At 34.8% G+C, this 144,179-nt stretch overlaps 10 protein-coding genes, 1 non-coding gene and 3 pseudogenes across 19 annotated transcripts; 6 read left to right on the top strand and 8 right to left on the bottom strand.

Moving 5' to 3' along the window:
- Positions 1 to 4,859: 4,859 nt before the first annotated feature.
- On the top strand, positions 4,860 to 10,837 carry LOC120142015 (annotated as a pseudogene).
- Positions 10,838 to 13,975: 3,138 nt separating this feature from the next.
- On the top strand, positions 13,976 to 16,629 carry LOC120142049 (transcription factor LUX-like). 2 transcript variants are annotated; one of them, XM_039156806.1, is made up of 2 exons: positions 13,976 to 15,291; positions 16,363 to 16,629. In XM_039156806.1, exon 1 carries the CDS (start codon positions 14,218 to 14,220, stop codon positions 15,271 to 15,273), a length of 1,056 nt encoding a protein of 351 aa, XP_039012737.1. In that variant the 5' UTR covers positions 13,976 to 14,217; the 3' UTR covers positions 15,274 to 15,291; positions 16,363 to 16,629. The 2 variants fall into 2 exon arrangements, with proteins under 2 accessions (XP_039012737.1, XP_039012738.1); XM_039156807.1 differs by lacking the exon at positions 16,363 to 16,629 and adding an exon at positions 16,156 to 16,332.
- An 18,452-nt stretch (positions 16,630 to 35,081) lies between these two features.
- LOC120142205 (serine/arginine repetitive matrix protein 1-like) lies at positions 35,082 to 39,917 on the top strand. Of its 4 annotated transcripts, XM_039156952.1 has the most exons (14): positions 35,082 to 35,282; positions 35,378 to 35,467; positions 35,584 to 35,706; positions 35,997 to 36,164; positions 36,252 to 36,338; positions 36,477 to 36,610; positions 37,101 to 37,145; positions 37,221 to 37,277; positions 37,459 to 37,863; positions 37,945 to 38,340; positions 38,430 to 38,504; positions 38,617 to 38,766; positions 38,863 to 38,973; positions 39,060 to 39,917. In XM_039156952.1, the coding sequence occupies exons 1-14, from the start codon at positions 35,262 to 35,264 to the stop codon at positions 39,688 to 39,690; spliced, it is 2,493 nt and encodes an 830-aa protein (XP_039012883.1). In that variant the 5' UTR covers positions 35,082 to 35,261; the 3' UTR covers positions 39,691 to 39,917. The 4 variants fall into 4 exon arrangements, with proteins under 4 accessions (XP_039012883.1, XP_039012881.1, XP_039012880.1 ...); XM_039156950.1 differs by having other exon boundaries at positions 37,224 to 37,277; positions 37,459 to 38,340; positions 39,060 to 39,901; XM_039156949.1 differs by having other exon boundaries at positions 37,459 to 38,340; positions 39,060 to 39,900.
- A 28,811-nt stretch (positions 39,918 to 68,728) lies between these two features.
- LOC120142123 lies at positions 68,729 to 77,169 on the top strand (annotated as a pseudogene).
- Positions 77,170 to 77,513: 344 nt separating this feature from the next.
- LOC120142165 (methylsterol monooxygenase 2-2-like) lies at positions 77,514 to 80,796 on the bottom strand. 2 transcript variants are annotated; one of them, XM_039156898.1, is made up of 8 exons: positions 80,660 to 80,796; positions 80,559 to 80,612; positions 79,545 to 79,682; positions 79,236 to 79,381; positions 78,937 to 79,056; positions 78,614 to 78,826; positions 78,425 to 78,505; positions 77,514 to 77,789 (listed from the first exon to the last, which is right to left on the bottom strand). In XM_039156898.1, the coding sequence occupies exons 1-8, from the start codon at positions 80,768 to 80,770 to the stop codon at positions 77,708 to 77,710; spliced, it is 945 nt and encodes a 314-aa protein (XP_039012829.1). In that variant the 5' UTR covers positions 80,771 to 80,796; the 3' UTR covers positions 77,514 to 77,707. The 2 variants fall into 2 exon arrangements, with proteins under 2 accessions (XP_039012829.1, XP_039012830.1); XM_039156899.1 differs by having other exon boundaries at positions 80,559 to 80,784.
- A 495-nt stretch (positions 80,797 to 81,291) lies between these two features.
- Positions 81,292 to 83,068, bottom strand: LOC120142122 (eukaryotic translation initiation factor 3 subunit G-like). The gene is made up of 3 exons (XM_039156869.1): positions 83,052 to 83,068; positions 81,970 to 82,133; positions 81,292 to 81,869 (listed from the first exon to the last, which is right to left on the bottom strand). The coding sequence occupies exons 1-3, from the start codon at positions 83,066 to 83,068 to the stop codon at positions 81,355 to 81,357; spliced, it is 696 nt and encodes a 231-aa protein (XP_039012800.1). The 3' UTR covers positions 81,292 to 81,354.
- Positions 82,972 to 85,134, bottom strand: LOC120142164 (pentatricopeptide repeat-containing protein At3g46790, chloroplastic-like). Its single transcript, XM_039156897.1, has one exon. The coding sequence runs from the start codon at positions 85,090 to 85,092 to the stop codon at positions 83,137 to 83,139; it is 1,956 nt and encodes a 651-aa protein (XP_039012828.1). The 5' UTR covers positions 85,093 to 85,134; the 3' UTR covers positions 82,972 to 83,136.
- A 1,854-nt stretch (positions 85,135 to 86,988) lies between these two features.
- On the top strand, positions 86,989 to 103,070 carry LOC120142163 (protein FAM91A1-like). 4 transcript variants are annotated; one of them, XM_039156895.1, is made up of 13 exons: positions 86,989 to 87,205; positions 87,289 to 87,445; positions 88,044 to 88,161; positions 88,571 to 88,667; positions 96,738 to 96,844; positions 97,491 to 97,613; positions 97,750 to 97,903; positions 99,075 to 99,135; positions 99,225 to 99,607; positions 100,040 to 101,657; positions 101,762 to 102,152; positions 102,633 to 102,696; positions 102,834 to 103,070. In XM_039156895.1, the coding sequence occupies exons 2-11, from the start codon at positions 87,318 to 87,320 to the stop codon at positions 102,006 to 102,008; spliced, it is 3,036 nt and encodes a 1,011-aa protein (XP_039012826.1). In that variant the 5' UTR covers positions 86,989 to 87,205; positions 87,289 to 87,317; the 3' UTR covers positions 102,009 to 102,152; positions 102,633 to 102,696; positions 102,834 to 103,070. The 4 variants fall into 4 exon arrangements, with proteins under 4 accessions (XP_039012826.1, XP_039012825.1, XP_039012824.1 ...); XM_039156894.1 differs by lacking the exon at positions 102,633 to 102,696 and having other exon boundaries at positions 86,989 to 87,200; positions 87,278 to 87,445; XM_039156893.1 differs by lacking the exon at positions 102,633 to 102,696.
- A 1,510-nt stretch (positions 103,071 to 104,580) lies between these two features.
- On the bottom strand, positions 104,581 to 111,849 carry LOC120142168 (ras-related protein Rab11C-like). The gene is made up of 3 exons (XM_039156900.1): positions 111,806 to 111,849; positions 106,796 to 106,978; positions 104,581 to 105,202 (listed from the first exon to the last, which is right to left on the bottom strand). Exons 2-3 carry the CDS (start codon positions 106,958 to 106,960, stop codon positions 104,717 to 104,719), a joined length of 651 nt encoding a protein of 216 aa, XP_039012831.1. The 5' UTR covers positions 106,961 to 106,978; positions 111,806 to 111,849; the 3' UTR covers positions 104,581 to 104,716.
- A 4,789-nt stretch (positions 111,850 to 116,638) lies between these two features.
- Positions 116,639 to 118,087, bottom strand: LOC120142121. Its single transcript, XM_039156868.1, has one exon. The coding sequence runs from the start codon at positions 118,085 to 118,087 to the stop codon at positions 116,639 to 116,641; it is 1,449 nt and encodes a 482-aa protein (XP_039012799.1).
- Positions 118,088 to 120,758: 2,671 nt separating this feature from the next.
- On the bottom strand, positions 120,759 to 120,830 carry TRNAD-GUC. The gene has a single exon. It is a non-coding gene; the product is annotated as a tRNA-Asp (tRNA).
- A 5,847-nt stretch (positions 120,831 to 126,677) lies between these two features.
- LOC120142176 (universal stress protein PHOS32-like) lies at positions 126,678 to 128,003 on the bottom strand. The gene is made up of 4 exons (XM_039156917.1): positions 127,693 to 128,003; positions 127,483 to 127,592; positions 127,278 to 127,396; positions 126,678 to 126,927 (listed from the first exon to the last, which is right to left on the bottom strand). Exons 1-4 carry the CDS (start codon positions 127,865 to 127,867, stop codon positions 126,843 to 126,845), a joined length of 489 nt encoding a protein of 162 aa, XP_039012848.1. The 5' UTR covers positions 127,868 to 128,003; the 3' UTR covers positions 126,678 to 126,842.
- Positions 128,004 to 130,608: 2,605 nt separating this feature from the next.
- On the bottom strand, positions 130,609 to 131,284 carry LOC120142120 (copper transporter 6-like). Its single transcript, XM_039156867.1, has 2 exons — positions 131,277 to 131,284; positions 130,609 to 131,195 (listed from the first exon to the last, which is right to left on the bottom strand). The coding sequence occupies exons 1-2, from the start codon at positions 131,282 to 131,284 to the stop codon at positions 130,613 to 130,615; spliced, it is 591 nt and encodes a 196-aa protein (XP_039012798.1). The 3' UTR covers positions 130,609 to 130,612.
- A 3,029-nt stretch (positions 131,285 to 134,313) lies between these two features.
- Positions 134,314 to 142,836, top strand: LOC120142179 (annotated as a pseudogene).
- The last annotated feature ends 1,343 nt before the right edge of the window (positions 142,837 to 144,179 follow it).

Here is a 144,179-nt window from a genome sequence, read left to right as displayed (position 1 = left end):
GCGGCTACCTCACCGCGTAATGTAGACACCTCAACACGCCATGCACCATCGTCTTTGCGTAAAGTACCGACCTCCTCACGCAAGGCATTGACCTCATCACGTAACTCCCCTAACTCATCCCGTTGAGGTGGAGGTGGAGAACAGGGAGATAAACATCGTGGCATCTTTGTCGGTCGCCTATCTTGCGGTGATGGTGGAGAAGAGGCTCGATGATGTGACAGAATAGGTGATGGCTGTCGTTGTGGATGTGTATAGTCGGGTCGATCAGATGATGGCTCTGGGTGAGGTGATAGCTCTGGGCGAGGTGATGGCTCCCGAAGTGGAGGCTGCTCATCAGCCGTTCCATCAAAAAAACGCTTACTAGCTTGCCACCAATCAGTGGCAAGCTCAGCTTCCGTGGGTGTCAGCCTCTGTAGAGGAGTGTTGGCCTCCTAACAATATAAAAGCTCAAACAAAGTTAAACGTGTACTAGTAATAACTTGTTTATAAACATATGGTAGTATTTATGTTAACTTACATTATTTATTGTCGTATACCGTAGTAAATCTTCCCATTGCAAGGTCTGTTTCCTCTTCCAGGAAATAGCCCTGGGAATATCATTTGAAGTTTTTATTGCATATGTCTTCATGGCGGGAAAGGCCCCAAATATCCAAATCTACAAACAATATAATAACAAACATTAGTAATTGTTAAATAATTACTTATAATTTTGGAAACATTATATAAAAATTCTTACCTTAAAGGCCCAAATAAAGCCTGTCAAAGTGTATTTGGAACCATCGCCATGCAAACTTTTTCGATCATCCAAGGCAGACGATAACTTATTCCATGTAGTTTTCCATAAATACGAGCCCCACGGAAACAGGTTCCACGCATTTAGGTCTTCTACCAATTTGATTAGATCATTTGGAATAGGTTGTCTGGCCTCTCTGCCTAAAAAGCCGGCATGCAAAAGAATTAGAAGGCATACTCGGACAACGTCGACGTCATCCATCCGAGTAAAACCATCTTTCTTATTCAACAATCTTGTCAGGTCTTCTACGTGTATATTCGGCCTCTCCAGCTCAAGAAAAACCTGGGATAGCTATGATGGGCGGGTAATGTGTCTAGTGTACCGACCTACATCATCGTGTCCGAAGCATAGACCGGTGATTAAGCAAAACTCCTCCCGCCCAAAACACGTATACGCCGGTGGAAAATCAAACAATATCTCTTCATCACGACGTTGTATAGTCTCTGGTAGATCGCTAGTCATGGTTTGAAGAAACAGGTGTGTCAACATCGCATCTCCACCGGGATGTTGTACTTTCAGCCATGGCCCGAAGCATGTATCCTCAAACATTTTTCTTTGTGCAGGTGAAAGCTTCGACGTAATTGTTTTGGCCAAGCTGACTTTATTTCTTAAGGTCAATTGAGCCGAATAAAAGTTCTACAAAAACAATAAACATACTAAGTTAGATATACCAAAAACTACACTGTGAAGATATATCAAAAACAATAATAAACATAAAGAGTAGTAGTTTATTCTTCAAACTTAAATTTGCAACGCTGTGAATTTCGTATTTGTCTTTGTTTTTTGGTTGAAGTAATGCAATTCATTCAAGTTTCAATTTGCAGAAGAAGAATAGTTTCTAAAAATGAAAATCGCAACACGAAAATGACTATCGCAACGCAAATTTGACTATCGCAACGAGAGAATCGCAACGCGAAACTAAAATCGCGTTGCGATTTGCATTTCGCGTTACGATTCTCGGTTGATTTAATAAGAAATCTAAGTGAAATGGTTAATCTATTATTGAAATTACCAGTAAACTTATCATCAATTTCAATATGAAAAACCTAATAATAATGCAAAAATTTCAAAAAGAAAATAATTAAAAAAACTAACCCTCGTTGGTTGATTTGGTTGATTTTTCATTTCTGATTGTGAGGGTGGCTCTGAGAGATGGAGATAGACGGATTTCGCCGGAGATGGGGACGGATTTCGTCAGAGATGGGTGAGAGAGTGAGAGATGGAGATGTGACTGAGTTGTGATTTTAGGTTTTAGGTTATGAGTTGCGATTACAGGATATACTGTGGACGGTTCAATGTTCCAATATATTAATATTCGTATTTGGAATTTAAAAATAAAATACTTGGCCAGGATACTAATGGCGCTTTGAAAATCGCATTGCGATTATGTATTATCGCGTTGCGAAAGTCAGAATCGCGTTGCGAAAGTCAGTATCTCGTTGCGAATTTGTATTATCGCATTGCGATAGTGAGTATCGCATTGCGATAGTCAGTATCGCATTGCGATTTTCCCAATTCGCGTTGCGATTTACTTATTCGCATTGCGAATTGGGAAAATCGCAACGACACTGTAGACCATCGCAACGCGAATTTGCGATAATGGAGATCGCGTTGCGAATTAGCGATCGCATTGCGATTTTGTTGGTCATTTTGGCAAATCCGAAAAAAATTAGTTAAAATCGTATATTATATGGAAATTTTGGTCACTGAGACGATTTTCTCTAAAATTTATTATCATTTTTTATTTATGTATCAAATGTTTATATGCTGAGATCCGAACCGTACACGTGTTGGAGTTTCATTAATAAGCTTTTTGTCAGATAAGTGGAAGGGAAAAACTAAAATTGAACTGTACCGCTCACGTGTTTAACCATTAAAGAAGAATGGTGATGGATGGATGAGCACATGAAAAATCCACCTAAATTATTAATTTCCCCACTAAGTACATTAAGTATGTTTCATAGGGGAAAAGTATTATTTTTATATTTTTAATAAAAAAATAATTGGATTAACCAATATACTTAGACTTAATGTAAAAATATGTGTCCAAATTATAGTTAAAGATAACTTTAGGTGCCTAAAGATTTTTTCATTAAAAATATGTCTAACGCTTCCAATGTTTAATTTTTAGGTGTCTGGACCATAATCGTTATTAAATTTGACCGTTATCTGATATGTAACATACATATAAAAAATTTAATTTTTCTATTTAAAAAACACTTAAACTTATTATTTTAAAAACTCATTTTTTTTAAATAAAAAATCCTAAAATTCCAAAAACACCTAATTTCAAACCCCTCGCCACCCCTGGCCACTACAATTGTCACCAATCGGTTGAAAACTTGACAGCGCTTGATATCCCGAACACCTAATGGTCGAACCCCCATGATTCAAGCGACGGTTGCAGCAAGGATGGGCGATTGCAGTGATTTATTGATTCTGACTAAGTGTAATGATTTCAACGATTAAAACGACGATTCCTCCCATCGTGCGTTAAATCTGGTCCGATAAAGTGGCCAACAACAAAAGGCGACGACAAAGGCAACATCGATGGCGACACGCGTGAGTAAAAAGTTTGGAATTAGGGTTTTTATAGTTTTGACTTTTTTTGGATTTAAGAAAAACTTAAGGATTTTTATAAACAAATTATATATTTTTTATTTTGAATTAAAAATATTTAATTTTTTATAAACCTGACATGTGTCTATTAACGACTAAATTTAACGATAGATATTTAAAAGTATAACATCAGAAATGTTAGACACGTAATTTTAACGAAAAAATCTTCAGGCACTTTAAGTTGACTTTAAATATACTTTAGATACTTATTTTTGCATTAAATCATATAATTAAGATATCTTAATCTGAGGTTAATGAAGGTTGTGTTTGTGATTGACAAAAGTCCAAGAAAATAAAAGATAAAATGTTTCATTAATTAATTAAATTTATTGTTTATTGAACCCATTGATAAAAAAAATTAATATTTATTAGATAAACTTTTGAGCTTAAATTTCAGGATAAAATAGATCATATTAAATCAATTTCACTTTTCATTTAAAATTTTTGATTTAATTCAATTGATATTTTTTTTTATTTTACCAAAAGTAACAAAGTGCACTGAAATCTGCAGGGTTTTGAACTCAGTGAGAAGAAGATCCCAAGTTTTCTCTTTTATTAAAAACGGTTTATATAATAAATTAGCACTTATTGAATTAGATGATAATTAAGTAAATTTTCATCTAAAATATTAATTTAATGGACATGTTTTTTAATTTTAAAGACCTAAATTTTGAATAAGGGCTCAATTAAAACAACATTTTACTTATGAATTCATTTAATCATTGTCTAATTTAGCAGGGATCAAATTGTTATATAAAGCCAAAGAAAACAAAAAAAAAGTGAAAATGAAAGTAACCAGGAGAATTAAACTAGATTTCCACTCCACCTAAGCTGCGCATGCCTTGTTTTACAGAGGTAATGGCAAATTGGCAATGACAATTGCCTTGAAGGCAGCATCGAATCTAAAGTGCTAACGTGTCAGTTACATATTCCTATTTCTGGAACACGAGGTAAACAAACATCATTATATATTTGCTTAAGATATGCGGGTAGTTGTACAATACGGCAGGCTAAAAAAAAAATTAAAATAAAGTGTTATCGATTTTATTATTGTTTAAATAATAAAATCGATAAAAATTATTTAAATTTTTTCGATAATTACTAAAAATATTATGTTAATCTGGTTATTTTTAAGCTTAATAATATTTCTGGTATTTTTTTTCAAAAATCCGGTAAAAAACATATAATAATAATAAAATCAATAACGCCTAATAATATTTTTAATAATTTTTACTAATTTTATTATTTAATACAATAACAAAATTGATAACACATTATTTTAATCATTTTTTAACCTGTCAGATCGTAGAACTACCCAAGAAATGCTCTTTTTTTCCCTCTACATCAGTCGGATATCACTTGGTCAATCGCCCCTGGTTTTTAGGACTAAAATAAACTAATCAATGACCTCATTCATTAAGGAATCCCAAAGACAAAAAAGAAAAAAAGAAAAGAAAAAGGAAAACAGTTTTTTTTCCCTTCACTCTGTCACTGTATTAGTTTGTATTTAATCACAACCTTCCTGAATTGTGTAACAAAACCCTAGAATAATTCTTGTAAGAACCAATTACCGCCCCACTAACCTTCTTTTTCAACTCTCTTTCTTTGATCTCACCTTCAAAAAATAAAGATTCCTCTTTTCCTAGCCATTCTACTTTGTTTTTAGCTTTTTATTTTTGATGTTGCTGGTTTTAGTTAGAAAACATAGTGCTCTTATCCGTTCTTTTGTATGATGTTATCATGTCAAAACTTTAAGAGTACATAAATATGGCTATTTCTCAATTTTTGATAATCTGTAGGACATGGATATTTGCTGTTTTATATTTTTTTTGTGATTAAAGTTACGGTCTTTGGCTATTTTGGTAGCCTAAAGTTAGCATCTTGATGCTTGTGAATATGGGTGTTAGGTGGTATTAGTTTCCCATAAATTTTGGTTTTCTTGGAGTTAAGAGTCTGATTATTGGTTTTGGGTAGGGATCATTTTTGAGAGGGTAATGATCAATTAGGGTTTTAAGAATGTTATCCGAGTTAGGTAGGAGACCAATGATAGGAAGTGATGAAGGATCCTTTGGGGATGATATGGAGAAGGAAATAGGTTTATTGCTCCGTGAACAGCGTAGTAGGCAAGATGCCGATGATCTCGAACGCGAGCTTAACTTGTATAGAAGTGGCTCTGCACCTCCTACTGTGGAGGGTTCACCGAGTGCTGTTGGTGGGTTGTTCGGGGGTGGAGCTGCTACTGCCGCTGCTGGTAGTGCGGCTAGCGCGTTTTCTGCTTTTGCTCATGCTAAGAATGGAAATGGTTTTGCATCTGAGGAAGAGCTTAGGTCTGATCCAGCTTATCATTCATACTATTATTCAAACGTGAATCTCAATCCGAGGCTCCCACCTCCTTTGCTTTCGAAGGAGGATTGGAAGTTCGCGCAGAGGTTGAAGGGAGGGAGTTCAGTGGTAGGTGGAATTGGAGATAGGAGGAACTTGAATGGAACCGATAATGGTAGCAATAGGTCATTGTTTTCGGTGACACCAGGGTTTAATTCCAGCAAACAAGAGAGTGAAGTAGAGGCAGAGAAAGTGCATAGCACAGGGGACTGGGGTGGTGATGGACTGATTGGTTTGCCTGGTATAGGTCTTGGAAGGAAACAGAAAAGCCTTGCCGAAATTCTTCAGGTGATAACCAATTGTAGTTTAACATTTTGTAATAGTTACCACATGTTCTAAATGATTTTAATTTTGGACAGTTTGCTTACCAGGGGATTCCCGCTTTTATGGATTATTTGTAGTGCCTTTTCATCCATTCATTTTTATGTTTTGACATGTAGTATGCTTCATATCCTCAGGGTTCATGTTGTTCGTTATTGGAATACACTTAGTCACACCAGTTTTCTGGTTTGTCTTTGGCCTGCTATAAATGACATAAGTATGAAGCACTATTTGTTAGACTTAGTAAGGCATATCACCAATAGCTAGCTTGTTTGTAGTATATCCAAGGTTTTGGAATCATTTAAATAGTTTAGTTTTTTTTCTCTTCCCTGAATTTTCTATGTAGCTACCACACCTAATTCTTATTGTTCGTCTATGAAGAACTTCTGGAGCTTCGCACTTTTGTTGTTGTTTGTACTGATTTAATAATATCTAATATCTTTGCAGAATGATTTAGGACACCCTGCACCTGTGACAAGGATACCATCTCGTCCTGCTAGTCGTAATGCTTTTGATGAGAACTTTGAGAATGTAGGCTCTGCTGAAATGGAGCTAGCTCATTTGCAACAAGAACTGAATTCTGCAGATACTTTAAGGTCAAGTGCGAGTGTTCAAGGATTATCCGCTGTCCACACCATTGGGCAACCTTCTTCATACAGTTATGCTGGTGCTGTAGGTGCTTCCTTGTCTAGGAGTACAACGCCAGATCCACAACTCGGTGTTAGGACTCCTAGTCCTCACCTAACACAAACCGTAGGAGGCAGAGTTGGCAACTATGATAAAAGAAGCATAATTAGCCCAAGCACATTTGGTGGTGTTGCATCTGGTGTCAATGAGTCTGCTAATCTGGCATCTGCTTTATCAGGCATGCACCTGACATCAAATGGTGAGATAGATGATGGCAATCAATTATCACCACAGATTGAACAAGATGCCGAAAATCACCAGAACTATTTGTTTGGTCTGAGAGATAGTCAGAATCATATCAAACAGCAGCTTTACTTGAAGAAATCTGAATCTGGGCATATGCCTTAAAGCAAGAGTAATGGGGGCAGGTCAGACTTAAAAAACCCATCCTTGCTTTCTGATAGGCAAACTGAGTTCCAGAAATCTGCTGCCTCCTCAAACAATTCTTACTTGAAAAGATCACCTACTTCCGCTCTCAACGGCACAGTCGGTTTACATGCTCAGTTCCAGCATGGTGATGGTGCAAATTCATCATTTCCTAACTATGGATTAAGTGGTAACTCTTTAAATCCTTCTTTGGTCTCTATGATGGCTAGCCAACTTGGAACTAGTAATCTGCCACAATTTTTTGGAAATGCTACTGCTACATCAGCTGCACCAGTCCTTGGGATGGACTCCAGAGTGATCGGGGGAGGTTTTGGTTCTGGACAGAATATTTCAAATGCTGCTTCCGAGTCGCATAATCTTGGCAGAGTAGGAAGCCAAATAGCTGGGAATGCTGTACAGGCTTCTTTTGTTGATCCTATGTGTCTACAGTATCTGAGGACATCTGATTACACTACAGCACAGCTTGCAGCTCTTAATGATCCCTCTATGGATAGGAATTTCCTAGGTAGTTCATACATGAACTTGCTTGAGCTGCAAAAAGCTTATCTCGGAGCTCTGTTATCTCCTCAAAAATATCAGTACGGTGTTCCATTGGGTGCTAAATCTGCTAGTTCTAACCTTCATGGTTTTTATGGAAGTCCCACCTTTGGAGCTGGTATGTCTTATCCAGGAAGCCCCTTAGCAAGTCCTGTTATTCCAAACTCTCTGGTTGGACCAGGTAGTCCAATCAGACACTCTGACCTAAGTATGCATTTCCCTTCTGGGATGAGGAATCTTGCTGGGGCTGTCATGGGACCCTGTCATATGGATGTTGGATATAACATGGATGAACGCTTTGCCTCCTCTCTACTTGACGAGTTTAAGAGCAATAAAACCAGGTCTTTTGAGCTTTCTGATATCTCTGGTCATGTTGTTGAATTTAGGTATGTCATTATCTTAAATCATGTTTTATGTTTGCCATACACATATTGTCTCCATGACGTTTCTATACTTTTTGTGAGCAGCGCGGATCAGTATGGAAGTCGTTTTATTCAGCAAAAACTTGAAACAGCTACAACTGAAGAGAAGAATATGGTTTACGAGGAAATCATGCCTCAAGCTCTTGCTTTGATGACAGATGTGTTTTGTAACTATGTTGTTCAAAAGGTACCTGCTTCTTAATCTGTTGTATATCTTCACAGTTGTTTAGTTTTATGTTCTATTGTATTTTTACCTATCAAAATCTGTCTCTGCATACAGTTTTTTGAGCACGGACTTCCAGCTCAGAGAAGGGAACTTGCTGGCAAGCTTTTTGGTCATATTCTAACACTTAGTCTTGAAGTGTATGGTTGTCGGGTGATCCAGAAGGTATTAGTATATGGTTTCTATTCTTCTATACTTTATTTTTCGGTTTTCTTTATGATATTTTGTATTTTCGTTTCCATATAAAGTTTGTTCAAGTCTTTGTTTATGTTATTTTGTAAACATATGCTATTCATTTCATGGTAATAGACTAATAGTGCTTACCTTCGTCATCTCCGTATCATTCTTTTTATGTAGATTTCCTGTAACTACTCATGCATATGCTTTGTTTAACATTCAAGGCCATAGAAGTTGTTGATCTGGATCAAAAGATTAAAATGGTTCAAGAGCTTGATGGTAGCATTATGCGATGTGTCCGTGATCAGAATGGCAACCATGTTATCCAGAAGTGCATTGAATGTGTCCCTGAGGAAAACATTCAATTTATAGTCGCAACATTTTTTGATCAAGTTGTGACACTTTCTACTCATCCATATGGATGCCGAGTGATACAGGTTCTGACCTTGTCCGTTTGGTTATTTTTTTTTACCTTTGGAATTGTTCTATATAAGAACGAGTAGTATCTTATATTGTGATTATTATTATTATTTCTCAACATTGCCGAGAATATTGGAGCACTGCAAGGACTCAAAAACACAAAGTAAGGTTATGGATGAGATTTTAGGATCTATTAGCATGTTGGCCCAAGACCAGTATGGAAATTATGTCGTCCAGGTTTGCCATTCTTTCCGGGAACTTATATACATATTATACCAAATATTCTTGAGGGTCTTTTAATGTTTTGCCCTAATGTTCATTAGTTTTAGAGTTTATCTCTGAAATATGTTCATTTTTATCTATAGGCATTTCTATGATATTTCTCATACTGCTTGATGCATGAACTAACCTCAGCCATTTACTTAACAGCATGTGCTGGAGCATGGAAAGCCTGGCGAGCGTTCGGTTATAATTAAGGAATTAGCTGGAAAAATCGTCCAGATGAGTCAGCAGAAGTTTGCCTCTAATGTTGTTGAGAAGTGCTTAACTGTCGGTGGTCCTGATGAACATCAATTGTTGGTGAATGAAATGCTTGGTTCTACTGATGAGAATGAGCCTCTTCAGGTTTTTCCATTTCTTGTGCTGTTTATTTATTCTTTTAAACTTCAAATAGAAATATTTTCTGATTCAATCCTCGTGTTCGAGGAAAAAATGCCTTAGGCAACTTCACTTGGCTTGAAAACAATTTGAGAAAAGCCATGAATGATTACCACCTCAATTTGTACCTGTTTTGGCTGAATATGTAGGTCTTGTTTATCAGAACTATGCATACATTCATATTTGTAATTCGAGTGCTTATATTGCTTGAGGGATGAACCTCAACGCCAAGTATTGAAACTCTAGACAAATGCATATTACACTGATGTCTTGAGATGTCATGTCCTGAGACTGTAACCAGATACTGTCATTTTAAAATCGACTGGATGGTGTTAAGGATTTACCTTCGGCTTGTCTCGAGAAATAGTTTCTCTGAATTTCACGTTATCCATGTAATTTTTACTGACAATTGTTTGTCCGTCCCGGGCAATGATGAAAGATCAGTTTGCAAACTACGTTGTACAGAAAGTGCTGCAGACTTGTGATGACCAGCAACGTGAGCTGATCCTTTCTCGAATTAAGGTCCATTTAAATGCATTGAAGAAGTACACTTACGGAAAACACATTGTTGCGCGTGTAGAGAAGCTTGTTGCTGCTGGGGGTACTGATTCTTTATCATCTTTCACTATTCTCTCGAGAAACCTTCAATCAAATAACATAATCATGACTATGAAACCCGAATTCACAGCACCGAAAATTCACTTATCTTCAAATGATTGATTTGGATTTCATCCCTTTAACCATCATATGCTTTTCATAACTCGTGATTTTACATTGTTTTCAGAGAGAAGAATTGCTGCTCAGTCTCCCAACCCGGCTTAGTTGGTGTATGGAAGAACATGTTTTGTACAGCTAACAGAAGCTATGCGATCTTCTCGTCTTCCTTTTGTCGCCGTATCTTTTGACCCCATCTTTTTATAGACAGGTGCCCTATGGAAATAAAAAGGCTGTTTGTGCTGGAAAAATGTACATTGTGTAGCTTAAGCGTTTATACATAGAATGGAGAAAAGGTGAGGTTTAATAGTTCGAATACATATAACCGGTTGAGCCTGCGGATGAGTTAAAATGATTATTCCCAAGGGTGTAAAAATCTAAACGGTGAGGTAATTTTATATCATAACGTGACTGTACAAAATGTTGGCATGTAGAGCTGTTGAGGCCCGAGTTTTTTACGCCATCAGTTTATGCTTAATGACATTTTCTTCCCTTGAATGCGCAGTTTTCTTTCTTTTTTTAATAGTCGGGTGATTATAAAATAATATTTGTTTATATTATTTCGTAGACGTTAATAATACGTATATATTTTACAGATGTAATTGTTTAGACTTAGACTTTCTAAAGAAAATAATATTATCCTTAGTTATTAAGGTCGATGGATAGGTTTGGATGCATAGTTTTCTTTCTGCAACCTCCCTGTTTATATTTATGGTTATATCAATGAACGTATCCTTTTAGGATATTAGAATGTTGACATCTGCGTTTGTCCTGAATTCTAATTAAAGTATCCAAATATTTATGGGTTATGATCGTATGCCTTCTAATATTTTGCACATTAGCAACCAGATGGATAAAACAAATTGGTAAAATAGACAAAAACCAAAAAAAAATGACTGTTTAGATTATCACGGTTTTAAATTTTGGAAAATAATCATTAAAGTTTAATGTAACTATCTTTAATGTATTTTGTCTGTTTGAATATGATAAAGATAAATCATATGTTCATCATTCAATTATCTACATATTGTTATTTTAGTTATTAAAATATAATTTTTTAATTACTTCTGTTTTGATAACTCAACCTTTAAATAATTAATTATATTTATAATATCCTTGTAATTTACATTCAAATAATATCGTTTTTTATGTTTAAATAAAACCAAATTTAGTCACAGGTTCGTTTTAGTTTTTTTATTTATAAAAACTTATTTTTCTTCATTTCTTTTTTTGTCTCTCCATGTAAATCAATCTAAAATTGGATTACCGTTCTGTCACCGTCAGAGATCGTTGGTAAGTTTTAAAATATTCTATAAAATTCATTTTGTTCTGATCACGAATTTCGTATTCATTTAACAAAAAAAACCCCCATAAAATTGTAATTTCGTTATCGTACATCATCATGTTTGATAATCATTTACGTTAATATGAGTATCGAATGATGGTTTTTTTTTCTTTCTCTCGGTTTCATTCTTTTATTTTAGATCTCTATGAAAGTAGCTTAGAAGTCATGAAAATCAAATTAAAACTCGAACCAAAAGTATATTGATTTGTGTCTCTTTTAACGTTTGATTGTTATTCAATCGATGTATGTTACTCTTCATTGGACGTGTTGTATTTTGACTGTTGGATCTATGACTAGAGATTTGAATATTAAAAATAACAAATTTTAAGATTTGTGGTTTTTGATAAAAGATTTTAAGGTTTTATGATAATAATGTCAACGAGGGTTTTGGGATGGGGTGCTAAGATTTGTGGTGATTCACTAAGATTTTATGACTAGATAATGAAGCAAGTAGGGGTGTTCATTCGGTTAATTCGGTCACCGATCGAACCGAATTATCATTAACTGAATTAAACAATTTTTTCTTAAATTGTTAACCGAACTAAACTTTTTTTCAAAATATTTTTACCAAACTGAACTAGGTTTAGTTAATTTCGTCGGTTAACCGAGTTAACCGAAAATTATAAATAATATATATTATATATTAAAATAGTTAATGTTTTTGGTTAATTTGGCTACAAATGAAGTTTAAACACCCCTAAATAAATAATATATACAATATATTGAATATTTATTAATTTCAGTTAATTTGATAAATTAACAGATTTCGAACCGAATTAATCGATATGTTTTTGGTTAATTCTGTTAATTTGGCTACAAATGAAGTTTAAACACCCCTAAATAAATAATATATACAATATATTGAATATTTATTAATTTCAGTTAATTTGATAAATTAAAAGATTTCGAACCGAATTAATCGATAACCGAAATTTCAAAAAACTATTAACCTTTAATCTATTGAACATATAATTAACCGACCAATTAATTAAAAAAATTCGATTCAGTCGGGTAATTCGATGTTAATAGAATTATGAACACCCCTAGAAGTGAGGTCAGTGATGTTTTAAGGGTGGGAAGATTAGAGTTTAGGGTTGGGATAATGTGGGATTGTCGTAAGGGGTCTAAATTGGTTGATTGGGGTTTGTGATTTGAGGGACTAGAAATTTTAATTTTTGTTAATTTTAAACTTATTTGACGTTTAATATTAATAAAACACATGTTATAATGAAAATTAATAAAATAATTTATATTATAATAGATTTTATAATTTAAACAGTGAAAGTAATTAAAATGATTCATAAGTTCAATAATTAAATTAAAATTTTCTAAATTTCAATGGTCAAAATAAGAATAAGAAGTTAATTGAGTGAAAAACAGTGCAGTTTACCCATGATAATATTTAAACTATAACACATATATATAAACATAAATACTTTCAAGGGAAATAAATAAATGAGTGGGCGCAAATACTTTCAACGGTTAAGATAAGATAATATAAACACAAAAAGAAAATGTAGATTTATATTTATTATATTAAAGAACTGGAATACAAAATAAAAAGGCATTACAGTATTCTTTATAAAAACTAATTTTTTATTGGTAAACACGTAAATAATATTATTTAAGAAGCTGGGAGTTTGAAATTCAAATTATGCCGATTTAATTAATCTTATATCGCATTTGTTTAATTATGCTGAGTTAGGATCTGTCTTTTATATAATATTTTATTATATTTTTTTATTAGTTACAAGATTTTATATATCAAATGAATGTTTAAACAGATGTTATAGTCGAATTTAAAATATTAAGGATAAAAGTTATTTCTTTAATCATTTGATTTGTGTTTTGTTAATATTTTATTATGTTTTTTATGATAATAATAAAAAATAAAAAAGGAAAAAGAAACATTGATCTGAAGTGGATAAACCCATTGATGAATATCCATCTTACGGCCCAGAATATTCCACGCTGTCTATAAAATATTCATCCCAGCTGTTCACCAACATTGACTTCTCCTATTGGTTAGTCCGCTATAAAGAAAGAAACCCTCAAATATCAAAAATACCCTCAAAAGTTCACCTTCTCCACTTACTTGCCGCCTCCTCTCAACGGAAACATGTCCATTCCCGAAAATAAATCCCCCAACATCTATGATCCAGCGCGACCGGTTCCACCCGTACGACCCGCAAATTACTTACGTGTCGAAGAATTATTGGATAAACCCCTGTTTTTTTTTTAAAATTTAGGATGTTGAGATATTTAGCAGATCAAAAATATCTGGCTAAGTCGTCCACGTTGGCGGACCGATCTGGAATCTGGTGTTGCACTTTTTTCTTGCTTCTCTTCCCCCCCTTTAATTTTCCCTAAAAAAAAAGTTCTTTTTTTCTTTGGTCCCAAACAGCCGCCCGATTCTTATGCAAATATCTGAAAATCTCTTCAGACTTTACTCTTTTCTTTCCGATTCAAGCAACGAAATTTGAAGAACAGCTAAAAAAAAACTAATAAGATCCCTGATTTGGAGGCAAAAAAAATGGGAGAAGAAGTGAAGATGAGTGAATTTGAAGTTAACGGCGGAGACGACGAGGCCACCGCAACAGCCAACACCGCGTTTGTTGACGAAGAAGATGATGTTGACCAGAGAGTTCTCGAATGGGAGATTGGATTACCCGACTGCGATGATTTAACTCCGTTATCTCAATCCTTAATCCCACCGGAACTCGCCTCCGCTTTCAGTATCTCGCCAGAGCCTCGTCGGACAGCTCTAGATGTCAACCGTGCCTCTTACTATACTCTCTCCTCCCTCCGATCAAGCGGAGCCCACTTCTTCACTGACAATAACAATAAAAACAGCAATAATAACGATCTCCATTCTTTTAATAACCCGATTGTAGTGGAACCGGAAGGTGACGGATCGGGTTCTGGTTCTGGATCTGAACCAAAGAAGATGAGGAATACGGATGTTGGTATTGCAGAGGAAGCGGATTCAGCGGTTAGGACAACGGAGAATTCGGAGGATCCATCAGCGAGGGCATTGAAACGACCGCGTTTAGTGTGGACACCGCAGCTGCATAAGAGATTCGTTGATGTGGTGGCCCATTTAGGCATAAAAAACGCGGTTCCCAAAACAATCATGCAGCTAATGAACGTAGAAGGCTTGACCCGCGAGAACGTCGCAAGTCATTTACAGAAATACCGGATTTACTTGAAAAGAATGCAAGGGTTAAGCAACGAAGGACCATCAGCTTCCGATCAGCTGTTTGCGTCAACGCCGGTGCCGCAGAGTCTTCGTGAGAGTGGAAGCGGCGGCTGTGTAGGAGGAGGGGGAAGTGGTCTTGTTGGTGGTAGTGCGAATGGCAATGGGCATGTTGGGATGCCTATACCGATGCCTTACGGGGCACCTTTGGTGCCTGTAGCAATGCCGATGTACGGACACTTGGGTATGCATCAAGGAGGGTACCATCATCAGCAGAATGGGTATGAGACGAATTCGTACGGAATGCAACCGAGAGATTGGCCTGGTGGGAATAAATATGGATCGATGATGTCGTATCCGAATCATATGGCTCCCAATGATAAGTTAAATTAGCTGGATTTTTGTACAAAGGTTAGTTCCTTGCTTTCTTTTTTCAGTATTAGAATATGATTTTTCAGCTTTATTGTCTGGTTGGGTATTAGTTACAAACTTATAATTGTATATATCTTGCTAATTTGTTTGGAAATTTTGGTTCTTCTAAGTAAAGTAAGCTTGAGGTGTAGTGTGGTGTACAATATTGTAGGCTTTGGAACTTGCATAGGTGTTGATTGGAATGGCAAATTGAAATGCTATAATTGAGCTTAGCCTTAGATTATTTTGTTATTATCAAGAAAGGATGTGACAATGTGGTTTAGACAGGATTAAGAGGCATTAATTTCGTATTTTGCTTAGCTAGAAGAAAAGGAATCAGTTTGCTCTTATGTTACTTGATTATGGTTCATGCCTGCTCTGCATAAAGAATTAATGTATGATTGTCTAGACTTGTTGTGGCTTGTCAGTTGGTAAGCATGCAGAATTATGGTAAGAAAATTCGATTTAATGTACAGTTTGATATGTGAATTTGATTCGGTGTAATTATATACATGAAATCTTGATTTTGGCTTAGTTATATGCATTTTAAAAAATCAAATAAAACCAGGTATTTCATGTTAAGTAAATTTAGTTATACATGAAATCTATAAGTAATCATGCATTTTACATCACCGAACTTGATATCAATTTGCATGTATTTCACAATCCTCTAGTTTCATCAATTTATATCACTAAACTTTTATCTATATTTGCTTATACCATTATTTGTACTTTTGAATATAATGCTGTCTGCTTCATTTACCATTGCCTCCATTTTCCTTGTCTTTTCCCCGTTCTTTGCTCGCGCGTTATCAATTTATTGCCTGTGGTTCGATAACCGTTTGTGAAGTGGCTTTGCTCCAGGTTGGTTGCTCGTTGATTACTGGTGATGAAACCATGGTTATTCTTGTTCCTTAAAACGACCGTCATAGAAGGCATCGATTTTATGTTTCTTATGTTCAGTGATACTCTGAAATGGCTGGGAATTATTCTTTTGTAGATTAATTTTTGTATGAACTTGGTGTTCACTGTGACACTCTGAAATGGCTGGGTTCTAATGGTTTTTGGCAGACAGAGAAAAGACATGTTGGAGTATATCTAGGTGGAGACTTCGAGGTATGAATGAGAGTTGGCAAAGAGAGAACCAAACCTCTCACTCTCAGGGTATTATCGTATTATTGCTATCTTGAGTTAATTAGGCGCTAGGGAAAGTCCAGGAAACTTGTTATTCACTTGATAATTATCATTAACCTGTGTATTATTGAATATATTAACCCCTTTTTTATATTCTTTTGGCCATTGAACAAAAGCAAACGCTATAACGACTTTATGACCTTTTCCTTTTAGAGAACTTTTTTTTCCCAATTGGCTTGAGCATGAAGTAATAATATATATATATATATATATTTAAATATATATTTTAAATATATAAAAATAATTAAGAATTATTATATTATTGTGAAATAAAGAAAATAAAGTAACAAAAGATATGAAAATAGATAATTTTATATTATTTTTCAATATAAATTTAGTACAAAGTTTTCTTCAAATTATATATAGATATAAAGAATAGGTATTGTAATCACCATTTTTACCTCCCCATTCCAGCAGCTCCACGTTTCAGCTTTAACATTCCAGCAAGCCGGGACAGTAGCCCCCATTTGGCCAGTGACTCACCGGGTTATCCTCCTTTAACCAGTCCAAAGGGTGTACGTAAAAGCCCCCATCAATGAAGCAAAGAAAAAGGGGGCAGAGCAATCAAACAGAAAAAAATAATAAAATAGAGTGAAGATACCGAGCAACTTACCTTCGTTGGAGCATCCAAATCGCCAGAAAATCACCGAAAAACCGAAGGTAAAAATTTAGATTTACAGAGTTTGGGGAGTTTTTAGAACAAGAGGAAGCCGAAATCGGATTTAGAAATGAAAGAGGATTTTTTGGGGTAATTTTATAAAATTTCGGCCACCGTAGACGGTGGCCGACCGGTCACCGGTATCCCTCTGGTGAGGGAGCTCTAGAGAGAAGCAAATGAAGAGAAATGATAATTTAGGCCTATTTATACCCTCACCAAAACTACGTCGTTTTGGTGAGGGCCTCTGTGTAATTTCCCGCATGAGAAAACCATACGCATTATCCCCTGATTTTGTAGACTTCTATTTTAGTCACTAAATTAAGTTTTCGAGCATTTTAATTTTGTTCCCTAATTTTATTTTATTATATTTTAGTCCTTTCTCGTAATTATAGGTAAATAATATATTTATCCCCTATAATTTTATTAATTTTTAATTCAGTCCTGAATAATTAATATAAGATAAATCATACTGTTAGTACTTAGTTTTTAAAATATTTTGAATTAGAGCTTTTAATTTTAATATGTTATAATTTAGTCCTTAATTTTAATACTTCCATTTATTTTACAATTTTTATTACCTTTTATATTTTAATAATATAGTTTTAATTTTTTATTTTAGTCATTATTTGTTTATTTTTATATGTTTATATATTTAATTATTATTGTTATTATTATGTAGTTATGTAAATATATATAATAAATAATATTTATTTACTTATTTACTTATTTTTATATTTTATATTAAATAAAAATCCTATTTAAAAATTTAATTTTATATAAATTACTTTTAAGAAAAATAATTCGGAGGTCGTGGGATCGAGTCCCACGGAGGGCATTTCATAATTCGGAGGTATTCTACGGAAGCTGCTCTCATCCTAGTGTTGGGGGCAGCCTACTATCTTACCTCCCTCTTACCCCATTACATAGGGGAACAAGGGACAACCATTTATTTTTTTATATTAAGAAATTGGCTGTCTTAAAGCACCTAGAAGTCATTTTCTGATATTCTTAAATAAATAAATATCATATTTTTATAAATTATATATATTAATTTTAATATTAATTTATTTTTAAATATTAAGAAATTGATTATCTTAAAGCACCTAGAAGTCATTTTCTGATATTTCTAAGTAAATAAATATCTTATTTATAATATATATATATATATTAATATATATATATATATATATTAATATATTTTCTTAAAATTATATTAATAAATAACAGTATTATGAATTAAATATATTTTTGAATTTTTAAATTTCCAATAATAGAGACAATTTATAATTAATGAGTACCAATTTTGGGCGTTGTGGGGGTGCTAATCCTTCCCCAAACGTAATCGACTACGAATCCCTTTTTGTTATTAAAAAGAACGAATTTTTCGTTAAAATGCAGACCAGTTTATCTTTTAACCAATGTTTTCTTAAAAACTCTTTTAAAAGATAATTTTTAGGTATTCGACCTACATGACCCAAAAGGCCGATAGCGACTCCCAAAATATTTTAAAACCATGTATTCACATCACTTTTCCCGTCAAGTAAAATTTCGTGCCCGGGCAAAAACCGGTTACGACAGCTTAGCGACTCCACTGGGAACTGGTCAAGCTTTAAAATCAATTATAAATTGTCTCTATCAATTATAAATTAAAAATTCATATTTACTTAATTTATAATTCTTTTCTTTTAAATCTTTTATACTTATACTATTTATATATATATATATATATATATATATATATATATATTCTTCTTTATTAATATTTTTGCTTTATTTTCAGGTATTAAATTTTTATTTAATTGCTTGTTAAAGGTTTGAAAATTTCTCTTCACACACAACACTTGCATTGCATATCATAAGCTTTATAATCAAGCTTGTCCCTTTTAAGTGGGAGTGAAAGCGACGTCTTCGTGAGAATTTATTCTCCGTGTCAGACATAGCAAGTAGCTTTCGGGGTTCATATGCTCCATGTCTTCGTGAGAATTTATTCTCCGTGTTAGGCATAGATAAATGTGTCCCCTCGAATTGAACTCGATCTACTTTAGTCTGTGATGAACTAGGATTGAGGGTTAGCAGCCCAATAGGGCACCAACAAGGACAGTTCGAGTACCTTTACTCCTATAACTGAAACCCTGCATATAATAAACCCTAGAAACTCTCCCGATCTGAAACTATGCCGAAATTTTGTCCAAAATAGGTGTACACAAAGGATAAATAAGCTTTAGCTTTTAATTTATTTAATTTATTAGTATTTTTCCCTCTCTGATTAATTACATGCGAACTAGAAATCATGCGATTAGGTTAATTTTTCCCAACTAAGCATGGAACTAGAAAGCATGAGGTTAGGATTTATACCATAATAGATAGATTTTTTTTCTTTCCATTAGTTGGTACTAACATTTTATTTTTTTCTTATTTTTTCCCATGCCTGTTATTTTGCTCTAATTTATTTTATATTGATTTCTTTTGTTTACATTGCATGATCATGACATAACCAAAAGGTGTTGACTTAAAAGACTGTTCATCAAATTTGAAAGAATTCATAAATGGACAAAAAATTTTATGATCAAACAAAATATGACACAGCCAAGGAAAGACGTCATGAAGAAAATCCGAGGATATAAGCGAGCAATGCACACATAGATCCTGTTATATTAATACCAAAAGTATTCCACAAAGATCCTGTTAGATTGATACCAAAAGCATTCTACAGCAAGAGTATCAGTCAGGGCATTCAGAATAAAGGAGGTCTTTATGAAGCTCAAGCATGTTATTTGAAGAATCAAAACAATAAATTGAGCACAAAAGTGGAAACCATGCATTTACATTTCACATCTTTGCATTTTGCATTTATTGTTTGCTTTTGTATTGTACAATTTGCATTCTTATTTTTATTTCTTCATTCACACCTTTTCATACATGCATTTGCATTTACATATTTGTATTTTTATATGTGTATTTACATTTACATTTTTTGCATTTGCATATTTGCATAGTTACATCTATAGTTTCAAACTTACATCATGCATTAAAAAAATTCATTCGTTAAAATAAGGATTTCAACCAAAGTGATTTTGGTTCTTCCATGTAGAACGCTTAGCATGATATAAGAAAAATGTCTAAAGAAACTGAGGATAGGCTAGCCAAATTTAAGATAGAGCAAAAAAGAGAGGCAAGAAGAATTGAGGAGCAAGTTCGCACAAATTGAAACTAATATCGCAAATTCTCATATCGATCTACTGAACATATGAAAGAAATGATTGGGAAGTACCAGACTGATGGAAAGAGTCTTGTTGAAAACCCCACAAATCCTATGAGTGTTACACCTGTTCACATTCCTGAGCACACCACTGTACATCAGGAAATCCAATCACCAGTTCACTTCGCTGTTAAAAACTCACAATATCAAGCTGGAGCTTCGTTCCCCACTGATTGCCCTATTACTTCTGGAGAGACGATTGAGTCATTTGATGGGTTTGACGCCAAAAAGCTAAGTTTGGTCCCCGACTTAGTTCTCCCACCAAAGTTCAAAGTTCCAGATTTTGAGAAGTATAATGGAACCACATGCCCTTCATATCATATCACTATGTACTGTCGTCGTATGGCTGGCTATGTGGAGAATGAAAAGTTGTTAATCTACTATTTCCAATACAGTTTATCTGGGTCTGCATCCAAATGGTATAATCAGCTAAAACATACTCCAATACGTTCTTGGAAAGACTTAGCTCAAGCTTTTTTGGGTCAATACAAGCACATGGTTGATATGGATCCTGATCGATCAATGTTGCAAAACATGATTATGAAGTGCAATGAAAGCTTTCGACAATATTCACAATGATGGAAGGACGTTGCTTCTCAAGTACATCGACCATTGACTGAAAGAGAGTTCACTACTTTGTTCATCAGCACATTCAAATTTCCCTATATTAATCACATGATAGAAGTTGTCCCTAATAATTTCTCTGACATCATCATGAGTGGAGAAATGATCGAAATAGCTATCAAGAATGGCAAGATAAGAGGCTCTGACAATACTGATGTCGAGAAAGAAGCTGGGGTTAATACATTGAGGCCTTATTCAGTTAAACATGGTGCCAAACCTTATAGAGTGGTCAAAAAGAAAAAAAATGTGTAGGGTCTTCAATTTCCTTCATTCTATTGTTCGAGTGAAAAAATGCATCCAAAAATGCTCTCAACCAGATTAATTACTCCACGACTTATTCAAGCACAGTGGCCTCCAAATGAGAATTGGACCTATAAGGAGGTTCCTTGGATAAATCAGACTGGAATTCCAAATTGTTCAGCTAAGGTTCCTGGTGACCTTGAGGGAAATTTCCAAGATCCTTTGGAGCAAGCAATTCAAAAATGCAAGGTAAAAGAAGGGGTTAAGGTTCAATGCTTAGAAATTGTTGTTTCAACATAGACTAATGTGACCAAATCCTGCGAAGAATATAGGGCGCAAGAAAATAGGAAAAGAAATCAAAAGGCTCCTATTTAGGTAATTTGAGATTGGCCCATAGGTATGAGAAATAATGGGGCAAATATAACCCATAAGACACCTCAGATACCTATATCAGATTTTTCGAAACCCAGTAAAACAAGGGGCAACTTAAGGAGTATGGTTAATACTACCCCAATTGTAGCTGAAATGAACATCCAGAACCCCCTCAATCACATGAGAGCATTTAGTCATTCAAAGCGATCAAAGAAAGTGATAATCTCTCGAGCGAGAAAAACTCTGAAGGTGTTTCAAGAATCTATCTCAGATCTGTACCCTCATTTGGTTAAAGGCCAATACATTACACCAAGATTAGTGAAAGTATCACCAAAGCCTTATGGCCATTGCTATGATCAAAATAGTTTTTGTAATTTTCACTTGGGAGTATATGGGCATTCAACAGGGAATTGTTGGTCACTGTTAAAAGAAATAAAGACGCTCATTGACAAGTGAGTCTTGACACAATGAATGATCAAGAAATGGGGGGCAAATAAAGATGAAAATCCTGGGCCAAGTACACACCCAACATTCGAGGAATGACAGATGCAAGCTAAATAAACAAGTGGAAGTTGTTATCTACCACCGTAGTACTTTCTATTTTAAGCATCTTGTTTGAACATGTTTTTTGTTCCTTTCTCCACCTTTTGTGCAATAAATAAACTTGTGTTTCTTTTATGGTTATGAGCAAAGAATTAAATTTTAATCTTGAAATTTTTGAGTATCAAGTAGATTAAATATTCATTTTCAAGAATTATAGATATTTGGCAAGTGATAAAATTATACCTTCCATATCTCATCCAATGCCAATTACTTTATCCTCACCAAAATCAAATCTTGACCATACATTATTCGAGACTCAAGAATAATGCCTCTACCTGCTTTTGAGACACCAAATCCAGATGTTTACCTTCTCAGGTAGAGTTAATTGGTTCATTACCCTCCATTATATATAAGACTTCAAAAGTCACACATTTGTCCTTCTAAATACAAAACCATCACGAACCAAAAGACCTCAAAAGAACCAAACTTTCAAATTATTCGTGAATATTCCTGCAAGAAGAGACGAGATGAGGCATCATGGATCAACTTATCAAAGATAATTTCGAGTGATTGGGGCATACTCAAAGAAGAAGAAAAAATATTGATTTACATAAATATATCATGCATTAATTATATTGTTTTCATGTAAATAAAGATTAATATTGAATATTCATCCCCCTGGGGATAACTCTTTTTCAAATGCTTCTGTGTATGAGATGACGAATGACATTGTTTCATTTATCCTTTCAAATATATGTATATATATACCTTGTTGTCCCCTTTTGAGCCTGGATTATTTTTCTTCTGATTCAACCCTAACCAAGGATCACCCTCCATATCGGGGGCAAGAAAAAGGGTATCTGCTCACAGGAATAAATATTGTCAATTTGAAGGTAAATCTTCATGAAATGAAGAGAGTTTTGAACTACAAGTTGGTCAAATACAAAGTGCTTGAAGATCAATCCAGTCAAGAATAACGAAATAATTTTCGAAACGCAAGAGGAAAAAGAGGTTCTCAAAGCAATTGAAGTCCTATATTCATTCATCATCAAAAAAAAAGGAAAAAGGAAAAATTGAATCAAGATGGGTTACTCATTGAGCCTCAAGCTACAAGTTGATCAAGTGCAATAAGTTCAAAAATTCATATTCAACAAGAAGTACAAGAAATGCTGAGATGAATGAATCTTATGGAAAAATCCCCAGCAAAGCAGATCCAAGTCAAGCAAGACAAGATTGCATCAAAATGAATTGATCATTGGTTCAATTACCCTTAAACACTTGTTTGAGCATTTTTATCCCTTTCTTTCATAACCCTGAGCCATGGCCTACGTTACGTACCTAAAAAGTCCATTCTAATCATACATGAATTTTTATGTGAAAGAGACTATCTTCAAATTTCATTCCGCTTCTCAGGATTGATTTTTATTTGCAATTTTTTTTTAAATCTTTAATGCATGATATGAAAAATGATAAAATGGGGGTTCAAGATGTAAATTTTTAAATAACATCTTGAAACTAAATGAGGATTTGAGTTGAAAACCTGAAAAGGCGGCTCGAATATCGAATGGTGCAACAACGACATAAGAGACAATCTTAAGCTCTTGATGAAGCACTGCACATCCCAAAGATGTTCATGAGATTCTGGAACCAAGAAGTATCTCTATAAGATGAGCATAACAACCATTCATTCAAGATAGTGAAAGCTCAAAAAGACATATATGCTGGACTAACCTGAGAGACCTTACTTTACCATAATCAACCTACACCTTAAATCAGTCAATAATTTTGACACTTGCCATAAGACTATGATTTTTGATTTAAAAATGTAGTTGATTTATTTGATACTCATTAAATTCATGCTTATGATTTGATCCTATTTTGAATCTGTGATAGGCAACATTTTACAAAATTCTTTCATTATTCGATAAAGAAATGAAGAAAAAATATTTTCAAACATGACAGTCTCAAATGAGGAAGGTCATTGAATCAAGTTATTGCATATTCTACCTCTATTGAATAAAAAGAATAAACAAGGCCAGAATGATGAATCAGTCTTGAAAGCCAATGGTCCAAGAAGCCAGAAAGTCTGGAGAATTGAACTTGTAACACTCTCTTATGACATTATTAACAACTCATCAAGAATGATTACCTTGTTCTAAAGGGACATGCTGAAATCCCATTTCAACTAAACCTTTCCATAGATCGGGAAGAGTGGGATATGGATGTGTCTACCTTGAAGCAGCAGAAGAGCCAGTTATTGTAGCAGTCATTGCAAGAAAATGCACTAACAAAAATCTTCTAGTTCATCCCGGTGATGTTTATTTCTTCCGGTAAGGTTGTTACACTGGATGCCACCAATAACAAGGTCGAATTCACCAAATCTACTCATTAATTGCTCCAACTGATCACCATTCAGTTCTTGCGCATCTGTTTTCAAAGGTATTCCAAGACAATAGAAGGCAACCTCTGCATCACTGATCCTAGAGAAAAAGAGACAGGACATTGATACCACCAGGGAATATGTCTCTAGCAGATCATTCTCCTCGTGTATGGTTTTTAGGGAAACCTAGAAGCATTTCCACCTCATCAAGTTAAAGTGGAACAACTTTATTCCTTCCAACCCATATCATTCCATTTTCGGCACTCATTAAGAACACACTTCTGGACACTAGAAGGTGGCTCATCGTCATAAGCTTCAATAACCTTACGGATCTTTTCTGTCAATATGACACTTCCTGTACATGTTTATAAATAGTTCAACTTTGTTTTTGGATCCCAAGAAGGCCACCATTTTGTTGTCAATGGAAAAGCATCATGTATGGTGCATGGAGGAAGCGAAATAAGAGGAAATCTGTTCTCAATTGGCAGATTATGAATGTAGCCCCTTTTCCGTACAGTAGTATAAAAATACTTCGAATCTACAAATTCTAACTTTACATCGTATAAGTACTGTGACATTTCGGTCCAAACACCAACTGGAGCAAGTGCCACGTTCTCGTAATAGAAATAAGGAGGCCCAATAACATCTTCTGGAAGTGTTATTTGAGTTATCTAATCTGGCTCGGTAGAAACCCCAAAACCAATCATTGGATTTAGAAGATGAATTGCATAATTGTCTTCATTAAGAAGCTTCTTTTCAAGCTTCCTCTACTTCTTCCTTTTCCAAAAATCATAGCCCGATTTTTGCATTTTCTTGTAATTGGGGTCATTGCATAATGGCTTCATATCTTCTACCGGAAGAAGTGCGTCAGCAGCCTTAGCCATTTGAGCAACACATATAAAATCTATCAACTCTGTAATTGATGAATCCGGACCATATCTCTCCATGGCTATTGAAGCCTCAGCCTCTGAGTACCCCATTTTCGTCAAGTATAATAACTTATTCTTCTCATCAGAATAAGAATTCAGGATTTTCTCGGTATCAGAAAAACTATCAATATCTGTGAAATCATCCTGAAAGATCGCTTCATAATCAGACGAGTAGTTATCAGAATCAACATGTTGCATGGGTGCGGATTTTTCAAGAGCCTGTACCACTGTATATATAGTCTTGTTATTACATCAGATTACTGTTCACATAAATTGGTTTCTCTCCCACAGAAAAGTATATTCCAGAAATCGCCTTCACTGAAAACAATGTTCACTGTGTCAGCTTGGAATGAATTACCAAGCGATTTATACCACTCTGTCCGACTAGATCCATCCAGATCCATGTGAGACATCTTGAAAGCCCATTTCAGACATAAATGATTCATGTGGGCATTCTGAGGGCCCAATACAGTATGAATATTTAGGCATTTTGAAAGGTCACATCAACAAGAAGAAAATACTGGGTATACTGAAAACCCATTTCAATCATAATCAGGAATATTGACGCATTTTGAACATCTGTATTAGCAAATGCTGGGGCATGCTGAAAGCCCATTTCAATTAAAAATTGGAATAACATTTTGAACGTTTATATCAGTAAATGTTGGGGCATGCTGAAGGCCAACATCATTATGTGCTAAAGATCATTGCTTTGACCAAAAATTTCCAATGACAGCGTAAGGTATAAAGAATGAAAATGATGAAGCAATAACAGTAGAGCTGACTATACATAATTGCTTCATTCATCAGGCATTTACATTGGGATCATGTTGTTGAACAAATATCTACTCAGTAAGAATGGTTTCAAATACTCAATCTTATTAACATATGTCACATGACAGCGTGTTCTTTGTTAAGATACATCATGGTTGTATGAATAAAGATGATCCCCATGTAGGCCATTCGATCCAGGGTTCATTTCCTTAAAATCTCGGCTTTGAATTTTATATTCTGTGTGTCGGTGATGATTGGAAATATTTATTTGAGATTCCTGGCAGTTAGTTTCAATCATGCTGTTGAGGCTACGAAGTCGCTTTTCACATCAGTTTTCGCTTACTTGATGACATTGAAGAAAGAGGCTCATCTTATGTATGTTACTCTTATTCCCGAAGTTATCATTGCCAGTCGGGGTGAACTGAGTTTTCATCTATTTGGTTTATCAGCAAGAATTCCATGAACCTCCTTCCGTACATGGCTCCTATAACTGATATGTATAAACTTCCTATAACGCTCATTATGGAAGAAAACGTGATCGGTATCACACTTTGCCCTTGCCCGAGATGATATTAAGATCAGTTAGTGTCTCTTATTTAATTCGACACTAGCATATTTTGTGAATTTGACCTAGTTTTGGTCATGAAACACATCAGCATCCCATTTGTATTCCCACTGAGTTTTGTTCTTAAGTGGTCTTGTGACATTATACAAAAGTTTTGAACACAATGAAAAATCTTCACTGGCAAGAAATATGGGCAGAAGCCATAGGAAATGATGAATGTGTTGTCAAATATTTTACGAACCAGTTATGGTGCTGAACCAATGTTGCGATCATATGGTGATTTCATTTATTGACCCAAGATAAAGTTTGACTTCTTCAACCCCAAGGTTAGAAGTGAGATATGATGAAGATTTTTTCCATAGAAGGGAAGCTGAAATTTTAACAACAAGAAACTAGTGGAGCCAACTAAGATTGAACAATAGGTTGTTGTTAAACATCTCAACATGATATGGTCCAAGTTGCCTTGTTTAAAGATCTGATTAGATATAGAGACAGGAAAGAAATTAGGATAAATCCTCCTTGTGATGTGTTTCAAAAGTCAAATCAGAATAGACATTGCTCTCCTAATTAATCCCTGCTGAGTTGGGCATATCTACATCTACATTCTTCAAAGATGATAGATTCATTCTTCAAAGATGATAGATTATCTTTTCAAAGATGAAAGCTTTATTGGATTTCTACACAAGTTCAGATGAAGAAAACCAATTTTATCCACGACAAAATGGGGTATCAAGGTCATAATTCTGATTACGGTAAGAGTTCCATACATGAAACATTGCTTTTAAGACTTTAATGAAACAAAGAATACAAAGATACAAGTGGATCAGATGGTTCATCAGAAATGCAACTTGAAATGGCATTTTGATTAAGTGAAGGAAGATCGAGTTCGACACTTTGAAGTCACATGAAGATTGCATCAACATTTATGCATTCATAAGAACATCATTTGTATAAAAGAAAATGCATTACAATGATACATTTGATTAAATTCAAACATGAAGTTTTACAGGTTTTCGTATGAAAAAGAAAATTCATGATGAAAAATACTTTACAAGAAGAAGGTAGAATTCAAGCCTCAAGTACAGGAGTCATGTAAACATCTGAATGGATGCAACCCATAAATGAAGCATTATTTTGAAGTTGAGACATGTTACCCAACTAAAAAGTTATTTCGAAAAATGAGAAAACAATTTCCAAAGTTTCTCATTCAATCTTTTCTGAAAATGAAATTGTTGAATAGTTAGAAAACGATTTCCAAAGTTTCTTACTTAGTAAACTATTTCCCAAATTTATAAGTCCTACGGGCCATCCATAAGACCTTCAATGTATGATGTTTTCAAATAACAATTTATCTCACTTGAGATTGTTTTTCTTAAAACAAACTGCGTCTCGCTTGAGACAGTTTCACTCGAAATAACAATTTATCTCACTTGAGATTGTTTTTCTTAAAACAAACTGCGTTTCGCTTGAGACAGTTTCACTTGAAACAACAATTTATCTCACTTGAGATTGTTTTTCTTAAAACAAGATTCGTCTCGCTTAAGACAGTTTCAATAAAAAGAAAAATTCGAATTCATCACTCGATTGATCAACATTTCCAGAAGAGTTCATAATGAGAAGAACTCATCTGGAGAAGGAGAAAAAGTTCATAATGAGAAGAACTTGTACAACTTTTTGCATGACTCTATCACAGAAGGAGATATATCAGCATCAACTTTTCCAGAAAAAGTTCATAATGAGAAGAACTTGTTTAACTTTTTGCATGACTCTATCACAGAAGGAGATAGATCAGCATCAACTTTTCCAGAGAAAGTTTATAATGAGAATAATTTATCTGAAGAGGAAGAAGAAGTTCATAATGAGAAGAATTTGTTCAACCTTTTTGCATGACTCTATCACAGAAGGAGATAGATCAACATCAACTTTTCCAGAGAAAGTTCATGATGAGAAGAACTTATCTGAAGAGGAAGAATAAGTTCATAATGAGAAGAATTTGTTCAACTTTTTGCATGACTCTATCACTGAAGGAGATAGATCAACATCAACTTTTCTAGAGAAAGTTCATAATGAGAAGAACTAATCTGAAGAGGAAGAAGAAGTTCATAATGAGATGAACTTGTTCAACCTTATCTTAATTCATCACATATGAAGTTGAATCAACGATACCTCTTTTGAGGATCAACATTTCCAGAAGAAGTTCATAATGAAAAAAACTCATTTGAAGATGAAGAAGAAATTCATAATGAGAAGAACTTATTCAACTTTTTGATAGATTACACCACAGAAAGAAAGAGATTGTCATTATAGTAGAAGAGTTAATAATGAGAAGAATTCATCTGAAGAGGAAGAAAATGTTCATAATCTGAAGAACTTATTCAATATTTTACTCGACTCTATCGCAGAATGAGATAGAGCAGCATCAACATTTCCAGAAGGAGTTCGTAATAAGAAGAACTTATCTGAAGAGGAATAAGAAGTTCATAATCTGAAGAACTTATTCAACCTTTTGCTTGACTCATCACAGAGGGAAATATATCAACATCAACATTGTTCAACCTTTTATCAAATCCATCACATAAGGAGATAGATCATCATTCTCAGTGGAAAAATTCATAATAAGAAGAACTCATCTGAAGCGAGAGAAAAATTCATAATGAGAAGAACTTATAGCTTAGAAGTTTGAACAATTCAAGCTAAAAATGGTGATTTATGTCTTTGCTCCATTCCTGTTCCAAAACAACGAGCAAAGAAGGGCAATTGTAATCACCATTTTTACCCCCCATTCCAGCAGCCCCTCCATGTTGCAGCTACAGGCAACCTCCAACAAGCTGGGACAGCAGCCCCTGCACGTCCCAGTTCCATTGGCTTCCATCACCTCATTTGGCCAGTGACTCACCGGTTTATCCTCTTTTAACCGGTCCAAAGGGTGTACGAAAAAACCTATAAAAAGCCCCCATCAATAAAGCAAAGAAAAAGGGGGGCAAAGCAATCAAACAGAAAAAAATAATAAAATAGAGTGAAGATACCGAGCAACTTACCTTCGTCGGAGCATCCAAATCGTCGGAAAACCACTGAAAAACTGAAGGTAAAAACTTAGATTTAAGGAGTTTAGGGGTTTTTAGAACAAGAGGAAGTCGGAATCAGATTTAGAAATGAAAGAGGATTTTTTTAGGTAATTTTGTAAAATTTCGGCCACTGTGGACGGTGGCCGGCGACGGTGGCTGGCCGGTCACCGGTATCCCTCCGGTGAGGGAGCTCTAGAAGAGAAATGAGAATTTAGGCCTATTTGGCCTATTTATACCCTTACCAAAACTACATCATTTTGGTGAGGGCCTCTATGTAATTTCCCGCATGAGAAAACCATACGCATTATCCCCCTGATTTTGTAGACTTCTATTTTAGTCACTAAATTAAGTTTTCGAGCATTTTAATTTTGTTCCCAGTTTTATTTTATTATATTTTAGTCCTTTCCCGTAATTATAGGTAAATAATATATTTAGCCCCTATAATTTTATTAATTTTTAATTCAGTCTCGAATAATTAATATAAGATAAATCATACTGTTAATACTTAGTTTTTATAATATTTTGAATTAGAGATTTTAATTTTAATATGTTATAATTTAGTCCTTAATTTTAATACTTTCATTTATTTTACAAGTTTTATTACCTTTTATATTTTAATAATATAGTTTTATTTATTTTTTATTTTAGTCATTGTTTATTTATTTTTATATGTTTATATATATTTAATTTTTATTGTTATTATTATGTATTCATATAAATATATATAATAAATAATATTTATTTACTTATTTTTATATTTTATATTAAATAAAAATCCTATTTAAAAAATTAATTTTATATAAATTACGTTTAAGAAAAATAATCATATTTTAATATTTATTTATTTATTTATATTAAGAAATGGATTGTCTTAAAGCTCCTAGAAGTCATTTTCTGATATTTCTAAGTAAATAAATATCTTATTTATAAATAAATATATATATATATATATATATATATATATATATATATATTCTTAAAATTATATTAATAAATAACAAGATTATGAATTAAATATATTTTTAAATTTTTAAATTTTCAATAATAGAGACAATTTATAATTAATGAGTACCAATTTTGGGCGTTGTGGGGGTGTTAATCCTTCCCCAAACGTAATCGACTACGAATCCCTTTTTATTATTAAAAAGAACGAATTTTTGGTTAAAAAGCAGACCAGTTTATCTTTTAACTGATGTTTTCTTAAAAACTCTTTTAAAAGATAATTTTTAGGTATTCGACCTACTTGACCCAAAAGGCCGATGGCGACTCCCAAAATATTTTAAAACCATTTATTCACATCACTTTTCCCGCCAAGTAAAATTTCGTGTCCGGACGAAAATCGGTTACGACAAGTATCATATGAAATTATAATCTTAATGGACATTAAAGTCCTTTTAATAATAAAATACATTAAAATCATTCTTAAAACAAAAAGTTCTACTTATAAGGGGCATTTGTAAATAATAATTATTCATAATATCTTGCGTTGCTCTTATTAGAAAAAACTCGTGTGGGACAAAAGCTAATTGAAATGAGAAAGAGTATATCATATTTTAATATATATAATTATCGCATACATTTGCTATACCTTATGTATACATCACTTAAGATGAAACGATATGATCTAACATCGAAAATAGCAGTTTTGAACCCAACTCTTATTCAATAGCACCTTAATCGTTATACTAAAAAAACCATCTTTTAACATCTTTTGCTTCAACTCTTATTCAATTAAGTTCAATCTTGGAACAATAGTCCTACTTAAGCCCCTAAGATGTTCTACTTAAACTTTCAACTCGATTATCTCAATCCGAATCAACATACAAATATTCACTTAGGGTCTGTTTGGAACGGGGAAAACATTTTACGGAAAATGTTTTCCCCGTTTTCAGGTGTTTGGTTCGCGTAAAACTCCCAGTCAACGAAAATCATTTTACGATCAATGGAAAACTGAGGTAAATCCACGGTATTTTAACTTACCGTTTTTAAAAGGGTAAGTTGTTTTCCAAGCTTTCCTTGCTCCACACAGAGATTAGACCAAGATTGATTTCTCCCGTTGCTTGCTCCACACCGGCGACCATTTGAAATCCTTCTCACTGGCGAGGCGGACTGTACGATTTCTCAAGTATGTCTCGTTTCTTCATCTCTCTTTTCTTTTTCCTTATTTCACTTCTTTGATTTCTGATTTTGTTTATAGTTTCTGTGAAATTTCAATATGGGTTTGTTTATAGTTTTTTCGATTTCTGATTTTGTTTATAATTTCTATGAAAATTCAATTTGGGTTTGTTTAATCTCAACTGAGAAATCATCATTTTTACCTTGACTTTTTGGTACTCAATATGGTTTGGGTTCTTGATTTTATATTTTCTGTTCACGATGTTCTTGAAAGCAGTTTTCTTACTAAACGAAATCATTTTTGTTTCAGTTTAAGATGGATTAGAGATTAGACCCATCTTGATTTCATACCAGAATAAATAGGAAGTAGTTTAGGGATACAAGTTGATAGGTATGGCTCGTAAATAGAGATGTAACCTAAACCTACGAGACATTTAATAAAATTTCTAGCGCCGTCTAGACACCGAGGACGTAAGCACATTGCCGAATCTCGTTAAAATTGTTGTGTTCTTTCGTTTACTTTTCCCGATTCTTCAACACAAGTATTTGTATATCAGATGAATCCTGATGTTGGCTGGTCCAAAATATTTAGAATCCTGGACCATTGATCGGACAAACATGCTGTCTGTCACTGTCAGTATAACCTGGTTTGTCAAAATCTTAAACATCAAGTTTTGGGTTAGCCAGTCACCTTATGGCTTAAGATTTAATCATAAATTGGTCTCCAGTTTAGCTAGAATCATTGCATGATCGAACATGTTTGCTTTTTTCAGTAAAATCTGCAACTTCAAGCCAGAAAGTCTTGTTACAATGCAGGCCACCATGGATTATAATTATATTTCCATTAGTATTTTAGTGTTATGATATAATAAAACCTGTTGGGTAAGTAAAACTCTTCATTCATAAAAAAAGCATCTTTATTACAAAATTTCAACTATATATATATATATAATTAAAACTCTATACAATCATTTATTCCTCAGTATAATTTAATTAATTGTGTTGCGTAGGATGCCAAAACTTGAACAATGAAGAAAATTGCATTAAGCCAAAAGCATTTGATTGCGGCCATATTGAAAAATATGGTTTGGGTTCTTGATTTTATCTTTGAAGGTCGCTTCATTTTTCCTCACTTCTATTCATTATGTTCTTGAAAACATGTTATATTAAACATTCTTAGTATTTGGTGTACTATTAATTAAACATTCTTAGTATTTATAAACTTTTATAATATATTTTTAATCAATTATTAATATTATCTAAAATACATATTTTTATAAAATATAATTATATATAAAAATTAACCTTTAAAAAATAATAAATAATAAAACATATTCAATATGTACAGTTTTTTCATTAAAAATAGATTTTAAAAACAGTTTTCAGGAAAATTACTCAAACAGTGTAAAATATTTTACAATGAACCATCCAAACTACCTAAATTTTTTCCGTAAAATTTTTTCAGTGAAACAAATAGACCCTTAATTTTTTTATCATTACAAACTACCTAAATTGTCACCCAGTTTTATGGACACTGTGAATCTAATCATCGTTGTTAGCAAAGACTTTTATTTCTAGTTAACGTTATTCAATATTTTAACGACACATACTTTCAATAAGACAGCTATATGTTTCAAAGATAAAAATTATCAGTACATTATTAATTGTACGAAAATATATGCTACCACCTAGTGATTGGTCACAAAATAACGTTTTTGTCATATATGAGATTTAGACCTAAAAAATTCTAATATAAACCTACAATGCATAACCATTAAATCCAATTAAGATTTTTCTTGATAAATGCGTATATAATAACCAAAATCCAGTCAAACCCAGTTAAGATATTTATTAAAATGTTGAGAATAAAATATTTTAAGGCTTAACCAACGTAACTATCTGTTGTTACCATTCATTTCCCTTGCAACATAAGAGGCAAAGTATTAGAGTGTTCCCAGTCTTGTCTCGAAACTTAGTTTAAAATTTACTTTTTTTTTCTAATTTTTTTACTCTCTCTTTTTATTTTATTTTTTCACTCAATTAAACAAAGTCGTTGGTTGTTCATGATAGTACGGAAAAATTTATTTGGATTATGACAAATTTAAGGGGGGAAAAGAGCAGGACAAATTTAGAAATATTCTTTTTTTTAATTAACACACATAAATTAATAACATAAAATTTTTTAATGAGGTAAAAATAAATAATTTTTTAGAATAAATATCATTAATAAAATAAATAAATAATTAAAAAAAATTAAATTTTAGAGTGAATACGTGTATACCCTCAAATACACTTGGATCTATCACGGTAAAAAGATTAGATAGATAAAAAAATATAATATTTATTTTTATTGGAGCGCTTAGTAAAAAACATAAACAATAATAAAAGAAAGTATAATTATTCTTTCTTTCATTACTTTATATAGTTAAAATAAAATAAAGGTTTTTAATATTACATAATTTTAAATTAACCGACGTTTCTCATATTTTCTCTAATATTGTTTTTCTAAAATTGAAATGGTATATTTTAAATTCTATACAGTGCTCTGTAGTTTATTCTTAGGAGTTTAGGACCAAAGTTTCATTCAGCTAAGCTGAGAATAATATCCGATCTTTTATATCTATAATCAGCCATAGTTTTATAATTTTGTTTTTCCTTTGCTTTTTTTCCACGGATTAGATTGTTTTTTATCTTTAAGGAATTTTATGATTTTAGAAATTTATTAAAACTTATAAATTTTAATTTTTTATAATTTTAAAAAAAATCATAAGTTTTTTAAAAAATCAACTTATTATTTAGAAATATTAAAACATAAAGTAAATTTTAAATTATAATTAAACAATCAAATAAAATATTATTTATCAAATCAATTAGTATATCCCGTTATCTCTAACAATATTTAACGACAGTTAATTTAATAATAATCATTTTATAATAAAATTAAAATATAATAATTATTTTAGTAATTTTTAAAATTTTAATAATAAAAAGAATTTATTTTAACATAATTAAATAATCAATTTTCTATTATAACCTTGTTCTTTTTCCCGAAAGTTGCAAGGATTGAGGCACCATTACGCCTTCCTATGTTTTTTTTTTCTCTGCCTTCACCTTAGACTCCATTAAATACACAAACCCTAGAATTTTATTTTTTCATGGCGTGAAATTGGAGTATTGATCTCTCATTTTCTCGAACACATATTTCTATCACTCGTCATTTTAAACAAGGACTCGCTCTTCAAACCCTAGAAAATGTCGGGCGGATTTTTCCGGGTAATTTTTTAAAATATTTTCCCCTCGCGTGTACTGTATTCTTTAGATCTTCGTTATCGAATCGGTTTCCGACTTCTTATTTTTTCTTAAATTAGGGTACATCGGCTGATCAAGATACTCGGTTCTCGAATAAGCAGGCAAAGCTACTGAAATCGCAGAAATTCGCTCCCGAATTGGAGCATCTGGTTCACTTTTTTAGATGCATCATTTTCTGCCATAATTTCTTTTCCATATCTGCGTTAATGGTCTATGTAAGGGTTTAGTTTCTTGAAAAAAGAAACATTGTTACTTTTCTTTTCAGGTTGATATCACGAAGGTTAAGATGGACGTTTTTAGACCTTGGATTGCGACTCGGGTAACTGAGCTTCTTGGTTTTGAAGATGAAGTTCTTATTAACTTCATCTATGGTCTTCTTGATGGAAAGGTATTATTGTGTATTGCCCTAAAGATTTTGTTTTCTATAGTAATAATTGTATAGCTTTATAGTTTGATGTGGCTTGAAAGTTCTATTGCTAGCAATGACCAGAACTTTGAAGACGTACTTAGTATTAGCTAGAAATTGCACACAGATGGATGGTCACTCCTTTAATCTTTTGCTGAGCTGTGAGCTGTATCTTTTATCATATGGTTTTCGTGCTAAGTGTATGTTAGTTTGGGCTTTTGGTGATCACACAATGTTATTTATACTTCATCTTGTTGTTTATTCTTATGCAGGAGGTTAATGGCAAGGAAGTCCAGATATCCCTCACTGGATTCATGGAAAAGAATACTGGAAAGTTTATGAAAGAGCTTTGGATTCTATTGCTTAGTGCTCAGAAAAATGCAAGTGGTGTTCCTCAACAATTCTTGGATGCCAAAGCAGAAGAAACTAGGAAGAAAAAGGTTAGAATTATCTCTAGGATTCTGGTTTGCATCTGTGTTAGTACCCATCTTTTCTCTTGCTTAACAATGTTAGCTTGTGTGGTGTAGGCAGAGTCAGATCGGATAGCAATTGAGATTCAGAAGAAGAAAGATAAGGAAAGTAGAGAACTTGAACAAGAGAGATTGAGGAAGATGGTAATACTATTTTTTTCATGCTGGAGTTGCAACTTTGAAGCTGGGTTTTTGGTTTTAACTTCCATTTGTGTTTTTTATGCCACTCAGCTAGCTTCTGCAATTATTTGGGTTCATGTCCTTTACCTCAAACTACTGTAGGACAATGGGGATGAAAGAAAGGCTGGTGACGCGGGGTTGGATTCATCATCAAAGAATATGCTGCCAAAGGGTTTGAATGTATGCCCCAAGGAAGAGAGAGATGCTGACCGAAGGAATGGTGTCGGAAGGAAGAGGTGAGGACCTTAGCTTCTTTATGTTTAATTTGGTGCAGTTTTCTCGCTCTTCTATGTGTCATACATGCGGACTGTGGCTTTTGTACAGACCAGGTAGTATCGTATCACCAAAAAGTTAAAGAGTCTGTTGTTAGTTTGGGGCTTTCTTTTGAGAGGTGGGGGATTTAAATTTCTCTTTTTTCTTTATGTGAAACCATTGAGTTTTGGGCTATGCAATTTAGGTAGCATTTCCCTCCTAATTCTATAGGCTTCTCCCTATTTCCAACTTGGAAATTCCCCATTGTAAACAACTTCAATTTGTGGTGTTCTCAGTTCCTTTGCTCATCCCTAGAATTGGTAACCTTATCATCTGAATGGTAGTTCTTTGAGAGATGATGGTGGACTGGTTTTTGAAAATAAAATATATTTATTTGAAGTAAATGGATGCAAATTGTTTAAAACTTTGTATTTTAAACTTTTAGAGCAATTCTAATGTATTAATCACTTTCAGCGTTTCCCGATCTCCATGTTCAACTGGTCGTCCTCCATCCCCTCGGTAATTTAATCACCACTAGGTTTTCGGTTGTAATCATGAAACCTGTTTATTAAATATCATGGGTTTCATGTGCAGGAGACCACATTCTCGTTCAGTCAGCAGATCATTTTCTAATTCAAGAAGCTATTCGGAGTACGTCCTCTCGATCTAGAACTAACGGCATAAATGCATTCCGATCATTGAACCAGGAGGAAATTTTATGTTAAACTTTCTATACTTTACATGGTTGATTACTAGTTTAATTTTTATGTTTCTGATTGCTTCATAAGTATCGGTAGATTTTGTGAGATTTCAGCTTCTGAGTTTCATGCAGTGGCAAAAAGAAATCTAGGAGTGTATCTAGATCACCTCTACCTCGACGGGGCTCCATTTCCTTCGATAAGATGTATCTTTCCCCTAGAAGATCTCCAAGTCCTCGATCTAGATATTCACCTCGATCGTCACGCTCTCCAGCAAGAAGAAGATCATCTTATTCTAGTCAAACGTCTCGATCTCTCTCATCTCGAGGATCACCATCTCCTGTTAGGCCTAGATTGCATTCTCCTTATCGATACAGATCACCATCACCCATCCGGCGTCGCAGGTCACCATCACCCATCCGGCGTCGCAGGTCACCATCACCCATCCAGCGTCGCAGGTCACCATCACCCATCCGGCGTCGCAGGTCACCATCACCCATCCGACGTCGCAGGTCACCATCACCCATCCGACGTCGCAGGTCACCATCACCCATCCGACGTCGCAGGTCACCATCACCCATCCGACGTCGCAGGTCACCATCACCCATCCGGCGACGTAGATCACCCTCTCCTATACGACGTCATAGATCACCAGTATCAATGCGACATCGCAGGTCTCCATCTCTTGTCCATCATCATAGATCTCCATCAGATATGCATCATATATCTCATTCACCTGTGAGCCACAAATCTCCTCCATCACTCTTCCGACACAGGTCACCCTCCCTTGTGCAACAGCACCGTTGTAGATCTTCATCAACACCAAGACATAGGTCGTCATCCCCTGCACGACGTAGATCACCGGCTTCCAGCCTTAGGTCAATAACTCCTTCCCAGGGTAAGTCTCCACTTCATCAATCAAGTTCTGCCTCTCCTGTGCAATGTAGATCTTCACCAGTTAGGAGGCTTCAGAAGGATCGAAGGTCATCTTTGCTTTTTCCTGGAGAAAGACAACGGTATGTTGAATCGCTGACATTCTGTTCCTACAGATTTTGTTAATTTTAAACATCTTAGATTTATTAAGGGGCTGAAGTGTATGGCGCAGAATGTCTGGGAAGTTGTCTCCTGTCTCTGGATTTCCCTCACATCTGAGGAAGCAGTCTACCAGTAAAGATAGGAGGTGAGTTTTTAAACTTTGTTTTAAGATGTTTTATTTGTATTGGAATCTGTTAATTATTTTTAGTGTCAATGCTTATACAACTTATTTATTTTCCACATTGTTGGTTCTGAAGGTCATCAAGTCCGCATGACAGTCCTATGAGACATTGTAGGGAGCGAATTGCTTGTGATGATAGCTTCAGTCCTGAACAGAAATCGAGAGAACTGAAAGGTCAGCTGGACAGTAAAGTCAGCGGGAGTAAAAATGGAGCCAGCAGAAGCAGGTTTGATTTCAAATTAATCGATTTTCTTGCTATAGTGCTCTTTTTGGATCTTTTATGATGAATGTTCAATTTTGCTTGGTCTAATTTTTCCCATAGGCATTCACCACCATTGAGTAAGCAGAGGGTTTCTCCTACGAAGGTTCATACCCCTGAACGATTGACAGGCATTCAGTCTACTGAAATGAGGAATGACCTTGAAATGGAGAGGTATCTCACTTTGTTGCTACAGTAACTTAATTCTTCATCTTTGTTTAATATTAGTTAGACTGACTGTTCTAGTTCATTCCTCACAGCGAGAGGTCTTCTGGAAAAAGGGTTTATCTGGGAACTTCAGATCAACATAGATCACCTGCATTATCTCAGGACTCATATCAAGGTGAGAAGCAAAGTTCACCACACCTTGGAGCAGGAAAAAGATCTGATGAGAAGAGTCATTCTCGTCAAAATAATATGAAGGATGGTGATAAACATTGCAAAGTGGAAACCTCACCGATGGCTCTTGAAAAGGTTGATCATAATAACAATGGTCTGGAAGGAAGTGATAAGCACAAAACGAAGCATAAGGAGAGGAGAAAGCATAAAAGGTCTAAGAGGCGTGAAGTTACATCAGATGATGATTCTAGCTATGATTCTGAAATTGAGGATAGGAAAGATGCTAAGAGGAGGAGGAAGGAAGAAAAGAGATTAAGAAAGGAGGAGAAGCGTCGACGTCGCAATGAACGGCGTCGCAGAAGAGAAGAGAGACATGCGGAGAAGCTTAAAATGAAAGGTCGGGATAAGGATGATGAGGATGAGGATGCAGAGAAGAGAAAGTCTCATCCAAGTTTTGATGAAGAGGCAGAGACTGAGCAGAAGAAGCTTGAAATTGAGCTAAGGAATCGGGCACTTGAGTCACTCAAAGCAAAGAAGGGCATCACTGGCTGAAACTTGTGTTTTTGGCACGAAGATGTTGTTTCATCTTTGTTCTTATTGAACGAATATTCATATTCAAGTTGCAGTGTCCTTATATTGGTCACAGGTTAATGTAGTTTGTGTTGACTGGACTGGATTTCTTGAGCTTTTCAATTGAGTACAACTTTCTGCTGCTAGATTTCTGGTAATGACCGTCTTCCCACAATGAGGAATTGTTTTCCCGCTTTTCATAAATTTAAAGTCGCATGAGTGTCAACTTTGTAAGTATGGTGTTTGCCTCGATTGATTTTTGTGTTCCATTTATTTGACTTAGGGTGATGTTGACAACATTTTTTATTATTTTTGAAAAGTTTGGTGTAAGATTTAACCGTCTAGAATTAGGTTTTTGTTAAAAAGGTGTATTCATTTCAACTTCATACTTATGGAAACTTCGCCAAACTTCATTGTGCACATAAATTTGTTTCTTATTCTATTTGGCACTTCAGCTGTGTTTCATCCATTGGTCCTAACAATACTTTAATTCAATTGCATTACTCCTACGTTACTTGATCTGTGTCAAATATTAAAGTCCATCACTAGTTAATTCCATAATTCGTTTGAAGAATTGTTATTCTTTTTAAATTATTAAAAATAATCATTTTTATTAAATAAAAAATATAGCAAAATTGCAGTAGTAAAAGGAATTTATAAAAATAAAAAAGACTAAAATCATCAAAGACTATCAACTATTTATTAAATAATAAACCAAGTGGCCTTAGTAATTAAAGGATTTGTTATTTTCTCTTGAGGTCATAGGTTCGAGCATCGCGTATGCAAGGGTACGAGCGATAATTGTTAAAGGGTTAAGAGTCTTTGAAATATACTACACATTGTTTTCACCCTAAATTTATCAATAACAAAAAAAGAAATATGACCATACGTGAAAAATGCTACGCTTAAGAACAAATATCATCAACACTAACATAAAAATAAATATAACGATAATGATAAAAATGTTAGCAACTTATTTTGTTACAACTCAAGTGTGACCTATTTAAAATAATTATGAGTGTTTATCAATATAAAAAAATGGATGTCCATTGTTCTCATATGTAATGGGATAAGGGGAGGTAAGATAGTAAACTGCCCCCAACACTAGGTTGAGAGATCTTCCGTAGGAGACCTCCAAATTATGAAATACCCTCCATGTGACTCGATCCCACGACCTCAAGATTAAGAACCTTGTGCTCTACCCACTGAGCTGGATGATCATTTTATAAGAGAACTAATTTTAGGGTACAAATCATAGGAAGATTGGTAAGATAAATAAATATCAACATGAGAATAACATTAAATTCAACCTTGAAAAAATAAAAAAAAATTATGTTATTAGAACTATAAAAATGTGATGCAAGAGTGAAAAATATTTATTATTTTCCTTTTTAAAAATAAAAATAAATGATTAAATGATTCAAAGATGTAAAAAAATAAAGAGATAAAAAAAAGGAAAAGATGAATGAGAATGAATTGTGATAAAATATAGAGACGATTATTTATTAAAGATCTGTTACACTATCCTACTAAATAATTAAGGATACTTATTTTAGGAATATCAAATAAACTTTATTTTTATCTTTTAATATATTTATATGAACTTTAAATAAAATATTAACTAAAAACTACCCTTTTAAATTTAAGCACACGACTAATAAATTTATATATAAATCTTTTATCATTTTACTTATAATAATTTTTTTAATTGAAACTTTTGAAATATATATATATATATATTCATTAATCTTATAAAATTTAGTGCTCTTTCATTTTAAAATCTATAACTAACCTTAGAAATTAATAACATTAACCACATCAAATGCATCCAAACAGTTTTGTTATAATAAACCAAACACTTGTGCCCCTCACCTGCGCCTCCCCCCAACCGACGCATCAGTCTCATCTTTCTTTCCACGTACCCATCTCCCACTTACCTTCCTTGTCTTCATCTACTTACCCATTTCTTGTCATTGAAATGATTTTATACTTTTATATTATTAAAAATTAATATTATTAATAAAAATATCAAAATAATAAATAAAACTAAATCTATGTATTAATTTGAGAAAAAAATATTTAATTTATATTTTAGTTTAAGAATATTTTCTAAATACTAACTTAAAATATATATATTTAATATTAAATATATGGTTAAGTCTTAATTTTTTCCGATCATAATGCAAAATTAAAGTTAAATTAGCATTTTAGTCTTTCTTAAATGATAAAAAAAAGTGTGAATAGTCTCCGATGACTATAAGATAACATATGTTTAAAAAAATTAATCATTAACAATTTATACACATTCTATAGATACAACTCTTATAATTCGAGAACTCTAGAGAAAAATATATTTTCTTTTATATTATAATAATAAATTACTTATGTTTTAAACTATTTAATTTAAAATTAAAGATTTAAAAAGATGATTAAAACTAAAAGGGTGATTAAAATGAATGCGATGTAGTGGACCCTCATATTTTTCCTTTTCCCTAAATATCGCGTGGCGAACTTACCTTGTTTTGTTGTCGACCCCATGCGATGCAACCTTCCTCTAATACTGTCTTTTCTCTCAATTGAAAATATAAAAAATATTTAAAATAAATATTAATTTAAAATTTTCAAAAGATAATGTATCGTCCACCTTTTTTTTTTTATTCATCCCTATGTATAAACACATAAAGGAATGGATTCACCTCAATTCCAAGCTTAACAAAACATGAACGCCTTTCATGGCTTCAACCTTCTAGTTTTTCATTTCCCTTGAAGATTCTCGCGTTAACCTCGTTCTTGAAAGCATCATATGACAACATGAATACAAGAATTACTATATATTATAACATTGCTTTCAAATTCATCGAAATTCATAAGAAAATAAACATTAATGTTAAAATCCTCACTCTTCCTTCTTGAATTAAATCCTAAACCTCTTTATTTGGCATTCTTAAATTAAATCACTAAATTACCACTTGGGATACTTGAAAAATGAAAGTTCTCTCTTATTTTCTTCAATTCTCAATTTGGAAGAAATATAGGAAATTATGAACTCTATCCTTTCTCTTTGTTGGGATAAAGAATAATGTCACGCCCTTGGAACTTCGACACCTTGGAACGTGCGGCCTTAATCGCATTCTTAGTGATTACGGCTAAGTAAGCCTGAAAATATCCCAAGCAAGGGTGCATAGAATCTCGACGGAAGCTAGACAAGAGAACTAGCACAAAAAGGAAGATAAGAAAGCTTCGAGATAAGAATGGTCTTATGATTTCTCAAAGTGAAGGAGTGAGTACAAATGAAGAGGGGAGGCCTCTATTTATAGCTCAAGCTCCCCTCAATTAACGTCTAAGATCTAATTACATCGACGGTCTAGATTGAATCCTACCTACCAAAAACAAGTGGGCATTATCTATACAAATTTAAATGCCACCAAAGTCTTTGTGGCTTCTAGAAGGTCCAAAACACCACTTGGGCTGCTCTTCATGGGCTAACCTCGGTTGTGGGCTCGTGGTATGTGACATTCTCCCCCACTTATTCCGGTGACGCCCTCGTAACTCGTCTAGCATGTAATTGGTCTATTCGGGTTTTGAATTGCCAAAGTCCCTCGGCATGTTCCCAATTCCCTTCGCACTCGGGTTATCCCTTCCACAGGATAAAGTACTCATGCCTCGGGCGGTGTCCTGGCCGTCGAATAACTCTCTCCGCTTGTATGTCCTGGATCTCCTTGTCATATGAAATCGCTACTCCGACTGGCGCTCGGTGAGACTTGCCTCGATCCAGATCCTCTGTATCCTGATGGTACGTATTGAGTAGGCTAACATGGATAACAGGATACGCTCGGATGGTTGGAGGCAACTTCAATTTGTAGGTCATGGTGCCTACCCGCTTCACGACTCAGAACGAACCCTCGTATCTTCACACAAGCCCCTTGTGCACATCCGCATGGTGCAAAACATTGGCCACCTTTTTAAGGACAAAGTCGTTAACTTCAAAGTTCATGTCCCTACGCTTTCAATCGGCCCACTTCTTGGTCCGCTTTCCCGCCTTGTGCAAACAAGCTCGGGCTAAGTCATGTTGCTCGTGCCACTCCTTGGCAACATTGTGTGCTGATGGATTGGGCCCCTAATACTTGGTAATAATCGTGTTGGGTGTCAACGGTTGTTGCCCGATCATGATCTCGAACGGACTTTGGTTTGTCGCCTCGCTTCGTTGCAAGTTGTAGGAAAATTGTGTCACATCCAACAGCTTTGGCCAGTCTCGTTGGTTGGCACTCACATAGTGCCTCAGATAGATCTCTAATAGAGCATTCAAACGCTCAGTTTGCCCATCGGTTTGTGGATGAACTGTGGTGAAAAAGTTCAAGCTCGATCCCATCAGTTTGAACAACTTCGTCCAGAACCTCTGTAACACCCCAACCCGTATCCGACCCGGATACGAATCCGAGGTGTCACATTAACCTTTTAAAACATGTACTTGTATAAAATAGTGAGTAATTTAAAACTTGTATAACATATAAATGACTAATTTACATAAAAGACATTTTCATTATTACAAAACCAATCAAAGCGTGTATATTTCACTTATTTATTTACATATAACTATTCAAAACATTTATAAAACTGTTCATAGCTTAAACAATATATTCTTTTGAAAACATGCCAACTAGAACTTTATATACTAAAATACATATTATTCACATCTTTTCTGATCTGACCTTTAGTAAGGAGAACTGACCTGTCTTGCTCCACATTACTCTTTACTCTTCTCGAAACCTACGTGTAAATCACTTACACGCTAAGTCAAAGACTTAGTGAGGCAATAAACATATAAGGTAAACGGTAACTAATAATCATACATAAACAATTACTACTATCATTTCATACAACTCATACTTTTACATATAACAAATATATATACATACATATATGTCATTATCATTCATATCTCTTATCTCATGTTCCTATGATCTCTTATGTCCATATCATATATCTTATAAACTTATTATTATATCATCATTTCAATCAATTATACTCATTCACATATACCTTAACATGTACTCATGTATATCATATAACATATACCATATATACTATCATAAAACACGTACACCCAGGCAACTATAATATCATCTTCATTTTTATTAATATTATCTATTTAATAGCCCATGATACACATGTGAGAACTAAAGATATGCGAGTACATAGAGGTTGTGCACTAATGCTGTCACCACAGCTCATATAATTGCACCGAAGTGCCACATATAATTGCACCGAAGTACCGCGTAGAATTGCATCGTAGTGCCATATAATAATGTCCATAAGGACCACATATCATTCCTTAAGAATCATATACATATACTAGGGATCAAGTATGTGTCTCACCAGACTTCACACATGTTCCAAAGAATACATATATGTCCCGAAGGACCACATATCATTCCTTAAGAATCATATACATATGCCAAGGATCAATTATGTGTCTCACCAGACTTCACACATGTTCCAAAGAATACATATATGTCCTGAAGAACCACATAAACCCTCGACTCTTGGCATGCCAACTATACCCCTAGCTCTCATGACACATAACATGGGCATTATCTTTTATATCCTTTTTCTTATTCATGTAACCATATCATATATTCATATAAGCTCATGGTTTCATTCACATATACATGTAATCACGTAGTTCATGTCAATTCTCATATGAGTTCATATTCATATAAACATATGATTCACCTTCACGTATCACATATACTTTCTCTTTCATATAGCTCATAACATTTCTCATGTGTTCATATGATATGTAAATCATTGTCATCTCATCATGTTATCACATAAACATATAATCTTACAATACATACAAAAACACCTCAATACCTATATTCACATATACCTATCATTTCATTATCCTTATTATTATTCTTATCATCACCATTAATCCCTTTTACTTACCATATTCATATCAATAACACATATACTCATGCACACATATAAATCATAACAAATACATACTTCTATGAATTCATGTTTTTCACTATTGGAAATAGACTTATCACAAGTCTTATTTTCCCTTGAACCTCATATACTAGAGAATGTGCACTCACCTTAGCCTTGTTTGGTTTGAATCAATCTTAATCCTTAGATTGTTTCGGAACAAGCTTCATTCTATATCTACATCATAATAATACATTGATACATATCAATATACTAATTGATATCTTCTAAATTGTCACTTCTTAGGCTAAAAGAAAAGCCCATTTCATTTTTTAATGAAGGTATGCATCGATGCACTGCACAGTGTATCGATGCATTCCCTACCGATGAATCGATGCACTACTTGTGCATCGGTGTAAAAAATACATTTGATGTTTGTTTATTACTGGGATGCATCGATGCATGGCTTATGCATCGATGCACTAATTGCATTCGATGTTTTTAGATTAAAAGAGTGCATCGATGCACTACCTGTGCATTGATACACCTTCAAACAATTTTTGGGTTTTAACCTTGATGCATCGGTGCACTATGAATATGCATCGATGCACTCTGCCCAGAATCCTCTTTTTGAACTCGAAAATTCATTCTTTTTGGATTAAATCCTTCATATTTCAACCCCTTTCATATTCCTAACTTACATATACATACTTAAACTCATTAATATTCATTTATCTCATCTTTAACCTCAAGATTTCATCTTTCATATGGAAATCAATAATCATACCCAATTTTTCATGTTATCCAAACTTAATTCTAACACTTCTAACTTCTTATTCTTATAGATGACAAGTCAAATTCATCCTCTAAATTCATTTAAACCTTCTTATTCAAAATTTCACTTAAAAACCCATTTCTTTAATCTCTTCTAACCTCTTCATCTTTGAGTTTTCACTTATCTTTAGACTTCTTTAAGCTTTCTTACTTTCCAAAGAATCAAAACCAACTTAGAATTCAAATAATAATCAACTAATAAAAATTCTCACCTTTGCTCTTGGCTTCCACGCGTGAAGAAGAAAGGAGAAGAAGAAAACTCTGGAAACTCATTTCCCTCATTTCCTACGTTTTTATATCCCCTAAAAGAGAAATAAAAAAATCTTCTCTTAGAAAAGACCATAATACCCTTATTACTTTCAAACTTTACTATTAAATTCAACCTCAAAATTCTCCAATTAAAATTCTAAACTTTTAACTTATTTCGAAATTGAACACAATGCTTTCAAAATTCATCTTTAGGTCACTAGCCTGATATTGAGGATGTTACAACCTCCTTGTAAATTGCGTGTCCCGATCGCTAATGATGGTTTTCGGCATTCCCCAATATTTCACCACATGCTTGAGGAAAAGTCGAGCTGCCTCCACGGCTGTACACACCTTGGATGCTGGTATGAACGTCGCATGCTTCGAAAACCTATCAACCACAACCATTATGCTAGAAAGTCCATCAGTCTTGGGCAAACCTATGATAAAATCCATGGAAATACTCTCTTATGGGCGCTCGGGAATGGGCAAAGGTTGAAGTAGTCCCGTTGGTTTCTTTTCCTCGATTTTATCTTGCTGGCACACAAGACAAGTCTTCACGTAGGCCTGCACATCTTCGGACACGTATGGCCAATAATATTGCTCCGAGAGTAGGGCCAAAGTCTGATTAACTCCCGGATGTCTAGCCCATTTGGAATCATGGCATTCCTTCATGAGTTCTTTTTGCAATTTCTCGTATCGAGGCACAAAGAGACGATGGCCTCGGGGGTAAAGCAATTCTCATTCGAGCCAAAACTCCCTGGTTCGCTTCTCCTTGGCTCCCTCAATGATCCGTTCGGCCATGGGATCATGGGGTAATCCTTCTTTGATCCTCTCGAGTAGAGTACCTTCCACAATTTCGATGGCATACCTCCGGCTTAAGCCATCTGCAACAGAGTTCACATTCCCTGGCTTGTATTCCAAGGAAAAGTCAAACTCGACAAGAAACTCTTGCCAACAAGCTTGCTTGGGAGAAAGCTTATTCTGGGTGAGGAAGTAAATATTGGTAACATTGTCCGTGAAAACCACGAACTTAGACCCAAGCAAGTAATGTCGCTATGTGCGCAAGCAGTATACAATCGCTGTCATCTCCTTCTCATGAACCGAATACCTCCTATCGGTCTCATTGAGCTTCTGACTCTCGTATGCAACCGAATGTCCCTCTTGCACGAGGACTCCACCAATAGCAACATCGGACGCATCGGTGAAAACTACAAAAGACTTGGTGTAGTCTGGCAGCACCAATACGGGCTCATTCACCATGACCTCCTTGATCTTTTCGAATACGTCCTGGCATTTCATGCTCCATTCCCACACCTTATCCTTCTTGAGCAGCTCAGTCAAAGGTATAGCAATCTTGGAATAGCCCTTCACGAATCGTCTGTAATAGTTGGCTAATCCTAAGAATGCTCGCAATTCGGTCACCTTGGTGGGTGGCTTCCACTCGTCAATTGCCCGAATCTTATCCTTGTCCATCTGGAACTTGCCTCCTTCAACAACATGGCCTAGGAACGACACTTCCTTTTGAGTGAACGAACACTTTTCCTTTTTAACATAGAGCTCATTCTCTCGTAAGACTTGGAACACCCTTCTCAAGTGCTCGACTTGTTCATCTAAGGTCTTACTGTACACCACAATATCATCAAGGTAAACTACAACAAATTGATCTAGAAATGGTTGTAGTATCTTGTTCATCAATGTGCAGAAGGTGGCCGGAGCATTCGTGAGGCCAAAGGCATCACAAGGTACTTATAAGAACCGTACTTGGTCACACAGTCTATCTTCGATTCATCTCCCTCGGCTATCCTGACTTGGTAATAGCCCGATCGTAAATCTAACTTGGTAAACCACCTTGCATCACCAAGATGATCGAACAAGTCCACAATGAGGCGAATGGGATACTTGTTCTTTACTGTGAGCTTATTTAAAGCTCGGTAATCTATGCACATCCGTAGAGAACCATCGTGCTTCTTTTGAAATAGCACCGGTGCACCATTGGGGGACTTGGATGGTCAGATGTATCCGACATCGAGGAGATCCTTCAATTATCTGTGCATCTCCTCTAACTCGGGCATAGCCATTAAGTAAGGGGCCCGAGCGGGTGGCTTCGCATTCACCATAAGCTCAATCTTGTTATCCACCTCCCACTTTGGAGGCAACTTCTTGGGCAATTCGACAGGCATCACATCTTTGAATTCTGCCAAGACATGACTTACTATATCGGGAACTTCCTTGGTTGTGGTTTATTTGTCACACACCAAGGTAGCTAATAAGGTCGGTTCCTCCTTGTGCACTACCTTCGAGAATTGAATTACGGATAAAATTTTGGCCCCTACTCCGGGCCCTCGGCTAACTGGAACAATGCATTGTTGCTTTAAATCCAGGATGTACAAGCAATCGGCAAAAGGCATTGGGAAAACATTTATTCGATCCAAGAAAATTAACCCAAGAACAAAGTCAAAGTCATTGAGAGGGATTACCTTGATGGCTTCCTTTCCGGACCAACCTCCAACGGTTAGCTCGATTCCCTTTGCGACCCCCGCAATCGGAACTTCTTCGGCATTCACGATTTTGATGGAACCACTTGCCTTCTCCACATAAAGGCCAAGTCTCTTGGTAATTTGTTTAGACATGAACAACTCTGAGGCACCGGTGTCCACTAGTGCGCTCAATTTCTGGCCAGCAATGTTAACGTCAACGAATATCAACCCCTTTTTCTTACGACCCTTCTTAACCTCCATGGTGCTAAGAATAGAGCCAAGTTTGAGAGTCTCACTCTCATCCCCATCATTTTCCTTGATGGCAGTAACTTTCACAAGTTGAGGACAATCTCGTTTCATGTGATTTCCTCCACAATTGAAGCAGGATAAGTCGTCATTCTTTTCCTATGGATTAGAGAGCTTTTTGGGTCGATCATTCGGCTTTCCATTACCATCTGTTGGCTTGTGGAGACTTCCTTTGGCCTTCTCTCCCCCACTATTACCTTTGGGTTTTAACTTTAATTTGAAAGAGTCGGTCTTCTTTACTTCAAACGGGGCGATGACCTCGGCTGCATCTAGCGCCTTGGAGAGTTCAATTACTCCCCTTCTTTGGATCTCCATGTTTGCCCATCGTTGTAAACCGTCCATGAATGCAAAGAATCCTTCTGACTCCCCCAAGTCTGGGATTTGCATCTTTATCTCCGTGAAGCTCTTGACATACTCCAAGATTGAACGATCATGCTTCAACTATTTTAGTTCTGCTCGAGCCTCGAGTTGAGCATTCTTTGGATAGAAATGCTATTTGAGTTCTCCCACGAACTCCTCCCACGTCCCAACTAGATCTGCCCTTTCGAAACACCTACGTCGCCACCATAACATAGCAGCATTAGTAAGATAATTGGATGCAACATTTACCTTGGTGGTATCATCCCCGATACCCATGCCTCGGAAGAATTGCTCCATGCCCCAAATGAAATTCTCCACATATTGGGCAGTTCGACTCCCCTTGAACTCTTTCGGCTTAGGGATGTTGATCATGGGTCTTGGTGCTTGTGCCTCCCCAATCACTCCATTCAACACGGTAGCTTTGTAGACAAGCAACTCGCTCTTGAGCTCCTTTACCTCCTGCATTATTTCGGCCCTCATGGCCAAGTACATGTTCTCGAGGCCTCTGGTACACTCATCCATATTCTCCGTCAACTCGTTGATGAGTACTTGGGTTTCTTCTCAATGTACATCCTCCACAGACTTCACTTTCTCCAAGCGAGATTCAACTGAGTCTTGAGTCTCTTGGACTTCATTATATCGATCTTCTAACCTGTCAACCCTTTGTTCGAACGAGGCCACGATATCCTTCAAGCTTCCCCGCTTCTTTGTCACGGCAGCGTGAGTCTCCATTACTTCGCTTGTTGGGATCTCGTCTTGGTTGTGTTATGTCAATTCTCGTAGAACTAGCTCTGATACTACTTGTCACGCCCTTGGAACTTCGATACCTCGGAACGTGCGATCTTAGTCATATTCTTAGTGATTGCGATTAAGTAAGCCTGAAAATATCCCAAGCAATGATGCTTAGAATCTCGACGGAAGCTAGACAAGAGAACTAGCACAAAAAGGAAGATAAGAAAGCTTTGAGAGAAGAATGCTCTTATGATTTCTCAAAGTGAAGGAGTAAATACAAATGAGGAGGAGATGTCTCTATTTATAGCTAAAGCTCCCCTCAATGAACGACTAAGATCTAATTACATCGACGGTCTAGATTGAATCCTACCTACCACAAACAAGTGGGCATTATCTATACAAATTTAAATGCCACCAAAGTCTTTGTGGCTTCTAGAAGGTCCAAAACATCACTTAGGCTGCTCTTCTTGGGCTAACCTCGATCGTGGGCTCGTAGTCTGTGACAATAAGAAGGAAAAATGTTGAAAATATAATAAAAATGATAAAGACGATAATATTAGGGTTAATAATATAACATTCTAAAAACTTTAATTTAGAATTTTTCCGAGTCTAGTAATCAACAACATTTTTGAGGATTAAGTTATTAATTTTAAAATTTGAAATAAGTATTTAAAGGATTGATTTTAGTTTAAATAAAATCTAATTTAATTTGGGATTCAATTAGTGTTAATTAGAAATTCAGGGACTAAAATGAAATGATTATAAAAATAAAAGTATTGTTCAAGAGTTGTAAGTCAAATTCTTATTTAAAAAATTGAATTCAATACATATTATAAAAAAATTCTACAATGCTTGTCGAGCGTGCGTGGATGAGCACCATTAAATTAATTTATAAAACGTTAAATTATAAATTAGTTAAAAATCTAAATGTAATTTAATTAAAATATAATATTTATAAAACATTAGTTTTTAGGTTAAACTATATCTTGACCACCTAACTATTTACCCTTTTTACTTTATCCGCTGATTTTTCAATTTTGTCAATCGAGTCACCTAATTATTTAAATCTTGTCAATCAAGTCACCTCCCGTTAAATATTAACTGAAGAGATGACGTTACAGTTAATAAAATTTGTATAATTATACATTTAGTCCCCATTACTAACACATTCTATTAATTTGGTCATAACTTTTAATTAATTCAATAAATTTAATCCTCAATCAGATGGTGACATGTGTCACTATGTGATTGGTTTTTTTCTTAATATTTTATTTAATTTAATAAAATTTTCATCAAATCAAAATGATGCCAAGTGTCACCAATTGAATGAATAGAAAATAAATTGAATCAATAACTGCTGCTGGTGAGGTTTAAACCCAAGACGTGAGGAGATGAAACAAACACCCCAACCACTGGACTGCACCATTCAAATGACAAATTTATCACGACATAATATATATATAATTAATGGAAATAAAAAATTGAAAATTATCTAATAAGAACTCTAACATGGAATAATTAAATAATACGATATGTATATATATATATATATATATATATATATATATATATTATAAATGATTAATATATGAATGTATTTTATTTATATTTTAAATTATTTTAATAAAAAATAAAAAAAATGTTAAACTATGTTTTGATATAACAATTTATGGCAAAATGTTTTTGGATTTGAATTGAATTTATTCAAAGTTTTCAAAAATAATTCAAAGTCCATTTAATTTGGAATTGAGCACAAAAATATTTTTATGAATAGTATTGTACTGTATGAATAGTACCAATATTGTATGAATAGTATCAATATTGTATGAATAGTACTGATACTGTGTGAACAATAATAAATAGCACCGATGCTCAAAAACATCGAATCTAAAATGTGTATCGATACTACTACAGGGGTACCGATATACTGCTACAGTAATTTCAGCCCAACGATCATAAAATTCAAATTTTATGAAAGGGTATCGATACTCATTGAAGGGGTATCGATACTCATTGAAGGGGTACCGATACTACTTGTTCTGAGCAGTTTTATTTTGCAGAAAATAAATCCCCAACGGCTCCAAAATATCCCCAACGGCTATATACGACTTCAAACTCATTCCAACTTATAAATACATGTTCAAGACACTTGAAGAACATATAGAACACCTATCCAAGCAATCAAACACAAGAGAAGAGTTTTTCAATCTTATTTTACTTTCTCTTGTAAATATTTTGTTCTTGTGAGCTTAATTCTCGTAAATACCTACCTTAGAGAGGTTTATTTGTTTACTTCTTTTATCCTTTTGTAAAGGGGAAAGGTTCTAGTTTATCCCGTGAAAAATTAGGGAGTTTGTAAAGGTTATCTCTTTGTCTTTGAAAAAGAAAAAACAAATTAGTGAATTTGTTGAAAAATCATTGGTGAGGAGTTAAGATAGTGGATGTAGACTTGGTTAAGAAGTTGAACCACTATAAATCGCTGTGCAATTTTCTATCTTTCAATCTCCTTACTCCCTAAACACAAAAACATTCTGACCTCTCTTTGAAAACCGTTTTAGTTATCGATTCGAGCTTCTGCAAAATCCCAACAAATAAAAATAAATTTAAAAAATTATAATTGAAATATAACAAAGAGCTTCATGGACTTAGAATTTAAATATGTAAAATGATACATTTCAATTATAACATATTAAATTCACTTTTATTTTAATTTTTACATTAAATGTGATTTTAAATATAAATAAAGCATATACCTTTATTAATCAATTATAATATTCCTTTATATATATTTTATATTTTCTTACTATTCAATTATTTTATGTTTGAGTCCTTATAAGGTCATTTATTATCATTAATTATATTATAAATTATATGGATTATGTTATGTGTACTAGATAAATTTACTGGTCTAACTTTGTGGTTAGGGCACTTAGTTTTTTTGCTTGCGTCCCAGGTTCAAACCCCACCAGTAGCAGTTATTGATTTAATTTATTTTCTATTCATTCAATTGGTGACACGTGACACCACATAATTAGATGGAAAATTTATTAAATAAAAAATATTAAAAAACATCCAATCATACAGTGACATATGTCACCATCGAATTGAAGATTAAATTTATTGAATTAAATAAAAGTTAGGACCAAATTAATAGAATGTGTAAGTAATGAGGACTAAATTTATAATTATACAAAATTTATTAACTACCACGTCATCTCCTTCTTTAATATTTAACGCCAGGTGGCTTGATTGATACGATTTAAATAATTAGGTGACCCGATTGACAAAATTAAAAAGCATGTCGTTAAAGTAAAAGGGGAAATAGTTAGGTGATCAATATTATAATTTATCATCAAAACTAATATTTTATAAATATTATATTTTAATTAAATTACGTTTATATTTTTAACTAATTTATAATTATACATTGAATACTTTATAATTTAACATTTTATAAATTAATTTAATGATGCTTGTCATTAATTATCTCGTCAAGCGTAACAACATCATCCTATATCATATGTTACCTGTCACTCCTAAAGTGTAATATGAATTTTCTTATAATAAATGTAACCCCCAGACCCGGTCTGTAATTTAGACCCAAACCTAATTGGTCACATATCCCATTCAGAGATTTTTTTAAAACTTCATATAATACATTAAATATAATACAAAACAAAATGTTAATAATACAGATATATCCAAAACGATAGCAAATACATCTCACCAAACATAACTGAAAAACATATAGAGATATAAGTTCGTACAAAATAAGTAGTTGATCTCTCTTGATGCCAAATCTGATAGTTTACGGTATGTTGTTATCTGAAAAGAGGTAAAACTACAGAATGAGCTAAAAAGCCCAGTGTGTTCCATACAGTGTATATAAAAACATACTGATAAAATATTCCAGTAAAATTAGTTTATGCAATTATGTCGTTAAAAAAAATATGAACACTACCCCCAGCCCATCACAACAGAATGTGTAGGTTCCCCAGAACCATACACCCAGCCCACACAACAAATAAGGCCATGAGCACAAAGCCGAGGAACCTGCGGATATACTTCCTTCAACAATACCCCCCAATGATAGAGATGTTCATGAATGTATTGGAATGAAAACCATGATTAATTCTTTAAAACATAAAAGTGTTCATGTTTGGAAATCATATACAAAAAATACGGAAATCAGAAGACAAATTAGTAGTATATGGAAATTCAAATATCAGATAATCAGTATACAGAGAATCGGTATAAAATACCGTAACCAGAAATTATATCAGAAATATGCGATAAATCAGATATCAGATACACAATATTCATATATATATATTTTAAAACAATAATAATGTAACACTGTCAGGAAACACACCTGTAACAGTCTGAGAAATCAGATAGGGAAGCCTATTACTGGGTTTGTCGATCACGCTCTGTTGCAGTGCTAGATCCTACGAATTAGAAAAAAAAACTATATTGGAATCCTAGTATAAATAATCTTAATCTTTATTTAATAATATACGGAACCTACGGGTATTTCTTGTAGTACGCGGTTCGGACTGATCTGACGAACGAACAACTCCAGACCTAACTGATCCTCGCTCAGGTGAAACACGAGTACCTTTATAAAATATTTTATTGAATCAATTCCTTAACCAAATCTCAAATAAATAATTAAAATATTAAAATACTAAGCCTTTTGGGTTCACATGCTCGATTCAGGGATTTCGAGATAAAATTTGGCAAAACGGACTTCGGAATCAGATTCAGAACGTCGAAAAACATAAAATATGACCTTATGAAATTCTGAATTTGGTCCAAATCAAAGTCAACGGGTTTGACTGACTATTTGGAGACTTTCATATTCGAATTTCAGGATAGGTATTCGGGACGTCAAAAATGTCAGGATAGGTGTTCTCGGAAAAGATTAACGGCCGTTTAATAGCCGGTCAAAGCCGATCAAAGTTCTGGTCAAATAAGGTCAACAAACTGTCAACCATTTTACAGAAATAGCACCCTATTTTGAATTAATTACTAAAATAGCACCTATTTCGAATTAATTACTAAAATAGCATCGGTCAACGGTCAACAGCCGGGTCGGGTCAACGGTCGGGTCGAAACTGGTCAAACCGGTTATTTTTGCCTTCCCCACGCGTAGTGGCGGTGCGTGCGACGTCTATAAGTGTCTTATCCTGACAACATCTCAAAATATTAAATTCTATACCTTTTCCATCACATAATCTGGTTAGCCAACGCTAACTCTTTCCATCCAAAATATAAACCCTTATTCTATCCACATTCTTGCTTATACACAGTACTATTCCTTTATTTCAAACTCATTAACTCTGATTGTATATATCTTATACGCTTTTCACTGATGCACTTATTCTCGAACTCTCCACAAATTCTAACCACATCCTTAGATCTTTTAACGTCCTTATGGTGACACTTGCTCACCATATTATATCTTATTCACTTTATAACAAAACTTCTCTGTATCACTTTTTCGATTCAAAACAGTGAGAACCTTTTATCATTATTCGAATATGATTTCAATTTCTAAAATCAACCTTTAATCTTATAAGACACTTTTTGAGGTTTCTGCTCTTCATCCTGCCTGGCTAGGACAGGTGAATTGCTATCACCATCAGATTTGTCAGCTATGAATTCACTTTGTCATTTCTTATAATCACATTTCTATTGCATTCTATTAAACTTATTCTATCAGCAAGACAACATATTCCTTACAATTTCAGATCAGAAATTTTTTCTATTTTATTGGCATGTATACATTATACGACACTCTAGACTCTGGTTTATGCCGAGAATCGACTAAACCGTAGCTCTGATACCATTAAATGTAACACCCCCAACCCGTATCCGACCCGGATCCGAGTCCGAAGTGTCACATCGACTTTTCAAACTTTGACTCTTGACAAAATTCAAAGAAAATTTAAAACTTCTATTAAAATAAAAGTGGTTTATTTTCATAAATAGACCAAAATAACCAAAATCGATCAGAGCATATTCAACTCAATCATTTAGTACATGCCAATTATATTCCAATTAACTAAACACATTTAAATCATCTATTTTCTGATCTGAAATTTTGGTAAGAGATATGCTAACCTGTCTCGCTCTTCTTCGCTTCTCTTCTCGCTTCTGTAACCTACGTGTGAAACCATCACACGCTAAGTCTATGACTTAGTAAGGCACTAAACTTATAAAGAAAATGCTAAATGCTTAAACGTGTATGAACATATCGTCTTATCATGCCACATCAAAACAATATAACATTATATATAACATATTATACACATATACATATTATGCATTATTTTAAATCTCTAATCTTATTTCACTATCAATATTCTTATCTTTTATATTTTATAATTTTATCCTCTTATATTTATTCTTTTACTCAACATATTATTCAATTAACCAAGCAATAAAAACATCATATAAATCATATACTCTACCAATACCTCCTCATGTCCTTGCTATAGAATTTATCATATCACAATATATATATTTGTTATTATCTCTTGATTAGCCCATGTACATATGTGAGAACTACTGATATGTGAGTCTCTAGAGGTTGTGCACTAATGCTGTCACCACAGCTCGTATAAATGCACCGAAGTGCCACGTAGAATTGCACCGAAGTGCCGCGTAGAATTGCACCGAAGTGCCATAGAAAATATCCCTAAGGACCACGTAGAAAATTCCTTAAGAATCATATACATATACAAAGGATCAAGTATGTGTCTCAAAAGACATCACAAATGTTCCAAAGAATACGTATATGTCCCGAAGGACCGCGTAGACCCTCGACTCTTGGCATGGCAACTATACCCCTAGCTCTCAAGACACATAACATGGGCATTTTATTTTATACTTATCATTTCACACAGTCATAACACTTATCTCTTATCTCATGTATGATCTCTTATAATCATGTAATCACATATCTCATGTCATTTCTTGTGAAATCATACATATCATGTAAAACATATCAGATATGTTCATACAAATCACTTCCATGTAATTCACATGATTTATTATCTCGTAGCTCATATCACAGTTTCATACAATTCCACAAATCATTGTCATATATGGATATCATATTTGTATTTAATCACATAGATAATGTTATATAGCACTAAAATCCCACAGTTCCAATTTTGTAGCTTATATATTGTTCTTATATCTTTTTATAGACATATAAACACTTAGATCATAATTCCCTAATTTATTGTACATAATCATATCATCATTTATATTCATAATACCTAGCTCATATTTTGTTCTCTTATGCTTATATACATCCTATAACATATACTGTAGCAAACTAACATATATCACTTAAATAAATTCATTTACATATAAATTTCTTATATTCTCTTAATTCAAGTTTACATTACTCTTATAACCTTTTCCTATGACTTCATAGATCTTTACCATGTAATTTCTATATCATAGCTCATCTAAGCACATTAATCTTTCTCATACAACTTATCTCTCATATGATTATCTTTATTTATGTACAGATCTTCTAATTGATATTCTATTTTCATATTGTCCTATAAATCAATGATAGTTAGTTTATCTCACTTTTTATTGAATACTATAAATAAATTATCATAGTTTCCATAAACTTGACTCGTGTAATTTATGTTTTGCTATTATACCTTCATCTAAACATATATTTACATGTTCATAATCACTTAGCTTAATTTCTTTCTATGGTTATCACATACATCATTTACTATTATACATGATTCGTGCCCTTATAACTTATTTCACATATTCACACAGCTCATAAAGTTCACATATAGTTATATATTTTGTTCCCATATAACCCATATCATATAAATTTACACCTCATAACATATAATATGAACAAAGCATATACACATAATACAAACTTAATCATGCTTTTATTCATGCAAACATAAAATATTGGAAACAGACTTATCACAAGTCTAATTTCCATATAATAATATGCACAATCTAATGATATGCACTCACCTTGGCCTCACTAAGTTCCAATCCACTTTTATGATTTCCTCTCTTTCGATCGAATCTTAAATTGATAATCGTTCTGGAACTTGTTCATGTTCGATATCTACATAATTATACATTTTTAAGACAATTATTAGATACCTACATCTTGTAATTCGATACTAACAACTTAAACGAACTTAATAAACCAATATTCATTTCTTCCTTTAGGGGGGAATCGGTTCCCCCTTGACATTCTGTGAATTCTGGTTCGTTTGAGGGGGTATCAGTTCCCCTTGAATGGGTACCGATTCCCCTTGCCCAGAAATCACATTTTGAGCTCGAAAATCACTTCATTTTCAGCTCAACACTTCATACTTCACTCCCTTTAATATTCCTAACTTTCATACACATACTTAAACCAATAAATTTTCATTCAATATCTCTTCAACTTAAAAATCCACTTTTCCACATAGCATTCAAGAATCATACCAATTTTTCCATGTTATCCAAAATTAATTCTAACACTTATAACTTCTTACTCTTCCATATGACAAGTCAAATTCAACTTCAAAATCTATTAACTCCTTCTATTTCACTAATTCACTTTAAAACTCTTCATATTTAATCCTTCATAACTCATCCATTTTGAAGTTTCAACCTATTTTAATCTCTAAATAATCTTTCTTAGCACCCCAAGAATCAAAACTAAGCTTAAAACTCAAGAATTAACCAACTGAAATTAAACTTACCTTTGCCATGGAGCTTACGGGAAGAGAGGAGGAAGGAGATAACCCAAGCTCCAGATCTTTCTTTTCTTCTCACCCTTTCCACGTATTTTATAACCTTAAAAGAAAGATAAAAATCTTTATGGTCAAATGACCATTTTACCCTTTATTTCCTTTAATAATTACTAAATAACCTTCATCATATATTTCCAATAATCATTGAATTATTTCATTCTTCTACTTTAGTCACCAAATTCTAAAACTTTTCAATTTAGTCACTAACCCGGTATTGCGGATGTTACAAATCTCCCCTCCTTTTTAAGAAAATTCGTCCTCGAATTTTCACTGAATATCTTGATAAAACATATCTTCTAATGTTCTCATGTTGCTTCATTTACTTACTCTTTCTTGTCATCATCAGGAAACTTACTTTTCAATCCTTTAACTTTTCAATTACCTTTTTTCCTTTATACATTCATATCATGTCACTTATCACTTCAACAACAACCAGTAACTTCAATCCATTTTCATCAATCAACATAATAAATCCATCTCTAACTACCTTATAATAATAACCAATTTCGCTTTCCATCATCATTTAACCAAGAACACGACCTTAAATCTTCTTTAAATATGATTCAACATACACTTTATAAAATCTTTTCACCTCACCAATCACGCTTTTCTCACTTGTATATCCAAAAATTATCACCTACACTTCCATATAACCTTTATTGTTTCTGATCCTTTAACTCAATCCCATTTCATTTCTTTATTCCATTCTTCCTTTATTTATTCCTTATACACAAATCATATATTTCCTTTCATGTTCACATACTCTTGTCTTATCACCTATATTCATCGCTATATATCAATCTTCATTGCATCCTCATAACTTTGATAACCCATTTCTTATACAGAACTTTGTTCTTTATCGTTTCTTATACATGTATTTTCATTTCTTAAAATTCCATGCAAATGCTTATCTCTTTTTCTACATCATAGCTATCTGATCAGAATACACAACTATATTCAGATTCACATCATAATTGATTAACTCAACTTTACCTTTTCTTCCAATCTTATAACTCTTATCACTTTTACTCTGACAGATAATCAATAACATCTGTCCAATCTAGAACACAAACCCTAATCAACCAATCACATACATCCTTTCCAATCGAAATTGCATACATCCTTTCTAATCGAAATTATCTCAAAATTTGTTTACTTAACTTGTCAATTTCACCTCTATTCTCATACATCCTATAATTTCCGTTGTTCAACTAAACTTTCTGACTTACTTTGTCTTATAAACTGATCATCGATATACCCATTCCTAAACTCTTCTTATCAATCCTCAGCTTTACTCAAATATACAAATCCTTATTCCCTTTACTATACCACAATACTATGATCCAAATATACAATTGTATCCAGATCCATTTCATATTTGGTTGTCTTATCCTTACAACATCTCAAAATATTAAATTATATACCTTTTCCATCACATAATCTGGTTAGCCAACGCTAACTCTTTCCATCCAAAATGCAAACCCTTATTCTATCCACATTCTTGCTTATACACAGTACTATTCCTTTATTTCAAACTCATTAACTCTGACTGTATATATCTTATACGCTTGTCATTGATGCACTTATTCTTGAACTCTCCACAAATTCTAACCACTTCCTTAGATCTTTTAACGTCCTTATGGTGACATTTGCTCACCATATTCTATCTTATTCACTTTATGACAACTTCTCCGTATCACTTTTTCAATTCGAAACAGTGAGAACCTTTTATCATTATTTGAATAAGATTTCAATTTCTGAAATCAACCTTTAATCTTATAAGACACTTTCTGAGGTTTCTGCTCTTCATCCTGCCTAGCTAGGGCAGGTGAATTGCTATCACCATCAGATTTGTCAGCTATCGATTCACTTTGTCATTTCTTATAATCACATTTCTATTGTATTCTATTAAACTTATTCTATCAGCAAGACAACATATTCCTTACAATTTCATATCAGAAATTTTTTCTATTTTGTTGGCATGTATACATTACACGACACTCTAGACTCCGGTTTATGCCGAGAATCGACTAAACCGTAGCTCTGATACCATTAAATGTAACACCCCTAACCCGTATCCGAGTCCGAAGTGTCACATCGACTTTTCAAATTTTGACTCTTGACAAAATTCAAAGAAAATTTAAAACTTCTATTAAAATAAAAGCGGTTTATTTTTATAAATATACCAAAATAACCAAAATCGATCAGAGCATATTCAACTCAATCACGTAGTACATGCCAACTATATTCCAATTAACCAAACACATTTAAATCATCTATTTTCTGATCTGAAATTTTGGTAAGAGATATGCTAACCTGTCTCGCTCTTCTTCGCTTCTCTTCTCGCTTCTGTAACCTACGTGTGAAACCATCACACGCTAAGTCTATGACTTAGTGAGGCACTAAACTTATAAAGGAAATGCTAAATGCTTAAACATGTATGAACATATCGTCTTATCATGCCACATCAAAACAATATAACATTATATATAACATACTATACACATATACATATTATGTATTATTTTAAATCTCTAATCTTATTTCACTATCAATATTCTTATCACTTATATCTTATAATTTTATCCTCTTATATCTATTCTTTTACTCAACATATTATTCAATTAACCAAGCAATACAAACATCATATAAATCATATACTCTACCAATACCTTCTCATGTCCTTGCTATAGAATTTATCATATCACAATATATATATTTGTTATTATCTCTTGATTAACCCATGTACATATGTGAGAACTACTGATATGCGAGTCTCTAGAGGTTGTGAACTAATGTTGTCACCACAGCTCGCATAAATGCACCGAAGTGCCACGTAGAATTGCACCGAAGTGCCGCGTAGAATTGCACCGAAGTGCCGCGTAGAATTACACCGAAGTGCCATATAAAATGTCCCTAAGGACCACGTAGAAAATTCCTTAAGAATCATATACATATACAAAGGATCAAGTATGTGTCTCAAAAGACATCACAAATGTTCCAAAGAATACGTATATGTCCCGAAGGACCGCGTAGACCCTCGACTCTTGGCATGCCAACTATAGCCCTAGCTCTCAAGACACATAACATGAGCATTTTCTTTTATACTTATGATTTCACACATTCATTACATTTATCTCTTATCGCATGTCTGATCTCTTATAATCATGTAATCACATAGCTCATGTCATTTCTTGTGAAATCATACATATCATGTAAAACATATCAGACATGTTCACACAAATCACTTCCATGTAATTCACATGATTTATTATCTCGTAGCTCATATCACAGTTTCATACAATTCCACAAATCATTGTCATATATGGATATCACATTTGTACTTAATCACATAGATAATGTTATATAGCACTAAAATCCCACAGTTCCGATTTTATAGCTTATATATTGTTCTTATATCTTTTTATAGACATATAAACACTTAGATCATAATTCCCTAATTTATTGTACATAATCATATCATTATTTATATTCATAATACCTAGCTCATATTTTGTTATCTTATGCTTACATACATCCTATAACATATATTGTAGCATACTAACATATATCACTTAAATAAATTCATTTACATATAAATTTCTTATATTCTCTTAATTCAAGTTTACATTACTCTTATAACCTTTTCCTATGACTTCATAGATCTTTACCATGTAATTTCTATATCATAGCTCATCTAAGCACATTAATCTTTCTCATACAACTTATCTCTCATATGATTATCTTTATTTATGTACAGATCTTCTAATTGATATTCTATTTTCATATTGTCCTATAAATCAATGCTAGTTAGTTTATCTCACTTTTTATTGAATACTATAAATAAATTATCATAGTTTCCATAAACTTGACTCGTGTAATTTATGTTTTGCTATTATACCTTCATCTAAACATATATTTACATGTTCATAATCACTTAGCTTAATTTCTTTCTATGGTTATCACATACAACACTTATTATTATACATGATTCGTGCCCTTATAACTTATTTCACATATTCACACAGCTCATAAAGTTCACATATAGTTACATATTTTGTTCCCATATAACCCATATCATATAAATTTACACCTCATAACATATAATATAAACAAAGCATATATACATAATACAAACTTAATCATGCTTCTATTCATGCAAACATAAAATATTGGAAACAGACTTATCACAAGTCTAATTTCCATATAATAATATGCACAATCTAATGATATGCACTCACCTTGACCTCACTAAGTTCCAATCCACTTTTATGATTTCCTCTCTTTTGATCGAATCTTAAATTGATAATCGTTCTGGAACTTGTTCATGTTCGATATCTAAATAATTATACATTTTTAAGACAATTATTAGATACCTACATCTTGTAATTCGATACTAACAACTTAAACGAACTTAATAAACCAATATTCATTTCTTCCTTTAGGGGGAATCGGTTCCCTCCTGTGGGGGTATCAGTTCCCCCTTGACATTCTGTAAATTCTGGTTCGTTTGAGGGGGTATCGGTTCCCCTTGAATGGGTACCGATTCCCCTTGCCCAGAAATCACATTTTGAGCTTGAAAATCACTTCATTTTCAGGTCAACACTTCATACTTCACTCCCTTTAATATTCCTAACTTTCATACACATACTTAAACCAATAAATTTTCATTCAATATCTCTTCAACTTAAAAATCCACTCTTCCACATAGCATTCAAGAATCATACCAATTTTTCCATGTTATCCAAGATTAATTCTAACACTTATAACTTCTTACTCTTACATATGACAAGTCAAATTCAACTTCAAAATCTATTAACTCCTTCTATTTCACAAATTCACTTTAAAACTCTTCATAACTCATCCATTTTGAAGTTTCAACCTACTTTAATCTCTAAATAATCTTTCTTAGCACCCTAATAATCAAAACTAAGCTTAAAACTCAAGAATTAACCAACTAAAATTAAACTTACCTTTGCCATGGAGCTTACGGGAAGAGAGGAGGAAGGAGATAACCCAAGCTCCAGATCTTTCTTTTCTTCTCACCCTTTCCACGTGTTTTATAACCTTAAAAGAAAGATAAAAATCTTTCTGGTCAAATGACCATTTTACCCTTTATTTCCTTTAATAATTACTAAATAACCTTCATCATATATTTCCAATAATCATTGAATTATTTCATTCTTCTACTTTAGTCACCAAATTCTGAAACTTTTCAATTTAGTCACTAACCCGGTATTGCAGATGTTACAGTTTACCCTTACGTCCAAATCTGAATACCTTCTTCCAAGGGGATACCTTGAGAAAAACCTGATCCCCAACCTCGAACTCGATATCCTTACGTCGCTTATCTGCGTATGATCTCTGCCTATCAAATGCCTCTTTAAAACGATCACTGATCAATCTGACAGTATCTTTAGTCTCTCAAACCAAGTCTGGACCCAAAGTTTTTCTATCAAGCAACTCTGTCCAACATATAGGAGTACGACATCTACGTCCATACAGAGCCTCGTACGGTGCCAAGCGAATACTCGCCTGATAACTATTATTGTAAGCGAACTCAGCTAGTGGCAAGAAATCTTCCCAACTACCACGGAAATCAATCACACAATCCCGTAACATATCCTCCAACACCTGAATAACTCGCTCAGACTGTCCATCAGTCTGAGGATGAAAAGCTGTATTGAAATTCAAATGAGTACCCAGAGCCTTGTGCAAAGCCTTCCAGAACCTGGAAGTAAACCTTGGATCTCGATCAGTTATGATAGACAACGGTACACCATGAAGTTTAACAATCTCCGAAATATACAACTTAGCCAGTTTGTCCAGAGAATAGTTAACTCGGATAGGAATAAAGTGCGCTGACTTGGTGAGTCTATCAACAATCACCCAAATAGTTTCCTTTTTGGAAGGAGTCAGGGGAAGACCAGTAACGAAGTCCATTATAATGCACTCCAATTTTCACTCAGGAATCTTATTTGACTGTAACAATCCAGATGGATGTTGGTGTTCTGCCTTAACCTGCTGACAAGTCAAACACCTCGTCACAAAATCTGAAATATTCTTTTTCATACCAGTCCAGAAGTAGCGCTCTTTGAGATTATTGTACAATTTTCCCCCGCCAGGATGTATAGCATAAGGACTACTATGAGCCTCCTGAAGAATAACCCGTCTCAACTCATCATCTTTAGGTACGCAGTAACGACCGTGAAAACACAAAATACCATCGTGATTCATAGTATACTCTGAACCCGTTCACTGCTTAACTTGTTCAATAATGGGAAGCAATGAGCTATCCAGAAGTTGTTTGGCCTTAATCTCCTTGGCCAAAGTGCGTTTAACCTGCAACTCTGCTAACAGTCTGTTATCATCAAATAAACTCAAGTTAGCGAATAAGGCTCTGAGATCTGATATCGTCTTACGGCTCAAGGCGCCTGCCACTACATTAGTTTTTCCTGGATGATATTCTATCTCTAAATCATAGTCCTTTAAAAGCTCTAACCAGCGACGCTGTCTCAAAATTAATTCTTTCTGAGTAAGCAGATACTTCAGACTCTTATGATCAGTATACATATAACACTTTTCTCCGTATAGATAGTGTCTCCATATCTTTAAAGCAAAAATCACGGCAGCTAACTCCATATTGTGAATAGGATAGTTACGTTCATGCGGCTTTAACTGACGCGAAGCATAAGCGACAACTTTCCCATCTTGCATCAAAACACATCCTAATCCAGAGTGACAAGCATCACTGTAGACAGAAATTTTTTCCCCAGATTCAGGCTGAATCAGCACTGGGGCTTGAGTTAGAACAGTCTTCAATTTCTCAAAGCTAGCTTGTTGGTTCTCAGACCAGACAAATGGAACATCTTTCCTCTATAGTTTCGTCAGAGGAGTTGCAATAAGAGAGAACCCCTCAACGAAACGACGGTAGTAACCAGCTAAGCCCAAGAAACTACGGATCTCAGAAACGTTCATGGGTTGCTTCCAGTTCAGAATAACCTCCACTTTGCTTGGATCCACCCGAATACCATCAGCAGAAACGATATGTCCAAGAAAAGTCACTTCGCTGAGCCAAAACTCACACTTGCTCAACTTAGCGTATAGCTTATTCTCCCTTAGAGTCTGTAGAACAATCCTTAAATGTTCCTCATGCTCTGCTTCACTTCTAGAATACACCAGTATGTCATCAATGAACACAACTACAAACTGGTCCAAATAAGGTCGAAACACCCTATGCATCAAATTCATAAAAATAGCATGGGCATTTGTTAACCCGAATGACATCACTAAAAACTCATAATGCCCATACCGAGTACGAAAATCAGTCTTCGGAATATCCGAGTCTTTCACTTTGAGTTGATAATAACCATACCTCAAGTCTATTTTTGAAAAGATAGAAGCCCCTCGAAATTGGTCAAATAGATCATCGATCCTGGGCAGAGGATATTTGTTTTTAACCGTGAGCTTGTTCAATTTCTTATAATCAATACAAAGTCTCAATGTCCCATCTTTCTTCTTGACAAAGAGAACTGGGGCTCCCCACGGTGATACACTGGGTCGGATAAATCCCCTATCCAATAACTCCTGAAGTTGGACTTTCAGTTCTTTAAGCTCCTTTGGGGCCATACGATAAGGGGCCATTGAAACCGGAGTGTAACCATAATAGACTTCAATCTCAAACTCAACTTCTCTATCCGGAGGTAATCCAGACAACTCCTCGGGAAAAACATCGGGAAATTCCTTAACAATTCGGATGCCTTCAATATCAGATTGAGGACTCCTAGTATCCAATATATAATCAAGAAACGCCTCGGAACCTTTCCTAATCGTCTTCTCAGCTACTAAAGCAGACACAACATTCGTCAGAAATCCACGGCGTTCCCCGATCATTATAATTTTTCGATTATCTGGGGTCTTCAGAACATCTCTCTTGGTCTCAAAATCAATATTTACTCGATGTTTGTCCAACCAATCTACGCCGAGAATCAAATCAAACTCTTCCAAAGGTAACTCCATCAGGTCGGCCGGAAAAATTTCCCCATTGATCTCTATAAGGAACTGTCTAAAAATACGATCCAACATAATGGACTTGCCTAAGGGACTTTGAATTATCACTGAATGCTCAGTATTCTCAACAGGAATATTTAGACCCTCAAAAACAGAATGCGATACATAGGAAATGATAGAGCCACTATCAAACAATGCAAAGTAGGGAACTGAATAAATAGTAAAAGTACCTGCAGTCACATTAGGCCCATCACGATCTTGTCGAAGTCTGGAATTGTAAACCAATGCAGGTTGTCTGGCCTCACATCTGACTGGACCCCTACTTTGAGACGATCGGCCTCTACTAGCCGATCCAGGTGCTCTCTCCTAAGTATAACCCCCTGCTGGAGTCTGAACAGTACTCTGAGTACGAGTGGGAATACGAGCTGGTGTCTGAACTGTAGTAACTGATACTGGACAATCCCTTATAAAATGGTAACCAGAACCATATTTAAAATAGGTACCAATTTTTTTTTTGCATTCTCCAGGATGAGGTTTTCCACAATAATTACATGGCTGCAACCCAGAAGAATCAACAGATCTAGAAGACTGAACAGCTAAAGAACCGGATGCTACAGGCCTGGCACTCGCACTAACTCTCTGAAAAGATTCACCCATGCCTCTCTTGCTAGGATATGCAGAAGAATCAACAGAACCAGAAGGCCTCCTAAATCGGTTTGAGCTCGATCACTATCTCTCTTGTGCTCCATACCCAGTCATTCTATTTCCTCAGCAGTCTTGGCTATCTCAACCAATGCATCAAAATTCCTCTCTCGGTGGGTAGCGAATCGAATCCTGATCTCATACTTGAGTCCATTCTCGAACCTCAAGCATCGATCTATCTACGTGTCGACAAGTCCATGAGCATAACGACTCAATCTAATGAACTCAACCTCGTAGTCCATAACAGACATATTACCCTGCTCCAGATTCTGAAACTCCTGACGTCGCTCCTGCAAGTATCTCTCTCCGATGTAGCGACTCCGGAAACGAGTCTTAAAAAGATCCCATGTTAACTGGTTTCTCGGAATACTACCAGAAATTGATTGCCACCATCTAAAGGTCTCTTTCTTCAACATAGTTAGGGCCCCCTTCAACTTCTTCTCAGGTCCGAGGTCAATCTCATCCATAATCCTCTCTGTGTCCTCCAGCCAATACTCAGCGTCTGTCGGGGGTCCACTCGTAATACCCTCGAATGGAACTACACCAGCAGCGACCAAAGAATTTGAAATATCAACCGCAATCATATTACTAGGGGCTCTGGCAGCTCTCTGAAACATGCGGAATATAGCTCTATTAATGACGTCTTCATTCACGTCAGCATCCTCATCTCCAGTGATGGGAGGGTCTCTCACAGGAGTAAATTGATCATCATGAGAAAGGGTCGAATCTACTTGCGGAACAGGAGGATCACGTGGAGACATTGGATCGTCAATCGTAACAGAAGGTCAAGCAACTCGCCCTCGTCCATGTCCACGTCTTGTCCTACGACCTCTAGCAGTACTCATCGTTGGATCTATAAGACTCTACAGAAAGAATTTGAAACATATGTCAGATTATCATCAGAGATCTCGAGAAAATTTTAAATCATAAAATAAGGTGACATTTTTTTTATTTCTTAAAAATCCAAAAATTAGGACCCATATACAGTCCGAGTATTTAAAACCAAAAGCTCTGATACCACCAAATGTAACCCCCAGACCCGGTCTGTAATTTAGACCCAAACCTAAGTGGTCACATATCCCATTCAGAGATTTTTTTAAAACATCTTATAATACATTAAATATAATACATAACAAAATGTTAATAATACAAATATATCCAAAACGATAGCAAATACATGTCACCAAACATAACTGAAAACATATAGAGATATAAGTTCGTACAAAATAAGTAGTTGATCTCTCCTGATGCCAAATCTGATAGTTTACGGTCTGCTGTTATCTGAAAAGGGGTAAAACTACAAAATGAGCTAAAAAGCCCAGTGTGTTCCATACAGTGTATATAAAAACATACTGATAAAAATATTCCAGTAAAATTAGTTTATGCAATTATGTCGTTAAAAAATATGAACACTACCCCCAGCCCATCACAACAGAATGTGTAGGTTCCCCAGAACCATACACCCAGCCCACACAACAAATAATGCCCTGAGCACAAAGCCGAGGAACCTGTGGATATACTTCCTTCAACAATACCCCCCAATGATAGAGATGTTCATGAATGTATTTGAATGAAAACCATTATTAATTCTTTAAAACATAAAAGTGTTCATGTTTGGAAATCATATACAGAAATACAGAAATCAAAAGACAAATCAGTAGTATACGGAAATTCAAATATCAGATAATCAGTATTCAGAGAATCGGTATAAAATACCGTAACCAGAAATCATATCAGAAATATGCGGTAAATCATATATCAGATACACAATATTCAGATATATATTTTAAAACAGTAATAATGTAACACTGTCGGGAAACACACCTGTAACAGTCTGAGAAATCAGATAGGGAAGCCTATTACTGGGTTTGTCGATCACGCTCTGTTGCAGCGCTAAATCCTATGAATTAGAAAAAAAACTATATTGGAATCCTAGTATAAATAATATTAATCTTTATTTAATAATATACGGAACCTACGGGTATTTCTTGCAGTACGCGGTTCAGACTGATCTGACGAACGAACAACTCCAGACCTAATTGATCCTCGCTCAGGTGAAACACGAGTACCTTTATAAAATATTTTATTAAATCATTTCCTTAACCAAATCTCAAATAAATAATTAAAATATTAAAATACTAAGCCTTTTGGGTTCACATGCTCGATTCAGGGATTTTGGGTCAAAATTTGGTAAAACGGACTTTGGAATCAGATTCAGAACGTCGAAAAACATAAAGTATGACCTTCCGAAATTCTGAATTCTTGGTCAAAATCAAAGTCAACGGGTTTGACTGACTATTTGGAGACTTTCAGATTCGAATTTGGTGAAACGGACCCTAAAAACGAATTCGGGACGTCGAAAAATATCATGATAGGTATTCTCGGAAAAGATTAACGGTCGTTTAATAGCCGGTCAAAGCCGGTCAAAGTTCTGGTCAAAGGAGGTCAACAAATTGTCAACCATTTTACAGAAATAACACCCTTTTTAAATTAATTACTAAAATATAACCTATTTCGAATTAATTACTAAAATAACACCGGTCAACGGTCGGGTCGGGTCAACGGTCGGGTCGGGTCGGAACAGGTCAAAACCTTTAAAAACCGATTAAACCGGTTATTTTTGCCTTCCCCACGCGCAGTGACGACGCGTGGGGGCACGTGCGGCGTCCATAAGTGTCGAAAAATTTACAGAAAAATTTCTAAAAATTATTTTGAACGATTTCGAGATACTTACAAAGCTCGGTTCAAATTTTTGAACGGCGAAGAGCTCGATTTCAACAAATCGAAAACTTTGACCGATTCACCTCCCCATGCGCCGCCGTCGACGGAGACCAAGGATGACACCGGCGGACTCGGAACGGCACAAGGAACACGATGGTACGGGAGGTGTCGTAAACGAAGCAACGATCGGCGATGAATTTAAGATTTTCTCGGCGATTGAGCTTAAAAAAACGTCGAGACTTTGACTTAAAATTCACGGCGTTTGGCAGCGTTTCACTTCAATTAATTTAAGGGGTTTGTTCCTCGCTCGATGATGAACACGATGGTGGTTTCAAAACGACGATCGAAATTCGAACGACACCGAAATCGGGTTTGGAAGGAGAGGTTGGTGGGGAGGAATTTTAGCAAATTATGCTTATGAATTCTCCCCGCAAATCTGATTCAAAACATTTAATAGAGTGTCTGTCGATACTTTTTTGGTTAAATTTAGGGTTTAGTCCCTGAATTTCCTTAAACTCTACAACAACCTATAAATTTTAAAAACTTTCAATTTAGTCCCCAATTTTTCATCAATTACACAATTAAATCCTCAAATTTCAATTAATTTTTTTTTTTAAATTTTCAGGTTGTTACAATAAAAGTAAATTGAAGTAACAGATGTCAGTTAAAAAATCTAAGACTCAAACTAAAAGGAACAATTCATTCATGTATCAAAATGCCAATGAGATATACTTTTAAGATTGAAATATCATTTAATGAAATTAATGATTAAATTTTTTGTTTAAAAGTATTATAATAAATATCAATATGTGTAGAGACCAAATTAGACGGTAAATAGGGGAGATTTTTTGTTTCTCTAATTTTTTTTATCTAATTCTCTACTAATTTAAATTCAAATTAAAATTAAAATTAAAATTAAATATTTTTTAAATTTAAAATATTATAAAAAATATTATTTTAAATTTATATAAATAATTTATCTTTCTTAATATTTAGTTTAATTTCATCCTTACATGTATGTATAATCAAAAACTATATATATCAATCTATCTTTCATTACAATTTTTAGGATAAATTGCATGTTTACTATTTATATTATTAATTTTGTTTTATTTTGGTACCTAAATTTTATTTTTTAAATCATACTTAATGTTTAGTTTATATTTTAATTTGGTATCCCATTGTTAAAAACTTGAGGGTGACGTTGATGTGTCACAATATAAGATAATACCACGTCATTATTGAAAAAAATAAAAAAAATATTATATTGACAATTTTATTAAATTTTTATGATGTATTAAATTAAAACATAAACTAAATATCAGGCATGATTTTGAAAAGAAATAAAATTTAGGTATCAAAATAAAATAAAAATTTAAATTTAAATACTAAACGTAGAATTTACCTTTTTATTAACATTCCACTTTAAATGTCGTTTTCGAGAATAAAACACGTGGGTGGCACCCAAAAATTAAATGAAAGAAACAATATGCGTGTAGGAAAGGAGTTCCTGTGACAGTGGTGTTGAGAGATAAATAGGGCACGTAAGAGGTGCCTGATTAGAGGAAACACGTGTAGGATTATGAAAGACAGAGATGAGATGAATGTTAGATATGAGTTTAGTCCGTGGAAAGGTGTCACCCTACAACTCGGGTTTTTATGAGCTACTGTACAAATATTTAGGGCCGTATTCCAGCGGCGACACATTCATCAATACTTCAATTTCAATTTTGTTACTTCTTCTGTTTGAACTCCTAGTTTTGGGGTGTGTTTGTTTAGGACGTTCATTACTCATCCAACTCAATTATATATAATCAATTATTAAAATTAATTTATATAAATAATTTTGGTTTATGATCATCTCTCGTAACTCGTGGAGGAAATTATAATTATCTGCCATTAAATAAAGAAGGAATTCACAAGCATTATCTCTTGAAATCATAGAGAAATTTCATAATAATCTCCCATCACCAACGGAGGAATTCACAACAAGATTTACAATGATAGTATTTCGATTATGAATGTGAGATCTATCTAACTGATTTACACGTATGATATACCTAACTAAATAGACAGTCTGAAGATTTCAACCTTGTGATAAGAGATTAACCTAACCTCTAATGAATACTCTATACTGATATATTATTTTATATACATTACAATATACTATGTTCATATTAATCACACAATACTCGTATTAATGACACGTGTTATGTTATTATCTACGAAGCTTTCTATGAGGCTAACTGAGGACCTGTCAATTTATATTTGAAGTTGCAGGTGTTTTGTCCTAAATGCTCTTGATGGGATGCTATGTTGCATGAGTTGCTTTTACATGTCTACGAGTTAGTACATTATTCAAATTATATTCTTTACTTGTATTTTCCCTTTGATGTACTTGAATGTCGGGGTCGTGTTTTTTCTCCTACAGCTTCACATCTTTCATCGATGCTTTATGTTCATCTCACGCCGTCCTAAAATAGACATGTAATCATATTCTTCTTTTTGAGTTAGAGTACTTTGTCAGATTTTGGAGTTGATTATGGATAGTTTTAATGTAGGGCAGTTTAATATAAAATTAAAGAAATGTATTATTCAAAATATTAATATTTTTTAATATTGTTGATAGAATGTTAATTAAAATATTATTTTTTTATTAGAAATGTTAATTTCATTATTTAAAATGAATATTTTTGATATTGAAATTTTCGGCAAAAATATAACATTTTAGATAGTTCCTGAAATTAACATTTTTGATAGGAAAAACATAACATTGTAGGTAGCGTTCTATCAAAAATATTAAAAAATATTAACATTTTTGGTATCATATTTTCTTAGCCTTATATTATGTTGTCTTTACCTAAACATCCCCGTTGAGGGTGTTATTTTAGATAATGCTCGAAATTAATATTTTCGATAGAAAAAATAATATTTTAGATAGTATTCTATTATAAATATTAACAAAATATTAATATTTTTGATGACATATTTTTTAGCCTTATATTAGGTTTCCTTTCTTTATACATCCATGTTGATTAGAACTTGTGATGGAGTTGTATATTTGGCCTTTTTGTTATTTAATTGATTTTTTTCCTTTTGTTGCAGGATAAAAATTTAAATTTATTGCATTAATATTGATGTACAAAAGGTGAAGTGATTTATAGTGGTTTAAACTGAGAAAGGATGTGGTTAAATTTATCTTCTGATTTAGATAAAAAGAAAACCTCCGATTGACTATCTTGTTGAAGTATTAGATATGATCTTTTCTCACTCTTTGTCCTCGATGAGTGTTTTATTATATACCTTGAGTATTTGATGTTCGCATTATTATCAATGATTAAGTTGGATATAGAACTATGTAGGTTGAACTTAATTATTACCAACCTAATCTATTTAGATCGTGACTCAATACGTAGATCTATTAAATCGTATAAACTATTTATTGTTGGACTTGGTGAATAATTTTATAGTAAAACTTTTTTAATGCGACGGAATATGATAGAAAGTATAATGTTATGATCTTAACAATATATCTTAATTTTAATATAAAATATATCAAATTTAAATTTATATATTATTTAAATTAAAAAAATTATTAATCAAATACTTAATACAGTAACAAATATTTTGATGGATATTAGATGTTAAGTTTAAGTTTAACCCATTATCTTTCATTCTTTATTAAAAAAATATTTTTTTATATTTTCAAAATGAAAAAAAAAACTATTTACAAAAGCTATTGTTTTACTATTGGAAAATGGGAGTCTAACTCTTAATTTAGTTTTCTTTTTATCAAAGGATCTAGTCAAAATTTGATATACAAAGTTTCAATTCACAAATTTGTTAATATAATTTGTGAGTGTGAGTTTATTATATAGAACATATATTTATGTGTATGCATAACAAATTTATTAGAGAATAATCACGTTTAATCGATTGATTAAATTAATTATTTCTAATCTTTTTTATTTTCTTAAATCATATATTTTAAACTCATTAAAAATACTTTAATTTCTTTCCTCTAACAAAAATAAAAAATTTATTAGAGAAATAGAAAATAAATTATGTATAAAATATTTTTGCTGTCTGCCAGCCGTCTCTTCATTTTAAAGGCCTCCCTCTGGAATGAACGAGCGATCTTTTTCTTTCCACTTTTGCGTAATTGAAAACATTATACTTTTACACATGTTTAAGAGCTTCACTTGTCACCGGTATTTTTCATGATAATAGTCGCCAATCGGGTGACTTTAGTGGTTGACGGCGGAGATCTGTTGCGGAGTGATGAGCGAAGGTGAAGGATCAACACCTTGAGGGGGCCGAGTTCACTTGCAACCAGAAGACGTTGGATGGATATCAGACGGCTCAAATTCATGGATGTGACTCCATCGGAAACTGAGAACGGGCGTAAACGGCAAAAGCTTCAGGTTTACGCTGCCTCATTTTCTCTAGACCGTGAAAACGCAGAGGATGAGTCCGTCTCAGATGAAGGGAAAAAACAAATGGTAAAACTTAAGAAGATCAGATCGAAAACGAAAGGAACCATAGTGAAAAATAACTCGATCCCCTCGCTGTTATTACCTGTGATCGTTTCAGAGATAAATCCGAAATTCGGCGTTGCTTCGGTTTGTGGAAGGAGAAGAGACATGGAAGACGCCGTCGCTATTCGTCCGTCGTTTCACCGCCAAGGCCAGGAGTCTTCCGCCGTTGGCTTCCACTATTTCGGCGTCTACGATGGCCACGGTTGCTCTCACGTACGAGTCCTAAAATTTTGAAAACAACTATCACTTAATGCTCTTCTGCTTTTTTCTAAGTTTTTTGGCGGTTTTGTTTGTTGCTGTTTGCTAGGTGGCGACGAGGTGCGGAGAGCGGTTACATGAGCTGGTGAAAGAAGAGTTAGAGTGTGAAGAGGAATGGAAAGGTGCGTTGGCGCGTAGCTTCACGCGCATGGATAAGGAAGTAAACAAGTGGAACGAGAGCGTGGTCGGAGCTAAATGCAGATGTGAGTTACAGTCGCCAGAGTCCGATGCCGTCGGTTCTACCGCTGTTGTAGCCATCGTAACGTTTGATAAAATCGTTGTTGCAAACTGTGGCGACTCTAGAGCCGTTTTGTGTCGTAAAGGCAAGCCTGTTCCGTTATCTTCTGATCACAAGGTTAACACTTCATAGCTAGCTCTCTTTTGTTTGATAAAAAAAACTACGATTGCTTATGGGCTGTTTGGCTTCTGAGAAAATCTTCGTTTTATTTTTCCATGATATCTATTAATCACGTGATTTAAGTCAGATTATGAAACGATAGTTTTATTACCACATTTTCACTGTTTATCATGAACCAATGTAAGAAACAAGTCCCGATTTTCTTCCAAAGCCACATTTCCTTTTTTTTTCAAGCTACTTTTCTTTTCTTGCTTTGCGTCTATAATTTCCAGGGAGCCAAACAGCTTGATCGTAGTTTAAGCGGTTACGTATATTGTCTTCATGCATATCATTCGGAACTGATGAGATAACCAAATCTGACTTAGTATAGTAACGAAGTTTTGGGATCAAAATTTTGAAATATCTCAATATATCTTTGACTTTACATTTGTTTCTTGTGAAACATGTTACAGCCGGATCGTCCGGATGAGCTAGACCGGATTCAAGAAGCCGGCGGTCGAGTTATATACTGGGACGGTCCTCGAGTCTCGGGAGTCCTCGCAACGTCCAGATCCATAGGTAAAACTTCAAAACACTGAAAATTAATCAATTTTAGACTCCTTTAACAGCCGGAGCACGGTAGCATCTTTGTCCTTATCCTACACCGTTTACTTGAAAAAAACAATTTCAACGCAACAGGTGATAACTACTTGAAGCCTTACGTGAGTTGTGAACCGGAGGTTACAGTGACTGATCGGACGGCGGAGGACGAATGCTTGATTATTGCGAGTGACGGATTATGGGATGTGGTGTCGAACGACACTGCGTGTAAGGTGGCGCGTATGTGTTTGAGGGGAAAGGCTGATGTGCACGCGCCGCCGTTGGTTCTAGGGATGGAAGAGGTCGTTGGGTCCACAATGGGAGGGGAAGGGGCAGAGATCTCGGACAAGGCATGCAGTGACGCGTCCATATTGCTGACAAAACTGGCATTAGGCAGGCATAGTACGGACAACGTAAGCGTAGTCGTGGTGGATCTAAGGATAGGCACGTAGGTACTTAAAGTTTGAAAATAAATTTTTGGGTCAAATATGCCATCTGTTCTGTACTTTAGTGAAAATTAGAGATTTAGTCCTTGTATTTAAAAATCAAATATTAAATCATCTCACTTTTTAGATATAAATTTAAAAATCATACTTGAATCATTGGTGCTATTAGTATTTTTCATCATCTTTTCTCATAGCTAAAATTTCAAAATATTGAGATATAAATTTAAAGAAAAATAATAAAGAGGACTAAAACCATTGGGGCTCAATAATTAAGCTAATTGAAGCCGAGACGGGATTAATAGGACTAAACCAATCAATAGTAATCAACTACATTATCAAATATCATAAAAATAAAATTTCAGAGAGATTGAAACCATAATTAAACCATTTTAAAAAAAGAATTACATAGATTTATACAAGTAAATTTCAGGGAGTATACTAAAGCGAGAGTCCAACATAACAAGAGAATTAAAGCGACTCTAAACATAGAAACAGGAGAGTTGAAAATAGGACAGCAACTTCATTCATGCAAGGTTACACAGAGAAATGTCAAATGTTGGAAGAAACCTTATCCTATGATGCTGCAAAAACATAAAAACAGCAATTAAACAACAAAAAACGTTGGATTGCAGAAAGCTCACAATGAGAAAACCCCTCTTTCTACAGGTCAGGCCCTCGAAACCAATCATCTCGATTATGTTTGCTTGCCTTCGTCGCCGACTCCATCGCGTTTTAGTGCTTTCAGTTTTCTGTAACCTTTGTCGGTACCAAATATCCTAAGGGACCACACAAATGGTAATCCATGGTCAGTATAACTGAAATGACTTGGACTTTGGAATGACCTAACCAAAAAACTGATACATAAACCAGAATGGTTCTAAAATTACTTACATATAATTAAAACTTGTCAATTGAGCTAGTTGGGTTGGTTTTGGGTCATGTGCAAAGTAGTTGATACCGTACCGGTATGTACCAGTACAAGAGGAAAAACGGTACTCCCACCATTACGATATTAAGTTATTAACTACTTCGCACATGGCCCAAAACCAAACCAACCCAACCGGCTCAATTGACATGTTTTAATCATAAACATTCTTCTCAGCAATATTGAAAGTCCAAACTCCAAAGTGACAAAATTTAGAAGCTGTAACCTCTGACAGACCTAGACAACATTTCATACCAAATATGAATTCGGAATGGTGCAATCGAATCCCCAAAGCAGATCTAGTACTTAAGTAGGCCTCTCTAAGATAAAATGGACAGAGCTTAATCCGCCAAAATGTCTTGAGCAGATCCATGTAAATTCATCTACTACTCAATGTAGAAATTTAGTGGAAAATATAAGTAACCTACAATCTAGCCACAGAAATAAGTTAAAAGATTTTAAAAATAAATGCCAAAAAACACTTACCAGTCCATGTAAACAAATGTAGATGAGTAGTTTCCAGATTTTGTATAAAGCAATCGGTGATGATAGTCGTGAAAATCAGCACTGGAAACGTGAAAACATGAACAATTACTTGCAGCTAAAGGATAAAAGATAATCATAGAACCATGTATAAACTAACGAAAAATAGCAGCAAGTGAATAGGGAACTCACCCCCCATATATAGGTAGAAAGTTTGAGAGGCTCCATGGAAAATGGTAACCACAATGTGCCTCAACTGTCTCTAGGACTCGAAGAACCATCCACAGCCAAAGAGTAATCAGATGCGGGCCAGTTATGGCAGGGCCAATTATTGTTGCAAAGCCGAGGAACAATATCTCAGCAGGGTGAGCATACTCGGATGTCAGTCCAAATGGTGTTGCATACCTGTATGGGGTATGTATACCAAATAACCAACAAGCATAAGCAAAATAAACAAGCGAGATCAATATTGTTCATAGTTTTAACTAGTAAAAGCACCTAATATTGACACTTACTCGTGATGGACACTATGCACATGCTTGTACAGCCATTTTGTATGTAAAATACGATGTCCCCAGTAAAAAACAAAATCCTCCAGGATGAAGTAGAATATTATCTGTGATAGAACCACTTTCCTGCCGACCAGATAAGGGGTCTAGCTAATTAGAGCTCCAATAGTAAGAATTAAACTGTGAGCAGGAACATGATTCCTCTACGGAGGCTATATTTCAGGACAAGTAATTGAGGATATTATGCCTGAATATTGTAAAAATGGAGGGGAAAAAGCTCTAGCATATAAAGAACCTGAGAATACCAGGATGGAAATGGTAGACTACTTCTCAAGCCCATGAATCTGAAGAAAGGATAAGATGCAATCATAAGCGGTAGGTTGACACCAACATGATATAGAAGCAGGCGGGTGATACATTTTTCTTGGGCAGCAAGGCTGTTGTTTTTTGTCTACATTGAAACATAAATTACAAATGGAACATGTTTATTATGAATTTAGCTGGACAAAATACAAATAAAGCATACTTTTCATCATTAACACTCCCCCTCAAATTTTATGTCAACGAAGTAAAATTCGTTGATAAAGATACCAGCAAAGAAGATAGGAGTTAACCTGAATCTTGTATTTGCTTAGCAATCCGGCTCTTTCAAGATATATAAATGGAAGTCCAGATAAGAAAAAAACACTTTCATGAAGAAAGAAACTTCCCAGACTTGCTAATTGGAAGTCGCTGAAATGTGTGATTAGATACTGCATGGCAAACAAAGAAAGATTTTCAGGGAGAATGTATTATATCTCATCACGTATACTGCAGTTATCGGCTTAAAAAGATAGTAGGTTTTATTCAAATTAATTCACAAGGTCACTGAAACATGTGAGATGTGACCAGGTACCACTATATATGCGATGTTAATCAATGTAATTAATAAAAAATGTATCTGGAAATGAAATCAATAATCAAAATTAGACAGATTAACATTTCACATCTGGGGAAAAAAAAGGTTGAGAAAACTAATCAATGCTTCCTTAGTCACTTTTGCTAGAGGCTACTAAGATAGATATAATATCAAAGGAATAACTTGCAAGAAACACATACTCAACATTAACAAACAGGCTGCTCTAATCTGGATTTCATTCTCAGGTACTTGTTATTGCACAGTAACATCCTTGATGAAAGAATTAATGAAGTATCCAATATAGCTAGAAATTATAGTGAAACAGTGACCTGAATTCAAAAGAATCAAAACCGTGGACAATCGCCATTCTGTAGCTACATAATCATTTGCAAATGTTAGGAAAAAGTAAAATTCTTCATACAATGCATGAAAATGCATCATTTCAAATTCTTTGAGATGAGAAAACCAAAGAGCATTATTCAATCAAATCCTGCCTTGTAAAAATCGAACACAAACCATCCAAAAGTACCTTAACGTCACCAGCTAAACAGAACTAAGACTTAAAAATGAAATATCAATAATCCAAAGGACACAAACTTCAGATTTACCGATCTTTTTTTTATATCCCAAAACCACAATAACCCAACAACGACAGATCCATAACAAGCAATGGAAAGTTCATAAAGAACACAGAAATCAACAAGAAAGATGGAAAAGGAAGGAACTTTACCAGCCACCCAGATTCAATAATGGCAGCCATTAGAGCTTGGCAGTGGAAAGAAGCTAGTGATCTCCACAGAGATGTTTTAACAATAATAAAATCTTTTGGGTAAAGAAAGAGGACAGAGAGTGAATATTGAGAGAAGCAAAGACCACGAGATGAGTACAGACTGTCAAAAGGAATCTGGGCTCTATTCGTGGGCCCCTTGATTTATTTTCCATATAAATTCATTCACAGTAAGAAACACTCGAAGCCACAACTTCGCATTATAAGAAACTCTAACAAGTGGATGGTGAAAGTTCTCAACTTTTAACTGATATCAACAAAAAGGAAAATGACTCTTTTCCCCCATCAATTATCCTTTCTTAGGGGATTATTACACAATGCATTATGCATCATACGTAGTCTGGATTTATTTTAATTTAGTGATAATTTATTGATAAATTCAGAATTATTGTAGAGTAATTTTTCAAATTAATTCTCTTAATTTTGACACTATCACTAATATTGCGTTTGGGCCGAATAAAAACATAAATATTATTAATAGTTATTAGATTTTTGAAAAAGATGAAGTATGTAATTAAGGGATGTATTTGATTTTATTTTTCTTCATGCCCTTTAAATTTTTATACTAAGATTAGTGTTGTTTTATTATACCTTTAATAAAAAATTAATTTTGTTTAAAACAACTAACTATATAGATTAAAATATCTTCATAAAACATCGATATATATTTATATAAGAATATATGAAGTAGCCTAAATTTTTTCTTTTTAAGTAATAAACCTAAATGAAGATACCTAATCTAATTCGTTGGCGTGGCACATGCAACTCTGAGGATGAGATTATCATAGCCATAGCCATTTAGTTTGTTTATTGCTCTCTGGGCATCTTCCTTGTTCACAAAGTTAACAAAACCGAACCCTCGACTCATCCCCATCTTCTTGTCAATAGCAAGATAAACTCGACTTATGGCATCGAATGGTCGGAAAAGCTCGGGCAAGTCGGGTTCCAGTGTATCCTCTGAAAGGTTAATAACCCGGACAGAGTTGTCATCGTGTCTGCGTCTCATATCGGTTCCACTTCTATCAGCTCCGTTTCTCATGCCTGGAGGAACATAAGTATTCTTACCCGATCCAGCAATGGATACTGCAGGCTTATCGATGAACGCTTCGGTTGGTTGTGCGAGGTCCTTGTATGGGCACCGAGATGTCCAGTGATCACCCTTCTTACCACATGTTCTGCACACCGTAAGAACACCTCCTTTTCCTAGTTGAGCCAAGGAATCTCCACCAGCCTTTGTTTTGTCTACTTTGCTGCCTGTAGGAACAAAACAGTTCATGAATTATGTTAAAATTTCAGTAAAAAAGAACAACCAGTATTTATGCAAAAAAAATCGAAAATTTAGAAAGAAACGAACCAAGGGCTCTAGGTCGTTCAAGGAAGATTTCTTCAGTGGAAACCATAGTGACTCCGCTACCAACATCTTCCCTTACAGCATCCCCGAAATTGGGCCAAGACCTTCCCTCAACGGCCTGTTTACTGAGCCGGGTATTACCGAGTTTCCTGACCCGGGTCGTTTTTCTTTAAAAAAAAAAAGGTGGCTCCTCTCTCTATTGCACAGGAAGACAAAAACTGGAGAGACAAGTACATGATATGGCTGTAGCAGTGGAGAGGCATGAAAATAGTAGATAAAAACTTGTAGCGGAGGTACAGTCATTCCACGAGTCCTACTTATCTTGTGTGTGATGGAAATGTAAACTAAAGTTGTCAATGTTAAGGGGAAGTCTCTTTTTGCATCGACAGATTGATAACCAATCTTCGGAGATTGAAAGGCTCTTTGAGCAAAATTCTAATCAAGAGGCAATGAACATAGCAAAGCAATGGGAGAATCAGGTAAAAACCAGTTGAAAGAATCTTCAGGATCTTTGCACACCGTTTCCACAAACTTTTCATTAGTTTTTATGAGACCGGTAGCGTATGTACCCTTTTATAGTGGAGCTAGGGCTATGGAATCAATCCTACCAAAATTACACATTATTTCACAATTAGGCAATAGGTCCAACCAGATGCCTCTTTTTAATTTTTCTTGTCCAAAACATTTAACCTTGATTTTATTCACTCGAGCAGATGATATTTTGGTTAGACATATAGAATTATCATTAAAATATTGGAGATTGTGAATCCGGGACATCTAGACTGAAATCACTTAATAAATTCATAATAGACATTCATTAATAATTGGTGACAATTTTATTAATACAGACTGTCTTAACTCGGTTAGCACCTCTTAAACACTGTGAATTTAGATTCGACCTGATTTAGGAATTTTGAAGGATAATTCGGATTCAACCTGATCGAGGAATTTGGAAGGATGATAGATAGTGTAAATATTGTATAAAATGTTAATTAAAACAAATTCAAACTTTAAACTTGTCTGATCCATAGTATTAAATTACGGGTTAAAAACAAACACAACGATGACAAACCAATTAGGCTTACTGGTCTGCTGTACACATCTATATGATCTCTCTGCTGTTTTATGACTTATTTAGAACTCAAAAATAAATAAAAGGGAAAGGTATGACTACCAATAATCCCCACATGAACAGACTCCATTCTGGAAATGGTGAAAGCGATTCACATCACGAACCAGAATCTCTTTATTTGTAAACTTGGAAATGAACTTTGTGAACGAGTGGCAGTCTTCACATAGCCTCAAATTCTTTGTTATCCTTATGGTTTCCCCTTTATTTGTATTGATGAGTCCAAATGCAACTGCGAGTTTTTCACTGTGACCTAATAGAATGCGTTCCTTTTCGCCTTCCTCGAGATCATACAGAACGACTTTGGTTTGCGGTTTATATCCCTTCTCCTTCATTTCTGCACACAGTTTAATCAACAAGGATTGGATCTGTTCAATCTGAGGATTGAACTCATCGACAGAAACAAATGAATACATTTTCCTTTTCACTTCAATCCAACTTCTGCCTGCAACTTTTTGCAGTGAGCGAGTTTTGAGCAGCTTCCTCACTCGCTTTACGTCATCCCACATCTCGGCTTCCACATAAATATCAGCTAGAAGTACATAATTCCCAGCACTTAGGGGTTCGAGTTGAAATAGTCTATGGCTAGCTCTCTCTGCTAGCTCTACGTTACAATGAATCCTACATGAGCCAAGAAGTGAACCCCAAACCTTAGCTCCAGGTTCGATCTGCATTTCATTTATAATCCTAGCTGCCTCTTCTAACCTATTGGCACGACCAAGAAGATCGACCATACAGGCATAGTGCTCAACACTAGGAATTATTCCATGTACTTTACACATCGAATCGAACAACCTTTTTCCCTCTTCAACAAGACCTGCATGGCTGCAAGCTCCCAAAACACCGACAAAAGTTATAGGACTTGGGGAAACACCTTGATAAATCATCTCTTGAAAAATTTGCATTGCTTTCTTCCCATATCCATGAATACCATAACTTGATATCAATGAATTCCATGACACAACATCCCTTTTCTCCATCCGGTCAAAAATCCGTTGCCCCAATTCAAGCTCACCACATCGAGAATACATTGTAATAAGTGCACTTATAACTGGCAAAACTGAATCAAGCCCTCTCCTGAGGATATAAGCATGAATCAACTTTCCTTGCTCCAAAGCTGACAGAGCTGCACAAGCTTGAAGAACACTGACCATAGTAACCGAATTTGGAATGGAGTCAAGAGTCTCGGTCATCATTTCCATAAAAAGCTCCAATGCCTCAAAAGGCCTTTCATTTTTAGCATAACACGCAATCATTGCACTCCAAGAAACCACATTCCTAACAGGCATCTTCTCAAAAACAAGACTCGCATGTGCAACGCAACCAAACCTCGCATACATATCAACCAAAGTAGTCATAACATGAACATGTGCTTCGAACCCATGTCTTAAAATATGAGCATGAATCTCCTTCCCTTTCTTTAATAGCGAAACCATACATCCAGAAGCGACACAAGCTTTAAGCACATAAGTATAAGTAAACCTATCCGATGGGAGTCCAATCCTATTCATTTTTCTATACAAACCCAAAACTTCTTCCCCAAAACCAGCCAAAGTAAGCGCTCGAAAAAGCGCATTCCAAACGAAAATTGTTCTCTTACGCGTTTTATCGAACACCTTGCGAGCGTCATCGAGTGAATCCAAATCAGCATACATATTTATAAGTTTGGTAACCAAGAAAGGATCTTGGTCGAACCCATTCTCGGAAATATGGGAATGAAGGGATTGGGCAAGGGAAAGTGAATTTTGGTGGGCGCATGAGAGGATAAGGAGCTCGTAGGTTCTTTGAGAAGGACTGGGTTCATGGGAAAGGAGCTTGAAGGCTTGTTTAAGGTTACCTTGTTTGCACAATGATTGGATTAGGTGATTGTTGCTAGGCGTTGAGGTGGAGATTGAGGGGTTTAAGGTAACAGATGAAAAATGAAGTTTTGGAGGAGCACGAGGTGGGTTGAACACTGACGGTGGTTGCTTTGGCTGGGGAGTGTTAAACGCCCACATCAGTCACGAACTAAAAAAATCAGGACCTTCTCTTTTGTTTGTACCGATCTCACATTTTTATTCATCTTCGCACAACTTAAGGTTTGTACTTTTTTTCTTCTTTCCTGGGCTCACATTTTTTGTCTCACGTGGATATCACGTGCAATGGTTGAAAATACCTATATATATATGGTAGAGTATATAAAAGGTTAATCAATTCTGTTTAAATGATTATTTTGATAACTGATTTTTAAAAATGATTAATAAATATATCAAACTATGAAACGATGGTTAAAATATTATAATAATTGTAAAATATTAATAAATTAAATGACTATTGTATATCAACTTAATAAAATTTAATAATCATTCTTTAATGATTTAATATATTTAATAAAAAAAATTATAATTTTTTAAAAATTTAATAATTAAAATAATTTTTTAAATATATTTTAATTATTTCTAATATATTTTGTCCACACATATATACTCAATATTCATTTTGATTACTAAATTATTTTCATCTCCTTTTACATAAGAAAATTGACATTCACTAAAATGTAAGTCACATTCTCATTAACTTTTATAGGTAAAATAGGATAAAAGTAACATTTTTTTTGTTTTTTTAATAGTATATGATGATTATAAGATAATATTTGTTCATAATCTTTATTAGTCATTGATAACGAATACATCCATAAAATATAATCTTTTTAATCATTGAATTCATTTGATGAGTTTATTTAATACATAAGATAATACTATCGCTCAACAATGACGTGGTTGCACAAGGAAATGCTGTATAGACTAAAAATAAGTAATTAAAAAATTCATATACAAAAGTTTTATAAGTTAAAAATAAAAAAATATAATGTTTCTATGTAAAAAATCTTTAATCCATATGATTACCCTTCAAAATTTAAATTATGTTTTAACAAAACTAAATCAAATTTATGTTTAAAATAATTTAGAAATCATGTTGTTTGACATATTGATTAGTTAACATTAATCCATGTTATGAGTTCGAACCGCATGAACTTGTAGGTAGTGATTTGCTTTTGTCAGGAAAAGTTACCTCACTGATCGGTTCTGTCTACGAAGTGGTTTTTGTCTACAAATATAATTCCACCTCATGGCTAACAAGGTTGAAGAGGATTGAAGCCAAATATTGTTGGGAATCTTTGTCATGACACTATATAACTATGGATAGAAATTTAATCCGAAAATCGATTGATTTTCATTAGATTTGATGTTATAGGATTGATTTTTGTTTTAATTTTAAAAAATAAATTTGAATGGGATATAATCAATTTTATTTAGGATGAAATCGGTTAGATTTAGGTAGATGGTGAAAAATATCAGACTTGATTCGACTCGTAATAATAAAATAATTTTTTCTTATAAATATAAGGATAATTGTTATAATACCATATCTCTTTATACTTTTTAATTAAGTTTATATTTTATCAAATAGAAATAACATTTTATATATTTATGTTGAGTCGAGTTAGATTAGATAAAGTTTATACTCTAAAAATTTGATTTAGATCAAGTTTGAGTAAATGAAATATTTTCTTCGGATTGGACGAAAAATATATATATTTTAAGTTGGACCAAATTAAATTAAAAAATATATATATTTTTAGATCGAATCAGATTAAAAAAAACTCAATCCGTTACTATATATATATATATGTATGTATGTATATCCTGCCTTGCGATGCGAGCATGGACTAAGGCACAACAAGGCCCATCTTACATTGTGGGCAAGCTTTCTCACATGAGCGAAACCAAATACTAACCAATATTATCATGCCCGTCTCGACTTGCCTTAATATGGACCAAAATAGTAAGCCTAGCCATATATATATATATATATATTTATATATGGGTTTTCCCTTTTTGATGATACTGTACTATTTATTTGACTATTTATAATTCCAACTTCCCAGTTCTGGACATTTATAGCGCGTTCCGCAATCCAAATCCTCGGAAGAAGAAACAAATTCCAACATTTCGCGTTCCTGAATTGTCAATTCTTTTGATTTTGAGATCTCCGTTTACCACGATTTATCAAAACCCTAGCTCGATCCGCCACCGCCACCAAAGCTCCCTCTTATTCTCTCTCTTCCAGGTTCGATCCACCTAAATGCTCATTTATCCTGTGAATTTTGTTTTGCTAATTATTTACCATTACATTGATTTATTTACATTCAGAGAGGGAGGAGATCGAGTGATCTATAAAAATGCAACACATTCCGTCTACGGTTGAGGAACAGTTGTTTTTGAAAGCGATTAAGGAAGAAAGCCCCTGGGAGAATTTACCTAAACGGCTTCAGGTCAATCTTAATTCTAAAGAAGAATGGCACCGAAGGTTAGTTTGGGTTCTGATGCTCCCTCTTTGTTTTGCTTTTTTTCCCTTCAAATTTTAGGATCTTTTAGCTTTTAGCTTTTAGCTTTGAAGAACTTCATTGTTTTGTTTTGTTTTGTTTTGTTTTAGGGAGTGATTTAGGATCAGCTAGTTTTAGTTTGAATTTGAAGGTCATTGCTCCTTTTATGGTTATTGCATTGTTCATCTGTGGTTTGGTTAATTGGTTTTGATCTTAACGTGTTAGTAAAGAATCGTTTTGTAATTCTCATCTGTAATTTGGATTCTTTTTGGTATATTTAAATAGAATTAAATTGGTTTGGGATGCTCACATGATTGTAGCTCCACAGACTATTTTATATATTGTTGTTTTCTCAGTTTTCACTTACCATTGCGAACTTTTCATTTTCTTTGTTAAGCACGCACATTATGGTTTTGGATTGATTCTAAAATCATTTTTAGTTTAGGCCCAGGTTGAAATTTATTTTATCCTAAATAGTCATTAGACCTAAATGCTCATTTATTTATGTGCTCTTGGGATTTATTTTCCATTGCTTGACCTTACCCCCCATTTTTATTTTCTCATTTTTGTAACTCCATTTAGGATTGTCAATCATTGTATCAAGAAAAGACTCCAATGGAACACTTCTTTTGCTCGCAAAGTATGCAAAGAAAGTGAATATTACGAAGAGATGATGCGTTACTTGCGAAGGAATCTAGCGGTTTGTGTTAAAGATAGTTTATTTTAACTTTCACTTTATCTCATTTAGTGCATTTGTTCTTTACTAAGTTTTCAGAAAAACTTTATTCCTCAAATGATCTATATCTTTTTTTTAAAAAAAAAGGAATAATTTTTTAACTCTCGATTTCATTTTTGAATAAAATTTACCCTTTCGAAGTAGAACCAGAGCTATCATAATAAGAAACTGCCTTAAAGAGCATTAGAGCAACACCAGCTACATATCTGGTCATGTAGGATGACTTTCATGGTTTGATTGCTTGAATACATAATAAATCTATTCTCATCAGTTGCAATTTGTAAAAGATGTTGAGCGACTCTGCGGTTCAGTTTTCACCAATACATTTGTAGTGGTTCTTTACTGCTCATTTTTTTGAACTTCTTATTTGTAGTTATTCCCTTACCATCTTGCGGAGTATGTTTGCCGTGTAATGAGGGTCTCTCCTTTCCGATATTACTGTGATATGATATTTGAGGTTATGAAAAATGGTAATTGCTCTCTCCTATTTGGTTTCCTCTCGCATCCTCCTTTTTTTGCTATGTATGACTGATGATGGAATTTTTTTGGCTGAAGATAATTCTTTGATCTGATGAGAAGTCTCATATACTGCGTCTTGCTAGATATATGATTTTTATCTCTTTGTATTTCAAAGATTTCCATTCATACTAAGCATATCATTAAATTGTTGAATCCTATTATTGAAGTGATAATTCCAACTTACTATATTGTTATTGTTTACTATATCTTTTATGCAATCTTTCTAGTTATAGAAGAATAAATAAATTAGTATTGATTGGCAGGGGCTGTTAGGCGATTAAGTATTTCTAGGTATATGAATGCGTCTATTTCCATTAGCATAAAAGTATGAATTATATGCAAAAAAGACTGATCTCCCGGGTGCTAAGGAGGCAAGGGGACAAGATGCAGCTGTAAAACTATCCTCCATGGTTTTGTAATTGACCTTTATTTACTTGGTAGATGCTAATTTACCAATAGCATGAATTGTTTGGTACATATATTTTATGGGCAGTTGAAACTTAAAGCCATATGCTGGTGGTGAGACAATAGCGGCTGAATTCTAAACATGCGTTAATTGCTAGACAAAAACTTTACACGTGATAAAGTGATTGCTTGAAGAATATAGCAGTTCAAGATGATTTTTTTTTTATAAGAATGACAGGCCTCCTTAAAAACCTCCTTCTTGATTAAAGAAGGAGGAAAAGAGTGCCTTAGAAACTTTATTACTCCTCCGAAATTACATAAGATTTAACATAAACACCATACTGAAAAAACACAACAGACTAAGCTACTCAACAGACAACCAAAAACCTAAACTCAAAACGATACAACGCACTGGAAACGACTAAACATCAACCAATTCCCATCTTTGCTAAACTATCAGCCTCCCCATTACACACCCTTGGAATCAGTCTAATTGAGTGCACCCTGTCCGAGATAAAAGATGAAATCTCTTTAACTAATGGGAGGATAAAAACAGGGGCCAAAGTTGGGGTATGGACCCATTCCACAGCCGACTTACAGTCACTTTCCACAATCAACCTTCCAACCTTAACCCAACAAGAAGACATATAGATTTCAATGCCTCTCTTAATAGCCTTTAACTCAGCAACCGGCAGGGGACCCTGACCTACATTTTCTGAAAAAGTCAGAAGGGAGTTGCTATTCCAGTCTCTCAAAACACCTCCTATACCTCCATTTGAGCCATCAAGTCTAACAGCTCCATCGACATTCATCTTCAAAAAATCCATAGGGGGTGGAATCCAGCGAGAAACCTGAAAATTGTTAATGTTGAGAGCTTTAATACCATCTGCAAGAGATGGATCACCAATCAGCACATCCTCCTGAATAGGAAACTTAGGATACTTGGTTAGAAACCATTTAGATAACCTGAATCTAGCAATAAAAAACAGAGACATCCTATCCAAGGGGGAACCTTCGAACACCATTGCATTCCTAGCTTTCCAAATCGACCAAAATACTACTCCCGGGATAAATTTCCAAATCAACGATTTCCCCCTCAGCTCACCCCAAGAACATAGCAAAGAAGGTGGATCCTTTGGAAGGACTAAGGCTATATCCCAAAAGCTTGCTATCTTGTTCCAAAGTTCCCAAACAACATCACACGAAATAAATAAATGATGAACTGATTCCACCTGTTTTTTACAAAACGGACATAGAATTTCATCCCCTAGCTGCAAACCTCTTTTCACCAACTCCTCTCTCACTGCCACTTTCTGATGAGCTAGCTGCCACAGGAAGACTTCAACACGAGGAGGAGATAAACCCTGCCACACCCCTTTTACCCATAAATCGGACCCCCCAGACACCTTGCCGAGTTCCTTTCTACAAGATTTCACTGAAAACAGTCCATCCCCGCTTGCAGACCAAGAAAGAAAGTCTTCAACTGAATCAGTCAGTTTAAAGTCCTTCAGTTTTGTCATTAAATCCAGCCACTGATCCAACTCCCAGTCACACAAATTCCTTCTGGTATCGATGTTCCACACCCAACCGTTCGAATCTGAACTTCCAAACTCAGCGACCATACCCCATTTATTTGTTGACAACGTATACAATCTAGGGAAAAGATTTTTTAAAGGAGACTCATCAGCCCATGAATCCGTCCAAAATGCAATAGACTTTCCATTTCCCAGTTTCAACTTGGAGTTTGATCTGATACGTTCACCCTCCGAGTCGTTCTTCAGGAAATTGTTGGCAATCCCTCTCCAAATCCAAGAAGATTTGGGCAAAAAAACCTTGCAAATAGACATGGAATTACTACTTACCTTGTGCCTGCAACATAACACACTTTTCCACAAAGTATTTTTTTCATTGGCGAACTTCCACACCCATTTTCCCAAAAGAGCCCGATTAGATAGGTTCACATCAAGAACACCAAGGCCACCAGAATTTAGAGGCGTGCAGACTGATTTGCAATTAACCCAGTGTATCTTCCTTTTGTCCTCATTATCCCCCCATAGGAAACTGGCCATTAAAGAATTAAGCTTCTTACCAATTTTACAAGGCATTCTAAAAAGAGATAAGAAGAATATTGGTAGGGATGTTAACACCGACTTTAATAAAACTGTCCTGCCCGCCAATGAGAGACAATTAGCTTTCCAGCCGGCTAGTTTGGAACTAAAATTCTTGAAAACTGGATCCCATAAGGCTTCTGAGTTTTTCTTAGCACCTAGAGGAAGTCCCAAGTAATCTGTTGGAAGGGAATCAATAGAACAACCCACCGAAGATGCCCATTCTGATAAAACTTCCTCTTCCACATTAATACCAAATAGCTTACTCTTAGCTAGATTAAGATGCAACCCTGTCATAACACTAAAAATCCTCAATACTCTCTTGACATTTTTAATCTGGGAGAGAGATGCTTGACAGAAGATGATCAAGTCATCTGCAAATTGTAGATGTGACAATCGAACAGAATTTTCACATTCCCCAATAACAAAGCCTTGAAACAGACCCCTGTCCACTGCTTTAGATATCATCAAATTAAGCAGCTCACCTACAATGTTAAATAGTAGCGGAGATAAACTGCACCCTTGCCTAAGTCCTTTGGCCATGGGGAACTCTTCCGATGGAGACCCGTTTACGAGAACCGAGATTGAAGCTGTTGAAATACACTGAGATATCCACGACAACCATCTCTTACCAAAACCCATCTCTGACATTTCTCTGATTAAAATTGGCCATTCCACGGAATCATAAGCCCTACGAAAATCTACTTTGAAGGCAACCCCTTTTAACCCTTTTTTCCTCCAGTAATCAATCCCTTCGTTTGCTATAAAAGCACAATCCAACAACTATCTCCCCGGTATTAAAGCAAACTGAGAGTGACTAATAATATCACCAACACAACAACTCAGTCTCTTCGATAGAACTTTAGAAAGGATCTTGTATAAGCTGCCTACAAGGCTGATTGGTCTAAATTCCTCTACACTGTCCGGATTAAGCTTCTTCGGAATAAGTGTGATAAAAGCATGGTTTATACCGTGCTCCCATTTCCTTCCAAAATAGAAATCTTTAAAAAATTTCAACACGTGCTCCTTTAAAATCGGCCAGCAGTTTTTAAAGAAACCCATGGTGAAACCATCTGGTCCTGGAGCTTTAGAGCTGTCTGATGAAACTATAGCTTGCCAAATTTCCTGTTCTAAGAAGTTCTCTTCAAGCTTCTTAGACTGATCCCCTGATAGCTTAGCAAAATCCAGTAGTAAATCCTCTGTTTCCAATGTTGAATTGGAATTATAGGCTGCCTTGAAAAATTCTGAAATATGTACCTTTAATTGTTGAGGATCTGAAACCACACTCCCATTTATCTTCAAGCTTAAGATTTCATTTCTTTTGCTTCTGTTCAGAGCAGACAGATGAAAAAACCTTGTGTTCCTATCCCCCTCCTTGATCCATCTCGCCCTTGACTTCTGAAACCATATGCTTTCTTCTGTCCTATACAACCTCCATAGATTTGTCCTACACAGCCTCAACTGATCCCACTCCTGCTTCGAAAGAATTCCACCTTGAGCTTTAAGATCCAATTCATTAATATTCCTCTCTAAATCAGAAATCGACTCAGGAATCCCAATAAATTTACTGCTGGACCAATTTATGATTGAATTTTTAGTTCCTTTTAAGATACTGAATATACCCCTTCTATTATTTCTCCCCCTCATAGCAACCATTGAAGATTTAACCAATTCCTCAAATCCTTCCTCCTCTAGTAAATAATTAAAAAACCTGAATGGTTTCGGTCCCCAATTAACAGCTTTGTCCTCTAATGAGACTGGATTATGATCAGATAGGGATTTAGGCAAGAGACTTTGCACTACATTTGGAAAACATGACAGAAACGTCCCAGAGATTAAGAACCTGTCTAGTCTTTCCCAAGTCGAGTCTTCTCTATTATTGCACCAAGTATACCTTCCTCCCACCAAAGGTAGATCAATTAAATGTGATTGCTGTAAGAAGTTTCTAAATAAATCAATAGAATGCCAGTTTTGTGATTTTCCCAACTTCTCGTCCGGATCAAGATACACATTAAAATCTCCCCCAATACACACTAACATATTTTGAGCCGAAACAAACTCCAACAATTCCCTGAAAAAATCTTCCTTTTCTACTTCAATTGATGAACCGTATACATTGATAATCACACACTCTTCACTTGAATTTCTGAACTTCCCAAAGACTGCTATGAATCTGCCATTAAGATGGCTGTTCGAGACTTCAAAATCATTTTCATTCCACATAATCATCAATCCACCAGCAGATCCCACTGCTGGCGCAACAATCCCTCCTCTAAGGAATCTCCCCCCTATCCTTCTTCTAAGAGCCAAAGAAACAGTTTCTAGTTTTGTTTCTTGAATTAGAATCAAGTTCGGCTTATTCTTCTTCACCAAATTAGCTACAACTCTTGACTTTTCCTTTTTTCCAAGACCCCTTACATTTCAAGAAATAATGTTGACATTTATCATATCAAGAAGATCTACACCAAATCCTTATAGCTAGTCAACAGAGAAATAGAGACTAAACCCCTGACTTCCCCTGTTCCCTACTCTCAGCCGAACCCTCTTTAAGGTTGATAATTTTGTCCAAAAAAGCCTTCTTCCCATCTTTGAATGAAATTCCTAGAACTTTACATACTTCCCATGTAACCATCGCTTCCTCAACCGCCTTCGAGAACTGAGGAGTAAAAACAAAAGGAGAATTAACCATATCAACTGCTTCCCTTGTTAAAACTCTTCTCTCCCTTCTTTTAGACCTTCCTGACCCTACAGCAGAGAAAGGAACTACTGCCAAGACCTCCGAAGAACTATTACAATTAGTTGGTGCCACATAAGGGTTCTGATCATCAGCTGCACCATTTAAAATCACTTCCCTTCCACCTTCCATATTTATTGAAGGAGGCTGCAAATCCTTTCTCACCGGAATACCTTTGTGTTTATTCTCAAACCAGTTAATTCTCACCCTCGACCTGGTATAATGTCTTTTATAGCTGGCCATTCTCCTCCTCTCTATGGGCAAACTTTTGGGACAAAGTGTTCTTCTACACTGGAACAGCGATCTGCCTCTTTCCCTAATCAGTTCAGTTCCAACCCCCCCTACAAACGTCCTTTTCCAAGACTACTACTTCCTCTAACAGATCCTTATTTGGCTTATTTGAGATCCCTTCAGATTGAGACTGTACTCTATCCGTGAACCCACCCTCAATCGAAATATGTTTGTAACCTGACAAATCAGTATTCGAATTCTGCAGTTTTGAGTCTACCAAAACAGTATGCTGAAACTCTCCTTGAACCTCCACCCTACTTAATTTAACATCATGCCCCGCTGGAATTAGATTATTAGCTGGTGAATCATACTCCCTGTTAGATTGTGAAGACCCAGCAGGCAACAAATTTGGATTTAAGTCTGCCGAGACATTAGCCCAATTCTGCACCTTTAGTTTATCCGAATCAGATTGCTGCTGAGAACCTGCCAATTCCACCCGAGACTCCAAACGGTTACCATATCCCAGTTTTAATAAATTAACAGCTGGCCCAGAAGGTACTATTCTGTAGATATTTGTATTAGACTCACTCGAGCCCTCTAAATGGGCTTCTTCAGATTCATTAATAGAGACATTCCTTAGACCAAGGCCCCTATAGTCCTCTTTAAAATTCAAATCTTCTGCAGAAAAACCTGACACCTTAGCACCACTAGGTTGACTTTCTCCTTCCTGCAGCATTAAATGTTTACTTCCACTGCCGTCTGCCACTGTTGTGCAGGCATCACCTACCAACCATCTGTTTACTGTGTCCCTAGAATTCTCAGCTGGCAATTGTGGGCTGCCTACTCCACCTGAACTCCGAACTTCTTTCTCTTCCGATGAAGAATCAACTCTAGACACACCATCTCCGGCCACCTGAAGAATTTCTGCAAAAAAACTTTCCTCTTTAGAACTGACCGATCCCACACTAATCTTAACCTTATACGATCTCCCATATGCACCCAAGGTAACAGAATCCTGTATATCATAAGGACTTGCCACCCTCAACAAAGCTCTTGCCACCGCCAAATCCTCTCTTCTTATCGTGGACTCATGAATACACACCAATTTCCCCCACCTTGAGACCAGCTTTTCCAAAAAAGATACATTACAACATAGTAAAGGGATTCCATACAACTCCACTGAACAGAAAGCCATCGGGACTCCATCTACACTCATAAGTGGATCAAGCCAGTCGAACCAAAGTGACACTTCATCCCTTCTGTTTTTCCACGCCTCCTCGAACTCTTCCTTCGACCCAAAGGTTATAATGCAAGAGTTCCAGGTATAACCCCATTTAGTTCCCTTGACCTTGATCCCTTCACTAGCCAACCCCTTCACTACTGTCCCCAGATCAAAATGGGATTTAATGATCCCAGTTATTGATCTTTTCACCCAATCATATTCGTCTGGGGGAATATGCATTTCCCACAAATTCCTCACCCCTACTTCCTTGTCTTTATGGCCTTCCCAAATCACTTTAGACACCGGACCTTCTCTCCTTCCATCCAAAGATGCTAACGCATCCTTGTAAGATCTCTCATCTCTCAGTTGGCTATAAGATTCTGATCCAGCTCTTCTACTCCGATACGTATCCTTTTTCCACTTATCTACTTCCTTACTGTCGTTACTTCTAACAGCCTGCTTTAGTCTCTTCTTCTGGTACTTAGCAACTCCTACTGAGATTTTCTTACCATCAATCCAGATACCATTAATATTTGCTATCGCCTTCAACAACCCATCCTCCTTTGCAAACTGGACGAAAGCAAACGTATAATTTCTATAATTCGGCTTGTTGGAATTATTCGGGATGTAGACACAAACAACACTCCCCTGTTGATGAAAAATTTCCTTAAGAGTTTTCCTAGTTACCCTTTTACTCAGATTGTCAACGAAAACCGTCCACTCCTCACCGGAAGACTGACCAACTGAAAACCTCTCTCTCTCTCCCACTTTCTCCCTGACACTCTCTCTCATGTTTTACTCAGATGGTTGCTGAAAAGTGATGTTCAAGATGATTTATATACATTACAAATGTAGTTTTCTCTGTTCTGCTCCCTGCCTCCGATTTTTATTGGTCGAGAGTAGCACTAATTAAGAATGACGGATGCTGTTCATTTGATTGCATGTTTGTGAGGGCTCTTGAAAAATTCCTTATAATCTCAGAGAAGAACATACTCATATATGGCAATTTGCAGTGTAGATTTATGGAATCCGTGTATATGTTTCTTTTTATTTTGAAATTAAAGTATGTACTATAGATTCCATCTGTAACATCTCAATCTTGATTTATAGTGTATATATTTACTATTTACAATACATTTGACTTGTTCTTTTTGAAGTTTTATTGGACTGGTTGACTTTTTCTTTGCAGACATATATGTGTGCCTTTATGAGATTTTGTGCAGCATTGACCTTTCAGCAATGGCTACTGCTTTATGAATTGGTGTTGGCCTCATATTTAGATAGCTACTGACCATTTACAGACATTTCTTATTGTTGACAGAGCATCCTTATGACAGTATCCCAAATTTTAGTGCTGCTGATGCCTTGAGACTTACGGGAATCGGAAGAAATGAATTTATTGATATCATGAACAAATGCAAGTCTAAGGTAATGGATCAAATTTTTGTTTTCAAATTCATGTAAGTGTAAATATGTGTTGGTAGCACCATTGTGGTTGCTGCTGTGTGTCCTTGCTCCTTTCTTATATCTCTGCAGTAGTGATCCAAGTCAAATCTATGCACTCATACACTGATACTCATCCTCAGGCCATGGTATTGTGGTAGATATAACTTGAATCATTCTTTTATTCTTCTTTTTGTAGGCAAATTTGCGAACAGTATTTATTTTGTTTGCATTGTGTCATGGCCATGATGTTTAAACCAATACTATACTAGAGAACATAATTTGATAATCATGTTCTTAACTCATTACTCGAAAGCAACTGAGGCTATACTAACATTATTTTAGGCATAGACTTTCTGCCTGATCGAGTACACAAGAACTTTTTTTTGCAAACCGCCTAACCTCTAATAATCCCCCCTTGTGCCGTTGGTTGTAGATATGTTTGATGAACTCTTCATTATTTCAGTCGTTTCAAGAGAAACTATTCTAATGGACAAAATAAGTTGCTTGTGTTTACGTTGTATATTTTTTATGGTAACATTTTCCCTACATCATGCAAGTTAGACATATATCCCTGTTAAGTACCTTTGTTATCATCTTACCTATTGTTTACTTATCTGGAGCTATCCAGAAAATTATGTGGAAGCTCAACAAGTCAATTGCAAAAGAGTTATTACCTACCCAACCTGTGGATTTTCCAATTGAACCTTGGTGGGGAATTTGTCTCGTTAACTTTACTCTAGAAGAGTTTAAGGTAAGTTCTCTGATGGCCCTTTGTCTTATTATCTAAGGAGTTTCATTAGAGTGGCTTGCATGCCCTGTTCAGATGCATATTCTAGTTTTTTAGTTGGTATAATTTGCACCCTCACAGTTCTTTGTTTCTTTTATAGAAACTTTCAGAAGAAGAAATGGCAACCATAGATAAAATCTGCAAAGAAGAAGCTAATGCATTTATCCTATTTGATCCTGACATTGTAAAAGGTCTGTATCGACGGGGGCTGATCTATTTTGATGTTCCTGTCTATCCAGATGACCGGTTTAAAGGTTAGTGGTTTGCTTTAAGACTTTCTTCCAAACTAGGATCTCTACATTTATTGATCCTTGCCACTTCATTAAACTAATAAATAGTTTCCAGGGCTAAAAATAGACTCCTTCCATTAATTACTCAAAAATTATCTTTTTTGCATGTACATTCGGAACATACATGAGTATTTTCTTATTTTCTTTGTGAATTAATATTCTCAGAAGCATGGAGTAGGTGAGTGACTGTTGAAGTTGTTTTTCAACAATCACAAACAATTTATGTCAAGAAGGTGTACTTAATGCTGTTACTCCTTGTCGTTTATGGTCTAGGATTGCTTTGATGAGTCCATTTGACATTTTCCCCCTTATTTACTTTTGACATCAAAATCTCTTCATGTTGGGTTTTCATACTGGTATCTTCTTTAGTTTTAGCTGGTGCTAATTTTAAAAGTGAAGTATACATTGTTTTGGGCCAGAAAAACTGAAGAACACTCAGCCTTTTGATCAGTTCCTTGTGGAAATGAAATTCCCTCTTAACTTTCAGGTTAATAAATTCTTCACCTTTTCCTTTGTGACCTTGTACTTGATAATTGCACCAACAGTCTGACTGGTTAGGAGAGAGAGAATCAACAGGTTCTTACTTTGGAATGAGTGCATGTACCATTGTACAGAACAGGCCTACCATGCTTGGTCCCCCTTCTTCCTTAATCCTTACCATGGTAAGTATTTTTGAGATAAGAAAAGAATTCTATAGGAGAAAAGGAAAAAGAAGAAAGATACCCTTTCGGCCTACCCTGATCACTTGAAAATATTTTTCTGTAGTTGCTTCCATTCCGAGTAGAGTGATAAATACAAAGACACATACTATTGCATGATCAGGGGTGTTTATAGTGACTGAGGGATTCAAAGATCTAGAAGTGAAGTATTTATCAACCAAGCATTCTTCCGTGGTCCTATGAATTCCCCCCTAAAAAATCACATTGTGCGGATAAAATTTTTTATGATCTCTTTTGCTTTAGGATGCTTTGTCTAGCTGTTTACTTAGCAAGTTATCTAGAGTTTATTTTTTGTGGATCTTTCTGTCACTTAAGTGTGTTCTGAATTTGGTGATGGAATGATAAGGTACTTGATTACCTCTGTTTGAGTCCTTTCTGGGTTTGTGAATTGAGTTATTAGTACTATTTTGCTCCAGTTTCTAGACTTGAAGGGTTCATTTCAAACAAGGAGCAGTCCTATGAGGATCCTATTGAGGAGTAAGTTATTATTTCATCCCTGGGTCATTTCAATGTCCGTTGTTAGTAGTGTAACTTGGATTGTTAATGCTAGTAACTGCACTATTCAGGTTGCTATATGCAGTTTTTGTTGTTTCAAGCGAGAATGCTACAGTTGCTGAATTGGCATCAACCTTACAAGCGGACCTTAGTCAACTGCTGGCTGCTGCATCCTTTGTTTGTCGCTTGGGATGGGCAGTAAAAGTAATTGATCCAGAATCTGTGCTTCAGGAAAACACAAGTGTACCTCCTCATGGTGTCAGCCTTGTAGATGAAGACGAAACCTCTCACCGTAGTTCAACCTCAGCAAATATGTCCATTGATGGTGAGGCTGCTCAACAAGGTGATCTTTGGGGGACAGAAAACCATGGGCATCGTTCTAGCGATTCTAGGGTTGCTTTTCTTGTTGATGCTAACATAACATCTTATCTTATGATGGGTTCTGTTTCACCAGGTTAGTTAAGTTTTTTCTTTTCTCCTTTTTCTGAAAGATTCTCCTTACTCTTTTGAATGTCTAGTTTATATATTGTCTCAGTCCCAGACATTGTTTTTCTATTGGACATCATAACCATAAATGCAAACTAAGAATGAGCGAAATAACCTCATTTTGAACTTCTATGGAAAGTTTTTTTTTTTTTAAATACCACAAGATCTATCTAGAGTAGAGAAGGTGCTTCAAGCTAGGCCAAGAAGAATCATATGTTATTCCATGGTGGTGGCATTAGAGGGAGGACTGAGCATATTCCAGTAATTACAGTTTGCATGTGATGATGATCAGACAAGTTCTAGTATTGTGTTTGTTTATGGTTTTAAGTAATTCTAGTTTGAATGTACTTATTGTTTCGCTTCTCACATAATTTGTATGTCCTTACTGGGGTTTTTGCAGGATTGAAATCTCATGCTGTGACGCTGTATGAAGCAGGGAAATTAGGCCATGCTACCATTGCTGACCTTTGCAAAGACCTGAGCACTTTGGAGGGAGCAAAATTTGAGGGAGAGTTGCAGGAATTTGCAAACCATGCATTTAGTCTTCGCTGTGTCTTGGAATGTCTACTATCAGGTGGTGTTGCCACTGATAGTGGAGCTGTAGAAATGATTGATAGAACAGGACTGGCAGCTTCAGGTCATGATGAGTCTACTCTGATAGTTGACACTTCATTGATTGATTTATCAGATCATTCTGCTACTAATGAAACTGAATCAAACATTAATGGTACCACTAATTTAGAAACTTCACATGAAGATTCTGTCGTGGATGATTATGTAGCTGAAACCACTGGTGACGACATATCTGCTACCTTATCAGAAGATGTTAAGCTCTCGAGTGAGGTTTCCAAGTCAGATATGAATGTCCAGGATAACGAGAAAATGATAAGGATGGAAGTGTCTGACTTGGGAAAAGGAGCTTTAAGGAGGAAAAAGAAATATAGATTAGATATCCTTCGCTGTGAAAGCTTGGCTGCTTTGCCAAAGGCAACGTTAGATCGGTTATTTCTTCGTGACTATGATATTATTGTGTCTATGATTCCTCTTCCACATTCATCTGTTCTTCCTGGTTCAACTGGTCCTATTCATTTTGGTCCTCCCTCACACTCATCTATGTCACCATGGATGAAATTGGTGCTGTATTCAACAGTGGGTAGTGGGCCTTTATCAGTTGTTCTGATGAAAGGGCAATGCCTACGCTTGTTGCCTGCACCATTAGCTGGTTGTGAGAAAGCCCTTATATGGTCCTGGGATGATTCAACAATTGGAGGCTTAGGTGGCAAGTTTGAAGGAAATTTAGTTAAGGGAAGCGTACTTTTACACTGTTTGAATTCGCTTCTCAAATACTCTGCTGTTATAGTGCAGCCCTTCAGCCAATATGACCTTGATGGTTCTGGGAAAGTTGTTACACTTGACATACCCTTGCCCCTTAAGAATTCTGATGGATCAGTTGCTAATGTAGGGGATGAACTAGGACTTCGTGCAGAGGAATGTTCAAAATTGAATGATCTGTTAACTGATTTGGCTCACAAGATGGAGTTATTGACAGTTGGTTATATTAGTGTACAAAAACTTTTTAAAGAAAGAGATATGGATCATTTTGGCCCTGATGAGGAGAAATACGAATGGGTTCCATTGTCTGTTGAATTTGGGATGCCACTTTTCAACCCTAAGTTAAGCAATAGAATATGTGAAAGGATTGTCTCGTCAGAGTTACTTCAAGCAAATTTACTTTCTGAGCATCATGATTCAATGCAGAGCATTCGTAAAATGTTGCGTGATATTTGTGCAGAGTATCAGGCAACAGGCCCTGCAGCAAAACTTCTTTACCAAAAGGAGCATTTAAAGGAGTCAAAGAAACCAAAGCAACTCATGAACTATGCTAGTGCGAAATGGAATCCACTTCTAGATCCTTCTTCTCCCATTTCTGGAGCGTCTAGTGATCGTCGAAGGTTAAAACTTGGCAGTCGACAGCGTTGTCAGACTGAAGTTTTGAGTTTTGACGGTAGCATTCTTAGGTCTGTCAAATCAGTCCACATTTTTTTCTTCCTCTTAATGTTTTATTCTCATTTTAGTGGTTGGTTGTGTATTATTTGTTCATATTGTTGAACGATATTTGCAGAGCATATGCCCTAACTCCTGTTAATGAAGTTGCCACAAGACCTGTTGATGATTCCACCACAACAACCACAACGAAAGTTGACCCTGATGAATCCGACAGCAATGAAGTAATCCTTCCCGGTGTGAACCTTATTTTTGATGGTGCTGAGTTGCATCCCTTTGATATAGCTGCTTGCCTGCAGGCTCGCCAGCCAATTTCTTTAATAGCAGAGGCAGCTGCAGCTTCCTCGTCTTTTACAATTAAATAGGTCTTATGAATATGAGAAGTGTGGATTGAATATTTTGTCTGTAGACTGACAAGTGGAAGTTATTGTGTCCATACTACATTATTCTGGTTATCTGTTTCATCTTTGATGTCATTCTATGGATCTGAGCGAGCAGTTGCATCAAAGGTAAGTATCATCATTTTTTCCTATAATGTGATATATTTGTCCTATTGATTTCATAAGCTTCTAGGTATCTGTCCAATTATTTTGTACCATTTGTTACCATTAGTAGCTACTTAGCTAGTTGCCTGAGGACTGCCATTGGTTTGGTGCAGAATGCTAAGAAACTAACCGAGGGGTTGTTTTACCTTGTAGTATTTATGGGGATTAATTATAACATTTCATATACTTTAGGTTTATTTGGTTTTTAAAATTGATATCAGGGTCTAGAATCTTAGTTTTTATGCTTTGGACTGTTTTTACTCTTGTAGGATGAACGATGAGGTTTGCTTGGAGTCATATAAATTGTTATCTCTTTCTATTTTGATTGAAAATATTATGTATTAACGCTGTTGCTATTGTCAATTGTATGGTGCTCATATTTTGGACTTAAACTGTGCACCATCTGCTTTAGTTGACGTTTTTGCAAGGCAGCGTCTTTTGCAGTATTATTATTAAAAGGAAAAAAAGAAAACATAGTAGTAACTTGCCATAGATAAAGGAACCCTAGGTATCTAGGTTAGGGTTCTTTTCTATATGCAAGTTTCCCCGGTTTCATCTACTACAAATCCTCCTGCATTGTTGTTGCATATCAATGAAGTGAGAGCAAACCAGTGCTGATTATTGTGTTTACTGACATAAATGCAGATACTATATCTACATTACTTGAAGGCTGCTTCCAGATTGTTGGGGGTAGTGCATGCATTGTGAAAGAAAAGAGGATACTCGTTTGCGATTAGTGGGTTGATTTGAAAGTCCATTCTTTTTATTGTTACCTATTGGCTGCAAGAAGAGGTAGAACGTAATACACTTTACATATGTAGGAAAACAAGATGAGTTTGATTTCGTTTAAGAAAAATTTAAACAGTTTCAGCTTCCTGTGTCAGTTACATAATGCATTTCTCTATCTATTTATTTACCTTTTTTGAGTGTTATATGTTAATATAAGCCCTTATTATTGATGATGAAGACGACGACGATGACATCTAAAGAAAAAAAAATAGAATCTATGACAAAATAGATGTTACTACACTACTTATTAGCAGTCGTTGGCAAATATTTTTGGGGAGGTGACGTTATTGGGTAGGAGGATGCTGGATGCCTCGAGAATGCTGGATACCTAGAGAATGCTGGATACCTTTGAGTTGAGATGGTACTGGATATTGGATAGTTCGTGGACTACCTTAGAGATAGAGTCGAGAGAGCAGTGTGTGTACTGAGATGGAAAATAAGACGGCCACTAGAGGGAGGGGGCAATTGTATAACTGTGATGACCTCTTGCCGGCAGCATAAATCCACTGGGTATCGCAGTTGCATGTTATATACAGCGAGGAGCCTTCTCAAATGTTGAAGTAGCGAATGCTTTCAGCTACAAGCACTAGAGCCAATGTTGTTTCTGCAATGCAAGTAAAACAATCAGTTATCGTTTTTAGTACATTGAAGTTCGAAGAATGGTAAGAAAACTGGGTGCATCAATAGTAACCCTCTAAAACTTCCAATATAACTTGCACCACCAAGCAAATCGTTGCTTCACTTATAACTGCATACGCCTGGACTTTCTAATAATTATTATATCAACATTTGGCTTAATTTCTTGTTCTAACTCGAAGAGATGCAAAACTTCCAGCTATGTTATAGATTCTTTATGGTATCTGATTTCCCGCTTGATTCAATTCTTAATGAAGTCTTTTCGAGGTAGTAATGCAATAAATCTATCTAGGGCTAGGGTTGACATTATGTTTAGTCAGGTCACCTTTTTTTCTTTCTTTCAACTTTTCGTGATAATTTGGTTTGATTTCCCACGATCACTCAAATTTTAAGGTGTTGATATTTGGTCGTTCAAATATTATTTCACTTTGAGATAAATATAAAATCATTAAATTAATTTCAAATCATTTTTATTCTTTCATTCATGAGAAAATGATATTTATTTACACAATTATTTTTTCACAATCTAATTCTTAATTATATGACTCGAATTAGAAATAATTTGAACCCGAAATGATCCGAGTTATATTTGGCCTATACTTGAGGGTCAAACTTGAATATCTAAGACTGAAATGAACCAAATTTGAAATGATCTGACTAAAAATTAACTAATAAACCCAAACGACTTTAACCTGAAATGAGTTGAATTCAAAAAAATTAAAAAAATTAAAAGTCGAATAGACTCGACTCAAATCTATCCAATCCACTAAATTGGCAGTTCTAATTTGAACCTTTCAATTCTCATAACCATGAAAGTTCGAAACATAAAGAATAAAAGAGGCGCTGTTATTACAAGTTAAGAGACTAGATCAGAAGTAACCAATTATGCTACTCTCTGTTTCTAATAGCGACTTCCCATCCAACCTTCCAACCTTTTCATGCTAATGCTACAAACAAACAATATGGTTCTTTTAAAACAAAAACCAAGTATTCTACATGTATCTCTCTCAGCCGATGTTTGATTAAAAAAAAAGAAGGGAAAAAGAAAAAGGACAACTCGCTAGCAAATATTTTCACTTCCTCAAATATAATCCATCACCTTGTTAAGTAGAACAGCATCCTTTCTTAGTGTTGCCTGATGAATTAGTGACATTTATGGTGGTTCCTTGGCTCGGAAGGGAAACACTAGCGGCTGCTTCCTGGGCTGCCGATGCTTTTTTACTTATGATATGGTAGATCTCATTCAATATGGTTTGAAATGCCTTCTCGATGTTTTTTGCTTCTAGTGCCGACGTCTCAAGAAATGAAAGACCTTCCCCCTCAGCCAGAGCATGACCATCCTCCTCAGAAACTGCTCTGAGATGATTCAAGTCAGATTTGTTTCCGGCCATCATGATGACGATGTTAGAATCTGCATGGTCCCTCAACTCGCGCAGCCACCTTCGAACATTATCAAAGGTTTGCCTCTTAGTTATGTCGTAGACAAGAAGAGCACCAACAGCTCCTCTGTAGTAAGCACTAGTGATAGCTCGATATCTCTCTTGACCTGCTGTATCCCAAACCTGAGCCTTAACAGTCTTGCCCTCCACCTAAATCATGAAAATTGATAGAAATTAGTTGCATAATACAAACAAAACCAATTAACCATGAGCACTATTGAACAAAGCTGAAAAATACTTCGGATTAAAGGGTTTAAAATAGGTCATATGAAGGGGTTCTAACAACTCTAAAATAACAAACCAACAAATAAACGAGTATTTGGTCTTTTTCAGAACCAAATCAGTTATGCCATACGCCTAGGGGTGCTTAACGAGTTGAGCAGCTCGTGAGCACTCGACTTGGTCAAAACTCGGTAAACGCTCGACTCGAGTTGGCTCGACTCAAATTCGAACTCGACTCGATATCTTAACGAGCTGAACCGAGCAAAGTCTAACTCGACTCAATAAGTTCGTGAGCAACTCGTTAATTTTTTAAAATATATTTTTAGTAGTTACTTCAAAATTATTTCATTCAAAAAATAAATCTAAATAATAATTATTAATTTATTAATAAAAAATAAAAAATAAAAAATAATAAGTTAACTAATCTATTATTTTTTAATAAATAATAAAATATTATTAATTAATAATATTATTTTAATACCAAAAAAAACCTAACCCTAATATCCTCGTATGGTGTTAGTAATTTTTTTTAGTTAAAAAATAAGGTAAATTTTTTAGTGAGCTTAACGAGTAACGAGTCGAGCTTAACGCGCAACAAGTAGAGTTGAGAAGCAAATTTTTTTTAACGAAGGCGAGCAACAAAATTTTTTAACGAACACGAGTCAAGCACTACCCAACTAACGATCAACTCGCTCGATAAGCACCCTACATAGACCCATATGAAACAACATTATATTCCCTGTTATTAACATTGGGATAAAACAGCATAACAAAAGCTTGGATCAATATAATAACTTAATTTTCAATTCAATAAAATACTCTTTGATTCAATCAAGTCTCAAACATTTCTTACATGTGGAAATTGTTACTAAAAATTAGACTGAATAATTCGTGTATTCATATCATGTTCATGTACTTTCTTATGTCAGAATTGTTTTTAAAGTTATTTTTATATTTATATAGCTTTCAAAAAAATTAATATTTTAGCCTTGTAAAGATTATGACATATTCTACTCATATCACGTTTGTGGTTCTCTTTGGTGTCGAGTTTATAATTTTTTCGGGTCATGTTACCGTATCCAGCATTACCAGCTCCACTAAATAGAGACATGAAACAGTCCTCTGAACTCAACTACAATGCTAAAGTGCCTTCGACGATTATCACTACCTGATCATCATTTTTTCTTACCTGGCTACAACTCGTTCAAAATGTACTTCCATATGTAAAAACATAGAGCAAGAAAAGGCAGTTGGATTCCTCATGTAACATTACTGAAATGACTTCTTTCAGAATTCAGATACTAATAACGCAACTAAGTTACATAAAGTTCACAATCAACTTAATCATGCAAAGTTCCCCCTAAACTATATCAGATCATAAGTATTTCATACACAGTAAAATATCAACAAGATAATTTATCACTCAAAATACTAGAAACATCGCGAACAACCAACTTCCAGAAGGAAAAAGTAAACATACATGAATGCGAATCAAAGGAGCTGATTGAAACTATAATAAACCTGGAGGGTTCTAGTAGCGAACTCGACGCCAATGGTTGATTTAGATTCCAAACAGAACTCATTTCTGGTGAACCTAGAGAGAATATTCGACTTTCCAACGCCAGAGTCGCCGATCAGCACGATCTCGAATAGGTAATCATACTCGTGATCTACTCTATGCGCCATTCCTCTTCTCTCTCAAACCTGCAAGATCCAAACGAGTCAATCAATCTAATTGGAAAAAGAAAAAAAGAGAGATACGGAAGCGATTTGTGGAATGTAGTTAGTGTGTGAGTGTATAAGCTGGTATGCAGGTAGGTGTAATCAGTTGGTTAGTTGTAGTTAGTTGTTGAAGTTGTTAGTTTGTTATAGGTAGTTATGGATCTCTTGTATATAATGGCATAAGTGCCATGAATAATACACAGCAATTTTACTCTTCAATGTTCATACACATTGGCTGCTTAACATGGTATCAATCGCCATAAGTCCTGGAGAGATTGTTTCTGCTGCAAGATTCAGTGTTCATGGCTGCTACTGATTCACAGTCGCTTTCGAGCAGAATTAAGATGTTCACCAACAAAAAGATTAATGTTGTACTTGATGAAACGAATTTCTTGCTTTGGAAGCAGCAAGTACTTCTCACAGTAAAAAGTCATCGGCTTGAACGATTGCTCACCGGTGCGTTGAAACCTCCACCAGAATGCATGAATGCTGAAGATGGGACGATGGTTCCAAATGAAGACTTTATAGTTCAGGATAGTGCGTTAGCATCATGGTTGCTATCGACTATTAGTACGCATTTACTCTCTCAGTTTGTCGGAGCAGAAATTGCATCTGCAGTTTGGAACACGATATTACAGATCTTTGCCACGAGATCGTCTACAGCTGTGATGAACCTTCACTGTAAACTACAGTCTCTCAAGAAAGGTGAAGAAAACATGCGTGCATATTTGTCTCAGGTTAAAGAAACCTGTGATGCCTTAGCATCATGTGGCAGTGCAGTTTCCACAATGGGGCATATTGCAAGTATACTAAAAGGATTACCCCGAGAGTACCAGCCATTCATGGCAGTTATAACCACCAGTGGTGACACTATCTCCTTAGAAAAGGTGAGTACGATTCTCATTGATGCTGAGGCCTAATTAGTTGGGTTTGCTCAGGAAGATTCAGTACTGGCCAGTCATGTTGCTCGCGCAAATGTTGTTCAACCTAGTTCTAATTCATATGGTCATAGACCGCATCAAACCTCATACTCTGGAGGAAGGAATGGGGGACGAGGTGGCCGTGGTCGTGGCCGATCGCGTGTACAGCATCAATTGTGTGGGAAACCTGGTCATCTCGTTGACAGGTGCTGGCATCGTTTTGATGAAGACTTTCATATTGTGTCCACCAATGTTGGTCGTTCTCAATATGCAGGAGATACAACTAATGCGAATAATGTAACCTATGAAAAAGCTAAGTGCACTGGTTGTGACTGCTGTTTGAATGGGGCTCGAAGTGAGCTAACCACAGAAGGTTCCTCTCAAGGTTACTTAACAACTAGCTCTGCTCAAGATCAATGGGTGGTGGACTCTGGAGCAACTCACCATGTGACACCCAATTCTGGTAATATTACACACCGGTCAGAACATGGTGGTCCAGGTAAGCTCACTATTGGTAATTGTGTGTCTTTGCCTGTAAACATGGTTGGTAATGGTACCTTAACAACATCGACTAAATCTTTGTTGTTAAATTACTTACTACACGTACCTAGAATAACACAAAACCTTCTTTCAGTGTCCAAGTTTGCTAGGGACAATGGCGTATACTTTGAATTTTATGATAAAGGGTGTTGTATTCGTGATGTTGCTACAAAAGAAGTATTGCTTCATGGGCGTGTTGAAGGAGGATTGTATGTTTTTTCAGGAGAACGATTGTTAGGAGCTTGTGAAAATGCTTCAACTAGTTCAGCTTTGACAGTTGATGACTTTACACTTTGGCATCGAAGATTGGGTCATGTTGCGTGTAGTACTGTAACATATGTGTGTAAAACGGTTGATGTAAAACTTTCCAATGCAATGAATAAAGTCTGTGAAGGTTGTTGTATTGGCAAGAGTCATAGGTTGCCTTTCTCTAATTCCTCTACAGTATATAGTTCACCTTTTCAACTTGTTTTTACTGACATTTGGGGGACATCAAATGTAGTATCTAACGGATATAGGTATTACTTGTCATTTGTCGATGCCTACTCTAGACACACGTGGGTGTATTTTTTAAAAGATCGATCACAATCTGTGAGTGCTTTCAAGTTGTTTCACAAATGGTACTGACTCAGTTTGGTGTGACAATCAAGTCTGTGCAAAGTAACTGGGGTGGTGAGTATCGAAGCCTCTCACCTGTTCTAGCTAAGAGTGGAATAATCCATCGAGTGGCTTGCCCACACACGTCTGAGTAAAACAGAGTGGTTGAGAGGAAGCACATACACATTATCGAGCTTGCTTTGATACTTTTGGCTCAGGTTGCAATGCATTTACATTACTGGTACTGTGTTGTTGTTACTGCAGTTTATATCATCAATAGACTGCCAACCAAGGTATTGAGTGGAGTGTCTCCTCTGGAAAAATTATGGGGGAAGAAACCTGATTATGGATTCATGAGGGTGTTTGGCTGTAAATGTTTTCCGCATTTACGAGTATTTCAAAGGCATAAGATGGAGTTTCGATCTCAGCCTTGCACGTTCTTAGGATATAACCCACAACACAAGGGCTACATGTGTTTAGCAAACAATTGGAGAGTTTACATCTCTCGGCATGTTGTATTTGACGAATTAATCTTTCCATTTACAGGAAATGCAGACAATTGCACAACATCCAATACTGCTGCTTCGATATCTGGTGGTATTGACATTGTTGTTGATGTAAGAAAGTTACTTGCACAGAATAAGGGTGTGCATGGTCTTGCTGAACCTGTTGAGTCGTGTGAAAAGTTGACACCTGACAATGTGGATGAAACCACAGGACATGAGCCCCTGAGTACAGGAGAATCCTCGAATGCATCTTTTGATGCTGAACATAATACTACAAGCAGTGGTGGTACTGATGTCCAGAATTATGAAGTAGCAATAGATGCAAGCAGCTCTCATGAGCAAAGTGATGTAGAAATCAGCGCTCAAGAGAATGTCGAGGCTGGCGAACAAGGTGGTGTTCAGTCCAGTTTGAATTGTCACCATATGCGTACCAGGAGCAAGTGTGGGATTTTCAAGCCCAAGGTGTACGTGGCCTCATGTGCTTCTATGGAACCTGTCAATATCCATGAAGCCCTTCAGTCCCCTCATTGGAAAAATGCAGTGTATCCGAGATTAAAGCCTTGCAGAAGAATGACACTTGGTCTCTTGTGGCTTTGCCTGAAGGTAGGTCAGTAGTAGGCTGCAAGTGGCTATTTAAGTTGAAAAAAAAACCCAGATGGGTCTATCAATCGGTATAAAGCTCGTCTTGTAGCCAAGGGGTATTCTCAAATTCCAAGTCACGATTTTCATGAGACATTCAGTCCAGTGGTTAAGTTCACCACGCTGAATGTGGTGTTAGCCTTAGCTGTGACGAAGTTTGGCAATTATGGAAGATTGATGTAATTAATGCCTTTTTACATGGAGAGTTGAGTGAAGACGTGTACATGCAGTAGCCACCTGGATTTGAGCAGAGGGCACCTGATGGTGAGTTGTTGGTTTGTAAACTTCAAAAAGCTTTATATGGCTTGAGACAAGCACCTCGGAGTTGGCATAACAGGTTAAAACAGTGTTTGCTTCGCATTGGGTTCAGAGAGTCTAAAGCAGATACTTCCTTGTTTGTTAGGCATGTTCATAAGAGCTATGTATACATGCTGGTATATGTCGATGACATAATAATTACAAGTGAGTCAGATGATCAAATTGAAGAAATTGTGAAGTTGTTGGGGGCTGAGTTTGCGTTGAAAGACCTTGGAGAACTCAGTTTCTTTCTTGGTATCGAGATTCATCGAGCTAATGACACCTTGATTCTCAGTCAACGGAAGTTTATTATGGAACTGCTCATGAAGACTAAGATGAGCAATGCTGGTACTGCGGCTACGCCTTTGCTGGTCACATCGAAGCTTACGCAAAATGATGTTGGAGATCTGTTGCCTGATCCGTTTGAGTATCGTAACATTGTAGGAGCACTTCTTTATATCTGCCACACTCGCCCTGATATTTCTTTTAGTGTTAACAAGGTGGCGCAGTATATGCATACACCTAGGCGTGATCATCTGGTGGCAGTTAAACGTATCCTGAGGTATTTAGTTGGTACACTTAATCATGGCCTGGCTATAACATCGTCTGTTGCAGGACTGAATGTTGTGGCTTTTGCGGATGCTAATTGGGGTGGAAATGCAGATGATCGAAGGTCTGTCTCAGGCAACTGTGTGTTTATTGGTGAAAATCTAGTTATGTGGAGCTCTAAGAAACATAAGTCTATTTCAAGGTCTACCATGGCCGAGTATAGAAGCGTGACTGATGTTACTGCCGAGACAACGTGGATAAGTGCTTTACTATCATACATGGGAATTTTACAATCTAAAATACCTATAGTGTGGTGTGATAATAACAATGCAGTAGCCATTACTGCAAACCCGATATACCATGCTAAAACAAACCATGTCATTTCATTAGAGAAAAGGTGGTCGCTAGGCAGGTTTTGATTAATTGTATGCCTGCCAGCCATCAAGTTGCAGATGGTCTGACCAAGCCTTTATCTGCAGCACAACTTGAGATGTTTCGAGCAAAGGTGTGTGTTCAGTCATTTCTTGGGGGAAAAGGCAAAAGTGGGGAGAATGTGGAATGTAGTTAGTGTGTGAGTGTATAAGCTGGTATGCAGGTAGGTGTAATCAGTTGGTTAGTTGTAGTTAGTTGCTGAAGTTGTTAGTTTGTTATAGGTAGTTATAGATCTCTTGTATATAATGGCATAAGTGCCATGAATAATACACAACAATTTTACTCTTTAATGTTCCTACACATTGGTTGCTTAACACGATTGAACTTACTCGGAGTAGATAGATCGAGAAGAGAAAATTCAAAAGAAGAAGAAGAACGAAGATATTTTTGGAGAAATTATATTAAAAGTTAAAAGGAAATAAAAATTAAAAAAAAAGAGTTATCGAATGAAAAGAAAGGAAGAGGGGGGAAGGGGCCGTTGATTTTTGAAACGGGCAAAAGATGTAGATACGGTTTTTGGCTTTGAAGGAGATCGGTGCCCTTCTAAGGGGCAGTTTTGTGAGGGAAAATGTACAAATATGAATAAAATCAGACTGGCCCGGCAACTATTATACTGCGACAGTGAGTTTGTACACCGAATGTAATACACTATTTTTTGTATTTTGCTAAAATTTAAAAATAATCAATAAAGCAGTCAAAATAATCAATAAATTATTTTAAAATAGTTTTTAAAGTATAAAATAAATTTAAATTTGAATACAGAGGTTTAAGTTATTCTAAATTAAAGTAGAAAGGTGAATTTTCAAATTTCAGCATAGTAGAGAGACTACCAAATAATCTACTTAAATAAGAAAAAGACTTGATGTAAAATTAAATATTCAAATTATATTTTTTTTGTTAGTTTTGTATCTATTTTTTTGGTTAAAACTAATATTTAAAATTTGTATATAATATTTTTTTAAGTGTTAATCTCTTAATAACTATTAAAAAACGGTTAAGTAGCATGTGTTATTAATATATTTTTTAAAGATAAAAATATATTTTTTTAAAAAATCTCTCTATTCGTTGTCCTCTCTCACCCCTGTTTTTTCTCCCTCTCGTCCCCTTACAATTTTCCTAGCGTTGCCATCATTGGTATCATCAATCGATCGAGGGAAATGAGTACAAATATATTTTTAAAATATTTCTTAAATAAAATTTTCAAAAAAATAATAATGATATATGTTAGATAACAGTCCTTATGATGTAAATATATAAAATTATAACGAAAAAATGTTAAATATTTATTTTTAACAAAAAAAAAATTAAACACTTAAAATCAACAAATAATATAGTGTAGAAACTTATTTTTTTAATAAGCCTATGAAAAAAACCCGGAAAGTCATCATCGGTCCGATAGCCCCAAAAACTAGAGCCCAAAATCTGGAGTAAACCGGGAAGTCACCGACGACTGACGGTCTCTCTCGGGATCTCACTGGATTGCTGACAATCGGAGAGAGAAAGAAGAGACAGTTAAACTGATCAGAGCTGAAGGGATGGAATTTATTATTGACAAGGAAACTGCCATGGTTTCTCAAACCATCCGTAACATGCTTACTTCTCCAGGTCCTATTTCTCTTTTATCTCTTCATACTTAGTCTTTTTGGAGAATTGGATTTTCTGGGTTCTTAGTTGTTTTCGGTTGGAAAGGTCCAATATTTTGTTTTTTTGGGTGATGATGAAGGTGGTTTTGCGGAGACTGAGCATGGGGAAGTGACTTTTCCGGAGATAAGTGCTGTGATTCTTGAGAAGATCTGTCAGTATTTTTATTGGAATCTTCAATATTCCAGGTTTGTGTTTCGTATGCTTGATTTTTTCTTCAGTTCTGTAAGCTCTTCCTTTGTATCAATGTTTGATTCGTGTTAATGCTGTGGATATATTCAAGTCCTAACTCAAACTTTAGCTTTGAATATGTTGATGAACTGTATTGGAATGAATTTGGTTGTTGTTTTTATTAACTTGGAGAGCTCGGTCACGATCAGATTGAAGGTGGATTATCAAATTATACAATAAGAAAGCCTTTTTTTAGTAAGCTAGAAGCAAATATTAGTATTTCTATGAAGCCTTTGACCATTCAATTCATATATTTCTCCTTCTGTTAAGATGGATGTACTTAAAGTGAAGTCATAGTTGCAAGCTTTTGCGTGCATTTTAAAGATTTTTAGTGCTAGCTTAAGATGATGTTGTAGCTCTTTTTCATGTTTTCTTGTGATATAAACGAGCCAAGTTACTTATTTTATGAAATATTCTAGTGCGATGTTGGGAACGTGTATTTAAAAATCTGTTTTTCATTTCATTTTGTATATGAATTGTGAGAATCTAATGCATACATTATGTAAAACTTAGTTAAGAGTCAATATTATCATTTATATTTTGTATATGAATTTGGAAATCACGAACATTACATCTTCATTTTACACTGATAAAAGAGTTTGTATTTGATCAGGGGTAAAGAGACTGAGTTCCACATTGAACCTGAATTGACTCTGGAGCTGATGATGGCAGCTAATTATCTCCATACTTAGCTGATTACATTCTTTCCTTCTTAGGTAAAATATTATGTTTAAAATTATGATGTTTCTTTTGGTTGTTTTACTTATTTTTGTCATTTTTAACAATGAATCGATCATTTATTATTTTCTTATGAGTGTCACTGACAAGCTACCTTGCAGAGTCACTCCGGGGTAGTATTCATGCCCAAGAGTAGAATCTGCATCGTGCATTTTAGCTCTCTGCTGCATTGCATAATCGCGCATAATGGTGCATTCACATTTATCTTATGTGATTGTTTTGATTTAAAGAAGACTTAAATATGCAAAGGAATGCAGTTATTACTAGTATAATTGCTAGTATGCACTGAAATAACTGGAGCTCAATCTGAAATCTTGACCGTCAATTGATTAAGTGTATGCTGATTGGAGGGGCCCTTAGATTGGACAATAATGCAAAGTTTTAGGACACTCCTAGCTTAAAGATTTTCTAGGGAATTTTACCCACAAGCCACACGGATCACAAACTATATTACAGGGTATGTTGCATTGGTCTTGTGACACTAGTGACTAGCCTGGCCATAGCAATGCCAGATATGAGATCAAAATGATATATAACTAGCTCATTTAACTGATTGAGGGAATTGTAGGAAGACTCACCTTCTCTTATGCTAGAGTGCAGTCATCTCCAAAACTTTAGCCATCAGAACCCTTTCTGATATGTTTTCATTGTTGAATTCCAACTGCAATGTGTCCAAACCTCCCTCAGCCCCATGTGCTAACATCTTATTTTAGGTGCTTATTTTACAATTCTCCAACAGCTTCTTCCATTCCGATCGTCGCTTAACTCAGGCCTAGAGCACCCCAAAAAAGTGGCTCCTTACTATATTCCAAACTCCAACCTTATTGTCTATAGACGCTAAACTGCTCAAACTTGGATATAGAGCTGAATTCTGAATTTGCTTGTCAAACCGTGTACTGCAGCTGGTATCCCTCCTTTATTAAGCTGCTTGGTGAAGCTGGTGTGACGGGCGAGTGGGAATATTGGAGCTTGCCCTTTTTTTTTTTTGGCAGTGTTGATTATTCAAGGACATCAATTGTATTCCAGATAACCTCTGAAGATGTTAATGTCTTGTATTTATGTTTCGAATTTGGAAACAGACAGATCCATGAATAGTAGGGGCTAAAGGTTGTAAGCTAATTTTTTTTTGAGCAATTGTGAGGAAGTTAGTTTTCTAGCATCAGGATTAAAGGTCATGATCAAATATGCTAATATGAATATTGTGTGGTAAACATTCCCTTGGGTCACCTAAACACTGGCCAATATAAATGACGCTGTATGAGTATTTAATTTCGATTCTATGATCGATTACACGTAAAAGAAAATTAAAGATTAAATAACATTATAAGCGATAGAGAAGTATTTTATAAGGATCAAAATCAAAGACTTAACGTTGTTCATAATTTTATGGGAAGATACACATGCATGGAAGGTAAGGCGTGATAACATAAGATTGCTTGATGTTGGATTCTTCTCTCAATTATCAATCACACCCAATGGCCATAAAATCATGATACTTAAATGAAATATATAAACTAGGGAGTAGTATTGCCGAAATGAAAACGAAAAATTAAAGGACGCGGAAAAAAGAGTTGTCATTGACTCATTGTTAAATTCATCCCTTGCATTCACCGAGTGGGCGTGCCGTAGTGGTTATCGGGCATGACTAGAAATTAATAGTGTGTAAAAAGATCTGATCCGACCGATCTGATTCGTTGATCTGGTGATTCGATTAGATAATTCAGATCATATATCTGGAAAAAAATTCGGATAATCGGATGGGATAAATTTCAATTACAGATTCCGAAATCATGTGGGCTTTGCCCCATGTTCAAATCCTGCCGCTCAGTCTTTGATAATTTTTATTATTATTTTGCTAAACTCTTCAACTATATAACCATATGGCTTCTGAAATTTGGGATTTCAAATCCTTTCGGTTTTGCATAAATGAAGGTTGACAACTCCTCCACTACATCATAGGCTCTGAGTGTGCTTTGGGTGAAGGCCGAGTCCTCATACATAATTTAGGCTTAATTTCCTTTTCGATGTCAATTATCCATTCTGGAGACTCTGTAATACAAAACGCCATCTCTTATTTTCCAGGAATATAAGTTTAATGCAAAGATCATTGAAGTGAAAATAGAATATCAAAAGTATTTCCAACCGTTTATGTTATTCGTACTTAGGATTAGGATGAATGTAATAAACGAATATGTGCATGGTATCGATATGGTAAATACCATTTCACGTGAAAATGAAGAGTCGGTGCAATGTATGTTCCAATTGCAAAACCCTATTTTTCCTTGAAGATATTGCATACAATTCCTCTAGCACTTGTTGTATAAATTTACCAAGAACTTCAACTATCATCTGGCTATGCTATGTTCATACATGTCATCTTTCAACATATATCTAACTGAAAGATAACATAGTCCATAAATTGGAGAAAACTAAGGAAGTTTATCAGGAAAAAAAAATCGATAAAATATTTGAATTACCTTAGAAAAGAATTGAACATATTGTGTTAAGCACATACCTATATCTGACACTAACCCGAGTTAGGGTCACATAGTTTAGGACTTTTGGTATTTGCAATATTCTTCCTTTGATATGCAGAGAAATAGTCTTTCATATGCAGCTGCCATTTTAGAGGCAGTGAACAATTGCAACCCTCTTTGCCTAGCAGCCTTGCCTTTCTTCTCCAATATCACTCTGCCATCATTCCAAACACTATAGAGAGTCCTTTTCAAGGAATCCACACTAGGTGAGAAAGTATAACCCATTTCCAGTCCGACGATTACCGACCCCGTGATGCTGGCAACTCTTGTAGCCATTACAGGTTTTCCTGTGAGCATTGCTTCTAACAGAGTATGGTCCAATCCTTGAGCTCGAAGAGTCGGATTCACGAAAATATCTATTGCATTATAAAACTTTGCTAGTTGAGCTTGTTCCAATGGACCTAAAACAAGTATATTGGCTCCAAGATCTTTGTATCTGTCACCCCATGGACCATCACCAGCAACAAGCACAGTGACACTCTGTTGAAATTTGTTGTTTTCCATGAATATTTGATTCAAAGCTTCGAATATCAAAGGGTGTCCTTTGTCTTTCACCAGCCTCCCTGCCATTCCCAAAACCAATGACCTCTTTGAGATGCCAAACTTCTGTTTAAAATCGTTCCCTAGAGAGGGTTCCGGTCTGAAAATATCCTCATCAACTCCGTTTAGAATGATGTGGACGCGTTCTTCGGGAATCATGTAAATCCTTTTTAGGACATCTCCAGCATGATCACTAGTAGCTACATGGTGAGAATATCTTGGAAAAAACTTTACCTCTTCAACGACTTTCGTCGTCCTTTTGGTCGTCATAGATCCCCGTTGTGCTTCTGGTGTCCAGAGAAGCTCTTGGATGATATCAGAATGAATGGTTTCATACGCAATTCCATGCCATGTAACTGCTAGATTCGGCACGTTCTTCGCTCTAGTATGCAACAGTCCAACGCTCTCCGTGTGTACCACATCGAAATGTCTTCCGGTCGAGTTTTGAGTTTGAAATTGCTTCCATACAACTGCCTGTTCCAGATAACCACCGGATGTCGGCTTCGATAGGTGAAAAACTAAGTTGGCAAATGGATATATCGGAAAGGATGAATTCGGAGTAGAAGTAGTGAAAATGTGCAACTCGTGGCCTCTTTTCGCAAGGGCAAGGTGTAGAGTTAAGGCATGCCTTTCGAGCCCCCCTGCACGAGAGCCATGAGGCCATTTCTTAACAAAAAGAGCAATTTTAAGGATTTGAGGAGGAGGGTGAGTAGGAAATGAAAGAAGATTCCAAGCATAAGGGAATGTAAGTAGATCGATGTCTTCCTTTGGCTTTTGCATCATTAAAAGGTTTATGGAATAGCAATTGCTGGAAAAATGACACCAATAGAAGATTGAAATGATAGAAAATGCAGAAAGGATTAAAATTATGCAGTAGAATTTATGGAACCTGAACATAGTACTAATGATCTGATCTTTGGCCATGAAAATGAGATCAAATGAAAAGTTTCAACAGAAAATATTGCCTACGAACACATTTTTTGAATCAAGATGAAGAGTTTCAAAAGTTATTGGACTAAGTTTCAGATTCAAGAAACTAGCACATGGGTTTGAACAAGCAAAAGAAAAGCAGAATCCATGAAACAAGCCATTTTCAAAGGAGTAAAAGAAGCCTTAGCAAGTTGTCATTGAAAACCCCATTGACTAAATGGAATATTTAATCTATTTTTCTATATTTCCAAGACATATTATTTCTATAAACAAAAAAGGGAATCTGCAAACACTGGATTTAATAAGAGAAACCAGTGAACTATTCGCAACATGATCAATTAAAACAGTTAACACCAACTAATGAACCTAAACTACCTGCACCATGTAAGAGAATAAACAAATAATAAACGACAAGTTGCATGATGTAATGAATATCAGTTCATTAAGATTCTAGAAAATTTGAAGTAAATTGCTTTCCTTTAGAAAAGGGGTTTTATTTTTATTTTTTTGAAAATTAGTAATAAAATGATTGTAACTAAGCATTTTTTGAGTGATTACGCTATTTATACATCTCATCTCCTAGTGAATTAAAGCAGTAAATTGCAACACCAACACAGATAACAGAAGTCAAAAGAAACTAGAAATACCCCAGGAGCAATATAGTAGTTCAAACCCACGTGCTAGTTTGAAGGCCGAAGCAATGAGGCTAAGTAACAGGTATTTGCTGTCGTTGGTTGGGCAATAAAAGGAGAGAACCGGCATTGCCGGGGATCAAACCCGGGTCACCCTAGGGACAGGTGGGAATACTATCCACTATACTACACCGACAGCATTGAAATCGCAATCAAAACTCCTGTAAATAATCAAAATATACGTTTACAATCCAGTTATGAAAGGCTTCCGGCCAAGTCTTTTGAAAACAATAACTTAAACTAGTATGCTTGTCGCCACTATGCGACAAAGTACTTGATATATCTTCCACAATCCTACGACATGTGGCTAAACGATAAAGGAGTGTTTTATATGATCAAAATAATGGGTGCAGGATCCAAGGACCAACTTTGTCTACCAACCTTCAACTAGTTACACCAGATCCAAGGATCAACTTTGTCCGTCAACCTTTAAGCTAGTTAAGCTAGATTATGGGAGCAGAATTCAAGGACCAACTTTATCCATAATTTTATGGGAGGATACACATGCATCATGCATGGAAGGTAAGACATGATAACATAACAGTGCTTGAGATTGGCTTCTTCTCTCTCAACTATCAATCACACACACCCAATAGCCATAAAGTCCTGTTATTTGATTGAAATAAATAAACTAGGAGTCGTATTGCCAAGATAAGATGAAAAAAATGAATTCAAGGATGCGCTAAATAGGGTTGTCTTTGTTGAATTCGTCCGTGTCAACTAGCAAGTGGGCGTGCCGGAGTGGTTATCGGGCATGACTAGAAATCATGTGGGCTTTTCTCGCACACGTTCGAATCCTGCCGCTCACGTCCTTGAATCTATTAAAATATTTATCTACTAAACTCTTCAACCATTTAACCGTATGTATGTCTCCTGATCTCAAGACTTCAGTTTGGTATGATGTTTTGAGATTTTGCAGGGACTCATAAAGCAAGCAAACAATCATTGAAATTGAAGAAACATTTAATAAGCTTCTGAAACTTGGTATTTCATTTTCAAATCCTTTCAGTAATATGATATCTTTTGCATAAATGAAGGTTGACAAGTCCTTCACTACATCATAGGCTGAGCGTCCTTCGGCTGAAGAGGTTGAGTCCTCGTTACAGAAGTTAGGCTGAGATGAGTGTCTTTTCAACGTCAATATCCATTCTGGAGATACAAAATGTCATGTCTTATTTTCCAGGAAAATAAGTTTAATGCAAGGTCAGTGAAGTGGAAATATAATATCAAAAGTATTTCCAACGGTTTATGTTATTCGTAATTGGGATGAGCGTCAGAAATGAATATGTGCATGGTATCAATATGGTCACTAAGAAAAGAAAGAAGATTCCAAGCATAAGGGAATGTAATTAGTAAATAGATGTCTTCCTTCGGCTTTTGCATGGTTAAAAGGTTTATGGAATAGCAATTGCTTGAAAAATGACACCAATAGAAGATTGAAATGATAGAAAATGCAGAAAGGATTGAAATTATGCAGTAGAACTTATGGATCCTGAACATGGTACTAATGATATGATCTTTGGCCATGAAAATGAGATCAAATGAAAAAGTTTCAACAAAAATATTGCCTACAAACACATTGTTTGAATCAAGATGAAAAGATTCAAAAGTTATTGGACTAATTTTCAGATTCAAGAAACTAGCACATGAGTTTTACAAGCAAAAGAAAAGCAGAATCCATGAAACCAGCCATTTTCAAAGGAGTAAAAGAAGTCTTGGCAAGTTGTCACTGAAAATCCCATAGACTTAATGGACTAGTTAATCTATTTTTCTATATTTCCAAGATATATATTACTTCTATAAACAAAAATAGGGAATCTGCAAACACTGGATTTAAATAAGAAAACGAGTGAGCTATTCCCAACATTCCATTAAAATACTTATAGCAGTTCAAACCCATGTGCTGGTTTGAAGGCTGAAGCACTGAGTCCGGATAAAAGGTATATGCCGTTGGTTGGGAGGAAAAGTTCAACCGCCGTTGCCGGTGATCGAACCCGGGTCACCCACGTGACAGGCGGGAATACTCACCACTATACTACAACGACGGGAATGCAAATCGGAAGTATGATCTTTGGAAAGAGATCTGATTTAAGCAAAATAGATAAGGTTACTTTTTGCCCTTTTAAGCTATGATTAAGCAAATAAATAATAATTAAGTCTGTCTTAGAGTATTAGAAATTATAATAATTGATTTTACATAAAATTTGATTTATTTATATTATGTTCACCGATATGGTATGTTTTAATTGTTTTTATTATACACGAACAAAGTTACTTCAATGGTTAAAGTGATGATTGTTATCTTTAGAAATCCTAAATTTGAGCACAAGAGAGTTTAAGGGTGTTTGAGTTTTCATTGTCAAATGATTGAGAATCTTTAGAACAAATACTACCTTGCAATCACTTTAGATTAATAAAAAAAAATTGTTTTTTATTATGTGATGTGCAAATTAATCACAAATTTAACCTAGTTTCATGTTGAACCTACCAAGTGGCCTTAGTGGTAAAAGAGAATGTTATTCTCTCTAAAGATCTTGGGTTTCAACAGTTGTATCTTCAAGGGGTGTGTGTTGTTAATTGGTTAAGAAAGTACTAAGCATATACTACCTTGTAATTAGAGGTGTTTGTAGTATGAATTATGAAACTTTAAAATATTCATGTTGTGTTGTATTTGAAAAAATAATTGTAATAGGTTAATCGCATGTTAACATATAATCGAACCATTAACGATTAATGGTTTCTTAACGATTATATTACGATTAGAAAAATCTCGTAACTGTTATAACGATAAATCAAACATTTTAGACTAAACGATATGATTAACTATTCATAAATAACCATACTTATAATCGCCCAGACTTTTTTTTTATAATATAACTTTTTTATATAATTTTTCATTTAAGTTCTAACACTTTTGCATGTACGTTGCTTTTTATATTTCCATATAAAAATTATTACTTACAATTTAAACACGTAACTAAATTATCAATAAACTCTACACTAATCATTTACTGCTACATTCAGGGTGTATCTAGGTCTAGGCCTACCTATGTCATGGTCCATTCCATGCCCAAAAAAGGATAAATTATTTATTTAGTCACTCATTTATTATTTAGTTTTATAATATTACATTTTGTTTCTGTTTTAGTCACTCGTCTTTAAAAAATTATGTTGACATGTCATAATAAGATAATATCACGTTAGGATTGCAAAATAATTAAAAATGTTACGTTAACATCATTGTTGATTTTTAACAGTATATAAAAATATTTTTTAACAATAGTTGATCAAAACATAAGGTTAAATATGATTTTGAACTGTTACTATTTTGTATTCACTATAGATTTATCAAAAAATATGATTTTGGAAAAGAAATATCTGTGTGACTAAAACATAAATTAGGAAACATGTGGGTGATCAAATATGTAGTTTACCCTAAATAAAAAATATGTATGGATTATGTTATAAAATTTATATTGGTCTAAGTAATATATTTTTCTAGATATAATCTACGCATATATATAATTGTTATTACATTTTTAAATAAAAATATATATGAATTTATATATATATATATATATATATATATATATATATATATATATTTGTTATACTTATAGTGGTCCAAGCTATAGAACTTTTCTAGTTTGTCACATGCTATATTTATAATAATTATTAAATAAATTTTGATAAATATATTTTCACACATCCAAATTGTTGACATGTAAAAAATATTTATCGAGATCAACAATCAGTTGATTTAGTGAAATGAAATACTAGATTCATTGAGTAAAGTAAGAGATTCAAATCATGATATTATAAATAGAGCAAGCTGAATTGGGAGGGTCACCTCCATGGTGAGCATCTACAATATTTAACCTATATTAATCGGTCAATAGATCAGACGTTGATAATTTAAAAAAAAGAAACTTTTACCTAGAATTAACCGATATTCTAAAAGGATATCGATAATCATAGATAAAGGCAAGATATTTCAATATAAATTAATTTTTCACGCATGTATGTCACGATATCTAAATTTGGATGTGAATTTATAATAATGCCATAAGCGTTCAAAAAAAATCCTACCTAATGAAATATTAGCTAAGATATTTATTGTAAGATTGTTATGATGATCCATTAAATTTTTACATGATTTGTCTAAAAAATTTTGTATAAAATCCTCACCACAAAGGCACTTTTGTATATTATCATCTCATCATCAGCCAATACATAAAAGACCTAAAATTCAATCTTATTTTCTTCTCTAATTGAATTCAACACTATCTACTAAGAAATGAAGATGGGTTCTTTTGACATTGTTTTCCTTCTTATCATCTCGATTCTAGCCTCTTGTTAGTACATACATACATCGTTATATGTATCATATTTCTCTATTTTAGTATTTTAACAAATTGTTGACACAAAATATTTAAATGATGAGAATTTTTTTTTTCAATTTAATTTGTAGGTGTGTCAAACTCAGCAGCATGTTCTAGTGATAAAGATTGTGAAGGTTATGAGTTTTGCGCCTGCGACCCGATCCACAATTGTTATTGTCAACCTCCGGAGATTGCTGCTAAGGTGGAACCGGTCATTGTGGATGCTCAATGTCAAACAAATGCCGATTGTGCTCTCGCTTGTCGATGGGGTTGCAAACATTATAGTTGTATCGGTGGCACTTGTATCTGTCAGTGTTAGTAATGTCTGAAACTTTATTTCAATTCCAGAAGACTCGAAAAGAAACTCTTCTATATGCTGAAAAATAAAAAAGAACAATAATACAAGTAAAACATGGTTTTCATATTATTTTACATATTTGATTATTTTTTAACCTAGCCTTATTGTTTTTATACTATTCTATACATTAAATATTTGATAAATGAATAATTTAACAATAAAGCAACAGAAAATAATAACGATGAAATTACAAGAATAAAAATAAGATTGTAGTAGGTGAAAGTGTATAACTTTATACTATGTAACTGAAGTGGTGCTGGAATAGAAATAATATGCAAACACTGCATTTAATAAGAGAAGCAGTGAACTATTCCCAACATGAACAACAAAATATTTAACACCAACTTATGAACTAAACTACCTGCACCATATAAAAGAATAAACAAATAATAAACAAGTTGCATGATGCAATAAACATCGGTCAAATAAGATTTTAAAAAAAATGAAGTGAATTGCTTACATTTAGAAAAGGGGATTTTATTAATAAAAAAAGTAAAAAAATGATTATAACCAAGCATTTTTTTAGTGATTACAGTATTTATACATTTAATTTTCTTGTGAGTTAAAGCAATAAATTGCAACACAAACACAAATAACAAAAGTCGAATGAGACCAGAAATACCCATGGTGCAATAGCAGTTCAAACCCATGTACTAAAGGCTGAAGCAATGAGTCTGAATCAAAGGTATTTGCCGTGTTTGGCCGGGGGAAAAAGTTTATGGGCGGTTGCCGGGGATCGAATTTGTTGATATGTAAAAAATATTTATCGATATTAACAATCAGTTGGTTTAGAGGAATAAAATATTAAACTCATTAAGTAAAGTTAGAAGTTCGAATCCTGAAATTATAAATAGAGTAAATTGAATTAAGAAGGTCACCTCCATGATGAACATCTAAATACTAAACCTAAATTAATCAATCAATACATTAAATGTCGATAATTAAAAAAACAAACTTTCACAAAAAATTAACGGCTGAGATTCTGAGTAGGATATCGATAATCATAGATAAAGATAAAATATTTCACTGTAAATTAATTTTTCATACGTGCATGGTACAATATCTGGATTTTGATATACATTTATTATAATACCATAAGCGTGTAAGAAAAATCTCTACCTACGGAATATTAATTAAGATATTTGTTGCATGATTGGCATGAGGATCCATTAACTTTTTTACACGACTTACCTTTTATATATATATATATATATATATATAAATCTCCAATACAAAGGCACTTTTGTATATCATCATTCATCTTTAGCCAATATACAAAAATACCTAGAAACCAATCTTAGTTTCTTCTCTAATCGGCTTCAACATTACTTACTAAGAAATGAAGATGGGTTCTTTTGGCATTGCTTCCCTTCTTATCATCTTAATTATGGCCTCATGACAGTACATACATACATATATAGAATAGCTATGCGTATCATATTTTTCTATTTTAGTATTTTTAACAAATTGTTTACGCAAAATACTTAAATGATGACTTTTTTTTATTTAAATTTAATTTGCAGATGTGTCAAACTCAGTAGCATGTTATAGTGACAAAGATTGTGAAGGTATGAAGTTTTGCGCCTGCGATCATGCCAACAATTGTTATTGTCGGGTCATGTATTTTTTATACTAGATCCGATCCAAATTTATTCTTAAAAAAACCCAATCTGATTCTGAACTCAAATTTAAAAAAAAGACCTTATTGGGTTGGGTCGAAACCCAATGTAATCAGGTCGAATGCCCATTCATAATTGATTGGGATGAAATTATATACTTTTAAAAATTAAGAAGATCTATTAAATATTTAAACTCATATTTTAAAAGATTATAAATTAATTTATATAAGATTTAAACTTACAAATACCTAAATTATGGTTAAAATAAAATAAAAAAAAAAGAGTAAGGTCCCTCCTAATGATGCTTTGATTCCGTCACTGATGGTGTCATATAGGAAATATCAAAAGCTGTATGATTTCATGTATTGGTCATCATTTTTGGTGTCATTGGCAATTCTTCCACGATTATAAGGCAAGGCAGTCTTGGGAGTTGAAAAAGTTCAAAATGTTTGGATTTTTTCATGTTGGAATCATGCAAGAATCGGTTTTATGCTACATGAAAACTGAATTATAAAAAGCTAAATCATAGATCTCATAGCTATTCATGGACCTTCAAGACTGCAACAACAATAACGGAAGAAGTGAAGCTTTTTGGCATGTGGGCGAGCCCTTTCAGTCGCAGAGTAGAGTTGGCACTGAAACTCAAAGGAATACCCTATGAATACATCGAAGAAGACTTGTCAAACAAGAGCCCTTTGTTTTTGAAGTCCCTCTTTTACTGCATAACGAAAAACCAGTTGAATCATTGGTCATTCTCGAGTACCTCGACGAGACATGGGAAAATAAACCCTATTTTGCCTCGAGATCCTTATGAAAGGGCAAGGGCTCGTTTCTGGGCTAAATTCATTGATGAAAAGGTAACCCCACTGTCATCGTTTCTTGAACAAATTCATATTAAAAGTACTTTGTCTACAATTTGACCCTTATAAAATGCAATGTGATTTGCTGTTTGCAGCTTGTGCCAACGGTATCCAAGTTTAGTCACACCTCAGGGAAGGAAAGAGAGCAGGCCATTGAAGAAGCTCAGCTGAAAATTGTGGAAGATGAGCTCAAAGGGAAGCAATTTTTTGCAGGGCAGAAAATGGGGTACCTGGAGGCTGCAGCACATATTTTATTCTAGCTTCCTGTTGTTGGAGAGCTTACTGGGGAATCAATACTAACCACTGAGAAGTTTCCATTTATCTGTGAATGGACGGAAAAGCTCATGAAAATTGATGTTGTCAATGAATGTTTGATCCCAGAAGAGAAATATTCAGATTTGATCAAACTAGACAGAAGAGCTTCAAAATCTGTATGAAGTGATGTATTTCCATGAAACTGTTGAGATTATAAGATAACTTTCCCAAATAAAAGTTCATTTCATTGAGATGAAAATAAGGTAACCCTTCAGATAAATTGTTACAATTGCAGAAAAATTCCTTTCTTTTGAATAGAATGTGAATCTAAAACTATGGAGGAATGGAAAGAAAGTATATATATAGAAACATTCTTTATTTAATGCAAAACATGAAAGATGTCCATGTCCATACAAAGTTTCATGGGAATAGCACTGGAACTGGTCCAATTAAGCACTCTCGGGATCTGAGTACAGCCTGAGAATCAAGATATCCATATTACATAGAACAGAAACAAGAACATAATTTATTCTCAAAGATACAGTAGTTTGCAGAAAACTAAGTTCAGCCTTTGTGATCAAAATCAATGAGTACTAGGCTCCTTCACAATTGTTATAGGGCAATCTGCATGTACCATCACATAATTGCTCACACTTCCAATCAGTACCCTAATGCCAACCAAAATCAGAGTATCAGAATCAGAACAAAATGATAACATGAACAATAATAACCAGTTCATGTCCCGATCCGACTTTTCAGACCATGCAAACAAACCGAAAATGTTTTCTTCGAGCACCAACTAACCACTCAAAGTTTAGTGTGTCTGTCAACAAATTCGAACTTAGAACTTGTATTCAACAACCAATTGGTTCTAAGGTCGAATCTGTTGAGCCACGCCGAAGAAAAGTTTCAGTTTCTACATCATGCCAATTTAATGAATATATCTACCTAAATGAATGATTTGGCCCTTCAAAACATATTCTCATTTTCCCAGGAAGATGATGAAATATTTATTTACCTTTGAATGGTGCCAAGGCCTCTGCTGCCCATTACCAAAGAGTCCAGCTTCAAATCAGCAATGGATTCACATATTTTATCCCTGGGATCACCCCAGTAAATCTTTGCCACAATAGTCACCTGTAAACAGTTTTAGGAGCAAAATCAAATAAAAAATTCAACAAAACAAAAGGAAAAAGAATACAAAATGAAGCTGAGAGGGAAACCTCCTTCTGTTTGGAAGCCGTATCAACCAAGTCTAGAACCTCGGGATCAAGATCAACATTATACGTTTGCATCACTTCCTTCTCTCTAAGCTCCGATAGTGGAATCAAAGCTACAAACCGGAATTACCAAGTCAAAGGAGGTCAAATACGAATGATCCACAGTAAAAAGAAGGTTGATCAAAAATGGAATTGAACCGTGCAGTGACTTACGTGAGCCGGTGGTGGACCAAAGAAGGTTGCGAGACTCGTCGTTCTGATGGTGTTTGACATGGATGAGATAAAGGGTATCGCCTTTGTCTACCAGATTGTCGATTGTCCATTTCAGAGCTAATTTGCTTCCCTTGGAGAAATCCACTGCTACTCCGATTTGCCTATCTTTTGTCATATTTTTTTCCGCTTGAGGAATCAAACCCAGAAACGAACAACGTAATATGATCAAAGGGATAAGGTCGTGAAATCTAAGCACACAGTTTTAAGGAGACACTAGGGGAGGGGAAGCTATGAGATGCCAAGGCTGTTTCTCTTTTCGCTAGTTTCTTATTGGAATACAATTATACGGAGGAATTTCAATAATTATGACAATATCTATGGATATTACTTTTATGATTTTTGTCTTTTTAGTTTTAATCTTTATTAGAATTAATTAGGATTATCTAAAACAAATTAACAATAGTAATTGTGATTTAAATGCTGTTATGGCATCTAAATATTTAGGATAACGTCCCTCACTTACTTTTGTATTTTGTTTTAATCATTCAATTATTTTTAAATTTTATATTTAATGTTATATTTTGTTTATGTTTTTATCACTTATTGTTGGATTTGATTGATTTAATAGAAATAATGATCTTACATAATATAATAATAAATTTAAATTTTAAAATTTCATCGATTTTGAAAGAGGCCACTAAATTATTATTAATTATATAAATTATTTCAAATTAAAAAGAGTACTAAACTGATAGTCTTTTTAGACATTCAAAATTTTGTTTATTTATTTATTTTTAAGATTAATTTGATAAAATGTGTAAATTTTGTGGGTTAAATGTATTATTATACCAATGACAGATCATAATTTTGTTAAGTTATTTATTATACTTAAAAGTATGTGATAAAAACAACAAAAATGAAAATTTAAGTATATACAAAAGTAGAGATTAGTTCAAGTGATAAGTAACTTGATATTTTTTAAACAAAATCTCGAAATCAAGTCATAGTGTATGCAGAAAATCTCTCCTGTGAGACTCATCAAAAAAATTAGGTGTGCGACATAAATTGATCTGAATTAATCAAGACGAAACGCTGAAACCATAATAATAACTAAAAAAATAAGTATACTTTGAGAAAATAATAATTAAACGACTAAAATAAAAATATAATAATAAGTAAAGTGATCTTAAATTTTTATGTAATCAGATAGAATTGAATTAAAAATGTGAAAATGGTGGTTCGTGAGAAGATATTTTAAAGGTGTCCTCTTTGAGCAATTATTGCTCTGGAGAACGGAAAGAAAGCAACGTCTCATATGCGCCTTAATGCGATTGGGAGCAGAGCGTAGAGATGAGGTTGAATCCACAAATTAGGTGGCCCACCACCACCACCACCGTCGACCGGTCCCTTTCGACAACTTATAAAATCTGGTTAAAACTACTTGGATTCAACTAAACTCGTGTTCTTCAACGTAATTATAGTTAACACACAGATCACGCTCTTCTTACCAAAGATAAAATAATCTTCATATCGCATAGATGACACTGTTTTATGATGCGGACAGGAAAAATAGCAATGAAGAATTCAGTGCCTAAATAATAATCCCCTTTAAATGGACCCAACTTTATTCTACTTTCCTACGTATTTGCATAAATTGTGACACCGACACCATGTATTTGTGTTAGAAGGTTTGGGCTGAGGCCTCTGATTTTGGCCCAAAAATAAACTTCAAGACTTCCGTCAATGGTTTGTATAGTAGGTTTTTACTGTTACAACGGGTAAACTATTGAAATGGCCACTTTTGTTTCATAAGTATTCAACTTTTGCCAACAAATATAAACAAATGACGTATTGATAATTAATATTATTATCTATTCATAACCTTTTAGTCACGTAAGTTATCGATTTATAATATTTTGTTATTGAAATATTAAATATTGTTAGATAACATGACAAGTTAGTAAAATAGATTAATTTTTAATATGACATCTGAACTTTATAAAAAAAATGAATTTGACCCCTAAACTTTAGATAAAATATCAAATTGACTATTAAAATTTAGATACAATATTAATTTAACCTATAAATATGATCAAAGTCTCTCGCCACCTATCACTGCTCACCATCGTTGTTGATCAATCTTAATTGTTAGCAATCGTAGTTGTTGATGACCATTGGACCCAAAATTTTCAATTCATTTTTTTCATGTTAAACACAAATTAAATATTTGCTCATCGGGAAGTACCTCGAACTTCATAAATCTAACATATAACTCTTTACTTCTTTTAAAATTAAATCATAATAATAAGTTTATCATTAATATTCTTTTAAAAATAAGGGCATTAAAAATATAAATTTATACAATAATCAAATTATTTTTTTAATCGTGTAATATGCTTGTTTGACAAAAAGAAGTACTACAAAGATAAATATGAATGAAAAATACAATAAAGTTTTATGATAATTACATTTAAAAGGTTAAAGTGAATTTGTTGAGGGTGACTCGGTGGGGGATGTTTCGAATGTTTTAAGAACGTGTGCATTAGTATAAAAGAAGAAGAAAAACAACGTAAAATTTTTAATAAACTTAGTGAATCGAGTCGAATAATAATTTTTTTAACCAACACTTTTCGATTTGCAATCAATTCCCTTAATGAGTACCCTTCTCGCACTAGGGAAGTGCTCGGTCATGGAGGCTGGGATTTGGTGTCTCTACGGTGGTTTACTCTTAACATGGGAGTTGGGTTTTAAAAAAATTGGTCCTTAAGAGCAATACTATAGCTGCTGTTACGAGCAATATTATTTTTGTTATAAAAGATCATTAAAAAAAATCAACATCAATGAATTGAAAATATTCAAAATCAGAATAATCTAAATTCAAAATGGTTTGATCCAAAAATAACCAAACCTATCGAATTAATCAACAACTCATGGGAGGAGGATCAGATGTATTAACATCAAACAACGTTTCAGTATTTTTCTTGAAAATCCTACTACCAAACAATAAAAATCCCAACGTATGACAGGCAACCGCCATTAGAAACGCACCACCATTAAAAGACAGGATAGAAAGCATTACCAGATAAGCAAGACCAACCCTAATGGCATGCAACAACGTTTGCACCACACCGGCCAAGATATTATTGCTTGTCCCTGGCTTGATCCGTTGACAATGCGAGAGCCATTCGATGAGGAACGCGAGCATGAACATGAATATCAAGGCTAATGTGTACATACCAACACCGTGACGGCCGAGGCAAAGGGAGAAGAGGATCTCGGCAATGTTGCCCCAAAAGAAGGTCATATGCATCATCATCATCCTGTGGTGGTGCATCCCAAACGTTCCATTGGTTGATTGCGATGTTGATGCCATGCCTTCCATGCCACGATCATGATTCACGGTACCTACACGGTGTAAGTAGTGTAAAAATATATATGCAATAATGGAAATTGTAAGTTCAAAGATGGAATATGGTGTTTTTGGGTGGAAATTTGTGTTGAACCTAAAGGAGAAGAAGTGGATGATATAAGGAGGTTAATAAGGCCAAAAGTTTAGGGATTTTGAAAGATAAAATGTACAGTACAGTATCATATATTGTCCTAGTAAATTTTGTACTAATTTAATTCAATTTAGTTCTATTTGGTCCCTGCAGTTGGCAAGTTCTACTCTTGAGTTTTCTTATCCAAATAATACCATTGACCCAATGACTTTTTTATATAAAATTATATGAAAACTAAATGAAAAATATTATTCATAATATATGCATATATTTTAGGTAAATCACATGTCATTGTATTATGTTTAAATGAATATTTTGGTTTTCAAATGTTATAAAATAATTATAAAATTATTACAAAATAGTAATGAAACATATAATAATTGTAAAAATTTGATAAACTTAATAATCATTTATAATAATTTGATAAAATTTAATGATCATTTCATAGCAATCTGATAAATATAATAATCATTTTGCAATATTTTGAAAATTACTAATCATTTTGTCATTTTTAAAAATTTAATGATTATTTGGTTCATATGAATAAAATATAAAATTAATGTGTTTGGTTGATGAAATATAAAGTTATATGAAATTAATTTTTGCTAAACTATTTGTAATAAGTTTTTTTCAATACTATCAATCTTAAATATTAAATTAAAAATTAATAATATGAAACTTTATAGAGCTTTTGCATTAGACTTCGATTAAAATTTATATTTAATATTTTATTAATATATTTATAAAATATTTTATTAATATATTTATAAAATATTTTATTAATATATTTATAAAATATTTTATAAATATTTTAATATAATTTTACATAATCGTAATATTTTGAGTTAATATTGTTTTATTAGGATATTATAAATTGGTTTGTTCATTTGTCATCAATTTTCACTTATATTTTTATCTAATAAAACTAATTACAAATAAATAATAGATGAAAGAGCAACAAAAATGATATTATCCAAATTTCTCAATCCATTGTATATACGTTGTATAGTGAATAATTTTAAAAATAGTTTTATTACTATATTCTTAATTATTTTTTTATTATGTTACATTACCATCTTCTTAAAATTTTATTAGAATTAATTAATTAATTAATTTATTTATTATAGAAATCAATAATTTATTCTAAATAAGAAATATCTTAAATTACAATAAAGATTTATAATTATAATTGTAAATTAAGCTCATAATTATGACAACTTCCTATAATCATTGAAACAAAACTACTAACTTAATATCACATAAGGACTATACAAAGAAATATTAAAATCTAACCAAGAAAACTTGAACATAGATATATACAAACAAATCTGATAGCATCGGTAAATGAACCACACAAAAAATCAAACTATTAAAATACCACCTATAAATCGCAAATCAGACTCGAGCGACGTGAAAAGTTATTCACGAACGCATAGCAAGTATCCAAATCCAATTCGAGAGTCCAAAGCAAGGAAGATCAATAATATAATAGATAAGTGTCATCTTGATCAATCATTGCGATATCAAATTAACCATTAGAAAAAAATAAGTGAAAACAACGGTCAAACGATTGAAAAACGTGCTAAAAAAGTAGAATAAAACATGTCATAAAAATATATGAAAACGTGTCATACAGATAAACTTATTTTCAATAAAAAAATAAATAAATAAGTAATATAAGAAAATGAAATGACAATAAAGAATATTGACGGTCGGTAATTAATATTAAAATTGATGTCACCACGATCAATAAAAAAAAAGTGGATGAACAACTTATTAATTATAGAAAACTAAAAGAGAATTAGGAGAGAAAACTAACTATAATATAACTTATTTCTTAATATTTACAATCAAATATAAAAACAATATTCCAATATATTATATATGGTATTTTTGAAATGCTACGTTATTATTGATAATATAACATGCCTCTAAGCAAACACGAGTGAAACTGAATAGAATTTAGAATGAAGTCCGAAGAACTTCCGGTGATCGAAACACCATCGGACCGTTCATATATCAATAATGGACACGATCAAACAATGTAGATCTAATCCAAAGGTAGACCCACCACTTTCATTAATCAGTTTTTTAATGTCGGGACCATCCGAACGTAACCTTCCCGTCTCGCATCTTTCTAACCGGATGTAAATAGGTTTGCTTAATCAGTTGAGTTGTTAGTGAGTTGTTCGAATTTGATTCGGTCAAAGTTTAATAAAAATTTGATTTGGGATGACTCGAATATGATTCGAACTCGAATTGAGACCTTAATGACTTGATTCAAGCAAAGTTTAACTCAGCTCAATAAGTTCGCAAGCAACTATTTATTTATTTTATATAATTTTTTCAGTAATTATCTTAAAAAATATTTAATTCAAAAAAATACTAATTAACTAATAAATAATAGAAAAGATGATAAATTATTAATTTTTTAATTTTTTAATAAACAATAAAAGAATATTAAATTATTAATTAGTATTTTACTACACTAAAAAATCAAGCCATATTTATTATTTTAATATATTAGTGGATTATCACTAGTTTAAACTTTGAAATTGTTTCATATACTATTTTGATAATATTTTTGGTTAAATTTATTAATTTATGTTTATATTAAGCTTGGTATAGTATTAATAGATTTTACCTATAATTTAGAATATAAGGTAAAAATTTTGATAAAATTTTGATGAACTTAATGAACATCGAGCTTAATAATAATGAGTCGATTAACAAGTTTTTTTAACGAATACAAGTCGAATAAAAAATTAACGAGCAATGAGTAGAGTAAAATAATAAATTTTTTTAACGAACACGAGTAAAACACTGTCAAACTCTCGATCGACTCACTCGATAAACACCTTTAGATGTAATCACTTGATGTACTTTATTCTCTTTAATCTTCCGTTCTCAACCGTCAGATCAAAAACTCCTTCCCACGTTAAACAAGCGCAACAAACTATCCCCTCCCATCACAACTTCTTTCTCCCCTCACTTTGACCGTCTTTTTAGTCTTCGCCTTGAGCCATTAAAAACCAAGCAAATAATAAAACACTCCGACTTTCAGCTTTGGGTTTTTCAAGCAATTTTTTGTTTAAAAAAGGCTGAAGGTTTTATTTCTTTTACGAGGAGATTCATCATTGTTTTGGGCGTTTTATCTATCGTTTTCGCCTCAGATCTTCTTTGGTTAAGCTGCTTTTTTTTTCATTGCCCAATGCGCGGTAAAAACGTGGCGTTTCTTCCCCTTGGCGTTCGCGTTTTCCGTTACTGACGGCGGTTTCGTTCTGCATTACCAGTACTCAAACCGGTATGTTTTGCTTGGTTCCCGGGAATTTTTTTTAATGCTGTTAAGTGTTCAAGTTAACAAGCACATTTATTTCCTTTACTTTTGCCCCTTTTTGTTTAAAATAATAATTATAGTAAGTATTGGACACTGTTTGGAACTTGGATTCCTAAAATTGAATCTTTTGTCTGAGGAAAATATTATTTCTCTAAAAAAACAGGGAAAAAGATGCGTCTAATTGATTTGGTGAAATAAACGGGATTTTTAGTTCTTATAAGTTTGAAGAAAAAAATGATTGCGTATGTTGGTTTGAATAAGTTGAGGTCGAACTTGTCGGTTCCAGTAAATTTAAGCTGATCGGCGATAACTCTTCATTTGTAGCTTATCTGAATAATTACTCTCAATCCCTTTATGTTTTTTCTCCCGTATGGACCACTCACTTCCGATTCTTTTCAAACTACACATCATTTCAAATTCAAATTTGTCTTCACCCCCTTTTGTCAATTTGTCAACCTTGAACTCGCGAAACTTTTGAATTTCGTTCACTTTTGTTAATATTTTGGAACCTTTAGATGAAATTGTTCACTGTATATCACATTCGCGAAACTTTTGTCAGTTTTTAAAGTGATTTGAGCTCTGTTAGTTGTGAATTATTTGTAATATTTAGTCTAGAAAATATTGAAAAAGTGCATTGATTTTAATTGTTTAGTTACGAACCATGGCAATATGTGGTTGATTTATGGGGTAATCAGAATGAAACAAATTTGATGGAGTCCTAACCTAATGCTTACTGACTTGGAGATTTTACTTGTGAAATAAGTTTTATGGCTTAACTGGTTCGTTTTAGGCATTTGCTGCTCTACTTTCTATTAGTGTATTAGTACTTTCAACGTCAATGGTTAAGTATTAAGGGCATGTTTAGGATGGTATATTTTCATGTTATAATAATACTTTAAAATACATTAAACTTTTAGTTTTGACCTTTTTTCAAATAATGTTTAGCTGTTAAAGGGTAAAACTAGCTGAAAATACTTGATATGATAAAGACTTCTAATTGTGGGTGATACCCCTCAATCAGTGTTGAGAGGATCTATGCTTGTTGCTTTAGGGTTTTGCGTCCTCTTGGTTGCTCTAGTTACTGAACCTTCCTCTCTCGTTTGTTTTGAGAGCCTCATGTCACTATGCATGTGATATACTGGTTTTTGTTTTCAATTTGATCGGGTTTTACAATATTGTTATATAATGTTCGTTCTTATCTCCAGAGTGGCATGAATGAATGTGAATCGAGTCAAAACTGTGCTGCCGGAAAGGGCCTGGAGTTATTAATACCTATACAGGCCATGGAATGCAGTTTAGAGCTCAAACAGAATTCAAGAGGTTAATCCTTTGGAACTTCTGTGAAGACCATGTTGCTCCAACCAAGCCAGAGGGCAAGTATGCAAGGCAGATTGAAACCTGAAAGGCCTAATTTGTCATATGCTGATCTTCATCAAGAAAATACAAAAGATGGAAAAGAGGTTTCACCTAAATCTTCGTGGAAGAATAAAAAACAACATGCTGGTATCAAGGCTAATGACGAAGAAGAGCTTGTGAAGTACATGTCACATTTACCAAGTTATTTAGAGAGAGGAGCAAAAATTCCCCAAGAACAAGTTTTAAATGTTGGGGTCCTTGAGTGGGGGCGTCTTGAAAAATGGCAGGGTAGCCATAAACAGATTTCACATAGTAGTATTTCTTTACTTTCCAGCAGCAACACATCATCATTATCAGCAGATGAATCGTCAGCACATTCGAGCACAAGTCACAGTTTCTCTTCTGCTCATCAAAGGTTACAGCGCCCTTCACTGCAATCTCATCTGACGCCCGTTCCCACAAAAGGCCATTTGCCTTCTGTCAAACCTTTTAGGGAAAGCATTGGAAAGTTTCAAGATCTCAAGACTACCCGGAGAAACACCTTCACTGTTGAAGAAAAATTCATTAGAGAAGATAAATCCTTTTGCAAAAAAAATCAACAAATCAACTCGGAACAGTTCAAGAGAAGAGAAATGCTCCCAAAGACTGATTCAGAAAGTGGAACCGTGGCTAGTGGGGTAAAAGGTAACGTGTCATCTTGTGAGACGAAAATGAAGAACTTGTGTGGTGAAATTATGAAAAAAGCTGAGATATTTCACGAAGTTGTTCCAAAAGGGGCTAACCAAGACGTCACTGAAAAAAGAAACACGGTTGTCCTCCTTTTGCCAAGAGATTTGCCCAAAACAAATCATTCAGGAGCAGCTGACCTTTCTGATTTAACAACTAAGTCTAGTAAAAAGGAAACAGAACCTAAGCAGCAAAGAACCTTCACAGAAACATTTAAAGAAGCTCACCATGAAGAGCTTAGTTCCAGTTTCTATCATTCAGGCCCATTGCCCAGTGAACTTGATGGCAGCAAGCATTTACAGATAAAAGCCGTGGATTTGTTAGATGCAAATAATAATGGCCTTACATCAGGGAGATCTCAATCCGTACCTCGTACAGCAAAGGTAGAAATTAGTTCTTCCAGAAGCAGAAACCTAGAGGAGAAAAAGTTTAATGCAACACAAGTAGCTTCTGCTGCAAATGAGTCTTGCAAAGGATTGGACCCAAAAGTACACAAGGTTACATCTGAAAATGTTCGAAGCACTTCTCCTTTCCGTCATCTTAGCTTCAGCATTGGTAAGACAGGCAAAAGTTCCAGCCTCCAAGAGGATTCTTCTATACCTCAGATGAGCTCGACATGTAGTTCTGCCAAAACCAAGCCAGAAAATCTTGTCACTTCTGGTGTTGACACTTCTTGTGGGGATACCCTCAATGCTAAAAACAGAGCCAGGTCCAGCCCTTTCAGAAGATTATTAGACCCGCTTCTGAAACCAAAGGCAGTTAACTGTCGCAGTTTTACCAATCAACTACAGGACTCAATTATAAGAGAAAGCGCCTGTAAGTCATCAGAACAAACAAGACATTCATCTGTGACTCTGCAGTCAGTGAAAGCGAAATCAAATACAATCAGTCATTGCACAATCAATGTAAATGTTCCAGCACCAAACCAAAAAAATGGATCTTCCGCAGCTCAAGCTCTTCTCAGAGTTCAAGTTAAGAACGGTTTGCCTCTATTAACATTTGCTGTTGATAAAGAGAGTAATCAGCTACGGTGAAGATGTTAAGTTCCAAAGGTAAGGGTGATTATGGATGCATTTACACATTCTTTTCCGTTCAAGAAGTCAGGAAAAAGAATGGTATGTGGATAAATCTGTTATGGTCGGAGAAAAAGAAGAACGGCGAGGAGAGGAGGATTTGGGAATGGACGAGCGAGGGGAGAAATTGGGAATGGATGCGCAAGGGTTAGGGATTGGAAAATGTAAATTGGGAATTGAAGCACGTGAAGGGCATATGATTAACTTACCGGATGAGTTGGAGCAGGCTGAATGGATCCAAGAAGAGTTGGAGCAGTCCGAGTCAAAAGGCCAATACCTGCAGAAAAAAGGAAGGGATAAATAGAGTTGTTAGAATCTGTTATAAAGGACAACCATCTGGCATTATTAGAATTACCGTACAACCATTGTAACTAAATAAGACCTGACTTGAGGCATTTTCTTCCTCATGCAATGAATGAATGACTATTTTCTTATCTAAATTCTCTCATTCTCTTCTCGTATCTTTCTCTGTTTCTCTCATTCCATAACAAATTGGTATCAGGAGCCTTAATTCCTGGAAAATTGCAGACTGTATATGCAAAAGAAGAACCATACCATGGTAGAATCTACTGATCTCTCTGCTATCAAAAAGCAGATTGAGGACTTAAAGAAAATAGTGCAGCAAGCAAATGAGGAAACCAACCCTCCCAAGTGGTGGGAGGCACAAGATAAACGTATCAGTTCATTGGAGTCTAGGATGACAACGACTCAAAGCTACATGGAGCAGATATTGGGGATGTTGACAGGGAGGACGGAGGAGCAAGTCCAAAACAACCCTGGAATTGAGCAGATGTTACATATGACAATAGAAGATACAAAGGATAGGTATCAAGTGTTCGATAAATTGCCAAAACCAAAGGTAGATGTACCAGTGCAGCAGAGCTACTTGTGGTACAGTTCAAGCAGTGGTGATTCTGATTCCCAGGTCACCAGACTCTACAAAGACAAAGAGCAACCTGTAGCAGGAAATTACTATCCAATTAACCTTGGTAAGAAATTTGAACTATCCATATAGGTTGATCGTGCCACAGGAGGATCAAGTATTAAAGATGGAGAAATAGAACTCATGCTTCACAGGCGAATGATTGCTGATAATTCCAAAGGAGTAGGCGAAGTCCTTGACAAAAGTGTCTCTGCGGGAACCACAAGCGAGGTACTTGATTTTCAATATGATGAAACAATGAGTGTAGGTTATTTCAATGCCATCGAGACTATAAAGAACTATGTAGAAGATGATGACCCTTACAAGTTTAGATTGTTGCTAATGAGAATTAATGCGCTAGTAGAGGTCAAGAAGATAATTGGAAAGGGAAGTGGTTTTGTTGCTGTGGAGATTCCATTTACTTTTCTTGCCAAATGTATTTTGGAAATTTTGTGGGAAGAAGCCCGCCAACTTGGCCATGACATATTAATCCTTGGGCATACTATGGTTATGAACACTTTACAGGGTGAATGGGTCCCTGTTGTTGTTGATGACTGGATTCCATGTGAATCACCATGCGAACCAGCATTTACGACCAGTAAGAAGGCTAATGAATTATGGGTTTCTATATTGGAGAAGGTATATGCAAAATTGCATGGTTCTTATGAGGCACTAGAAGGTGGGCTTGTTCAGGATGCACTTGTTGATCTTACTGGAGGTGTTGGTGAGGAGATCGACATGAGAAGTTCCCAGGCCCAGTTGGATATTTCCAGTGGTAGATTATGGTCTCAGTTGTTTCGATTTAAACAAGAAGGATTTCTTTTTGGTGATGGAAGTCCATCAAGCTCTGATGTGAAGGTTTTTTCTAGTAGCATTATACAAGGACATGGGTACTCGTTAATGCAGGTAAGAGAGGTGGATGGACACAAGCTTATTCAAATTCGAAACCCTTGGGCTAATGAAGTTGAATGGAATGGTCCCTGGTCTGATTCATCTTCGAAATGGACAGATAGGATGAGGTACAAGTTGAAGCATGTTCTTCAGTCAAAAGATGGTATATTCTAGATGTCATGGCAAGACTTCCAAATTCACTTCAGGTCAATATATGTATGCCGGGTCTATCCTCCTGAGATGCAATATTCTGTCCATGGACAATGGCGTGGTTACAATGCCGGTGACTGTCAAGATTATAATTCGTGGCACCAAAATTCCCAGTTCCGATTGAGGGAAACTGGTCCAGATGCTTCTTATCCGATTCATGTGTTCATCACCTTAACTCAGGGTGTTAGCATTCTGGAATTTTTGAATGAAAAGATAAGTAAGCTACTCTCTGGTGATGACACTAAGGCAGTCCAGAAAATTATTATCTTTATCGGGAATATGTGTGTGAAAGAAACTTCTGCTTTTAATATGAAAATTGCGCTTGATTTGATTTTTAGCCTTTGTTGTTCAAAGGTTGAGGATATTTTAATTGCAGCTGGAGAAGCTCTATCATTTCTCTGGGGTGGTGTTCTTGTAACTTCTGATGTGATTCTCAAGACCAACTTTATTTCACTTTCCATGCCTTCAAATTTTCTTTTAGGTGACACATCAATGAAGAAAAACCTGATTGATGCACTTGTTACCACTTTGACTGGTTTTGGAAAGAGGGAAAGAGCGATCAAGTTGGTTGAATACTCGGAGGTATTTCAAGAGGTCACTATTGGTGAAAGCCTTAGTGAGAGGAAACTTAGCACTTACAAGGAGCTTTGTAATCTTGCAAATGAGATGGGACATCAAGATTTAATTTATAAATTTTTGGATCTGGATAATTATCAAGCCTCACTAAATTCCAAGAGAGGTGATGCTTTTGGATTTTATAAGATAGCCAAGCAAGTTGGTGATGCTCTTCAACCACTTTTAAGAGTATTGATTCCAAGGCTTCGGCGTTCTCGTGAGGAATTGTGCCTTGCCCTTGCAGATATTATCCAAGGTCAAAAATTTGATCAGGTTGGGAAGTATTTGAAGAAAATAAGGGTGGTTGCTTTTCGTGCTATGGATGACATCAAAAAAACTGTGCGAAATGCTTGTGACAAACTATGTCGTGCTGTAGCCTCACTAACAATAAGGCTCTGTGATGTGTCCCTTACTGAAGCATTAGATGCAAGCCAATCGATGGATATTGTTCTTTCCATTTTGCTTGCAGTAGGCATATTGAGTAAATTTGACAGTATCAGGAAGGCACTATGGGAGTTGTTAGCTTCAATTATAAGAAGGAAAAACCATGGGCAGTCTATGGTTCACTTCATTCTCAAACCCAAGGAAAACATGAATCAAAGGTTAAAGGCATGGGGTGTGAAGGCACAAAGCAAAATGGAAATTTATAGAAAATTGAAGGTCGTGGGGCGAGTTTACTTGAAATTTCAGTCTTACCATCAAACCTCACTTGCTCTTCGAAAGGGATTAAAGCTGGCAGCAAGGTTCTATGGTTCTGTAAGGATCGACAAACGTAGGGAGCAGGAGCACAATCAGATACCGTGGATGAAATTAGAACTGGAAAACATTACGGTGGTAAATTATATTGTACTTCCAGCACAATTCTCAGATTTTGATTCTTGGGGACAAGGATCATCTCGTGGGGCGGGTATTGTTATGGTCGGAGAAGAAGAAGAACGACAAGGAGAGGAGGATTTGGGAATGGACGAGCGAGGGGAGAAATTGGGAATGGATGCGCAAGGGTTAGGGATTGGAAAATGTAAATTGAGAATTGAAGCACGTGAAGGGCATATGATTAACTTACCGGATGAATTGGAGCAGGCTGAATGGATCCAGGAAGAGTTGGAGCAGTCCGAGTCAAAAGGCCAATACCTGCAGAAGAAAGGAAGGGATAAGTAGAGTTGTTAGAATTTGTTATAAAGGACAACCACCTGGCATTATTAGAATTACCGTACAACCATTGTAAATAAATAAGACCTGACTTGAGGCATTTTCTTCCTCATGCAATGAATGAATGACTATTTTCTTCTCTAAATTCTCTCATTCTCTTCTCGTATCTTTCTCTGTTTCTCTCATTCCATAACAAAATCAAGGAGGCAAAGGCAAAGGTCAGGATTATTCCCCTAAAGTTGTTGCCCAGATGAAGGTTTCTGGTTCTGAACTTTCTCATTTTCCCAGGCGAAACCATGTGGATCAATTTAGTTCTAGAGAATTTGTTCTTCTTACCTTGGATGTTGGACAGACAAATTCACAAGCATCTGTTTTCCAGCCAAATGATGAGCAGGCGGCTATTGTTGTTAAGATCCCAAAAAGGAACAGCAGAAATTCAATCAGAGAGGGGTATTTGATTGATAAGCGTCACAGCATGCCTGATGCCGCATTGAAAGCATGTCTGCCGGAGGTAGAGCTTGAACTCAATTCGAGGAAAAAGGGTTCTTTTGTGGGTGTTCAAGACATTACCGCTACAGTCATACTTCCGAGTGGTGTACATAGCTTGCCAAATAAAGGTGAACCTTCGTCACTGATCCAACGATGGAAATCAGGTGGAGCATGCGATTGTGGTGGTTGGGATATGGGTTGCAAACTTAGGATTTTGTCTAATAAGAGCCAATACAACCAGCGACCTAGTTCGTTGAAAGGTTCTTCTACTTCTAATCAATTTGAACTTTTCTTTCAGGTTTGATTCTGGTTCTTATGCTAATCAATCTAAAATGTCCATTATATTATAATAGAAAATCTAAACTTATTTCTTTGTTTTAATTATAACAAACAGGGAGGAGCACATGACAAGATGCCGGTCTTCAGCTTGGCCCCTTTCAGTGATGGTATATATTCAGTCAAGTTCAATTCATCACTTTCTCTTATGCAAGCCTTTTCGATTTGTATTGCTGTTTGGGATAGTGGAAATCACTGTGAGCTTTCAGAATCAGTTCCTTCGTATGAAGAAAGAACTTTGGGGGAAACCATGGTAAATGACAGAACAAGTGAACCTAATCCAATTGAAGCAGCCGCAGGGGCCCCTGCTAGGTATGTCTTGTATCCTCCTGTTTCCCCGGTCGGAAGGGTCTAGAAGAATCTTGCACAATGGACAATCATAAAATTAAGTGTAAAGGTATAATTATATGTTAGGCAATGGTCAGTGAAATATCCATATCCATCACCAGTGAAAAAATTAGTGAACAAGGCTTGTTTGTAATAGCCAGGGACAGGTTCCCTTCAGAGCTTCGGGTCGCCGTATTTTGATTTACTTTCGACCGAAGAAGTGATGTGTGATGTAGTATGAGCAAAATTTTCCATCAGTGTAAGTGTGCTTTGCTATAATAATTGGAACTATGATATTGCTATGTGCTTTGCTCCCAACAGATTATCAAAGAATTATAACTATAATTGGAACTTTAGCTCCTATCAAAAAAAAAAAAAAAATTGGAACTTTAGTTTTCTAATATCATTGGAAGTATTCATCTGGTTCCTTGTGTATGTTAAGGCCATGAGGAAGATAGAAAGTTCCATGGCAGCTTTTCATTGGCTTTTCGTCGTCAAGAAAAGGTAATATATAAGGGCAAACTGCAAAGATACTTGCAGAGAGATTACAGCATGACCAATTGTCAACAATCCAAAAGAAGAAAAGAGCTTCAATTTGGATCCAGAGATTTTATAAAATGATTGAGCTGAGCAGATTGAAAGCAAGAAAAAGCTGAAAGATTTACTTTGAAGGCCACATGTAGGGGCTTTTGAACCCTTTCGAGTACTACACGGTGACAAGATTTGGGAACATAAAATGTGATGTCTTTCATTTTAGCATATAGGAATATGGCATGCACCAATGATTCAATTCAATAATTACCTTTACCAATCAAGGATGGAGACGTCCGAACATAAAATTTTAAGGAATTATATGAAAATTTTAAGAGTACAAAATTATATCATCAATGAAAAATACAAATAAAACATTTAAACTGTATGAGAAACTTAAAGTTTTCAACAGAGTGTGATCTCGTCCACCTTCCCTCACTCCATCCTTATTACCAATTGGCACCACTCTTTTTGTTGTACTCAAAACTATATCTATTCTTATGATTAGATACTAAAAAAAACCATCAATCGGTACTCAAACTTTACTTTTATCATTCATAGTGCTTAATGATATCTACGCAAAACATAAATTAAAATTTTATTTAAAAACTTCAAACTTTTTTAAGAATCATTCATTATTAACTAATTTCTTTACTTGGAACATTCTTTTCTCTATATCGAAGATGCCACTTGTTTCATTACAAGCTATTCTTAGTTACTTTCACCATCAAAGCTACTGCGTGCTTCTTCTTTTTTGCTAAAATATTGACTAGTGGATGCCAAGAAGTCTCGTTTGTTTGTTTCCCATTTCAATGTCGAACCCTTTTCTTAAAGTAGTTTTTGCTGGAATTGCATTCATCTTTTTTTTTCTTTTCCGAACTACTTTAGTGCCAAATTCTACCCAAAAAACACATGCTAATCTGTTTGCAGCAAACTTTCACAGTATTTTTAACGCCATTTCCTTAGCCGCTACCTAACAATAGGCACTAGAGATCAATATGGTTGACAAGACTTGAACCAGTGGA

This window comes from Hibiscus syriacus, unplaced genomic scaffold (genome assembly GCF_006381635.1).
Source record: "Hibiscus syriacus cultivar Baekdansim isolate YM2019G1 unplaced genomic scaffold, ASM638163v2 tig00110819_pilon, whole genome shotgun sequence".
NCBI classification, from domain to species: domain Eukaryota; kingdom Viridiplantae; phylum Streptophyta; class Magnoliopsida; order Malvales; family Malvaceae; genus Hibiscus; species Hibiscus syriacus.
Note: the sequence above shows the minus strand (reverse complement) of the source record. Positions and strands in the feature narration are given on the sequence as shown.

Coding starts and splice junctions, on each gene's coding strand:
- LOC120142121 (XM_039156868.1), bottom strand. CDS start 118,087: ATGGCCAAAGATCAGATCATTAGTACTATGTTCAGGTTCCATAAATTC.
- LOC120142122 (XM_039156869.1), bottom strand. Junction 81,870..81,969: donor TGAACGACCTAGAGCCCTTG/GTTCGTTTCTTT, acceptor TTGTTCCTACAG/GCAGCAAAGTAGACAAAACA.
- LOC120142049 (XM_039156806.1), top strand. CDS start 14,218: ATGGGAGAAGAAGTGAAGATGAGTGAATTTGAAGTTAACGGCGGAGAC.
- LOC120142168 (XM_039156900.1), bottom strand. CDS start 106,960: ATGGCGCATAGAGTAGATCACGAGTATGATTACCTATTCGAGATCGTG. Junction 105,203..106,795: donor TCGCTACTAGAACCCTCCAG/GTTTATTATAGT, acceptor TTCATGATTTAG/GTGGAGGGCAAGACTGTTAA.
- LOC120142165 (XM_039156898.1), bottom strand. CDS start 80,770: ATGGAAAATAAATCAAGGGGCCCACGAATAGAGCCCAGATTCCTTTTG. Junction 80,613..80,659: donor ACTCTCTGTCCTCTTTCTTT/ACCCAAAAGATT, acceptor TGGAGATCACTA/GCTTCTTTCCACTGCCAAGC. Junction 79,057..79,235: donor AGTCTACCATTTCCATCCTG/GTATTCTCAGGT, acceptor TCTGGTCGGCAG/GAAAGTGGTTCTATCACAGA.
- LOC120142163 (XM_039156894.1), top strand. CDS start 87,318: ATGCAACACATTCCGTCTACGGTTGAGGAACAGTTGTTTTTGAAAGCG. Junction 88,162..88,570: donor ACTTGCGAAGGAATCTAGCG/GTTTGTGTTAAA, acceptor TCTTATTTGTAG/TTATTCCCTTACCATCTTGC. Junction 97,614..97,749: donor TTACTCTAGAAGAGTTTAAG/GTAAGTTCTCTG, acceptor TTTCTTTTATAG/AAACTTTCAGAAGAAGAAAT.
- LOC120142164 (XM_039156897.1), bottom strand. CDS start 85,092: ATGTGGGCGTTTAACACTCCCCAGCCAAAGCAACCACCGTCAGTGTTC.
- LOC120142205 (XM_039156949.1), top strand. CDS start 35,262: ATGTCGGGCGGATTTTTCCGG. Junction 36,165..36,251: donor AAGAAACTAGGAAGAAAAAG/GTTAGAATTATC, acceptor TGTGTGGTGTAG/GCAGAGTCAGATCGGATAGC. Junction 37,278..37,458: donor AATTCAAGAAGCTATTCGGA/GTACGTCCTCTC, acceptor AGTTTCATGCAG/TGGCAAAAAGAAATCTAGGA.
- LOC120142176 (XM_039156917.1), bottom strand. CDS start 127,867: ATGACAAAAGATAGGCAAATCGGAGTAGCAGTGGATTTCTCCAAGGGA. Junction 127,397..127,482: donor CGGCTTCCAAACAGAAGGAG/GTTTCCCTCTCA, acceptor AACTGTTTACAG/GTGACTATTGTGGCAAAGAT. Junction 126,928..127,277: donor GGCCTTGGCACCATTCAAAG/GTAAATAAATAT, acceptor GGTTGGCATTAG/GGTACTGATTGGAAGTGTGA.